The sequence below is a fragment of the Erigeron canadensis genome, chromosome 4, assembly GCF_010389155.1.
Source record: "Erigeron canadensis isolate Cc75 chromosome 4, C_canadensis_v1, whole genome shotgun sequence".
Taxonomy (NCBI): Eukaryota; Viridiplantae; Streptophyta; class Magnoliopsida; order Asterales; family Asteraceae; genus Erigeron; species Erigeron canadensis.
Window position 1 is genome coordinate 2073093 of NC_057764.1, and position 144179 is coordinate 2217271.

At 34.0% G+C, this 144179-nt stretch overlaps 7 protein-coding genes and 1 pseudogene across 13 annotated transcripts in view; 2 read left to right on the top strand and 6 right to left on the bottom strand.

Annotated features, from left to right (window-relative positions):
* LOC122595098 (alpha-glucan water dikinase 1, chloroplastic-like) overlaps positions 1–11309 on the bottom strand; it is a 12230-nt gene extending 921 nt beyond the window's left edge. The window contains exons 1-32 of one of the 7 annotated variants that reach the window (XM_043767407.1): positions 11226–11309; positions 9967–10208; positions 9589–9630; positions 9346–9446; positions 9170–9248; positions 8970–9061; positions 8735–8888; positions 8061–8396; positions 7877–7984; positions 7654–7752; positions 7403–7540; positions 7235–7323; positions 6935–7069; positions 6367–6529; positions 5728–5817; positions 5462–5647; positions 5304–5366; positions 5150–5212; positions 5001–5060; positions 4748–4900; positions 4552–4635; positions 3857–4033; positions 3645–3751; positions 3210–3423; positions 2683–2786; positions 2365–2497; positions 2097–2222; positions 1842–1952; positions 1386–1484; positions 957–1130; positions 192–284; positions 1–103 (exon numbers count right to left, since the gene is read on the bottom strand). The exon at positions 1–103 is cut by the window's left edge and continues 13 nt beyond it. In XM_043767407.1, coding sequence (XP_043623342.1) covers positions 1–103; positions 192–284; positions 957–1130; positions 1386–1484; positions 1842–1952; positions 2097–2222; positions 2365–2497; positions 2683–2786; positions 3210–3423; positions 3645–3751; positions 3857–4033; positions 4552–4635; positions 4748–4900; positions 5001–5060; positions 5150–5212; positions 5304–5366; positions 5462–5647; positions 5728–5817; positions 6367–6529; positions 6935–7069; positions 7235–7323; positions 7403–7540; positions 7654–7752; positions 7877–7984; positions 8061–8396; positions 8735–8888; positions 8970–9061; positions 9170–9248; positions 9346–9446; positions 9589–9630; positions 9967–10206 — 3916 coding nt within the window. In that variant the 5' untranslated portion in view covers positions 10207–10208; positions 11226–11309. Of the gene's footprint in view, positions 104–191; positions 285–956; positions 1131–1385; positions 1485–1841; positions 1953–2096; positions 2223–2364; positions 2504–2682; positions 2787–3209; positions 3424–3644; positions 3752–3856; positions 4034–4551; positions 4636–4747; positions 4901–5000; positions 5061–5149; positions 5213–5303; positions 5367–5461; positions 5648–5727; positions 5818–6366; positions 6530–6934; positions 7070–7234; positions 7324–7402; positions 7544–7653; positions 7753–7876; positions 7985–8060; positions 8397–8734; positions 8889–8969; positions 9062–9169; positions 9249–9345; positions 9447–9588; positions 9634–9966; positions 10209–11225 lie in introns of all 7 variants that reach the window. The other 6 variants (XM_043767406.1, XM_043767405.1, XM_043767408.1 and 3 more) reach the window with 6 other exon arrangements.
* A 20759-nt stretch (positions 11310–32068) lies between these two features.
* Positions 32069–33453, bottom strand: LOC122595355 (translationally-controlled tumor protein homolog). Its single transcript, XM_043767704.1, has 3 exons — positions 33352–33453; positions 33124–33273; positions 32069–32209 (listed from the first exon to the last, which is right to left on the bottom strand). Exons 1-3 carry the CDS (start codon positions 33451–33453, stop codon positions 32069–32071), a joined length of 393 nt encoding a protein of 130 aa, XP_043623639.1.
* Positions 33454–36175: 2722 nt separating this feature from the next.
* Positions 36176–40675, top strand: LOC122596774 (high affinity nitrate transporter 2.5). The gene is made up of 3 exons (XM_043769403.1): positions 36176–37326; positions 37495–37872; positions 40144–40675. Exons 1-3 carry the CDS (start codon positions 36560–36562, stop codon positions 40514–40516), a joined length of 1518 nt encoding a protein of 505 aa, XP_043625338.1. The 5' UTR covers positions 36176–36559; the 3' UTR covers positions 40517–40675.
* A 7352-nt stretch (positions 40676–48027) lies between these two features.
* On the bottom strand, positions 48028–51092 carry LOC122595356 (polygalacturonase At1g48100). The gene is made up of 7 exons (XM_043767705.1): positions 50892–51092; positions 50297–50425; positions 49841–50023; positions 49392–49599; positions 48980–49061; positions 48739–48847; positions 48028–48650 (listed from the first exon to the last, which is right to left on the bottom strand). Exons 1-7 carry the CDS (start codon positions 51090–51092, stop codon positions 48237–48239), a joined length of 1326 nt encoding a protein of 441 aa, XP_043623640.1. The 3' UTR covers positions 48028–48236.
* A 551-nt stretch (positions 51093–51643) lies between these two features.
* LOC122595357 (circumsporozoite protein-like) lies at positions 51644–52663 on the top strand. The gene is made up of 2 exons (XM_043767706.1): positions 51644–51710; positions 52167–52663. Exons 1-2 carry the CDS (start codon positions 51644–51646, stop codon positions 52661–52663), a joined length of 564 nt encoding a protein of 187 aa, XP_043623641.1.
* A 16181-nt stretch (positions 52664–68844) lies between these two features.
* LOC122596475 (homeobox protein knotted-1-like 6) lies at positions 68845–77656 on the bottom strand. The gene is made up of 5 exons (XM_043769056.1): positions 77270–77656; positions 76914–77039; positions 76639–76750; positions 69367–69593; positions 68845–69139 (listed from the first exon to the last, which is right to left on the bottom strand). The coding sequence occupies exons 1-5, from the start codon at positions 77624–77626 to the stop codon at positions 68981–68983; spliced, it is 981 nt and encodes a 326-aa protein (XP_043624991.1). The 5' UTR covers positions 77627–77656; the 3' UTR covers positions 68845–68980.
* A 48217-nt stretch (positions 77657–125873) lies between these two features.
* Positions 125874–131029, bottom strand: LOC122598317 (protein trichome birefringence-like 2). Its single transcript, XM_043770910.1, has 5 exons — positions 129940–131029; positions 128029–128221; positions 127203–127393; positions 126831–126989; positions 125874–126632 (listed from the first exon to the last, which is right to left on the bottom strand). Exons 1-5 carry the CDS (start codon positions 130824–130826, stop codon positions 126290–126292), a joined length of 1773 nt encoding a protein of 590 aa, XP_043626845.1. The 5' UTR covers positions 130827–131029; the 3' UTR covers positions 125874–126289.
* A 12918-nt stretch (positions 131030–143947) lies between these two features.
* LOC122598438 overlaps positions 143948–144179 on the bottom strand; it is a 3083-nt pseudogene continuing 2851 nt past the window's right edge.

The window sequence follows — 144179 nt, forward strand, 5'->3', positions numbered from 1 at the left end:
CTGCACCGGCATAGCCTTCTAGATCTTCTCCATTAGAGTCGGATCGGAAGATAATTGATCTCCTTATAAAAAGACCAATGGGTTTGCTAGGATAACCAAGAACCTACAATTTTCGGCATGTGTGCTTATTCATTAAAAATGTATTTGACAATATTGTATAAAAACAAAAGATTAATGACAATGACAGATACCTTGGGGGAGTCAAGATTATCTTTTTTAGAAATGAAACTCAAAGCACGACCAGGGTAAGCTCCTACCAAAGTCTCTCCGAGTCCCATTACCACCTGTAGCATGGGTAAAGTTGAAGAAATATATAGTATACATTGAGTATGCATCTCATCCAAATGGTTATTTACTTAAATCGCAATGCTAAACTAAAACTGGAAGCAACATTTGATGACACCAAGTTATAACTTTTAGACATCTATTAGCAAAGCTTGGATCAAGTGGTTATTAACCTTGTCTCTGGAGACGGTGGTCAAGGTTCGATTCTTACTTCTTGCAAGGACAGAATTTCTTTTCTACTTAAAGTAGAACCTCGAAGCAGTCTGTCTATCTTAGATATGGGTAAGGCTGGCTATATTTTAACATACCCCATACGCCCTTCATAGACGGTTGAGCATAACCCGTGGAAGACAGTATTGGGTGTTACTTCCTATTTATTAGTAATGTGGCATTGACTATATATCGTGCTTGTGTGTAAAGCTATAACTGCACATTGTACGCTACTTATCATTAGTTTCAAAATGGCTCCCATATAATCTCCTAAATAAACAGTTCTACCCCTATTAAGTAAATATACTATGGGTGATTATTCTTATATTTTTGTTATAATATTGATGTCAGAAGATGTTAAGCTACCACTCAGTTGAACTAGACTGACATCAAACAAGTATTGCTTGACCAGGTAGCAAAATTAAAAAGAGAAAAAAAAAAGAGAAGTAAAAGCAAATAACCTCCGCATAAATCTCTGATGAATCTCCTGATGATGGATTGGTGGTGTGAATAACAAATGCATAATCAGCGTTTATTACTTCCTGGACCAGGACAGCCATGCACAGAAAGTCATGGTCTAGTTTCACTTTTTTTGTACTGAAGTATGCTCTCTCATTCCATTTTGAAGCCCAAACCTGCGAAATGGGTTTAATCACATTAATAAGAAGATTCGTGGGCCAACTGTGACCAAAACTGTTTGATAACTGATACATTCTAAAATTAACTATTCAGAAATGGGTCAAGCAGATAAAACTAATCAAGCATGTCGAAAGTAATCTAAAGAATATCAAATGCTTACAGCCTTTTCAATCGACTGATTCATTCACTTACTCTAAATACAAACTATTATCACAATAATATCTTTTGCAGGTGAGGGGAATGTTACTAACCTTCTTAATAGCCATCCATGCTTGTTCCCATCTCTGTTCACCTTCATCACCTGGCCATGGCATGTCAGAACTTTGCATTTCGTTTTTCAGTTCTTGTACCTATACCAATGCTTTCTAATGTCAATTCATTATATGTAAGATCGAGCATTGTAAAACTAATCATTGATGGTTGTTTAATTAAGATCCTTCACATCAAAATCCACATTATATTCCTTACAGTAGTTAGATAATTGCAAGACAAGTAAAGTCGACAAGACTATTTTCAAAGTTCAACAATTAGCCTACAAAGTGTTTCTTTAAGCCTACAAAGTGTTTCTTTAAGAAGCATCAAAAACTGCAATTGAAAGCATTAGAAAATTATAAAGCAGTGAATCTTATGAATAGTTGAATACACCAAATAAACTAAGTCAAGCGATTAACGAATTTCACCTCTAGTTGAAGAAAATCGAAAATTACCAGTTGGGGTGGTGCAGAAAGATCCAAAACCGTCTTTCGAATCTCTTCAAGGACATCAGATTCTCCTTCCCCTAGTTCTTTGTTCAGAATCTGCAGTTTTTCTGACACTCCCTGCTTAATCAATGTAATGTTACACAAACTTCGACATCTAAACATAACATAAAAATGCAAACTAAAGCATCATAATTGAGAGAATGACGAGTGACTTGAAAGAATGCTAAGGCAAACCTCATAAATTTAGCATATATAGACTACCTGATTTGATTCATCAGAAAGAACTTTCTCAAAAACTCCAAAAGGCAGCGCAACTGAGGTTGGAATGCCAACAGAAGACGGGACTTTCCCTTTAAGGTATGCAATGTTGCGTGATTTAGCACCAACCTTATTTAAATGTTATAGAATGTGAGATACACAAGTCAATACTGATGTAATTGAGAAATTATTGCACATATAAAGTAGGAACAAGGTACATATATGTTTTGGTAACTGCATGAATAAATAAGTATGCAACCATAAGACTAACCATCTCGCTCGTGAACTCCTCAGATGATATGGCATATCTACCACTAAACTGCTTTTTGACCAACTGAATTGTTGGTACTGGACCGACTTCTTCAGAGTTATTTGATCGTGTTAGATTTCCATCTTTCACCTCACTAACACTGTGCACAAAAAGACAAGACCATGAGTTATTCATGTTATAGGTTATGCATTCATTCTACTCACAACACGTACTACTAAGACTACCAAGGATGAGATAATCAGATATAGTAACGGGATTTCTACATTATTTACCTTATAGAACTCCAAAACTAATATATATTCCATAATAATGAAGTACCTGTAGGTGACATCAGCAGATGTAGGTTTTAGATTCAACAACTTCCCTTCTTTTTCTCGAAGATCATCCAGAATATCAGGATCAAAACAAGTTGCAAAGCAAATCTGCCAAGGACAATGTGATCATCTTTACAATGTAGAGGCGTAAATATAGTTGTGTTAGGTGACTGGTCAACATTGTTTGGGGAGGCAACATGTCAATTTTAGTACCGGCCAAAATTAGTTGGGTCATGTTGTTCCAGAAATCAGTTTGATACTGTATAATCTAACAAATAAAAAATTTAAGGAGGATCTATGCATTAAATATACACTTTGGGCGGCTTGCAGCCCAGTTGATGCATTCAGCCCATTTGAGTTGTAGTTTCTTAGACTAAAATAAACGATACCACCCATGTGATCTGTTTGAGATGAAAATGTCATCAAATACAAACCCTTCATAAATAAAAGGGTCCAAATTATCACCTCTAACAAAAGGCCGAAGGCATGATTTAAGGTTAGATGAATGGTCTTTCATAACAAGATGTATACCTTACTGTTTCTTGCACGAACAGAAACATGAGATAGGACGTCTGGCATGTCAGGTGTTAATACCGCAACTGCACCATCAGGAATTTCCTCCTCCCCACTCACAGACTTTGCCACTAAAATAGTTGGCACGTCATAAGTTTTGTTTTGAACCGAAAGTAACTCATCAACCACCACAACATATCCAACAGCTTCAACTGGGCTGATGACTTGCCAGCTGTTAACAGAGAGTGATGTTGCATTATGGAGTTATTTATAGTTGAATAGTTCCAGTAAACACATCATTGAATATTAAAAATATGGGCAACCTACGCAAAATAGCTACTGACTCTGACTTACAAGTATTAGATTTATAGATTTCGACATGGCATTTCGTATTTCATTTGAGTATTTTTGATATAATGGCATATATAATAGAAAAAAAAAAAGGAGACCAACCTCCCCAAATTAGCCACACCACGGAGAATTGGATCAAGTCTATTGACCAATGATGATAAAGGAGCAGCTGATCCAGAACGAATCATCTCCTCAGTAAAAATGCTTACCTAGAATGATTTCAATATTCGAAAAGTGAGAAATAAAAAGCTTCAAGAGATTTCAAAATGAGGGAAAAATCATAATGTGATACTTGAGTTATAACACTATCTTACCGCTGACTGGTCCAGATCAAGCAGTGCTCCAAGATACTCAGCAGAAGGTTGCAACAGTTGATGGTACAACTCTCCCTTGGTAGCAAGGGCAAGTCGAGTTCTATCAAGGACTGATTTTGCAAATAGTGCCCAATCATTATCTCCATTCTTCACCATGGTTAGTGCTCGATTCCATCCCTTTAAAACAAATAGATAATACATCAGATGTTACTCATTTAATACAGTTATTTGAAATGAACAAGCAGTAGAAACAACACTAGTTACAACTAGTAAATTTTAGGATCACTATGAATGTCAGCTTTTCAGTCTGAATTGTATTAATTCACAAAACTCACCGCCAACTAACTAAAGAACAGCAACAACATTAACATATTCCAGCAATGCATTTTTTACTTCACAAAAGACAATTATCATGTTGTCTTTATTATGAATTACTTGTTACTCCATACTGGCCAACCCTAACCTCCCTTTCTTGCAAAAATCAACTCATTGACACTAAAGGAAGGGGTCCAAGATGGATGCAAACCAAGTTATCTAAATGATATCTGAGATTTTCCTTCTGCTAAACACTACTAATGATCAAACGATCACTGCAAGCATACATGTGGATAACTGGTAACCTGGACATGTGTAGCATCTTCCTTTCATTTAAATTAACGAAATAAGATAATAGCTAGACAGATTATTGATATTACCTTCCAGCAATAGATGAGATCTTCATTGTTGTCTGATGAAAGTATGAGGTTTTCGAGAAGAAGAGTGATTAAATACATAATTTTCTGCGAAGTGATGAAAATTGTCAAGCTTGATAGTTGTCAAGTGAACTTAACAAATGATGATAGAGTTTTAATAAACCGTCAACATTGAAGATCAGTAGAAAACAAAACATACATCTGGTTTAGCATCTTTCAACTCCTCATAGCTTCTTTCAATGGCTGTCCTTACAGTAGAATCCAGGGAAATGTCCACAAAAAGTAGATCCTTAAGACGGTCATTTGAACTAGAAAGTGCTGGCTTAAGCTCCTCACGTGCCTCAAGCAGTCCCTAAATTTAATTGATAATATTTCATTAAATAGAAAATAAGAAGCTTTTCTTCAAGTGCAAATAGTTAAATACTGACACTTTCGATAAACATTTCAAGTACCTCAAGAAGGGGTTCCACATTCTTATCTTCGACATGCTCTAGAACAAATTGAAGCAATTCCTGTTTGACCCTTTGTGAGTTAATGAAATTATCCTGATAACAGTTAACATATTCAAAGATAAGAGTAGATGCATCCCAAGAAAACTTACTGGAAAACCAGATGGCAAGCCGGAAATAGGATTTATGTTAACCCCAACCATGAAGCCTTTTCCCTAAGAACAATATAGAAAAGACTAAGTCTCCCATTGTATTACAAGAGACAATCCAATATGTTATGGGAAAACAGGTAGACTCTGACATTACCTCAGTTCTATAGCCCATGCAGTTCGAAATTGCAGACTCAAGATCGGCGCCTGAATGAACTGCCTGCACAAAGATGAAAGTGGACAGAAGTAGGAAATCTTTTAGACTCTGCACAAGATATGACAGAAGCAAAAATAGAATAAAAAAATAACCTCAACCTTTAATGTTCTCATGTAGTGCCCAAGATCACGCAAAAGACCCTCTTTTTGGTCTCCCGAGAAGTTTGGCTCGTGGTGAATGGCCCGATCATAACTTAGAAGTCGTTCTTTTGTTATTCCATTTGTATTCAGTGTGTTCCAGTATACACTCATGTCAAAGTCACTTTCGATATAATCAATCAGTGCCTATAAATGGGTATGCAATATGTCAATGCTTCTGGTACATAATATGATCTATAAGAATAACATCACAACATGCTGTGTACCTGACAGATTACGACATCGTCAGGGCTTGTATTATTATGCAACTTTTGATGCCATTCCTCCATCATTCCTCCCTTACAATTATTTTTTCTCTACAATTGAACACAAATTACAGAAGATTAGATCCACGCTACATTATGAAACAAATCAACCATGGACTCTGTATATATCTGTCTAATGGGTTACACGTACAGGAGATATATAGTGTGTTATGTTATGCGTGTGTATATCCTCTAATCTAGTCTAATACATTAAGTTCATACGGACTGGTAAAAGTAGCATAGTTCAACAATAAACCTATTTGCAGAAACGTTATAAAGTTAAGCTTCCAAAAACCTCTATTTAGGGTGACCATGTTACCAAGTGAAAAACGGGTGGATGACGTGTCAGTAACGTTGACCATGATGACTTTTATTTGATGTGGCACATGAATACTGTTCAACTTACAGAATACCCCTCAGTGAAAGCTAAATCCTTGTTTGGAGGGGAAAGAAAAATCCTATATAAAATAACAAATATATTTACACTTGGTTTCGAGTTGTATCCAGTATGACTAAACTATCATAACTATGTAATGTATGGATGCAAATTGATCCAGAAATAACAAGGAAAAATGATTAAGAATAAGAAACTAATGATACCTGGATAACCAAGATTTCATCGCGGATGCGTTGCCCTACATCCCCGTCGCCTCCGCGTCCAATACTTGACATGATCATACGCAGAAGTTCACTATATTGTGGATAACTTCTATAAACATTCTGAAGCTTGTCTATGAGTCGGTCCTGGGCTTGGCTTATCTCACTGCACCAGAAATAGGACTTATAATCATAGAATAATGTAAAGTAAGGCTTGACAAGGCAGGTCTGTATTAATATAAGTGTAGGGCAGATCCAACCAATCCATTTACATCACACAACAGATAAGCAATCGTCCCATTCATCCAATAAGCGAGACAAGAGATTGGCCCATTAATTCTTATGGATAATTATCCAACTATATAGCATGTTTGGTCTGTGGTACAGCACAAATAAAGTCAAATCCATTAATCAGCCTAGTTCACCATGTAGGTGCAGCACACAGAAGCATACCTTAAGAAATGATGGTGCTTGTAAATGGGGTGTACTTTTGGATTCTACTAAATCTATACCCCAAATGAAAGATGAATATCAAAGTTGTCCGAGAAAGAGCTCAATGTACAAGGTTTACCGTGGCTTTACGCAGTAGTGTTTATTCCAAATTAGTTGTCTTGTGGCCATAAACCGCATCCACACAAGCATTCCTGCAAGTCCTAACTCATCAGCATTCTGGGCTTCTTCCACCAAATCTGCTGCAATATTAAATCTGAAGTAGGAGGAAGAACACTTAACGATTGTTAGTGACTGAGGTAATAAATATTTGATTAAAAAGGTGTGGACTAAATACTAAAGAGAATGCTAATAAACTAAAAATAGTATGTAGCAAAATCTTCCATTGTTCATATGGATATAAAAAAGATTAAGCACGAACCTGTGCATAAAAGACTGTTCTGCCACACTTTCCAGGGATGCTATTTTGTCTAATAAGACTTTAGCAGTACCCTTCCCATCACCCGCATCCTTCATGAACCAAAAGAAAACCAATGACACACTTTAAAACAAATCAGCTGTATAGTAATATAATAAGAAACAGAGGAACCTTCATTGGCTTCTTGGATTCGGTTAACTCAACATAAAAATCTGAATCGTTATTGTTAATCCAATTTTCACCATGACGAAGAACAAATGGCATGCCGACAAAAGTTCCCTCCATGATTTCTAACTCAAACGTCTGTATCTGCTACGAGTAAGATTGCACATAGTAACTACAATGATAACGATAAAAGTAGACCCATTAAGTTTAGGCCAAAGTAATCCAAAACGATTTAGATCAATTTTCTCTAGGCAAACCTTGTTACTAGCACCATCAACGGAGATGGCAGAAAACAGTGTTTCTGCAGCCTTATCTAATGAAATGGAGCCTAAGGGTAACAAATTTGTAGGTGGTACCTGCAGTATGATTTATTAAAATTTTAGTTTTAAGAAAGTGGTGGATGAAACCGAATTTAAATATGTATTATTTACGGGTCATCTGCCAGGTCATAACAATAATATAAAAAATTTATAGACTTACCAGCCACTCTCCACCGCTCTCTGATAATGCCCAGTGAAGAGTGAGTGGTCCCTCCAGCTCTGTTGCCAAATGGACTCTGGTGTTACCAGAAGCATTGGTTACAAGAACCTTCAAGAGGTAGCAAGTGGTTAGGACATGAATTGCATTTCGGCCTGATAGCATCAAAGAAACAAAGTGATCTTACCAAAAGCTCTTTATCACCAATTCTATACGTCTTTTTGTTCAAAACTAAAGTGTCACTTTGTTCTTCTATGTCCTTTGAGAAGATCTGTAGTGAGGACAAAATCATTGGTCTTATGTCCATAGATTTTACTGTCACTGGAGTAGGTTTCTTCAAAAGTTGCATAATATCCCTCTTTTTTCGGTTAATTCTTCCGGGAGTTGAGTAAACTTTTTTCCCTTGTTGCTTTTGAACGTTTTTTGGTACCTCTCCGTTGGTCAATTTCTTCTGTATGTCATTCAGAGTATTACCCTTTTCTAGTTCCCTCTGCACCTCCTTTCTCGCTTCTTCAAATTCTTTCTGTAGCAATGACATCAGGTTAGTTAAAAGACAATTCAAAGGAAACCAAACAATTATACAATGGATAAACAAGAGCATGTCTGCTGTAGTTACAAAAAAAATGCTACGACCACATTTCTAGTCAACATGGTACTTCTTAATACCATACACCAATACTAAATTGAAAAGTAATTTGTGTATGCATGTGTACATAATAAAGTTTATTTAATTCTCGATTAAAATTACTCTTGAGCTTGCCAACCTTCCAAAGACAGCAAAATAGTTCAACTGCACTAGGTACATATTAGTTATAATTACATATCTATGAAAAGATTCGTAAAGTGTAACAAAGAGCTAACCTTTTCCTGTTCAGGTGTATACGTTTGTTTCCCGTTCCTCTCCCATCTCAGATATGCTTGTATTTGTACAAGCTCTTCTGGAACTCTAACATATGAAACTGTCTTCTCAACCAAAGGCAACTTGATATAAAAGTTTTGCCCATTGTCTTTATACCTATATGCAATGGGGAAAAAGAACGAGATGTTGATAATATGAACTCTAACATCAACAAACTTTAGATAGCTAGTGACATACCATTTATTATGTCTTTCATCTACTACTAGGAACTCTATTGCTTCAATTGCAGGATCATCAATCTCTACTTTCAAGGAGGAATCGGAACCAGACTAGTATATATAATCACCAGATATATTCGTCCATAAGCATTCAGAATAATATATGACAAAACATGAAGTATTATGTGAAGAAATCCATGCTAAAAAATTGTAACCTACTTTCACAAATGGGGTTCTAAGAGCCTGATTGTCGTATACTTTAGTCCCTTCAGGACGATTGCTTGGAAGTAACCATTGCCTAGAAATATAACGAAATAAAGGGAACAGTTGAGAAAGGAATAACAATGATCCTAAGGAGAAGAAATGCAGAAGGGCATTCAGGGACAACAACTTACTCATTTCTATTTTGCTTACCACCCCAATGTAAACATAGATTTTCGCCACTGTTGGTAATCTTAATCTCTACTAGTGCAACAGAAGAAACTTTAACATCAACCTGTAGCATATGAATGTAATGCGAGTTTCAGTCACAGAATACTATGAAATTTGTCTATTAAGACAGTGCACACTCAAGACAAATATTGTCCAAATATTGACGCAGCCTCAAACAATTGTCATATATCCTAATTTGCAGATACCTGCATCTCAATATTTCCATCCAGTTTGAACCTCTTTACCAGCTGCTACAAGAAAACAAGAAAATCCATCAATATGTGCATCTCATTTAGTATTTACATGTCTTCAAGTGGAAAAAAAAAATCACTCGGCTAAATGGAGCTAAATGAGCAGTCAGGGCCATATAGGGATGTTGACCACAAGGATCAAACACCACACCTTTATATTTTATCAGGAGGTCCCACATTAGGGTTCCACCATCAACCAACTCATCTACACACCCAGCGGCTCTTCCGGTGAAATACTTATAAACAATAGTTTTAGGCTTTTAATATATATAGTTTTTTTATTCAAAGCTCTTAAACTGTAACTAAATAATAAAAGTAGTTAAAACCGAGTACCTCAGAGGCTGCATCAGTAGCCAAAACAGCTTGAGGAAAACCAGAAGTTATACGTCTTCTGGGTAAAGCCAATTCCCGCATCGTCAGTCTTTGACCACGAAAATCACTAGTCAATTTTCGTATCTGTGAATTTGCTTGACCTTTTAACAAATTTTTTCCACCATTTCCCTTACAACTTGATTTAACTTTATGCTCCAACACGGCTGGCTTAAGCAAACCATGTCCTACCGAATTACTCATATCTGTCCATGTTTACCAAATCGTTATAACAAAAAGATAATCTGTATTCATATACAAATATACTACACATATGAGCATATGATGTATTTTTTTTCTTCATATATATGTATCCCCCACTTTATAAATTGCAATCTCCATCCATTAAATCATTACACCAAGCTATACCTACCTGTCTATATATAATTAAGAATATTCTTAGTGTAGGGGTGAGTTATTTTAGGATCACCCCTTATTTTATGACCAATTAGGACCACATCATAATCATCATCACCGACTACCACCAGTCCACCACCACCAGCATGATCATCTCCGACCAAAAACATGGTCCTCCGGCGACCACCGCTGTCGCCGGAAAATCTTGTGTAAGTTAACTTACACATGTGTAAGTTGTATATAACTTACACATGTGTAAGTTAACTTAAAAATGATTTTCTAGTGATCCCCGTCGCCGGAAAATCATGGTGGTGGTCGGAGATGATCATGGTGGTGTGTACGTTACAAAAAACACATGTCCTAATTGGTCCTAAAATAAGGAGTGGTCCTAAAATAACTTTCACCTATTAGTGTATTATGTAGAGATATTCAAATTAGTGACTAAAAAAGCGGTAATTTAGATAGATCAAGTTCTTTTACAAGAAAATGGAAGGTAGTTAGATATAGATACAGAAGTATAGATAGACTAGTTCCACATGCAATTTCATGATTTCGAGGTTGATCGGTATTTATGATTGTATACAGTTACAGTTAATATGTACGTATGTGTATATTTTTAAAAAACATTATACATTGATGAATAGTAGAAATTCTGAAACTGTATATTGCATATGAAATATCATAATGAAATGAAATGCAAACACTATAAATTGATGAATGAATGAATGAATAGTAGATATAGATACAGAAATTGTATACGAAATATCATAAAGAAATAAAATGAAATGATATACTCGTAAGTGCTTAATTAAAATAAGATAGTTCTGCTGTTAAAAAAAAAAATTAGAATAAGATAGAAATCTTACTGGCTGATGAGGATTCTGGAATCTGGAGAGAATGTTGAAAATATCTTCTTTAATATATAAGAAGAGTGGAGGGAAGTGATATTAGTTGAATGTGGCTGAAGAAGCTTAAAAAATAGGAAAAGAAAAAAAAGTTTGAGTGAACTTCGTGTGTGCCATTGTGTGGTGTATCAAACTACTACCAGTCCTTAACTTAAGATTTTACATTGGAACCTTTGTGAACATAACAACAACAACGGTATTTAATCGAAACAAGCACCCGGGTTTAAGGGAGGTATAATATAGACAGCCTTACCCCTACTCTAGTTAGAGAGGCTGCTTCCTAAAGACCTCCGACTTAAAGTTTTACCCTTGAAAAAATAATCTCGACAACTTTGCTTGAGAAGAAAGCTGAAATCTCTCAAATCTAGATCTCTAGAAAGAAAAACTAGATAGACTCAACATATCATACAGTATTCTTTTATTTTATCACCTTCAATAGGGTGATTTCTCAATACAACATTAAGGGGTGTTCGGGATTAATTATGTAAAATAGATTTTGCAATCAAAAATTGTCTTTTGAAAAAACATGTGTCAAGTCTGTTTTTTTAAAACTGTGTTTTGTTTCTATCATTTTTTTTTCTAAACACTTCTTTCATTAACTGTGTTACGTAAACTAAATAATTAGATAATCATTTTAAAACTCAATGTCAAACACCCTCTTAAACAAATTAAATATACGAACATTTTAAAAGATTAGTTGTGGAAACGGGAAAGTATAATTTATGTGATATAATAATTTTTGTTTAAAGTCAGCAAAGCATACTTTTAGGAGCAAAATGAAACTAAATGAAAGTAGAAGGTTATCATGTAGTTTGTTGTAAAAGTTGGAGGGGAGAGTTTGGACGGTTTTTATGAAAAGGAGAAAGTCGATACGTACAGATTACGATTTTTGGTTTCTCACATGGGAAATGCACAAATTTTCATGGAATCACGTGGGCCTGGCCATGGGACCCGTGAATTGACGGGGTACATTGATATTTTTAAGCCATGTCGATGGACACAAACAAACATATAGTAACTTATTAGACTAGGAGTTGGAGAACTTCCACCGTATGATTGTTATGTCACATCTTAAGTTGAGGAAGTGAAGCAACTCATATGTTTGGAAGACTTTGGCCAAGTGATAGTGTCCAATTGTTAGAAAAGAAAAAAAAAAATTAATGAGTGAGAACTTGATCTCAGGTCTCATGTATTGTTTTGATATTCATATCTCATACCGTATCGAACTCATACCTAGTGAAGCATTATCCTCACACATGTATCATAAGATATAGCTTTTTCATTTGTATTTACCAGATTTTGAACCTGGGACAATGTATTGTTGCTTGGTTATTTAGAAAAGTGGAATAGTAGGGATGAGATAGAGAGAATAGGAGGCAAGTCGTCCTATGAGGCTAGTATTTCTGACGGTTGGTAGGCGATAAGAGTGGGGGACACTCAATAAACGCTCCACTTCATTTAACCCTTAGTCGATCAACCAGACAATACACTTAGTATAAGTTCATAAATATTTATAAAACATCCATCCACAAATATAAGGTTATGATTTATAAAACTTCATAATCTAAATACCTCCATTTTGATTCCTTTATTGTTAAAGCACCATGTTATATAATATATTTTATTTTTAAGAGCTAATTTTTATTAATATACCCTAAAGTCTTCAGCAAAAGGTAACGAAGAAAAAATGAGTTACAATGATAAGGAGGGGCATAGGGCGTCAACAATAAATGGAAGGAGAGTGAAAGATTCCCTTCACCGTGCAGGAACACCGCTACTGGCGGTGAAAGGAGGGAAAGTGATGGGAACTTCCACACAAAGGGAAGAGTGAGGGGAGCTACGAATTGAGACCGTTGGGAATCAAATAGCTCTTTTCTTTTTAATATGTAAATTAATCAACCCTTTTCTCATTTTAAACACAGACAACAATTATACAATTTACTAAACTCTCTATTATTTACTTATTTCTTCTACCAAAAAATTCAAAAATTGGTTAGTGAAATGACATTGTTCGATGTGAATAACAAAATGTAGAGGCGGAATTTAATCAACATCAACACCCCAACGAAGCTAGTCGTCAGAAGTGAACTTCCGGGCCAGGAAGCGAGCTATGAGATGTGATCAGGAAACTAGGAACACATAAAGACATCTATCAACAGGAGATATATCAAGATTACGAGCTCCCGGGTAGAGGGTTACCAACCTCGAAAACCTTTACGTGAGGTTCCTTCAAGACACGCTTACCAAGATGGACAACGTAATCGACAATCTTTTTGATTCGCGCACTGGTCGATTCGCGACGTGATTGCTCACGCCAAAGGATGGCAAAGACGGATAGTACCTGAGGCAACGATTGATGAAATCAGGTGTCTACCAGTATACAACCCACACGATTACAATCCTCATGATCACTCGGAGGTACTTAGGATCGATAATCAGTTTTAGTATTATCTATGTAATCGTTTTTATATTTTTAGTATTAGTATGTAGTCGTCTTATTATTTTCAAGTATTATTACGTTTTCATTTTTATATTTTTAGAATTATTTATGTGATCGTTTTAGTATATGCAATGTTTTTATGTTTAATTTTATTTTTTATTTTTAAAGTAAAATGAGAATTATAGTGATGGGTGAGTGAGAAAAAAGATGTCATTAAAATAGTGAAATGAAGGGTGAGTGAAAAAAAGAAAAGAAAAATGACATAAGATAGATTAGAAGTGAAAAAAAGAAAATTCTCAAAAGCTCAATTGTCAACGCCCTTATAGTCCATTATAAGTGCCATTCAAATATTACATTTTCTAGATTGAACAAATTTTTAATACTTACTATCTAATGGAACACATCTTTGCTAGATGTTGATCCACATCCATGTACGAGATGATTTAATTGGATTAGAAATTTACTAAGGGTATTTACGCAATTCGACGGTGATGACGCTGACATATGGTGGTGGTGGAGATTTGCAGCGGTGGCAGCGACAACAATGATGGTGGCGGTGGTGGAAAATGGCAGCGACGTCGATTGAGAGTTTCAACAAATTGATACAATTAGTTTTCACCACTTCACATAGGTAATTTTGATAAGGAATGAGTGGATAAAATAAACAGAAAAGAGTATTTAGGATATAAAAAAATAAATAAAGGGATTTTAAGTAATTTTCTATAAAGGATAGGAAATAACCAAAATCATTTGCTAGAAAAAAAAGTCTTAAAAAGTTAGTTTTTTTTTTTATATATAAAGTAAGGATAGGAAATAACCAAAATCATTTGCTAGAAAGGTTTAAACCCAACTCAAAATCATTTTTATATATGGCTTACGAGTTTTATTATTATGTTTTATTTTGGTGATAGTTAATTTCAGATCAATTATATATGTGACCAATTTTAATTGTTTACGCATATTTCTCATTAGATTACATTTGTCCGATGAGCAAGACACCATAAGTAAAAGTAATTACTAATTACTTATTATGAACGTTATTTTATTAAATGATAGTAAAACCAAATAAACTTAACAAAAGATCTTTTATAAAAATAAATTATAAAAGTTGATTGTAATATTTACCCATAAATTTTACAATAAAACTAAAAGGACTTTTATTGATGTTATACGTATGTAAAATATAAAAGAAACATAAAGTAAATTCTAGAAAGAAAAAAAAAAAGAGATAGAAGATAAAAAAGTGAAGAGAGAAAATATAAATCGAATATAAAAGTAAATATCTGTGTGTGAAATTGATAAAATAAATATCTAATTTAATATTGATATATTACAAAGGTAGATTAAGATAAGAAAATTTATATCTTACATTATTATCAATATAGTTTAGTTTTGTATTATATTAAAGTAAACTAGAGTCTACGTAAAAAGATAATTAAATAGAAAGAGATAAGATACAAAGATCGACAAATTATATTATCAATGTCTTTTAGTTTGTTTTAATATTCGCTGAATTTCTACCATAGTTTGCAAAGAATAAACAAATATTAAGTTAGATCAAGTGGTTTGTACATCTTATTAAAACTTAGAGGTCATGAGTTATAATCTTATATTTGACATTTTTATTTGATAATTAAAACTAATACAAATAAATGTCCACATATGAACGTCCGCGTAGGCAAATGGTGATGTGGCGAATAAAGTGTCATACGAGCACCAAAAAATATAAATTAACAGAAAATGTCACCTAAGTAAAAAGCCTATGAAACTCTTGTTAATTTATACTTACTATCTTATAAAAAGAATATTCCTCATGTTGAAAGTTGCACAGGGGAAAATGTCTAAAATACACTTAATGATTATATTACACTATCAGTCTATTATATTTTAAAATATCTCCATTAACCCTTTAAATCAATTATTTTTACATCAATTTTCTAACACTACTCAACGCCGCCTCTACCACCAACAGTCATCCCTCACCACCACACTTTTGCCGCCACGAACACGGCCGCATTGCACGGATACCACACCAGTCTTATAAAAAAAACAACCCCTTATTTTTGGAAGTATTCTAAAGTTATGTAATATTTTCAATTAGTATCCGTTAAAGTATTTTCACCTACACTACCTCCTTAGCATTAATGATTAAATTACATCATCATCTCCCTATCTTTTAAAATATCTTTATTAACTCTTTATATCAATTATTCACAACACTTAACGTCGCCTCCACCACCAACAGTCGCTTCCACCACTACACTGTCGCCGCCACGACCATTGCTGCAATCCGCATATACCGTGCTATAATAGATAAATAGATAATTTGATAATAGACAATGAAGGCTAGATCAACTGGCTGGAGTCATCCCTGATTTAGTTCAGGTCATGGGTTCTACTCTTTAGAGTGACATGTCCTGGAGGTTTTTCCCTTGAATCACTTGTAATGGCTTATGGTCTACATCTCGTAGTCTAGAATACACGCAGGGCTTCACCATTATACGGTGAGGTGTCCCCTGATGTCGAATACCGAATGACTGTTAAAAAAAACATGAATGGGCCTACAGAGTACATTAATGCTAAATGGGCTTAAGTATTAAGTAAATGGGATTTTAGCCTGGTTAGCTTAAATGGGCTTTAAGTGTTTAACTATGACAAATTGATAATAGATTTGTATCCTTTGACAAAGGGTATGGAAACCGGTTAAGTGATTGACAAACTTAATATAGCTAAGAGAAAGTGTCGAATCAAGCTCGAACTCATTAGGATACTTGAATGATCTATGTTAAGTTGGAACTTGGCTTGTAGCCTGACGATGTAAAAAAGGATCAGCTTTCGGCATTAGATTTAATTAAAGATATATTGCCGAGCTGAATTGAAAAAAATCTTCCATTGAAAGTTATTACTAAATTAGCTTAATTCATTGGACTTCACTCGATTGTGATAAAAGCTTCATTTGAAGATTTACAGCTGAGCCAAAATAAAAACTATTTAACGATTTCCTAAGGTTTACCTGGCTTTAGTGAATCTTCATCTAATGATTACCTCTAAAGTTGAGTACGTGAAGTCATGTGAGGAAATCTTCAAATGTGGTCAGAGGAGGTAAAAGATCAAATTTTGGAATCATTGGTTTCATTTTGTTCGCAAGTACTCGTATTAGATAAACCACCTAGCAAAAACGAATAGGCTGATATTATTCTCTTTTGGCAATTTTCATAAAACAAATAGCATAATTGACCGAATGACCTGATTGAGTAAATGAAATGATTTAATTACAATACAAGTTTAAAGTAGAAATATTTCGTTGTTTTTTATTTATATTTGAACAAAAAACTGAATCTAATTTCTAAACAATATTCTCTCAAGAATATACAACTTGATCTAATTTCAATTAGATCAAATAAACCATAACCAGAAACATAAATCTATGCATGCTAATCAAGTATAGATCAATCAATTATATTGTTGATTGTTCTATTACAATGAAGAACATAAAAACGAATTATTATTACAGATCTTCTAATGAATAAACTGAAAGAAAAATATATGAATATAGATATATATCTTGTGTGTATATAATCGTATGAAACCCTAAAGGGGTTGAATACGAGTATTTATACACAACAACAATAGCAATCACCAGCTTCAGTCCTCCTTTCCTTATGAACAGAATTAGTCCTTCCAAATACAACATGTATCTTTGTCCAGCTTTAGTCCTTCAACAAGTTTCTTTTCTTCATCTTTAATCCAAACTTGAATCTTGCACACTAATCATATATTAAATCATCTAATTAACATATGGAGAGAATAAGATTATTATTTTAACATCTCCCTTAATCTTATTCTCAAACAAATCAACCAACCCTAATTCAGAGCAAAAGAAACTGTGAGTATATTTATCAAGACCTTTAGTAAAAATGTCAGCCACTTGGTTTTCAGACTCAATTTTCTTGGTTTGAATAACACCAGCCATTTGCTTTTCTCTAACAAAATGAAGGTCTATTTCCAAATGCTTAGTTCTCTCATGAAAAACAGGATTTACAGCTATTTTAATAGCAGATTTATTGTCACGGAACACATTAATATGGAAGTACATTATCAACATGTAAATCCTTCAAAAATTTTAACACCCAAATAATCTCACATGTTACAGCAGCCATAACTCTATATTCAGATTCAGTAGAAGACTTAGACACAGTGTTCTGTTTTTTACTTTTCCAAGAAACAAGAGCACCACAAAAATATAATCAATATCCAGTGACTGATCTTCTATTAACCATACACTTAGCCCAGTCTGCATCAACAAATGCTTCTAAACCAATCTTACCATTTCTGGGAATGAACACACCTTTACCTGGATTCCCTTTAAGATATCTCAATATCCTTAAGGAAAGTTTCAAATGAGAAGCTAAATGTTTGTGCATAAATTGACTTAAACAATGCACAGTGTAAGATATGTCTGGTCTAGTGTGTGTAAGATAAATAGGCTTACCTATAAGTTTTTGATATTCAGAAATATTAGCCAAAACAGGATCACTGGCAGTTTTAAAAGTTGTTATGCTAGCATTAGGATCAAGAGGAGTATTCATAGGTTTACTTGCAACTAAACCATAATCAGAAAGTAAGTCAAGACAATATTTCCTTTGATTCAAACAAAGTCCATTTTCAATTTCAATAACCTCAATTCCCAAAAAATGTTTCAACTTTCCAAGATCTTTGAATTGAAATTTGGTTTGAAAATACCCTTTAAAATTTTCAATCTCTTGACAATTATTACCAGTAACAATAATATCATCAACATAAACTAAAACTGCTAAAAACAAGTCTACATTAGATTTAATAATTAACGAATAATCACTAACACTTTGCACAAAGCCATTTTCACACAAAGCAGTTGTCAATTTGGCATTCCATTGCCTTGGTGCTTGTTTTAAACCATAAAATGACTTATTCAATTTACACACCCTTTTATCACTAGAATTAAAAAAACCTTCGGGAAGTTTCATATAGACAGTTTCTTCTAAGTCACCATATAAGAATGCATTATTAATATCAAGTTGATATAAAGGCCAACCTTTTTTAACAACTAAAGTAATAAGACACCTTATTGTTACAATTTTTACCAAAGGTGAAAAAGTCTCATCAAAATCCACACCTTCCTTTTGGTTATACCTTTTATCTACTAATCTTGCTTTGTATCTCTCTATTTCACCATTTGATTTATACTTAAATTTATATACCCACTTACATCCTATAGGTTCTCTCCCTTTAGGTAACTCCACAATATCCCAAGTTTTATTTCTATATAATGCTTCCATTTCTTTATTCATAGCCTCAATCCAATAACTAGTTTTAGAAGCTTGAAAATAAGTTTGAGGTTCAACACTCTTGTTTAATTCAGACACAAAGCTTAAACATTCAGAATCAAGACTAGCATAACACACTTAATGTTCAAGACCATACTTCACATTACTTTGCATAACATAATCATTGTAATGTCTAGGCATATGTGTGTCTCTATTTGACCTTCTCAAACCTTGATCATTTGTGTTAAAATTTTCTTGAAAAATAGGAACATCAATCTCATTTTGATCAATTTCATGCATATATATCATTATCACCCTCAGAATTATTATGTTGTTCATCATGTGTTGTTGTATCTAACTCATCAGTAATGTTCTCATGAACACTGCCAGGATGAGTTAGATTACTGCCATCACCATCAGAATTATTATTCTCCTCCTTCTCATCATCATTGGGCTCACTAGGATCATCAAGATCAAAGAAATTTAAATGATTTGTGTTATCTTTAGAAACATTTTTAGTCAAATTTAGTTTTTCTTTTAATGGAAAATTTTCTTCAAAAAATTTTACGTCTCTGGAAAAAAAATGTTATTATTTTCTAAACACATGAGTTTATAACCTTTCTTTGAACTTGAATAACCTAGTTATATGCATTTAGATGATCTACTTAAGAATTTATCACTCAAATTAAGATTTTTTGAAAAACAGAGACATCAAAATGATCTAAGATGAGAAAGAGAAGGAGTATGTCCAAAAATCAACTCAAAAGGAGACTTCCCTAAAAGCATAGAGGAGGGCAATCTATTGATCAAATAAGTTGCAGTTAGCACACATTCAGTCCATAAATTAAGGGGAATTCCCCCTTGAAACATTAAAGATCTAGCAACATTAAGAAGATGTCTATGTTTCCTTTCTACAATCCCATTTTGTTGTGGACTATGAACACAAGAAGTCTGATGAACAATCCCATTTGTTTCAACAAATTTAGTAAAAGCATGATTTATAAATTCAGTACCATTATCACTTCTCAAAGTCTTAATGGTTTTATGAAACAGATTTTTTAACAAGTTATAAAAAACTACAACATTTTCAAGAACTTCATCCTTTCCTTCTAATAAATAAACTCAAACAGCCCTTGAATAATCATCAACAATAGTTAAGAAGTATCTAAAACCTCCTCTACTAGTAACTCTATAAGGACCCCACACATCTAAATGAACAAGTTGACCTAATTCAACAGTTTTATGATCACTTAAGGGAAAGGGATCCCTAGTCTGTTTAGCTTTGTAACAAATATCACACACTTTCAAATTATCATGTTTAAATTGCAAAACAAGATGTAATTTTTGTAAAACAACATCTCCTGGATGTCTAAATCTGTTATGCCACACATTTTTAATTACATTACATGCATAGCCATATTGATTACCTTTGTTATCATTCTTAATGTAATACAATCCATTAGACTGCCTACCAGTCCCCAAAATCATCTTTGCATTCAAGGCCTGATGCATCACATAACACTTAACATCATCAAACAAGACAAGCATTTTACTATCTCTAGCCACTTTATGCACAGACAACAAACTTACGCAATATTCAGGAACAACAAGCACATCATATATTGTCAAAAAACTTGTCATTTTTAGATTACCAATCTTCTGTATATATGCAACTGTCCCATTAGGATAGCCTACCTTAATTCTTAACCTTGAAACATCAACCACATCAGTCATATTTTTATCTGAAAAAGTTATATGATGATTTGCTCCTGAATCAACAATCCACTCAAGAATAGACTTAATAAGTGCACTTTTATTTGCACAAAAGAACTTGTCAAAATTATCATTAAAAACTTTGTTGTGGTTCATAAACACACCTGCCATATTTGAATTAGCACTTCCATCTTGCAGAGTATTTTCCTTAACAAGATTCACAAATTTAGCAAGTTGATCATCAGTAAAACTAACAGAAGAGGAGTCATTTCCTTGAGAGGTGGTAAAACTGTTATTAGAACTTTTCTTTTGAAAATCTTAAGAATTAAAATTTCTCTTTTTTCCAAAATCAATAGGATATCCTATGATTTTAAAACATCTTTCTTTAGTGTGCCCATTAAAACCACAATGTTCACAAATAACAGTAGACTGACTTTGATTTCTTTGAAAATTCTGATTATTACCATATTTAAAATTCCTTTGAACATTGTTATTTCCATTACTGAACCTTGAATTAAAATCCATGTTAACAACTCTAGAAGTAAAAGCAGAAGACTGAGATTTTTGAACTGGACCATTTGAAACAATTCCTCTATGTGATTCTTCTATAGAAATTAAAGAATAAGCAATTTTAACATCTGGCAAGGGATCTTTGGTTAAATTATTATTCCTAATAGGCATATAAACATCATCAAGACCCATTAAGAATTGCATCAATTTCAATAACTGACTATGCTTAGAAAAATCTGCAGCAGCATGACAAGTACATCTAGGCAACTGAACAAGAGCATCAAACTGTTTCCACAATGCATTCAATTTATGATAATAATCAGCAATAGGCATACCATTCTGACACATAGAATTAATTTATGATGAAGATTAAATGTGACAGAACCATTAACTTTATCATAAGTTTCTTTAAGTTCTTTCCAGATTAAAGATGCTTTTCTAGAAAATATTTGACCTAGATACAATTCTTCAGCAATAGAATTAAGAATCCATGAAACCACCACAACATTACATCTATCCCATTGTCTTCCTAAAACTTCATCAGTATTAGATCTCCTACAAGTACCATCTATGAAACCAATTTTATTTTTAGCCTCTAAAGCAAGAATCATAGCACAACTCCAAACCTTATAATTCTTAGTTTCTTTTAACTTTATAGACACAATAAACAATGTACTAGAATCATTAGGATGAAGATGCAAAGGACTATCAAGATCAAGCTTACTTATCAAAATAACATTATTATCACTTACATCAGAACCAGAATCATAACCAAAATTCACATTATCATCATCCATTGTAAACAAACAGTTAATCTCAAATAACAGTAGCAATCAAGTAGTTAATCTCAATTAACCACTTTCAACAAGATATAATAATAAAAAAAAACTTTAAAAATATATATATATATATATATATTGAAAAATAATCTTATCTTCCAAACAATGCCAGGGTGCAGATTCTTTGCCTCTGACGGAGATAGGTCAAGTTTAGCAAAGCTGGTTTAATGAGAATAAGATGAAATAAAAACTTTTAAACAAACAAGGAAATAAGAGTAAGGGAAGAAAAGGCAAACAGTACTATCGGATGAACAAGGAGATGGAACCCTACTAATTTATTGATTCACTTAGTCAATAAAATTAGCAGGATCTGAATTAATCTGCAGCGGAAACAACAAGAGGATTAGGTTTATCTGATTCACTTAGTGAAATAAAACTAAATCAATTCTTCAAACTCTAACCCTAATTTTTGTAAAAAAATTAGAGTTTCTTCAATTAAGTAGATCGAATAAACCAAACGGTGATCAAAGGATCATACGCCGTTCAGAAAAAAACGATCTAATCGCAAAAGCCCTATATCCGACGAAACCCTAGATCGATAGAACAAATTTCCTCTCACAAATTATTATTGTAATAGATTTAGATTTGATTAACCTGGCTCTGATACCATGCACAAAAAACTGAATCTAAATTTCTAAACAATATTCTCTCAAAAATATACAACTTGACCTAATTTCAATTAGATCAAATAAACCATAACCAGAAACATAAATCTATACCTGCTAATCAAGTATAGATCAATCAACTATATTGTTGATTGTTCTATTACAATGAAGAACACAAAAACGAATTATTATTACAGATTTTCTAATGAATAAACTGAAAGAGAAATATATGAATATAGATATATATCTTGTGTGTATATAATCGTATGAAACCCTAAAGGGGTTGAATATGAGTATTTATACACAGCAACAATAGCAATCACCAGCTTCAGTCCTCCTTCTTTCCTTATGAACATAATTAGTCCTTCCAGATACAACATGTATCTTTGTCCAGTTTTAGTCCTTTAACAAGTTCCTTTTCTTCATCTTTAATCCAAACTTGAATCCTGCACACTAATCATATACTAAATCATCTAATTAACATATAATGAGAATAAGATTATTATTTTAACAATATTGTTAACTGGTTATAAATAAATCCTGCAACTCTTTGATTATATGTGGCATAATGGGTATTTCGCTGACCGTTTTAAATAAGTTTAGCCATTGCATTAGTTTGAAAGAAATATTCATGTTTTAAAGTGAAACACGTCTTTAAGAAAACTACCTTAAAAGATGATTAAATGATTATGAAAACACTCGCACCACATTAGGGGTGTTTGGTTTTGCGATTTCAAAACAAAATCTACGTTTTCAAAATTGATTATGCGTTTTCAAAACTGTATTTTGAAAAAGCATGTATTTGAAAAAACATGTAGGTACATGCTTCTCCAAATCTGTGTTTTCATAGCCAATAATCATTTTTTTATACAAATACTTTTTTAGATTATTTGCGTTTTACAGACATAATAATCAGATAATCACTTTATAACGCAATCCAAACCCCCTCTAAGTTGTCATCGATAACCTCACTATTTTTTTAAAAGCAAATTACGTCCAGTGTCATTATATCTTTATTTACTCAACTCTAATATATAATAAAAGAAACTTATTGTTGGAAAAAACTCTATTTCGAAAACAATTTTGGTCACATCAAAATTCGAACGCAAAACGTTAAAGTCTCAAATTCCTCCAAAATTGTCATTAATAACTCCAACTTACTTTAGACTTTTACAGAATAATAATATTAACTAATTATGCTTATTTGCAGAAGTTATATAAAGGATTTTAGTTTTAATACCAATTGAGTAGTTTAATTATACATCTTCAACGTAGTTGGAATATTCATTGCAAATCCATGTGCTAGACAAAGAACTCTTTACGGGCTATTACCATGGAATAATTAAAAATTTAACCCTTCAAGTGTGACTTAGCAACTCGATCGTTTATGTACCCTTTAAAGTTTAAAACATCAAAGCATGTTGATTTTCAAGTTTGTACAACTTCTGTTTACTTTAACTGTTTAGTATGTAAACAGAAAGTAAATAAGAGCACATAAAGTAATAAATAATTAAGTAATTGTATGATGCAATGTGAAAAAGATTTGCAATGTTGAAATTAGCTGAACTTACTTAAACACAATATTTAACTTATCACTAGGTTAACTAGAGATGAGATCTGGACACACACATATTTAAATCTGTTTCACAAATACAACTTCTCTAAAAGCAAGAACAAATCACTACACGTAGTAGTTATGTACTAACGAGAAGAATTACAAGTGTTGTTTTTTGCAGGGGAGTACGAAGTTTAAGTCAACAATCTTCAAGATATAGCTGTTGATGTGAAGGTGGTTGCCAACATTCTATTGGTGAAGATAACTCTGTAATCGATACTTCTGAAAAGTCTTATTGTTTGTTTCTCATTTTGGGTGTAAAAAAAATATTGTAAGGACTTACACATATTTGACTTTTTTTCTCAAAGAGGATAAAGTAGGTCACATGACCTATAACATGTGAGTCATGTGACCCTTTGAAAACAATTTATCTCTTTCACTTTTCCACCATATCCGACTTACAAAATGGAAGATGAGTAATCAAATTTATCTTCGACTCATATTGAATGGGTTAATTGATGACTCGCGAAGGACTTACATGAGTGACAAGTCATCTCAACGAATCTTTGTCCTAACAAAAGTACATTTATTTATACTATATTATAAAAAGAATAACCCTTTTTATTTTTGATAATGTTGAAAATATGTAATATTTTCACTTAACACCCCTTAAAATACTTTCATATACACTATCCTCTTAACATTAATGATTAAATTACACTGTCAGTCCTTTATTATTTAAAATATGTCTATTAACCTTTTACATCAATTATATACACAACTAACCGCCGCTCCACCACCAATAGTCGTCCAACCATCACACCGTCGTCGCCACGGCCACCACCGCATAGTGCAGGTACCGTGCTAGTTTATTTTAAACTAGATAGGTTAAATTGATTTCCCCCTTATAAGAAGAGAAAATAACACGAGTAATTATTTTAAGAGATTATATTAATTTAGCCAAGCTTTTTAGGATTTTCATAAATTAGCCACCAAAATTGTAATAATAAAAGACAAAATCATAGTACGATTTTGCAAAATCTCTATTAGATTTTCAAATCGCAGAGTGATTTTGCCAAATTGCAAAAAAAAATTTCTCATTACGATTTTTTTTGTTTTTATTGCAATTCTATCCATAAATAGGTCAAAATTTTGTAGGATTTTCTGAACATGTAAGTACTTGAAGATGCAAAAAGTAACCAAAACATCATCTTCAATTTTATGTAAATAAATAATCAGCATACCTTTAATTTGGAGTAAGTTCATCCAACTTTAAAAATTGGGAGAGTAATTGGAATATATTCAAATAATTTTGTTACTTGAAGATGATGTCCTGGTTACCATTTGTGCCTTAAAGTATTTGCGTGTTCAGAAAATCCCATAAAAAATCTTATATTTTTATGGATAGATATCGTAATAAAAAAACACAAATCGCAATGAAAAAAAATTAAAATTACAAATTTTGAAAATAAAGATTTTAGAAAATCGCATTGCAATTTTGTTTGTTTATTGTGATTCTGGAAGTTATTTTATAAATATCCAAAAACACTTAGCTAAACTAGTATAATTTTATATTATATTAGCTACTCATATTATTTTCACTTATAAAAACCAATAATTGCTAGCTACCATAGAGGCAGCAAAACAAATAGTGTTTCAGAAGCAAATGTCAATGAGCTCTTAGTCTAATGGTTTAAGAGAAAATAATAAATTTTACTTATTTAAAGGTCTCAACTTTAACTAAATTTAAACATTGATGTTTAATTATTAACCTGAAAAAAACTAACTACTAACAACAATATTTGCCTTACAAAAAATTTTAAAATAAAAAAACTTATGATTTTTATTGTTGTATTTTCTAGTGACAAATTTATGACGTTGTAATTGTGTGTTCATATTTGAAGTATTGAACAAATTTTATCGGGTGGGGAGATCCCCTAGATCGAAATTAATTTGAGAGGTCAAGTTAAAAGAATTATAACCCTTTAGATAAAAATCAAAAATCAAAATAAAATGTTAACTTTTTAGTCTTGACCTTTGATTTTAATTCAAAGATAAGAATTTCCCTAACTTAACTCAAATTAGAATTTTGAGAGAATCCTCATATAATTTCATCCATCTATAGTTCTATACGGACGTTTGCTTAAATGCATTGGTTTTATTTGACCAACTTCTGTTTGTGACTCAAATGAATTCAAAACCAAACAGAATCTATTACTCTTGGATTGGTTCGGTTATTATGACTAAATTTCTTAGTTAACACCATAGTGTTATGTATCGAGACTCAAACCAAGTAAAAACGGTATAATTTAACATATATATGAAATATTTTTTACAAAAAAGTATTTATTTAAAAACCTAATGACTTATTAACAAATATTAGAAGAGTCCTAATTGTTATCAAAAAATATAAAAACAATCCTCATTGTTATCATATTATCATAAAACAAGTGATTGAAAATAAACATATGCGTGTTATGAACGCGCATCATGATTAAATACATATACTTGAATGTCAAGTTCGGGATCACAAATATGTTTATATTTCAATTCTTAATTATTTTTTCTAATAATATCACATTATGAGTACATCTGTTTCAAAATATATTATAATAGAGAAATTATTATATATAGCATGTGCCTTTTGAAATGACTATGGCAAACAATTCCATCAATATGTCTAGGCTAATAATGACAGTGAGAAACCTATGATTATTGTACTACAACTTGCAAAATATAACACTTAAAACCGTGCTTTTTTAAAATTGTAAGCTTTTGTGACTTAAATGTATGAAAATCTAATATTGTTAATATCGTAAATCCTGTGTCCAATGTTGGACACGAGTCTAAAATCTAGTTATGACTAAATTTCTTAGTTAACACCATAGTGTTATGTATCGAGACCCAAACCAAGTAAAAACGGTATTAGATGTTATTTATTTATTTTTTTCCTTATTTAACACCTTGGCGCTATCATTTAAATTCATAGGATTAACATTATTCGAAAGATAGAGATTTTCGAAAAAGAAAATTAGGGATTCTATTAAAATTGACTAATTAACACATCAAAAAAAAGTATCGTACCATGACACGAACTAATGATGTTACCATGTACAAAATTATTATAATATATACCAAGTAAGTCGTTACAACTTACGATTTATACATTATTAATTTGCAATAACTCGAATAGTTTATGTAGCTGGAATATTCATTCCGTATACAAGTAGTACACAAAGAATCTAATCACTTAATGACGAAAATAACCCTCAATTAGTCAAATCTTGTTGGCCTTTAACCTTTCAATTGTGAATTAGAAACTCGGTGTATATTGGATTAACAAAGTGTAACTTGAAATCTCAAGCTTTGATAAATAAATAAATAAAGTGGGTACATAATTAAATGGAGTATTATTGTTTAATACAACTGTAGTTTTAAAAAAATAATATTAACGTTTTAACATTTAGGAAAAGTGTTTTTATGATAAATAACTTTTGATTTTCCATGTTTGAGTTTGTGTTTTTCAGCTCAATATGGTCTAGTTAGTATGAGTGTGTATGACACTGTGATATGAAATGCTATTTTTAATCGTGACACCATATTCGCTTTAACTCTTTATGCAAATATGCAATATCAAAATGTTGAACATTTTACAACAAATTTGGCATAACACCAAATATTAAACCAGATTTTAATACGGAGTACTTTTTATCTTGATAATCTTTAAGCAATATTTTGCTTAAAATAACTTTTGGAATACCAAACACTCAGGGCTGGCTTTTAGGTGGTTCATGTGGTGCTAGAGAGTCAGACCCACTTTTTTATGGGGCCCATAGTTTTTTATAAATGTTTATATATATATATATATTTTCTACATTTGTTAGTACGAAAGCTATGAAATTATTGTCTAAATTAATATGTGGGCTAATGTAAACTATGGAATGAAATAAAAAGCCCATTGACCACTTTTAACATTAGTACATGATAACCTGACATCCTATTTCAAATTACTAGCGATTGAACAATTCATATTATATGTATAAAATATTTTATATAAATTCAATTGATATAAAATATTAATATAAACTATGTTATTTTTTTCGTCGTACTTAGATTTGCTCGTTGAAGACGTTTATCGTCATAATGCTATGCTATTATATTTTATTATTGATTCGCTATATTAGAGGTCCGCTTTTAATTTTTGAGCCAGACCTCGAAAATTTTTTATATCCTCGAAGACGACACTGTAAACATTGTATTACCATTTGATACATGCATTAAAGTAGACTTCCCTTTTAGTTACGTTTTTGACCGCCACATAAAAAGACTAACCAATTTTTTCTTCGTAAGTTAATTATAATATTGATCGACAATTTTTAAAAGTTGTCAGGTCATCTCCAATGAGAGATGTGCCGTGAAGTGTTCCCAATTTCCCATGAAACATACTCAACCTAGTGTGATTGTGTTGGGGTTCCGACGTGTTCACCCAGTTTGCTCTTAATCATGGTGTAAAGTCCGGTAAGAACTAGTTTTTTTTTTACGAGTAATTAATATACGTGACATACTTTGTTGGATTGAATATAAAGTGGTTGAATTTGCTATTTACCAAGTAGTCATGCACTAGTACATGAAAAATGATAATCGTATTATACTTTTTTTTTTTTTTTTTTTATCTATACTTCTTTATAAAAATTATTTACCCTTACAAATAGAAAAGTGTTACTCAAATGTTACACACGAAAGTATTAAATTGCCTTTAATAAACACCTATTATTGAAAGAGTTTTTATAAATTACCAAATTTGCCATTTATGAATTCATTTACCCTAAACCCTTATTTTAATAATTAACACTTTAAGCTCTTATTCTTTTGAATATTTCACTATCACCTTTATATCAACCTACACCACTTGACACCGTCACCACCACCACCACCACCACCAATAATACCGTCGCCACTAGACTGTCGTTCCCGCCATCGCTGCCGCATTATGCGGGTACCATACTCGTTCATCTATTATTATTATGCATTGCATATTTTTACTGTATGTTATATGAGTTGTACAGTGTGGTACATTAATAATAATAAATGGTACAAATATGGGCTCCCCTAGCAACTGAGTGTATAGTTGAAAGGATCTAAATTATTGGATTATAATCAATGATTAAGATTCAGTTATCAATTTTAAATCTTAACCTTTAATTTTAATCTAAGGGTTAAAATCTTTTCAACTTTACCACTCTAAGTTAAAATAACTTGACGAGATATCTACCCTAGAAAATTCAGTTAAAATCTCTGGGTTCGTTCGCCTTCGAGGGACGAGACCACACCATTGGGTGTGACTAGTCCCTGGTTCGTATGGTTCACTCGTCCGCAACATTTGTTCTTAGAGGGACAAGTAGAAGCGGAGCGTATTTGTTTTTTTTTAAACCCAAAAAGTTGGCAAAACATGCCTCTGTAACGGCTGTTTTGACCAAATCTAGTTCAACAACTTGACACTTTTAGTCCTTTAACGACTAGTTTTGAAAATGCCTATATATACACCTCTATAAGCACTAGAACACACCACACTTTCATTATTTAGATATATTAACACATACCAATCCATTTTAAGCACAAATCATGTCAAACTTCAACAACCTAAGAGCCGACGACTTCTTCTTTAACAATGTGAATCAATCGTTACCTAAACAACCACCACCCCAACCGTTTTCAACAACCAGATCAACACTCCTTTCCTACACCACCATCTAACCCCACAACCGAATCTGCTCCTACATCCGAATCTGCTCCCACGCCCCAATCCATTCCTGAAACACAAGCAAAGGGTCGAAAGGTCAAAACCATGGCCACATGCACCAAGAAAGACAAACAACCCTAAGAACCTGCTGCAAACTCGTCACATTGGACCAAGTTTGAGATGAAAGTTCTCACAGAGTGTTGGGTTGATGCTTTAGAGGATCCAATACATGGAAAAGACTAAACGGGTGATTCTTTTTGGGGGAGATTCATAGATAGATAGAATGCAAGATTCCCCAACAACCAAAGAAGAGCTAATCAGATTAGTAGCAAGTGGAGAAAGATCAAAACAAATGTTTCAAGGTTCAATGCAATTTGGAAAGACTATGATGATCATCGGTGCAGTGGTGAGAACGATGCCCAAGTCATGGAGGAAGCGCGTTCAGCGTACTTTAGTTAAACCAAAACTTAAAGGATAAAGGATCCGAGAATTGAGAAACTCAGATCGAGAAATAGGGATCACAACCACGAAGTAAAACTTAAAGGATAAAGGATCTGAGAATTGAGAAACTCGAATCGAAGACTTGTAATATAAATGGATTTGAAATTTGAAAAAGGGAAAAAAGGAAAAGGACAAAGGAATATGAAGTGGCAGACACACGATTCGAGAATGTCAGGAAATATTCCATTTGTGAATGTACGATGTACTATGTGTCCCCTTGTCCCCCACTAACTTTTTGTCTTTTAGTACGATCCGTAAATGTCAAGCAGATCCGCAAATTTTGAAATCGATATGCAAATCTCAAAACGAAGGAAAATTGAAGATTTAAGTGAAGTTTTTGATAATTTTGTGATGTAAAAGGGAAAATTAAGCAACAAGAAAGTGAAATGAACAAATCTAACAAGGAAATAAAGAACAGAAAACAAAGAAAAGAAGGAATTTAGTGGTTTTGGTGCGATGAACAGTAACGAAACTCAGATCGATCCGCAATTCTCTAAAACTGATCAAAAATCATGAATTTCAATCAGATCGAGACACAATTAGCTATAGATCGCTCACGTAATATGATTATGGTCTGATACCAAGTGTAAAACATATAAATTCATGATCGATATGTATAGATATTTATATAAATATGTATGAACGTTTGTATGTGTGTGTTTTAGAGAGAGAATGGATAAAAGGTTGGTATTAATGTGTGCCAAAGTTACAAAATATGAGAAGGGATGGGGAATTTATACTAGGCTAGGAAAGCTAACTACATCTAGACCCCCTTACTAAGTCAAATGTCCAAATACACCAAAAGTTACAAATCACAAACTATATTAAATCTAACAATCTCCCCCTTAGTTTTGATTTGTGGAATGAGCTGGTTCATTAGGGTAAATTCATTTTCAATAGGATATTTAGACCTTTTGTTCCTTCAAGCCCGCGCCTAAGTACAAAAACGTTGGGTTAGGATCACCCCCTTGTTGTAGGAACATACGATTGTCCTCAAGATGTCTTCGTTGTAGCATTTTGTGTCATAATAGCTCTCCCTAACGAAACTGCACAACAATAAGTCATGGCTCCACACAAATATCATTCAAATTTGCCCAACATGTTTGGTCTACTAATACCATGTTGGATAATCTTGACATAGTTTAAGTCGTTTTATGAGTACGTTTTAATTAGTGTCCCGGTTATTTTAATTCCAGGTCTTGTAAGTCATGTTAGTGTCCTATAAGTCGGATATAACTTATTAACAGCAGGTTATTAGAGTCCAATGTTTAGTTTAGTTAAGTAGCCTGCATGTTATTAGTGTTACTAGTAGAAGTGTATGTCTCACATAGTGTGTCATGAGATAATAATGTATGTGAGTCTTGACTGAAACGTGGGTACTTTGTCTCGGTTTGTAGCCATTATTTATTAATCAAATGCAATACATATATCCCATTGAGTCACATAATTCCTCTATGTTATTTCAGTTTATACACATTTTATATATCAAATTTAACACAAACACAACAAACACATCAGGGATAGATTACCATCATACCATTCACTTACTTGGAAACTCAACCTTAATAATAAGAAACAAATGAACAGGAAGAGACTTACAACCGGAAGCTATCATAAAAGTTTAGGAGGTACTTTGCTGCTTCCGACATGAAATTTTGAATAAACGCTTCCTTGTCTCCGGCAAGGGCTTTAACAGTTTTCTTGGAGTACTTCTCGAGATAAGCACCAAAGTCTCTCTTTGACTCAAAATATCAAACCTGTAAGTGCAAAGTTTTCATATATATATATATATAACTATATATACAAACTTTTTAAAACCACATACAGTTATCAGATTCAAACTTTAGACTCAATGCATAACTTAGACTTAATGATGACGAAGAATGTTGCTTTAGATCAATCAAGTATTGCAGCTTGGTAATGACCCAACAAAATTAAAATGCTGAGTTCCTCATAGTTAAGGTATGGTCTTTTTTTTTTATTTTATTTAAATCAATTAATGCATAGCAAATTTGATATAAGGATAAGTGATTGTTAAAGTTTTAATATGCTTAATTCAGAAGGCACACATCAGTAAATAGTTTCTTGAATGAACTATTTTAAAGATGCATCATTTGTATTTTTTAACATGAATATTAAATTTTTATTATGTATCACGCTAATTTAATATATGTTTCAAAAACTCACTTACTCTGAATAACCATTGAAACAAGTTATGACGTAATAAAAGAACATCTAAACATCCAAAAGAAACAACAATATAACAAGTCTTAGTTTCTTGTTATTTGAGTAACCTAATAAAAATTTGTGACAAAAAAAACATAGATATGTAAAATTTATTTAAGGTGTCTTCATGTAAATTTGTGAAAAAAAATCATAGATCTGTAAAATTTTAAGTTCCAATGACCAAAAAAAAAAAACAAAAAAACATATTCCTTAATGATTTCAAGTTAAATTATTACTGTAATATTTAGACCCATTTAAAATATAAACCTATTATGTCTCCCCTCTAGCTATTATATTTGTAAAATTTTAAGGTCTCCATGTAAATTATTTTGATTATAACATAGATCCATGGACACACTTTAGACTTATATAGATCCACCTTTTTTATACTTCAAAAAAAAAAAACAAAAACAAATAAGGTTACAAAATCTAACTTGTAGCCTGAGCGTTTCAACAATGTCCACACCCGTTGAGCTTCTCTCTGTGTAGATGTAGTTGCCTTTTTTACATGATCTTTTCGCATCTCGAGCGTAGGCAACCTACTACTTATATCAACTTCTACTGCTTTCACAATCTTCAGTTACAAAAAAAAACATGATTATCATAGTTATGAGGTACGAGTAGAAACAATATGGTTTCAAGTTTTTCATACATTCCCCTGAGCTTCAAACAACACGTCACCGAAGATTTCCATTTTGAAAAAAGCATTAGAGAAAAGCGTATCACCAGTTTCCTGATCGTTGTAAAGATACATGTTTGAAGATGAATACTTTGCAAGAATTTTTATGTTTATGTTTAAAGAAATACACACACCACACTTACAGAAGCTTTGCTTGGGTTGTTGAGTTTATTCAATAGAAAAGAATTGATTGGGGAGGGATTGGAAAGGTCATGCTAGTACAAATTAGTCATATTTTCTTCCGCCCAATATTGGCAAGAGAAATAATTAAATATACCCTTTACTTTTTTTTATATATAATCTGCATCTTTTTTCTCTCATTCATTTCTGCTCTGTTTTTTTGCTATAGTATCATTAGTTTTTTATTGCTAATGAGATTTTCTTGAGGCAGCCTAATTACATAATTTTAACAATATTGTATTAGTAAGTACCCGAATGTCCAAAGTTGTTATGCAACCAATTGTAAAACATAGATTTGAGCTTGATTGAGGATAATTAATGGTGGATTTAGATCTATATATATATTTGTATGTGTTTGGTGGATGAGAGGAAATTGCAAAATTAGATTTTATTATATGAAATGCCTTTAATTTTCAAATGTCTTGGTAAAGGGGTATTTATACATTTAACATATTATTACTAATATCCTTTTTAATATTACAAGTTTATAGTTAAACACCACAATTATATATTTAATACTACCACCGTACTGCCACTAACCGTTTTTATCATCAACGCTGACCGTCGCCATCACTAAACTATCATTGACATAAATACCATATTGTGCAAATATCGTGTTATTGTATAATGAATAAATTTTTTTCTGAACATTTGTATGATGAATAATGAATGTATTTTTTCCCCGAGTGGAAGAATCTAAAAGGTACCTTGAACCTTGGAAATGGAATCTATGCAAATCTGCATAAAGTCAAACGTTTGAAATATATGCAACTATCATTTAATAAAGGTTGCTACTTTCCAATTCCAAACTTCCACTTGGCATTTTAATCGTTTCAAAGACTCTCATACAAGATATAAAAAATAAACTTACTGTATTACCTTCCACCCATTCGTTAAAAACATTTACCTTTTTTCTTTTTGCATAACAAAAAGGACCGTCACTCCGTGAGAGGCTCATTGTGTGAAAAAAATAATGTTAGTGCCACTTCACTATTTAATCCATCATAGGCTCACCACTTAGTGCATCATCCCCGCTCAAAACAACCTAGACCACCGATATTTTTCTAATTTGTGCAAATGAAATAATAGATACGATTAAAACAAGTTGGTTGGTGTTCATCTATGTCCACACCAAGCTGACCATATATAGACAAGCTCCCCAAACACCAATACTGTGTTGACCACTTTAAAATCAGCTACCACGTAACGTTGCTCGATGCCATAAATCGGATAGCTTCAATGATGTTATAAGAATGTTTTAATCATGGAAAGATAGTCAACAGGTAGCTAGATCCCATCATTTAGGTAAAGTATTCCAAGTTGTTTCCAAATTAATCAACTCTAGCCGCTCTCTTTTTACACAATTCCTACCGTTTTAGGTGATCAATTTTGGTACAACCAAGTTCTAGTATCGAAAACAAATAGCCACGGGATTGTCACTAAATCGTCTCATGAGTCATCATCTTAGGCAAGGTTCTAAAAACCTTTTTTTTTTTCTTTCTTTTTAGCATGATTGTAATTTAGTTTCGTTTATAGAATTAAATTTATTTCCCATAGTACACCAACATGTTGTTTAGTTATTAAAAAGCCATTTCAGCACACATCTAACTGATTCTGTAAAGACAACAAAAACCACCACGTCAACCATGGTGTGGCAACAATACATAATCCTACGTTGTATGTACGTCATGGTCACCTCCCCAAACCAAATGCTATAAGTAGCAACAAACCGATAAAAAAATGGTATACAAATGAAAAAAAAAATTCTTTTAATATGACATATGTAACGGGCCGGAAAAAGAGTTCGTAACTGAAACAACACTCAATATCCCTATATATCCGTTTACGTCTTTTATACATTCAATAAAACATTAAAACCTACTACTTTTTTACTACCAAAACTTCATAAAGTAAAAAAAAAATAAAACAATAAAGAGAAGCCGCCATCAAATCTCTTAAACGTCCGGGGTCTTTAACGCCCCCCCCCCCCCCCCCCCCAACCCACCCACACATCCCAAGCACTGGAAAAATGTTGACCACGATTTATAACGCTTTTCAAAAACATTTGCTTGCGTGGACAAGTAAAAGAGTAAGCCCACTAGAGCCTTCATACTCTTACTAAAGCACACTGAACACTCACCAAATCTTGCTTGAAAGCGGAGTGGAATCAAGAAATTGGCATACCTTGAATCAAGAAAGTGGTATACAGAAACATCTGACCAGCAAGGGTGCTTGAAAGGCTTACAAAGCCCCCCCCCCCCCCCCCCCCCCCCCCCCCCCCCCAAACACACACACACACACATCCCAAGTACGGAATACTTGATAGAGAAATAACAATTAAAGGAACATAAAACTTTACCTAAATAGGTAAACCACTTATATATAGCGAGTAACATTTTGAGATCTTTGTATAGAGAAGTTTGGATAAACCATGTGGGAAACATTCGTTTGTCCGTTTGATTAAACCACTTAGTTGTTTTACTATAGGTTATCGAATTCCAGCTAAGCTCTTTCACCTACTCATGTATATATCTATGTATCTAATATCTATATATATTCTATATACACAAGATACAAGACTTAATTTGAGTAACCCTCCTTGGCTGACTTACTAGACTTAAGTTTCCCACATGCGAGTGTGACTTACAAATAGAAACAAACTCAAAGTGACAAAATCAAACCTACAAAACTTTCACCATTCTCAAGAGCCAATATCTTGCCGTTCACCATTTTCCGACTCTCAAACTTTCTTGTACTTATACCCCGTATATCCTTCTGCCGAATTCCATACAAAAGAAACAAACACCTCAAAACGAACATCCAACTGTTTGTTTCTTTTGTCTTAATTTCTAAAACCAACTTTTTCCTTTTCAGCAAAAGCCTTTCTTTGTACCTTGGTTTTGCCTTATATAACTCCCCCACAACTAAACATCTTTTCCCGTGAGTACTGCTGGTCAGACGACTTATACGAATTAAAAAAAAAAAAAAAAAATCTATATAGATGGAAGTTTCTTATAATCCCGAGATTACAGACCGGAAGTTCACCCTTCCGGTCGACTCGGAACACAAAGCAACTGAATTCCGCTTATTTTCAGTTGCTACACCTCACATGAGAGCTTTTCATCTCTCGTGGATCTCGTTCTTTTCGTGCTTTGTCTCCACTTTTGCCGCACCCCCACTTCTTCCCATTATCCGGGACAATCTCAATTTAACCGCCACGGACATTGGCAATGCTGGGATTGCTGCAGTGTCTGGGGCGGTTTTTGCTCGTATTGCTATGGGGACCGCATGTGATCTTTTTGGTCCCCGTTTAGCATCCTCCTCACTCATCCTCCTAACAGCTCCTGCAGTCTATCTTAGCGCCATAGCCAACTCCCCCGCGACTTTCTTAATGGTCCGCTTCTTCACCGGCTTTTCATTAGCCACTTTCGTCTCAACCCAATTTTGGATGAGCTCCATGTTCTCCCCTAATGTCGTTGGGACCGCCAACGGTCTGTCAGGCGGGTGGGGCAACCTCGGTGGAGGCGCCACACAGCTTATCATGCCACTTGTTTACTCTTTAATCAATTCTCATATTGGTTCGACTAGCTTCACAGCTTGGCGAATTGCGTTTTTCATTCCGGCAACTTTTCAAATGCTTAGTGCATTCGCCATTTTCTTTCTCGGCCAAGACATGCCCGATGGAAACTACGTTAGGCTCGAAAAATCCGGTGAAAAACATAAAGATAGCTTCTCACAAGTCTTCTATCATGCCATCACAAATTATAGGTATGCATATTTATATATGTAAAAAAAATATGCTAGAGCACCAAAAAAATCAAATGTTTTTTTGGTTATTAATTTTCCATTTTATATTGTGATAAGTATGTTTTAAACCGACTAAATGTAAGTCTCTATCAAGTGGGCTAACTTCACAATTTTTGTGAATGAATACAGGGCATGGATCTTGGCATTGACTTATGGGTATTGTTTCGGAGTGGAATTAACAATAGACAACATAATTGCGCAGTATTTTTACGATAGATTTAATGTGAACCTGCACACGGCGGGGATCATTGCAGCCAGTTTCGGGCTGGCGAATTTGTTCTCTAGGCCGGGTGGCGGGATGTTGTCGGATTTGGTTGCCAAGAGGTTCGGAATGAGGGGGAGGTTGTGGACTTTGTGGGTGGTGCAGATGATAGGGGGGTTGTTGTGTGTGTTGCTAGGGAAAATTGGATCATTGAGTGGCTCCATAACTGTAATGCTTGTGTTCTCTGTTTTTGTTCAAGCTGCTTGTGGACTTACATTTGGTGTTGTACCCTTTGTTTCTCGACGGTATGTTCTACACAATCTCATTTTTCTTCTTTCCATTCCAATATATATATGCTCATCTTATCTTATGTTATACATACATATGTATTTTTATAGTTCTAGTAGTGAGTCAAATATGAACTTATTATACTTTTTTGATTATTTTACCACATATTAATAGTATAATTTAAATAGCACACTATATAAAAGTTAGTAATACGAGCGTATATATTGTGAGTACGTATATCAAATGGTTTAATAGGATATTACTTCCCTAGTCAAATAAGTAGAGTAGTAAACATATACAACGCACATTCCTTGTCATCAACGTGTACTCGATAAAAAAGAAAAATATCTATTAGAAATTCGGTACGCTAATACGATGAAATAAATAAAAAACGGTGTTCATTTTCATTTTTTTTATTTTATATTATTTGAAACCGCCATCTTAAGCGGTTTGAAATTCGAACATTACTAATTAAATACTAATGACTAGGAAATAAAAAAACGAAAAAGATTACGAGATAACTTGAACAAGATTAGTAATTTCTTTTTTGAGTTTCGTTAATGACAACTCTTATGACTATCAGTATTAGTAATTTGGGTATTCTGTCATGCGAAATTTTAGGGTTGACTTTTATGTATAAAATACTTTTTATGCATGTAATAAAGTATTAATGAAAAATTATCATTTTTTTTTTTATTCATTTAATTAAATGTCCAGCAACGTAGCTTTCTTTCAAAATGAAGGGATCTCGTTTACTTGGAATATTCTACTTTGAAAAAGTCAACACTTTAATAATAGTCTAAATGTTTGACTTTATAGTAGAGCCCTAACATGAATTTGCTTGCTACACATGACAAGTTAATATTATAATGTAATACTAGCTTAATAACCCGTGTACTAGGCGGACAAGAAAAATGTTTAAAAATAATTTATGATGTACTACGTATTATAATTAACATTTGTGATTAATGCATATACTAATTAGCTATATCTAATTTCTTGTGTTTTAATAAAAGAATTAAAATTTTTTAAAAATTAACTAATAAATGATATCATAAATCATTTAAGTAAAAAAAAAATATATAAGAAATTTTCTAACAATATCAAGTAAATTTGTCTTTATAAATAATGATGTAAGCAAAATCTTTTTTTATTATATATAGAGATTATATGTAATATTTACAATGTGAAAGGAAAAAAAAATTCAAAAAGATCACCTTTTCACATTTAACTTTTTTTTTTGTTTTTGAAACTTTTTCTTTAGAATGATTTACATTTGTTTGTAATATATTTTACTTCATGGCTCATGTTAATTACAGTTGCTATATTAATTTGAAATAATTGTTAGTTAATTTTTTATTTATTTTAATAGTGCAACATCAAAAGTAGATAATATAGTTTATATACATGGGAAATGACAAGACCAATGCAATAAATATTTTCTATTTTAAGTCTTCCAACATTTTCATATCCAGATGTATTTCATAAGATTTATACAATTAAATCTACACATGGTTTGCTTTAACTATTTTCAGAGCTAGCCTCAAACATAATAATAATAATAATAATAATAATAATAATAATAATAATAATAATATAATAATAATAATAATAATAATAATAATAATAATAATAAAGGATAATAAAGGATAAAGAGGGAACCTAACCCTGCTACCATAATTAGATACCAATTGACTCATCCGTATAAATCATATGATGCTGTTACAATACCTTCATTCTAATCCCCACATGATTTACACACCCCGAATAATAATAATAATAATAATAATAATAATAATAATAATAATAATAATAATAATAATAATAATAATATATTGAAAGCTTATCGATTATTTTTCAATTTACATGTGTTATCCTTACACACGGATTATGTTAATATTCTCTGTTTTTATTGGATGTTTTTGGACAACTAAAACTTTTTTTAACAAAATTGAAATTAATTAGGGCTTTAGGAAATTTGGAGTTTGGAGCAAGGTTGTATTAAACAGGGGTAAAGAGGGACAATGTTTTTTGTCTTCAATTTTAAACTTTACCAAGATTTTTAAATTTTGTCTTGTTTAAAAGAAATTTCCAAGAATTTTTAATTTTGATTCCTCTCAGAGTTTTTTCATTGGTCTTAAATTTGAAGTCATAGTTATAATAGCTTTAGCTTTATGACAACCCTTTAGAGATGGTTACAAATAAATTTCCACTCGTAAAAATAAGTAACGACAAGCATTCACATCGACAATTAACTTCATTTCCTAACTAGGCTGATATTATTTCAGGTCACTCGGGGTGGTATCAGGGATGACCGGTGGAGGCGGAAATGTAGGGGCTGTTTTGACACAAGTAATATTCTTTAGGGGGTCAAGATACTCAACAGAAGAAGGTTTAACATTAATGGGAGTTATGATAATGTGTTGTTCCCTTGCAATTCTTTTCATATATTTCCCACAATGGGGTGGTTTATTTACTGGGCCTAAAAAAGGTTGCACAGAAGAAGATTATTATTTGTCTGAATGGTCTACAACTGAAAAAGAACAAGGATTTCACAAAATGAGTATGAAGTTTTCTGAAAATAGTAGAAGGGAGAGAGGCAAAAAAGGTGTTTTTGCTCCAATTCCATTTGATCAAGGAACCCCTCAAACTAATGTATGATTGTATTTTAGACACTTTTATAATTTAATGTTTGGCGAAGAAGTTATAAGAAATGCGCTTTTGGTGCGTATAAGTGATAGTTAATTTGATGACCGCTCCTTGTATTAGTAACACTTGTATATTGTTGTGGGTTGAATACTTGACATGTTTTTTTAAAGAGTCGGTGTTTTAGATACAACACATGTGTAAATAATCTTGTTTCCAATATTTATATAGCAATTTCCTATTGTTCTTAATTTATTGTTGTTAAGTTTTTGTTTTGTTTATCAAGGATGTTAACTGTATAAGCCATAATTATATCTCTAGTTATGTTAGTACCATTTAGAATTTTATAAGTTTAGTCATGATTTCCCCTAATGCTGTTTGTTTAAACTTTTCAACCCACCCACACTTAAAGTTTGGTGAAGAGTATAAAAAACATGGTTTAAACTTTTCATTCATAACAAGATATGCTATATATCAAGAGTTATAATAATGTATTTGAAATTTTCTAAAGTAAAGATTATATAGTGTTATTGAGCAAATTGTAGTAGAGAAACTTTAATTTTAGAGTTAATTACAGAATTCGTCTTTGTCGTGTACCGTCATTTACAACCTTCGTCCTTAACTTTTAATAATTACGTTTTTAGCCATTTTTTCTCCGTCAACACTTTTGGTCCTACCCTGAACGTCCGTTTAATAAGTCATCACGTGCTAATCACGTGAGTATTTTTGTCATTTTCTTTTGACAACACCAAAAGTGAAATTAACTTTAAACTCTTACATGATTCATCATCATATCATTCTTTTTATTCTTCCAAAATTTTCCAAATAATACATAAGTAAAAATATATTTTTGTTATCAACTTATCATCATCATCAAACATAGATAGATCTTCATTTAGATCTTATTAATTTAAGAACAAGAACTCTTTCATTACTTTATCCCCATTTCTTTTATCAGATTTTTAATATCATCCTAACATTCTTGAAACAAAATAACAAGATAGAAAAAAATATGGGGTTAATAGGCTTTGATTTTGTGAACCAATACAACAACCGCCATAACCAACAACATCCCCACTCTCTCTCTCTCTCCCTCCCTCCCTCCCCCTCTCTCTTTCTTTCTTTCTTTCCCTCCCTCCCCCTATTTCTTTCTTTCTTTCTTTCTCTCTCCCTCCCCCTCTTTCTTTCTTTCTTTCTCTCTTCTCTCTCTCTCTCTCTCTCTCTCTCTCTCTCCCTCTCCCTCCCCCTCTCCCTCTCTAGTTATACACCAATATACACCAAAAATCACCTAACGATTTTCTCCGGCAACAACTCTGGTGGTAGTTGACTAAGTATAACCATATAAGAAAAATAAAATAAAAGTTGATGTTGGTGGTGGCCAGTTCTGGATACATGGCTTTGTATTATTATAATTATTATTATTAAAGTGTGTTAAACAAATTTTCAACTTGTGTTTGGATGATGATGATAGAGAAAAGTCTGGTTATGTTTTATGTTGATGAAGATGATGATAGATACATGTAAAGTTTAGAGTCAGATGAAGATGATGATAGATATATGTTAAGCTTAGAATTAGATGAAGATGATGATAGATACATGTAAAGCTTAGAGTCACACTTTTGAACCTATGAAAAAAAAGACCAAAATAGCCATTACATTTTTTGCACGTGATGACTTATTAAATGGACCTTAAGGCTCATGACCAAAAGTGTTGACGGAGAAGAAAAAGTTGGACTAATACTGTAATTTTTTAAAGTTAAGAATAAAAGCTGCAAGTGAAAGTCCACGACATGGACGATTTCTTTAATTAACTCTTACTTTTACGTTCTCGTATACCAATTCAATGTTATTAACGTGGTGAAAAACCAACCAATTAACATTTACCGTTAAAAAATGTTTAGCATTGGTATTAATTAGTGTCATTTTGTAAAGATCTATAGTATATACTACATATGGTTATGAAAGTTCAATAATGAGTTGAGAGAATTTTGTATAGTGAGGTAAATTATTATAAAACAAATATCAGGGAAAACAACATCTTGAGTACTAGATAATAATAAAAGTGATACACGAAGATTCATAGAGCAATATATATGTATTGATGCATGAAAATTATCCGCACAGTGATTTTTAGTTAGAAGAAAATGATTTTTTTTTTCTTTACTTTAACACAATAGTTATTTTATATTAATGAAAAAGAGTTGTAATCAGGAGAAGTCTAATTAAATTGTGAGATCCAAGGGCTAAATCTCAGCCCTTTGATCAAAAGTAATCAAAGCCCAAGATTTAAAAGGGAAAATACATAAACATGGATAAGAAGGTAATTACACATCTCACCTATATAATACCTAATAAAAGTACCCCAAACACATACCACAACCCCCATCAACACCATAACACAGTGATTAACTCCGGCGATTGGCTACCAAAATTGCTTCACAATAACATAAAGTGAGTGGAAAGAGCTCAAGCTTCACAATATCATCCTGATTTGCGCCATAATGGTAAAACCTGCAAATTTTCTCAAACCTTTCTAGATGGCCGTACGGATCATTGTTGGTTACCCCGTCAAACTTCTCTTCCTCCACACTTTTCAAATGACTTCCCTTGATAGAAAAGTTAACCCCGGTGGCTGCAGGTTGAATTGGGTTACCCTTGTTTGCTGGTACCTCCCTTCTTCTTTGACCGTATGGACGGTTGTTAGGATCAACCGATTGTTCGTCTCCCATTTCTCTTACTCTAACTGGTTGATTAACCCGAGGAATTACAGTTGAATCTGGTTTAGGAGTCTTGTCCTGATTATCCTCCTCTTCTGAACTATCACCAGTTTTAAGCAAAGTACCTTTAGAGAATTTGGTGCTTAATGGAATTCCGGACGTTTACTCCTTATTTGAATAATATTGATCCAAGTCTTCGTCCGGTTGGTCACGGTTTTCAGGGTTTGGATCTATCTTGTCGGTGTTTTAGGGCTCCGTGTTGTTTGGTTTAAGCAAGTGTCTTCTGGCTTTCCCGGGATTATATTGAGGACTCGCCAAAGGTCTACCAGAGGCTCTTGTGTTCATCTACTAACAAAGCACCTGCACACGCACCACAAGAAAAACCGTTAACCGCACCAGGAACTAACAAAAACAAAACTAAAACAAAAATAAAAATCTATTTTTTAAAACAAATAACTTCCCCACAAATGAATGTAAGAAATGATCGAATCACAAAACACACAACTACTTATTTCAAGTCCTGGCAGCGACGCCAAAAACTTGATGTGTATTTTCTAGTCTTAAATTTGTAAACACGAAATACCTAGCTACTGACTACTATACAATTGCGGGCAGTGGACCCGTTCATATGCAGTATAGTTGACTTGGTAAACCGAGGTCGAACACAAAGACTTATTAAGCAATTGTTACAATAAAGTGATTCAGATTAAAAAGGGGGTTTTGTGGCCGAATTGCCACGTTGCAAAAGTTAGTAAGATAAGTCAGTAATCCCGTAGGATTAATCGCAAGAGAATATTTGGTTGTTGAATCTTAACAAAGATTTAAAAGGAACACCTACTTGGATCAGCTCACATGCCAATCATCGGGTCTAAATATTACTTGCATTTGTTGAACGACTTAGAAGGTAGACAAAATGAACTCCCGTTATACTTGAAACCAAGGTTGTAAATATCGGTTATCGGTTTATTATCGGCCGACCCCCGATAAGCGATAAATAGGATATATCGGAGATATATCGGATACCCTAAAATGTAAAGGTTTTTATCAAAAATTTATATATATACTAACAATATACATTTTTTGATGCAATACATCAATAATTAGAATATAAATTGTAGAAAAGAAAATAACTACAATTAAAGTTTCGAAATTTAAGTATCTATAGACTAATTCAAAAGGGAAAAACGGTAGTAAAGAAAGTAATTATAATTTACAACTAGAAATTAAAAGATTATTAAAGATTAACTCAAAAATTAAAGAATTAATTAAAAATTAGCTAGAAAAAAATTGAATTAAAAAAAAGTAATAAACCCTAATATTTGATAAAAACCCAGTTTTTTTTTTTATAAAAAAAGTGGTCAATTTTTGTTTTTGACCGATATTTGACCGATAAGTGCCGATATTGACCGATAAGTGCCGAGTTTGACCGAAATTTGACCAAAACGATAAATTGCCCGATAAGTCATTTTTCTTATCGGTGAAGGGCCGATAACCGATATATCGGCCGATAAATCCGATATTTACAACACTGCTTGAAACTTTAATTGCTTTAGATATGATTATTGCTCCCGCACTTAATTTCTACTCAAAACAATTAAGCATTAAGAACCTAAGTTGATTTCATGATTTAATCTTTAAAAGCTTTCTCCCGAATTGCTTATTCGCCTAATCAGACCCCTCTATCATAAGCGTTAAATGAATTTAATTGTTTAAAATCTTTATCGTTGGTTTCTCCTGAACTCCAACGATTTTAAGTTAATTATAGACCGATTAACCGTTTCATAAAGCAATTGACAATGACATAGATTTCTCCCGAACTTCTAATTACAATTATCAATCAAATAATATAAAAGATGAAAACAATATTTAAACCCAAATGAATGTGGATCTTCGATTAAACATATAAACCTTTTTCAACACTTACAAGCAACATTAAATCGACCCTATGACATGATTACTACCCAAGCGGGTGCAAGAGATTTAGCTACTCATAATTAAAACACAAGAACAAACGAATAGAGAAGAAATCATATTATACCAAAATAATTGAAGATAATCCGGTAGCAATGATGATTACAATCCAAGGATGCAAAGATATAAAACCCTAACAACTCGTTTGCTCCAAAAGTCAAGAACTATGAGAAAACTCAAGAAATTATATGCCAAAATTCGTCCCTGAATGCAAAACCCTAATCGTCTATATATACCAAAATCGCGTGTAACGGCCATTAGTGAAGTAATGGCCGTTACCTTTGTACTGCGCGTGTAACTGCCGTTACACTCCTTTGAAATTCTAACTGCCGTTAGTGCAGTGACTGCAAGTTACAGATGAAACCCAAAATCACTATATAACGCCCCTTACAATAGTAACGGCCGTTACAACTTCCAGAATTCATTTCCTTTGTCTTTCACTTGATTTCGACCGAATTCTTCTCCCGTTTCTTCCATATATCATCAAAATTAACCAATTCATTCGTCTAATCAATCTCCAACCTGAAAACACTTAATACACCCTCAAAGCATCGAAAGTTGGATATAAAACTATAAAAATAACGAATAATTGGTCCTAAAATCACGTGGGAGGTATAAAATATGACACATCAATTATAAATCGTATATAAGAAACTTTGGTTTAGACATATAATCAAACACATTATAGGCAATATTGTACCTAACAATAAAGTCAATTAAATAACTAATAAAATTTAACAAATTCAAATGTGAGAATAGATCTACAGTAGAACCTCCATAATTTAATACTTGATAAAATAATAACCTCGATAAAACTAATAATTTGTCCGGTTCCAACTTGGGATCGGTACAAAATTGGACCCTAAGCAATAAAATAATAAGATAATAATTTTTTTGAAACTCCAATGTAAATATACTAGTCCCAATCAAACTATAAATTAATAATTCCTTAAATATTTAAAAATTCTAACATTGTCTAGCAAAAATTAATCTATAGTCACTTGTTTTTTTTTTGGAACTTGGAATTTATATTGAGTTCATCTTTAAATTTTCACATTATATTTAAGAGTTGATGCATTGTCTTCTCGTATTGTAAGAAAAAGTTGTGAAGTGTTGTAGCCGATGATCTCTTGAGAGTTTTTGATATTGTAGTTTGAGTAATTTTAAAGTTTTGTCAACCCACTATACCAATTTTATTGAGTACACCCTTTATGATCTCTCTTATACTTGCATAACAATTTTCTTTGTTGATTGGTCATGGTTGATTTCTTTACACCTTTTAGTTTAAAAGCCATAGTTTATGTGATTTTAAAATTTATCCTTGGGCATATTATAATGAAAAATCTAGAATCATGTACATTGAACTATCTATCTTTAACTTAGAACAATGCACCCAACAAGTTCATTTAATTTAATGTGTGAACATAAATTGAAAATGAAAATTAAAAAAGGGAAATTTTGAAGGTCATATATGAATATCTTTAAATTAATAATTTATTAATTTATCGATATAATAATATTTCGATAAATTTATAAAAAACTTCGGTCCTGATATTATTAATTTATAGAGGTTCTACTGTATGTACAATCAAGTATGATTGACTGAGTAAAAACATATATAATCAAATTTGATTTAGTACATACACTTTGGTTTAGACAATTTAAAAAACACTTTATGGGCAAAACTTTTTAAAGAAATTTTAAACAACAACTAGGATAAAACTTCTTAACATATGACAAAACAAAAGTAGTAGAAAAAAAAAATAAAAATCATGGATTAAAATTGTTTACTTATCTATTTTTTTATATAAAAAACATTAAACTACATAAAATCTTACTCTAATAATATTTAAAATATCATCATCCATTTGTTGTTGTTGCTAGTGGGTTTGAGGTAGAGTTCCAGATTGTAGTGGCGGTTGTTGTTGCTATGGGATGAGAGAGAGAGTCATTGGAGAAAAGAATGCTTGCGAGGATGAGGGAGAGAGGGAAAACAACTTTGTGTGTGTCTGTATGTGTTGATGGTGGTGGTGGTGGACACCGTCCAAGGAGGTAGAGGAGAAGAGAGGGAGTGTGTGTGTGTGTGTGTGTGTTGGTCAGGTTCAGGAGGAAGGAGAAGAGAAATGGGAGATAAAGTTGTTGTTTTTTAGTTGTAAATTACGAATAAACTCATCCGTGTTTTATTTTTAATTAATAGGTTAGTGTTAATTTTAACCATTGATGAAAATAATCCAATTGCTAAGATTAAGCCTTTAGATTTCAAGGAAATTAAATTAAGGATAATGTTAATGTGAAAACAACCTTAGTTCCTAATCGCACGGTCACATATTTAAGTTTTCTTTCTCTATCAATAGCTATCATCTTCAATTCTTTCACTATCAGATAAACGACACCCATATGCACATTGTCATTTAGTAATTTTATTTCCTTACATCCTGCTAAGATTGACTTATTACAAGCAATACCCCCTTGTCCGCTTACCTTGGGTGCAACTGAAACCCACGGCGAAAGGATACTGGTAGCCCATAATTTTGAGCTTATAAGTTATAACGACGTTAAACTTATCTCGGACTAATGTGGGACAGGTTGTTACAATATGTCCTAGGCTAGACAATTTTCTTTTTCAACGGCTGAATATTATATACCACACTAGACATTTTAATTGTTTGTCTTGTCATGTGTTATTTTCTTATTCGGCAGGTCACTTCTATACATTTTTTTATTAACATATCAACAAACACCATTACCGTTCCAAAAAAAAAAAATTCAACAAACACCATAAGTAAAAAATTTAGTTTTAAAGTTTAAACCTCACGAAATGAATGAAACTCGAAAAGATTAACACCAATGGTGACTTTATTTTAGTGTAGTCAATGTTGTAAAAATTTAAACTAAAAAACCATTCACCGACGTGCTATCTAGGCCCTTTACAACCAAAGACTTGGCCCACCGCATGGTCCAGGCCCAAAGTCTTATTCATGCATTAGCATTTAGAATTTCCTATTATGGTACTTCAACATTTACATTTTTACATTACACCCTCTCAACTAACATAGCTCATTAGAAGATCTTGAAAATTTGTGAACCGAGACACCACCACCTTTTTTTAAGCAATAGTTCATGCTAGATGGTATCAATGGACCCTTTGAATTGCCATAAGAGTTTGAGCACAAAGCTTCTTGATTTTGAGATCCTTCGAGAGGGCCTCTCGAAGGTTTTAGTTGAATGTCAGATAGATTAATCCCGGTACACGGCACATCATCGCTACATGCTAAATGTATGGGTTGAGTTGAGAACGTCCCGGTTATTCTCTCAAAGTTTACTTCCTTTATCGCAACTGAGCCCGTTTGGTTTTGACAAAGACTCTTGTCGCAATAGAATTGGTTGATCACTATTGGAAAATTAACATTTGCCACCTGAATGTTTGAAAAAGTAACATTCTTGACCAAACCTATTCCTCCCTGCAACAATTAAAACAAAATGTTAATTGTTAGCTACATAATACAAGTCATTGTTGTAACAAATCTAGCATAATGTACATATATCTACCTGCCAAGTTTTAATCCTTGCTCCATACAAAGTGTTTTGAATGTTTGAATTCTCTACAAGAATATCCGATACACAAGCAATACTTTTATCTTTTCCCAATCCTCCTAAACTGTGGACCAAATAGGTGTATGCAAATCAGCATATACACAAAATAGGTGTTCCAAATGCTAATACATATACTCTTTAACACAAAATAGGTGTTCCAAATAAATTAAAAATTATTTTTGTATCAATGAAGTACCTTATACCATGTCCAGGACCACAGTTTATATGGTGAATGTGAACATTGGAGCATCCAGTTTGTATGGAGACACAATCATCTCCTGATCGACACACAAAGAAACAATCAAAATTTATTGTCTAATGATGTAAGTTATGCATAAATAATCATATAATTTTTCTTATTATTTTTTGATAAAATTGGGTTTTGTTACATTGTTGCTAAAAATGTTGATGTAATTGTAATTCTGTTGTGCAAACCATGGGCTGCCTTAGCGACTTGCTAGGGGTGCCCGAGTGTATCGTTTGTTTAATGAAAGTTCCGTTGGTCGTTAACAAAAAAAACTAAGATTCGTTATCTTTCTCATTTACTTATAACAGCCATGAATATATTAATTTCATAGTCAATTAAATAGGTAACCAAAATTTAGTACCAGATCCGATATTGGAATGCAGGATTTCCACATCACGAGTGTTTTGGAGGTGAATACCGTCGGTGTTAGGGCTATTTCCAGGTGATGAAATGGTAATGTTATCAACTTTGACACCTCTAGAGTTGTCAAATTTCAAATGAACTTGTGGGCTATTTCTAATCGTGATATCACGAACGGTAACATCTTCGCTTGCATAAAATCTCAAAGCCTAATTCAACAAACAACACAATCAATAGCATGTAAAGTTTTTTATATAAGTTTGCCAAATAGGTTTTTATATAAGTTTGCCAAAATTTACTTCTACTGAAAAACTAAGGGTAAAATATAATTCTGTCCATTTTTTTTAGGAAGGGGCCATGGGCCAACCCTCAAGGCTCTTCCCCTGACTTTACACATTTGGTATTATAAATGAGTAACTGAATATTTTACATTAAGCAATTGTATCTTACAGTTGGTTTTATGTCTGAAATGTACTTGGATTTCATTGGTTTCCACCAATTGTAGCCTTGGCCGTCAATGGTACCACTTCCTTGTATCGTAAAATTGTGAACCCATTTGAAATTGATCCATTGGAATAAGTTTGATTTTGACCATGATCCGATCTTTGGCTGCGCTAACAGAGTTCCGTCTACCTGATATTGAATAAAGCGGTACGATTATACTTTGTCGTAAAAATGAAATCAATCCAAACATGAACATTTCACCTAGCTCTTTATATCTTTTAAAACAATTTTTTGAGTTTGTTTGTACTAATTAGTTTTTTACTATATGTAGTATATGATCGAAAGTTAATGAGTTTAATCCGTACGTTATTTTTTAACATATAGAATTGTAAGATGAAAATTAATTTTTTTGATTATTTTACTTTGGAGTTGTGAACCAAAAGTAACAGAACAAAAAGTTACCTGAAGAGTAACATGACCCATGCACGGGCCTTGAAGTGTTACGGGTTTTAGCAAAAACTTGTGACCCGACGGAATTTGTACAACTCCTCCAGGAACTTTACATGCGGCTTTCCATGTAGCTACAAGTTTCTGTACCAAGTATACACAAAAAGTTATCGTAGATGATGATAAATAAGTAGCCGAATCTATTAGTTATGGGCAGTAGCGGACGGGAATTGGAAATTAAAAGAGGTCGATTGGTTAATTGGAAGCTAGGGACCAGAGAAAGTCATGTTGATTTATGTTTTCAAATGGAAGTATATATCAAAAGTTTTGTTGGCTAGAAATTAAAGGTCCGAGTACCCTCTAGGCCTTTACTAATTTTGCTTATGGTTATCGGTTTAAGTTGGTTAGATTAAAAAAAAAAAAAAAAAGAAAAAGGAATTGTAGCAGAAAAGAAGTGCACGTGGCATGTAACGGCCCAAGTCAGCATATCAGGTATTAACCACTTTGGTCTCTGTCTCACGGTTTTGCTCAAAACGCGTCTGATAAAGAAGGTATCTAGCCCCTTGTAAGGAAGCTTTTGTTTTCCTTCCCGGCACATTACATGTCATACCTTAGAGTCATCAGAAACTCCATTAGCTTTTGCTCCAAAAGACAAAATATTGAAAATGGATATGGATGTACAAGAATCTTCATAACCCTTATGATGTTTCTTGCAACCTCTATGGAATTTTCTTCCTTCGATGGATGGTATTATTGTAAGAAGGGAAGAGAACACAAGAATTTGACAAAGAAATAGACTTAAATGTTTCATAACTGGTTACGTTGTATATAACTTGTGTTTTTGTGTTTAGCGCATGCATTAGTTGCGACGGTTTTTATAGTTGATCTTTTCAACTTATATTATTGGACGTTTATAATAAAACAGCCAAATAATTGTGATCTATGCTTTTTGATGTTAAAATTATAAACAAAAAAAATTCTACTTTTGAATTTAAACTATATCTTTTTAAAATTTGCAAGCTTTTTATGTATGATATTATTTTTGGGTAAATTACACAAATGGTACCTGAGTTGCTTTCGAAATTGCACTTTTCGTACCTCAAAGAATTTAATTACGCAAGTCATACCCAGAGTTGGCAAAAACGCACGCCCACCATACCTCCGCCTAATGGACACAAATGGATCGTTAAGTTTCGACATGTGCTGATCACGTGCTGGGGTATAAACGTAATTGACCACCAGGTACCATCCCCCTTCGTAATTTTCCCCCTTTTTATACCTAATAAACGTAAACAAAATCATTTTCATACCCAATCTAATATAAAAACCCTAAAACCTTCTTCTCTTTCTCTTCCATTTCCGATGTCGGGCTCCGGTTGGATAATCCGGCCAAAAGATGCCGATGGTTACGATCTTGCTGCATTATATGGTAAGAAACCCAGATTTAATTTTTTAATTTTTTTTGCTTTAAACCTTAAAATGTATTTCTGGGTATAAAAATCGGAAAAAAAATAATTATTAATATTTTTATTTATTAAAAATCGGATAATCCTACCATGCTGAATTTGAAGTTTCATCATGGGAGTACAATGAAAGTTGAAGATGGACGAACCTTCTATGCTGGTAAGACTACTTATGTTGACCACGTGGACTGCAAAACTTTTTCCTTGCTAGAATTGCGCCCCATTATGACACAATTAGGTTACACTGAAGTTAGTATTAAGTCTTTTGAGTTTGGGAGACCTCACTGTTCTTATGAGTTAGGAGCCATTTCAGTTTGTAATGATGAAGATATACAAAAGTTGTGTATATACACTCAGGATGCATATAAATTCCTGAATGTGTATGTTGAGCATAACCTTGATGCACTTATGTCACCCTCTAGAAGATGAGCCATTATCAAAAGAGGGTAAGTTGTCAAGGAAAATCCATTTTAGCAGATGCACCCATTGTGGCAACAAAGGTCACAACTCTAGAACATGTAAAGGTCAACCAGGACAAACCAGTCAAGGTGTGAACAATAATAGTCAACCAGCTAGGAATCAATCCAGTGGGAGTGAGGCAGGTGGAAATGAAGCTGTGGGAAGTCAAGCAGGTGGCAGTCAGTATATGGGAAGTCAAACAGGTTGCAGTCAAGCTGTGGGAAGTCAACCAGCTAGCAGTCAAGCAAGAACAAGTCAACCAGCTAGCAGTCAAGCAAGAACAAGTCAACCAGGTGGCAGTCAAGCTGTGGGAAGTCAAGCAGGTGGTAGTCAAGCAGGTGGCAATCAAGGTGGTGGCAACAGGCTTGTTAAGAAGGTCAGAAGTAAAAGTCAAAGAATTACAAGGCAAAAGCTTGCCAAAGTTGGCCTGGACCAGGATTGCACAAAGATGATGCTTTAGTACTTGAGTAACTTGTCAACTAGGATTGTGTGTTAAAGCTTTAAGCTTGTTAAGACTCTAAATTATGTTGTGTTATGTATCCTCTTTTGAATATGTTAAGACTTTAAGTTATGGTATGTTATGAATTGTAAGTTGAACTTATGTTGCTTATGTTGTGCTATGAAATTGTAATTTGAACTTCTTTTGCTTATTATGGTCTTTTCGATTTTCATTATTTACATTCAAAACTGCCAATTGTTTTGTCTTCTGAAATCATAATTAACATATTCAATAAAACCATAATATATTACATTACATATTCAGGTAGGATTACAATTCTTACATAAATAACAAAATACAACCAAACTAACCAGATGATTAGATGCATTTACAACTGGAACTACTTAACAGAAACACGACCAACAAGAAAAAAATCCAACTGAATACCAAATAAATCTTCAATCTTCTAGCTTTACTCTCACTGCATTTTAGTTTTGAATCGACTACATTCTTGGACCTCAATAACCCAGGTATGATATCAACTGATCGAGCACACATTGCAGGATCAACCCAATCGATAAACCTACAATTCGACCCCTATATACAAACAAATTTTATTATTTTGTTTTAAAAAATAAAAAAAATAAAAAACAAAAACGATTAACACAACAACATTTTGTGGACAACAATAAAAACGACGCCCAGGGTTAATATCGGTCCATGAAGTTCGAACTATTGCCTTTCTTCCACACCAACAAATCACCATTTTGCTGCAATCGATTTTAATTAGAAAAACCCTAACTTTGAGTGATTTTAGAGAAAGGGGGAAAATAAGAAGGAAATGGTCGTTTGGGGTTTATAAATAAGGGAGGGGTAAAAGTGTACTTTACTCTGGCACATGATCGGCACATGTCGAAACTTAACGATCCAATTGTGTCCGTTAGGCGGAGGTATGGTGGGCGTGCGTTTTTGCCAACTCTGGGTATGACTCGCGTAATTAAATTCTTTGAGGTACGAAAAGTGCAATTTCGAAACTAACTCAGGTACCATTTGTGTAATTTACCCATTATTTTATTCATACTGCTAAATTACACAAATGTCTAAAATGAAATTTAAACTCTCGAAAAAATCTTCTATTATTTCACCCCATAAATGTGAGAAGTGGAGCTAATACCAGATAAATCATCTCAAGTTCAAATATCTTACCTAAAAGTCATCAACCCCATTAGCATGTATAATATTACTAACATATATATTTAATACACCAAAATCAAATTACCTAGCTCTCACAATTTAATACTTGGTATTTTCTTTAAACTAGGAGATTTAACTAGGATGTTTAAACCACTCGTTGCGCGGCGTTGACTATTGTAATTACGTATGTTATCAATACAACTCCATAATCTATTTTACTTAGGTTAGATGATTCAGAAGAGCTCTCTTATCATCATATATTTATATTTGCTCAAAAATTTATCATGTCTACGTATTTATTTTAAAGAGGTACCACAATTACCTTTAAATAATGTTTTCATCAATATCAATACCAAACAAAAACACAAAAAAGGATTGTCACATATCAGATTCTTAATGGGATATACACTAAAAAAAAATCTTTATAAATTAATAATATTTTGACCACGATATTTTTTAATTTAACAAGTCGGGTGTTAATTAATATAACTTCGATTTAGTTGAGACTAGACAAATTATTAATTTTATCAAGACAGTAATATACAGAATATCAACATATAAGGGTTTGACTTTAATATTAAGTTTTACATGTAGTAATAATTAAAAAAAAATTGTAATTATACACCAAACACTACCTTAAAATATACTACCAACATTTAGCTGGTAAGAAAAATATTTAATGACCTTAAGGTCTTAGGTTCGATTCTTTGAGGTGCACAGATCATGTAAGGATTAAGATGAAGTTATTATACCTGCATTATATAGCTCGTACGGGTTAAGTTGATGGGTATCTAATTGTAATTCTGGCTTAGAGTTCTCTTCATTATTTTTTTTCTTTTTCATCTTAAAAAATACTTTGCTAAAAAGGAAAATAAAAAATATGGGATAAACCCCTGACATACAGATTAAAAACCACCTCTTCCATTCACAAAAGCATTTATAACTTTGGTGCATTCTATATGGTTCCGTTATATAAGTTTGTTTGAACCAACGACCAATTAGCTCAATGATAGAAGATATTTCACATAAATTTCTTAGTGATGCAAGATTCTAAGTTCAAATTTTGCTGAGAAGGTAAGATTTTATTGCAATTAAATGTTGTATTTTTAGGTTATTTTATTTGGCAATTTTTCCTCTAATAAGGTATTAAAGATGAGGGGGCTCTATCGCGCTGACCTGATTAAGACAGCGTAAATTAATATTTTTGTTGCAAGCAAATGAACCACACTTTAAAAAAAATAAATATAAGTTTGTTGAAAGTTTTTAGTATGTCACTTATATATTTATCTATTGAAGATACTACCATAATCATGTTTAAAAAGTTTACAACTAAATACAGTATAAAATAAGGGCGAGATGTTAGTTGGATAAGGCATATACGCCTTTAAAATTTGTCTCTTGCTAGAATAAAAATTGGCCGGTTTGCTTTTATAGGTCATATATATGCATGCTTCTTGTTTTTATAGTATTTCTTTACGCTATTCGAGTTTATTAAAAATTAAAAGAAACGAAAAAAAGTATGTTATGTACTTATGTAGCTTCTTAGATACATACCATAATTAATTTTAAAAAACCTTTCTTAGGTTTTGTTTTATTTCTTTTAAGTTGTTATTTCGTTTGATATGTCAAAAGTAGGGATGAGATCGGTATCGGAACCGTACCGAAACAGTACCGAACCGATTAGTATCGATACCGAAAACAATTCAAAGTGAGAACCGAATACCGTACCGATTACATGGATACGGTACCGCTTCGGTACCGGTATTTCGGTTTTGTACCGAATAATACCGAATTTCCATTAGCTAGAAAGCAAAATTCTTGATGAAGACTTCTTATAATCTGTTCTTAATGGTCTAAAAAATATACCATATACTTTTTGTATAAGAGAATTATATGTCCTTATAAAGTTGTCTATAACTTGAAATAATTGTATACGAAAACTGAGTGAAAGTCTATATGGGATCACTGGTAAACCATGAATGATATTTCAATATGCATATCTTAATTTTACAACTTGAATAATTGTTAAATAATGCTTTTGTATTCTAGTAAGCATCTTTTTGATTGATATATAATGATTCAGTGCTAATCTTTGCATTTTTGGCCATAATTTTGCAACATGAATGAAACTGTTTTATTTTACAACAAGCTGGGATAGTATTTTACTTAAATTTCTGAAATACAATAAACTCCATTTAGATGTTACAACTTGATATAAAAATAATAACAGTGGTCGACAACATAACATACATATATAAACTTACTTGAGATGCATTATTAATAGATGCATGCCATTGGTAGAGAAAACGCTCCATCATAAATTAATTCGGTATCCATATTCGGTTTCCCCATACCGAATCAGTACCAAATCGATTAGTACCAAAACCGAATTTGTCCCAAAATGAGAACCGATACTGAAACCGAATCCCTATCGGTACGGATTTTCGGTACCAATACCGGTACGGTATCGGTTAGGTTTCGGTTTTTCGGGTTTTTTCTCATCCCTAGTCGAAAGCATGTGTAGCTAACTCAATAGTGAGTTCTGCCCATGGCAAAACGTTATTGCATAGTGCCATCGCACAATCTTAATGTGCTACTGAATCATCATTATCTTAATTTTAAGAGTTAATTACTGAAATGGTACCTAACGTTTGTGCCATATTACTGATTTTATACATTTCCTTTCGAAATTACGCTTATCATACCCAACGTATGCAAATCTCCACTCGGACCATACCGGAGGCTAACGCCGTCACGTGGCCGTTAAAAACCCCCCACGTGACTTACACGTGAGGGGGTAGAGATGTAATATCACGTTTCTTAATTACCTAAATGGTACCTAACGTTTACACGACATTACTGGTTTCATATCTAATGTTTCTTAATTACTTAAATGATATCTAATGTTTAGTTATTAACTTTTTTTTTTTTAATTTTTTTTATTTTGAAAGGTGAATTCCGTTTTAAATCAATGTTTTAAAAACTGGTATTTTAGTCATATTGGTCTGAAAAAATTTCCGGTATTATCGGTATTACCGAAAATACTGGCCAATACGACTGTTTTTAATTTGTTTAATTTTTTTTTTTATGAAAATTTTTCAAAACTTGTTACAATTTAACAAAAATAGTCAAAATGTACTTACAATCCAGTCAAAAATAATACAAAATAGGTTTTTCATAACAAAATATAAGTTTAAAGTTCACAAATAACCAAAAATAACAATAAAGTATCATAAAAACAATTTAAAAAAATTTCAAATTTTCTTTTTCGAAAATACCGGAAATACCGCAATGGTAATACCGGAATATTCCAGGAATACCGGTCAGTATTTACTGCGACACGAAGCTTAAAGCAATGTTTTAAATACTGGTAAATACTGACCGATATTTCTGGTATTCCTGGATATTTCTGGTATTACCGTTGCGGTATTCCCAACATTTCCAAAAAACAAAATTTGAATTTTTTATAAAACTATTTTTATGATACTTTATTGCTATTTCTGGTTAATTGTGAATTTTAACTTATCTTTTGTTATAAAAAAACCCTATTTCGTATTCTTTTTGACTGGATTATAAGTGCATTTTGACTATTTTCGTTCAATTGTAACAAGTTTTGAAAAATTTTCATAAAAGAAAAATTAAACAAATTAAAAACAGTCGTACCAGCCAGTATTTTCTGTAATACCTATAACACCAGAAATTTTTCCACATCAGTATGACTAAAATACCAGTTTTTAAGACATTGGATTAAACCGAAATTCATCTTTCAAAATAAAAAAATTTTAAAAAAATTAATAAATAAACATTAGGTACCATTTAAGTAATTAAAAAACATTAGGTATGAAACCAACAATATCGTGCAAACGTTATGTACCATTTAAGTAATTAAGAAACGCGATATTACATCTTTACCCCTCACACGCAAGTCACGTGGGGGGGGGGGGGGTTAACGGACACGTGCGGCGTTAGCCTCCAGTATGGTCCGAGTGGAAATTTGCATACGTTGGACATGATCAGCGTAATTTCGAAAGGAAAGGTATGAAACTAGTAATATAGTTCAAACGTTAGGTACCATTTCAGTAATTAACTCTAATTTTAATATCGTCAATGTTAGTAAATTATAATTCAAGTTTGAGGCATCTATTTGTCAAAAAATTATGTCTTTGTAATCTTTAAGTTACATATACAAACATTTATATTTCAATTTTAAATTAAAAACTAAACGATAAAAAATATTGTAGCAATTGTAAGATTTAATAAAAGTTTTGTTGCTTTTCTAACAAATTTCCTGAGGTGCGCAATCAAAACTCAAAAGTGTTATAATTATCAATTAAATAAATTTCGAAGTGCACTTAGCCACATGAGCAAATACTTTACACCGCAGCTTATTGGGGCGGTGAACAAAATAGTAGCTTATTATATTTCCACTTTCATCTTTATATTCTTCCCTTTTCTATTATTCTCTACAATTCCACTTTAAATGTCTTTAAAAAGTTACCTAGGCACTGCTATGGAATCAAAGATCACTTATATATTTATATAAACCAATTGTTAAATATTAAAGGATATTGAACCAATAACACTCGGTTTCAAAAATACAATATCTACGTGTTCGAGGTGTATAACCCCCCTACCGAATAGATTGAATCAAATAAGATGTACCATCTTATTTGGTTAAATAAATGGAGAAGCCGATCGTGATCGAGGTGTATAACCCCCCTACCGAATAGATTGAAATAACATAAAATTTCGAAAAATGGACCACTTTTGCCCTACCAATGTACATCTTTATAACATAAATACATAGTGATATGAAAAATATCAACATGTCTAATAACGTGTCTAATTCATACTTTCATATTATACAATGTATGTTATTTGATGACATACCCCTCCACCCTCCAGCGGTACGCAGACCCTGACATAATAATGCTGAGATACGAAGAACCGTCCATAACAAAGGCTTCTGCAGATATATTAAGAGATAAGAATTACCTCCCTAAATAATCGGGATTTGTCCTTATCATAAAAGACCAGTAATTAAGGAAGTTATGCTCCCGACCTTTTATCAAGGAAACCCTAGGGCCTGGGTTTCTCCCCAAGTTAAGCATCACATATAAAAAGAAGACACATGATATTTAAAGGACACACACAACGTATCTCTATTGGAAACAACCAGCAACACTCTTTAAACACAGCCGATTAGGTCTAAAAGCATAGTCATTGTCGCGATCTCAATCGGACATATATCAATCGTATTCGACTGGCGAAAAGAGATTCACTCTACCTTTGGGGAATCGCCAACAAAAAACCAAAAACACCCATCGTCCCTTTTCCTAGACCTAATCTCAGTTTGGTGTACAATCATTTGACACCATCTGTGGGACGTCTCGAAATCAAAAACCTGCGACAAAGATTTTTGTACATTCACGCCGTGAGAAATGGTGAAGAAAAACAAAAACAGACCTCTACAAAACAGGAGATCCACCCTGGCGATCAGTCAGGCGACAATCGGCCACTCGGATCCGGTAAGGGCTGAATCAGAAGGCTTTTATTTCCCTCCTCTCGGGGAAAATAAGCCTTCTAACGAACCTCTCATTATCCAAGCCATGATATTTAACATCGAGGTGCGGAGAGTCTACCTGGACAGCGGAAGTGAGTGCGATGTCATCTTCGAGCATTGCTTCCTCAAATTACCAGATGCCTTACGAGCCCGAAAATCGGACTCCCGAGGTCCACTGATTGGTTTCTCGGGAGAGCATGCATGGCCGCTAGTCGAAATCGACCTAGATGTCACTATCAGTGATGGGATACACGAGAGGACTGAAACATTGGACTTCTCGATAGTACGATCTCCTTCGCCCTACAATATTCTCTTGGGAAGGACTGCGATGCAGCGGATGGAGGTAGTGCCCTCAATGATCCATAGGCTCGTTAAGTTTCGATCCGAAACAGGAATAGGCACGATTTGCTCGTCTTAGGAGCCAACAAAGCAAGTCAACGACGTGAAAAGAACAAAAGACGGAGGAACCTCCACCTTGAAGGAACCCCAGGAAGAAGAAAATACGACGAAGATCGTGGTCAACCCAGACTTTCCAGACCAAACGGGCTCCATAGGTGCTCACCTCTCAAACGAATGCAAGCACAAGCTCCGGAAATTGCTATAGTCAAATACGAACATTTTTGCCTGGGAATACATGGACATGATCGGAGTCCCTAGGATCCTCACGTTAGAAGGAAAACCCTTTGTAACGGAACACCATTTGAATGAACGAAAATACATAGAGCCGATCCATCAGAAAAAACGCAGCCTCTCCGCTGATAAAGACAAGGCTGACAGGAAGGAAGTGGAAGAACTACTGAAAGCCGGAATAATAAGAGAATCCCCCTACCCGATCTGGATTGTTAACCCGGTAATGGTAAAGAAATGAGACGGGGGGTGGCGAATGTGTGTTGATTTCACAAATATAAATAAAGCATGTCCAAAAGATTGCTAACCCCTACCTGAGATTGATTGGAAGGTAGAATCACTAGCGGGACACAGACTGAAGTGTTTCTTAGACGCATACATAGGGTACCACCAGATACAGATGGCGGAAGAAGATGAAGATAAAACAACATTTTATACAAGTAAGGGGACTTATTGCTACCTAAAGATGCCGTTCGGCCTGAAGAACGCAGGGGCCACGTACCAGAGGTTGGTTGATAAGCCGTTCGCCACGTAAATAGGAAGAAACCTAGAAGCATATGTCGATGATATGGTCATCAAAAGTAGGGACGGGGAGGGCCTCATAGAAGATATTCGTGAAACCTTTGGAATCCTCCGAAGAATAAACATAAAGCTCAATCCCAAAAAATGCTCCTTTGGCGTAGAAGAAGGAAAATTCTTGGGGTACTACATCAGCAACAAAGGTATTCACGCGAACCCATCTAAGGTGAACAAGCTGAAGCAAATCTCAGCACCAAAGACGATCAAGGAAGCTCAAAGCTTGAATGGCAAACTCGCCGCACTCAGCTGTTTTCTCTCTCGAGCGCCGACAGACAGCTCCCTTTTTTCAAAATATTAAAGGGCTGCACAAAAAACAAGGACTTTACATGGACGAATGAAGCAAATGAGGCTCTGGAACAAATGAAGGAACACATCGCAGATCTACCAACACTCACAGCCCTAAAACCAAAAGAAACGCTTTTCGTGTATCTGGCAGCTTCGCCTAAATGTGTAAGCGTCGTACTGGTGGCTGAAAGGGATAAGCACCAAATACCGATCTACTTCGTGAGCAGAGTTTTGCAGGGCGCAGAAGCCAATTATCCGGAGCTAGAAAATCTCACCCTGGCATTGGTTCACGCAGCGTGAAGGTTACGAAGGTATTTCCAAGCACACCCTATTGTCGTACTATCTGATAAACCGATAAGACAGATACTGCTGAAACCAGAAAAATCAGGAAGGGTGGCTAAGTGGGCAATCGAACTAGGGGAACACGACATAGAGTTCAGAGCCAGGCACGTAGTTAAAGGACAAATACTGGCCGACTTCATTAGCGAAGTGCACGAAGGAAAGAATTCGATGACACATTTTGTGTCATTGGAAGTAACAGGGAATGTTGAAAGCGACACTTGGAAATTGTATACTGACGGGGTCGCTAGCTCCGATGGCTGTGGGGCTGGCCTCATGCTAATCAACCCAGAAAACAAGGAATTCACCTATGCATTAAGGTTCGAGTTTGAAGTAACAAACAACGAGGCCGAATATGAAGCACTTTTGGCAGGGCTGCGGATTGCAAGGGATATGAAAATCCGAAATATCCAAGTATATGTCGATTCCCAGTTGGTAGCACGCCAAGTAAAAGGGGAATATGAGGCAAAACAAGGCACGACAGAGTCATACCTACAGAAGGTACAAGAACTGATAGAGTGTTTCAGCCACTTTGAAATAGAACACATCCGGAGAAACCAAAACAAAAAAGCAGATGCCCTAAGCAAGTTAGCATCCCTCACATTCGGACATCTGGGAAAACAGGTACTAGTAGAAGTCTTGAAAGAAAGGTCAATCGAAGAAAAACAAGTATAGGACCTTGTCGAGGAAGAAGGGAAAAACTGGATGACTCTCATCTACGAGTTCCTAATAAGTGGGATACTCCCGGCAGATAAAGATGAAACTCGGAAAATAAGGATTAAAGCCCCACAATATAAAATCCTCGATAAGAAGCTATATAAAAAAGGGTTCGTCACGCCATGGCTCCGGTGCGCAGGGCCTAAGCAGGCAGAAATGATCATTCGAGAGATATACGAAGGAATCTGCGGAGCTGATTCAGGAGCGAGATCGGTTGCTACGAAAGCCATGAGGTTAGGATACTTCTGGCCAACTATGCATCAAGACTCCGCAGCATTGCTGAAGAATTGTGAAGCATGCCAGTTGCGTGCTAACATCCCAAGACAACCAAAGAACGATATGACTTCAGTCATTTCAGCTTGGCCCTTCATACAGTGGGGTATCGATCTCATAGGACCACTCCCCGAGGCTCAAAAAAAGAAAAAAAATTCCTGGTGGTAGCCATCGATTATTTCAGTTAGTGGGTGGAGGCAAAGCCACTCGCCGCAACAAATGGGGATCAAATGAAAAAATTCGTGTGCGAACACATCATATGCCGGTTCGGGATACCCACACGATAGTATCCGATAACGGGCCACAGTTCGCGAAAGGAGTTGATGTGACTAAATTATACCCATTACCCACATCGTTATTGGCTATTTTACTATATGTTTTAAGTAGTTTTTGTATGCATTTGGCGCGTTTATGGTGTTTGTTAGTGTTTACAGGTTCTAAACAGGTTACGCGTCCATTTGGTACATTTTCGGATGATTATTGGCCTGGAAGTGCAATATGATGTTGAGAGATGATTTGAGTGGAAGAAACGGCAAAGTTTGGCAAGTAATCGACATCGAAAGTAGTTGGTTCTGTACAAGCCGTGACTGCGCCGCAGTGAGGATGCATGTAGCCCACTGCGCCGCAGCCAATATCCTCGGAAACAAATGAAGATTGCCCCACTGCGCCGCAGTGGGGGTCGTAAGTAAATGATTGCGGCGCAGTCAGGAAAGGAAGAAAGGAGGTCGTGGATTCATACTGCGCCGCAGTGGTGATCACACGAACCACTGCGCCGCAGTCACTTGAAGTCAAATTCAAACTATACCTCACTGCGCCGCAGTGAGGGAAGGCTCAACCCCACTGCGCCGCAGTGGGTGCACGGGAGAATCAGACTTGCCTTGTTTTTGCATCGGATTTTGGAGGAGTATAAATAGAAAACCCTAGGTCAAAAATTTGGCATCAAAAATCTTTCTAGGAGCTGTTCTACAAGGGTTCTTCTTCCTCCAATCAAGATTATTTCTTAGGCGGATTCGTTGAAGATTCACGGGCACCCATCTAGATCTTATCTACTTATTGTCTTGCATTTTATTTTCTTCAAACGATTGGTACATCATGTTTCTCTTCTATTTTATTCATTATTGTGAATTGATCATGAGTGGCTAAACGTTTAATCATCCACCTTGATGAAACTAGACGGATAATGTGATTGCAATATTTTTAATTCAAAAAAAGGTTTATTTAATTATTGTTGTTCTGTGATCTTGATGATGTTAACTATTTTCATTAATTAATTTTGATATTGGTTGCATATGATTCTTCGTTGGTGGTACTAGTTGAATGTGTATGTGATTTTAAAACGGTTACTTGTCTATAAGTAATTATCACTAGTTCATAGTATGATAGTGAATATCATTTTAAGAAAAGATTAATTTTGTCAACGTGATTGATATCGGTTGGTGGTACCACGCTATTGTCACATAGGTTTCATTGATAATTTAATAGTCAATAAAACTGATTGATAGAAGAATTGTCTTAGTTTTGGTGGTACCGGCTTGGGTAATTCAACTAGCAGTTAGGTGATTCGATAATTTGTTCTCGGTTGGTGGTACCACGTGAGTATCTTAATCTTGTCACGATTATCTTTAAACTCTAGAGAATTTGATCTTCATTAAATCCAATCACATTTGAAGTAGAGGGAAGTCAAGGTGGATGACTTTTAATTATACTGTCTGAAGTTTTCTTTTAAATTTATGCAATTATTTTGCAAACCCATTTACTTTATTTGTCAAAAGGATTTTCGAAGCAACACCCGTTTTCCAAACCATTTCATGAGCAACTAATCATTTCTCAATCCCTGAGAACGAACTCAGACTTACCTCTTAACTATATTACAAACGATCGGGTTCAATGCCCGTGAGTGCGTAGTAGTGAGTTTTTGGGTAGTTTTAGTTTTATAAATTTAAAGCTCGACTTTGCACATCAATTTCCCCGAATTTTGTAAAGAATTACAAATAAAACAATCATTCACATCCGTCTACCATCCTCAAGGAAACGGACAAGTGGAAGTAACCAACAGAGAAATAATCAAGGGGATAGAAAAACAATTGGGGCGAAGTCACAAAGGGTGGGTAGACGAATTGCCATTAATCCTTTGGGCTAACATAACGACACCAAAGCGAAGCAACGGAGAAACCCCGTTCAGCTTGGCATTCGGAACAGAACTCGTCGCCCCAACAGAGTTCCAAGTTTCCACCTACAAGATGTTAAATACAGAGGGAAACTCAGAGGAATTAAGAGTAGATTTGGACTTATTAAAGGAAAGAAAAGAGATAGCAGCCATTAGAGAAGCTGCTTTCAAAAAGAAGATCGAGGGATACTATAATAAACGAGTCAACCCAACGACCTTTAAAACCGGGGATTATGTTTTGCAGTTGACTAGCGCAAGCGAAAAAGAGTACACTGGGAAGCTGGGACCGACATGGGAAGGCCCATACCGAGTACAGGCATCCTTTGGGAACGGAGCATACAAGCTAGAAACACCCGAAAAGGCTCCGGTTGATAGGACTTGGATCAGTTCGAACTTGCGGAAATTTTACTGTTAAGTTTTCCCTCTTTTAATAATATGTATCAGTTAAGATACTTCTGAAATATTCAAAAAAGAAAAAAACACCCTCGTGGGGAATATAGCATTACAAACAAGTCTAAAAGAAACAATAATCTCCAAAAAGTTAACACCAGACAGTCTTGCAAGTATCAGGCTACGAGCCTCAATAAGCAAAAGTCCCCTAAAGACAATAAAAGATAATCCATTAATTAAACATAGAGGGTCGCAACCTCAAAAAGGGAACAAACGAACAGGGACGCCTGGATAGCTGACCCAGCATATGCAAAATATATGATATGGATAAAAAGGACAATAAAGTCTATTACATAAAAAGTTCCATACAGACCACATTACAATATAAAATTAATCAAAACAAGGCTTTACGACCAAAAAGTCATAAATATAGTTGTTGTGATAATTCGCTAGTTTCAAGATAGCCTGGTCAAACACTTCCTTCGCCTCCAGATACTCGGAAGAATGCTCGGAATGAGTAGCAGACATGACTCCTTTCATCTTGGACGCATTTACCACGACATCAATCAAACTCACTGCCTGCTGACCTGTTGCAAGAATTTCACATAAATGAGGAATCACTTTCTTCACAAATGCCCTCACTTCCTCCCGAAGACACATATTATCCAGATCTTTCTGTACAAGTTCATCATGAAGTCTTTCCAAACTAGTACGAAGAGCCTTCGCCTCCACATCTTGCTCCGTCAAACGTTTCTCCAAATCAGCAATCGTGTCAAGTAAACTACTCACCACCAGTTGGGACTCCTTTAACACATCTTGAGAATACTCATATTCCCGTCATAAACCGCGAACCAAGAGGTTTTTTCGCTCACTCATCTCTTCAGAGACCAACTCCTCCACATAAATTTACGAGAAGTATTACCGGAAAAAGAAACAGACGACATACCAACAAGACTCTTCCCCTTCTTTGCGATAACATTTTCAACAGGAACATCCGAAGATCCAACATCCGTTACCTTCCTCTTGGACGACATGACTTCAAAATATGTAGTAATATGAACAGGAAATGAAAATAATAATGAAAGAACAGTAAATGACTGCGGTATATTCAAAGGGAAGAAGCAAAAGACTTACAAAAAAGGAGGATAACATAGATTTTTAATAAATGACAGTCGCATACCTTTTATAGCAATAAAAGAAACAAAAAACCCTAACCGTCGATCACTCATCTTGGGATACGCGCACTAACAAGCAAAGAATTTTTGGATTCCATTTATCAAGCCACCTCCCCATGAGTTCGTAAATTGGCAAGAATAGTCTAAGGCAATACTTATTTGGCAAAAAGCATCCCCTTGGACTGGGGGGCTTGATGACATACCCCTCCAGCGGTACGCAGACCCTGACATAATAATGTTGAGATACGAAAGACCGTCCATAATAAAGGCTTCCGCAGATAGATTAAGAGATAAGAATTACCTCTCTAAATAATCGGGATTTGTCCTTATCATAAAAGACCAGTAATTAAGGAAGTTATGCTCCCGGCCTTTATCAAGGAAACCCTAGGGCCCGGCTTTCTCCCCAAGTCAAGCATCGCATATAAAAAGAAGACACATGATATTTAAAGGACACACACACAACGTATCTCTATTGGAAACAACCAGCAACACTCTTTAAACACAGCCGATCAGGTCTAAAAGCATAGTCATTGCCGTGATCTCAATCGGTCATATATCAATCATATTTGACTGGCGTAAAGAGATTCACTCTACCTTTAGGGAATCGCCAACAAACAACCAAAAACACCCATCATCCCCTTTCCTAGACCTAATCTCGGTTTGGTGTACAATCATTATCTTTATCTATAACTGTATGAAGCTCTTAATAATCAAGAATTTAAACACTTGAATAGTGTGAGATTGATGATATGACGATTATCAAAAAAAATTTAGTTTGATGTAATGTAAATTGTTAGGTTCTTGACCTATGATAGTATTGGATTATTGGGGATAAATTTGCACCAACAAGACTAATGTTAATGACTTAAGGAATGAGAAGATCATGAATTTAAGTAACAAAAGATTATGTTTTAGGTTGGTCAGGGTTTTAATAATTAACTATGGTGGCTTTCTTCATGTGAAAAGTGAATATAATCGGATGAACTAATTGCTCGTCAATGATCTCATTTGTCGTTCAAGAAAAGTGCAATTTCATAAGGCTATGCGGAATGAAGCGTTTTATTGCCCAAAGGAACGCCCAAAAAGCGCGTGAAACCCCCCGTGAACACCCGCTACATCGCTCCCAGGAGCGTTCTGGGCAAAAAAATTGTCCACCCCATTTGATTTTAGACGCCTTTCACTTCCACTTTTCCTTTGACTATAGTACAAGATGCAAACAATGCCATGACTTGATATATACTACAAAAAAGCACGTCTTTAGAGACTGAAAAACCAGTCGCTGTTGATTAATCAGTTACTACAGCTTAGTCGTAGAAAGTACCAGCCTATATAAAACAGAAAAATCAGTTTTTATTTTTCAGTCTCTGAAGGTCTATTTTTTGTAATATTGACACATGGTAAAGTGGGACCAATGAACTAGGGGTTATGAGGAACCCCTCACTCCAAAGAGAACCCCTAATGAAAAGGGGAATTCTACAAGTCACAATACTAGGAAAAATAGGGGTTTCAATAACCCCTCACTCCTCATGGCCTAAGCGACATTCAATTATGTAAATATTGTGCACTTAAGTTATTTTTAAATTTTCAATAAATTTAAAACCAAACGTATATGATCTATCAAAAATATCCTTGATGAATTGATTAACATTATCTATCTTTTAACTTTTAAACTCTACACTACCTCCTTTTGTCTGAATTACCTTTAGATCAATAACTTACATACTTACACTAGTACTTGTCGTCGTTACCACCATCATTAACCTACATATGGCTAACAACGTCTATCATTTTCATATTTATTTTTAATGAAAATATAGTTGGGAAGAAAGATTAAGAAACAAAATGTTTAAAAGTTCCACTTGAAGGTAAGTTCATGTACGTTAGCTTGTTGAATGAGCGAATATGAAGATAACCCACGTTTGTTCAAGTGTGTTCGCAAATGTTTGATAATTTATTTGTAAACCTTTCTTATTTAATGCATCCTATTCTCCGTTTTGAGTTTCTGTTCATTCGTTTATAACTTAATGACATTTAGATATATTTTCTAATTATTATAAAACATAATATCATAATTAAAAGCATGTCAGATCACTATTTTCAAATTCATGATGTTTTATATTATGGAATTTATATTGTAATGCTTCTTGTTATATGTTTGATATCTCTGCTCATTTGTGTTTTTCACTTAGGTTTATTGACACAAGGAATTGATCTTCCAAAGGTTACGGCAGATTTAAAATGGACCAACTTGATACTTTTGGATCAATGGCCCACCATAATTGGTCGGAGACAAATGAATCAACTTACCCTAAACGATGGCATGTAGAGGCCCAATTATTCATCCATAAGACGGACCACAAGTCCATAACCATAAGTCCATAAGCAAATGATGATATCAATTTTGCTGGATTTAATTCTTTCTTATAAAAAAAAAATATTTAAGTTATAATATATTTTTATGCATAAATAAAAATTTGTTTTTAATAAAGATTTGCAAAAAATTTTATTGAATAACACGCTTTTTTTTAGATTTTAAAAGTCAGTTTTGCTCGTAAAAGATACATATATAGTTGAAAAGCTCTAGTAAAAATGTTTTCATAATAATATTTACTTTTTATTCGAGGCAAGATAAACGGTGTCTTGCATTTAATTATAAGACGAATTGAAATTCATTAGTTATATTCAAAGGGTACATGCGTGATGCGACTGTTTTAACATTTATAGAGAATGTAGGATTTATTAAGTTATTTTAAAAATTATAAAGAAAAAGAGAACATAAAAAAAAAAAAAGGTAATGAGGGAACCCTAGCCTCTGTACCACAATCGGACAAAGCCTAATAAGAAAACATGACGATTTTACAATACAAAGTAAATATACAGGGGAAATAATATATGTGCACTAATCTGTTTCTTATTTCCACAAAATGACATGATTAAGTGTTTACCTAATTGTTAAGTTATTATTGTCAAGTTAATACAGTTGGTATGATATACATGCATATCAGTGCATGAACCTTGAATCCACATATTCAATCGTCATAAAATTCTTGACCCGAAAAACTACCCATTATCGCTAGCTGCATGTTTTCAGATGGTTTCCAATGCCGCTTCCTTTGGTTTATAAACCAGTTATTGATTTGCTTTTGATCTAGTCCTGTTGATTCCGCCAACGATATCTTATCAGCTTCCTACATTTGATTAAACAAAAGTTCATCAAATGGTTCAATTATTCACAAATATTGAATCAATGAACTATCAATTGCATATATATCACACTATTTAATTTTCTATATCGTAAGTGTAACTAAAATCTCAATTTACGATAATTGATGTATCACTAAAAGGCGCCCAACGACATACAAAAAATGTTGGCTAACAAAAAAAAAAGGAAGTTTGAAAACAGGATGAAGTTTACCGTAGGGTAAGGCCATTTGTAATGAGAATCCCACCATTCAAGCAAAGTATGCCTTGCCTCATTTGGGAGCTTCCCTTTCTTCTTCTTCTTGGAAAATTCATGCTTAAGGGAGCTTATATGACCTCCAAATTTCCGCAACAAGGTGTCTTTCAGTTCCTGGTCTTCTCTACTCACGTGTGTGTTTTCCGTCTCACCTCCACTCAATTCTTCTTCCGATGATGCATCATCTTAATGGAAAAATATACAAGTGAATTAGTGAAGGTGGAACCATTGATGATTAGATCTTACAAAAATCAGTATTGTATGTAGTAAAGGTGACCTAAATGAGTTGGCTTCGTGCATATATCAAACATTAATAAAAAGTTTATATTAACAAGTTTACGATACTAAAAATTCCTGCGACTGCTATTTTGCCACCTCTAAGCTATACACGAGACAATTTGAACTACCCCTAATTAAACTACATATGTGTACGTATAGGTAGTCCCATGCGAACATGATACTTCACATATATTTGTCACTACAAATCCTTAAGTTATAAGTAAAAAGTCTTTATCCCATTAAAAAATTGATAAGTCAAAACATGACACTTATTATGGGACGTAAGGAGTAAATATTATATATAAATAAGTATCAAAAAACTCAAGGGATAAAATTTGAGACATCATAACGCATTAGAAAAGTTTAGGAGTTAAAAGTTGCAGACAATATCACCCCACGTAAATCCTAAAAGAGATTTTGATTGAGATAATGAACACGACGACAAAGTGATTACCAAAGAAGTCCCACAACATAAGTACCAACAGACTCCTATAATCGGATCCAATTTAAGGTGGCTAATTAAAAAATCAACAATGAAGTAGTAGAAATACTTGTAAGGATTGGATTAAGAAGTTAATAATGATCAGAATGTCCACTCACTACTACAGTTAAAGGTCTTTAAGGTGGAACCCGTAGCTTTACGACAAGCTTTGTTATTGATTTCACCTGAAATCATTTTGCTAAGCACTTTAATAAAACAATTAACCTGTAACCAAAAGGTTATTAAATGACGCAAAGAAACGCATCACTCCAAGGCATGCTTCACAACATGGAGTACATAGTCATAACTATAAGAACTGTACAATGGTCTTCAATGATAGTAATTTATTTTGTACAAAAAAAATACATATGTCATATACAAAAAATACAAGTAATATACATACAATTAGACATTGTATAACCGTGTGATGCAACATTGGCTGTTGATAGGTTTCTTAGTCTTGTATCCGTGATATCCGGAAAATATCTTATCTTTCTTTATTGTAACTCAAGCTTATAACAATATTATCATTTCGAGAAAAAAAAAATAATTCTTCATCATATATTTTTTTACATTCTAATTTAGATATATATGAACAAATTTAATTTAACGGGGCATGAGAAGAGAGAAAATGAATTAAAGACGAAGTTTATGAACAATGTTTTCATGTGAGGACATAGACTTGGATGTAGAATAGTTGTATAGGACAACTGGTTGTTAAGTCTTTTCAATGTCAGTAGCAACCGAGTCTGACTGATTGACGGGGGCATGGAAAGAAAGTTTACCCCACCATCAAATCAAACTTGTCAGCAATTTCCACTCCCCAAACCAATATAATCTTTGATTATATGTATATTTAATTTCTTACCTTGCCAGAGACAAAACTTTCTACTTTACGCCACCCCCCGCATGCATGTCTCTCTCTGTGTACCTACATCTATATGATATGAATTTTATACATCTATTTATATTCTTTTGATAATGATGCATCATCGCATGAACTTTATTTATCTTTGATAAAGATCATCATACCACAATTCAGATTTATATTCATAATGGAATGTAAAAAATGAGATGAGAGAGACAAAATAGTTATCACTCTCCGCGTATGATTTAAATGTTACATTAATGTATATTGGAGTAACTTATTATATAAGCATTGTTTCTGGTTTTATATAGATATTTTATATTGTGACATATATTCCCATATCCATGCACACAAACTAACACTTGTATGTCACATATTTTAAGAACCAATATAGTTTGATGAAAGATCTTTCTAAAAGCAGTCTCTATATTCAGTCTACATATATCTCACAGCCTAGAACATAGTCCATTTATAACGAAAACTAGGTACTGTTGTTATCTTTATTATTAATTCCATAGATATATTATTGTTTACTTTTTCAAAAATAAATTAAATATTACTCATTCTTTTAATTCTTATAACCTTCAATAAATATACATTTATACAACTTTTCAAGTCATATTAGTCTTGAACACACAAGGATAAAAAAAAAGACATTTTACTATGAGTAAGTTATGGGTTTTGGAATGGAATAAAGACAATGGCTTGTTAGCTACAGCACAACTAGATTTATTTAAATTCCAACTAAATTAAAGTTAGCTATGAAAAACCTAGACACCATTGTTACATGCAAATGAGAAGAGAACAAAATAGTTTTTAGAGAATGAACTATTGATAGTCCCATTCTAAACAGGGCAAGCACAACTTGACACGTAAGCAATAGCATGCAAGCAAGCAAGTAAGCAAAGATAGATAGATTAGGAGTGACTTGACACCACCACAAACACAAACACTAGGCAATGTTTTCCTTTTTTTATTTATGTGAAAGCTGCAAAAAAGCAGGCAGCGTAAAACACGGGAGTCCATGTGAAATCTTTTCGACCACACAATATAATCCAAGGATATGAATCATTCCATCCATCCCATGCATACATACATAAATATAAATATATACATATAGCTTACTCACTTAAAGAACACAAATCTTCTGTTAAAAGAAAACACTAGTATAAAATATAAATCTATATTTCTCACAATTGTACGTTGTTCAAACATGGACATGTTTCAAGCCCGCTTACACTGTATTTTTCACAATTGTACGTGGTTCAAACGTGGACATGTTTCAAGCAGTAGGGTTGGGCTTGACTCGGATTCGACCCAAAACTAAAACCACAATCGATTCGTTCGAATTTTCAATTTATAATTTTGAGTGATGATCAAAATGTTTTAAGGTGGTGCTATGTTATATAATATTGTAAATCATGTTTGGTAGCATATGTTAACTAAAAACTTAACATATGGATCATCTTTCCATTGTTTTTAACGTAAAACAAAAAAAGAAAAAAGAATGGTATAGTAATGTGATCACAATTATTTTCAATTCGATGGATGTTGTATATAGCGATGTCCTAACGAAATGAGACGGCTCGCTAACAAGAAAATAATTCACACGAAATGATGGAACTCTCATTAATACTCACTTGGTCTACGATGACAAAACTCAAATTAAAATTCTAAAAAAAAAAACACATACGCGTGTGTATATAAACATACATTATTCACGACCCAACAGATATTAAAGCAATGCATTCGGGGCGACCTGATGCTGAAAACTGGCCAATTCTATCCGTATAAAGACCAGACCCAGTTGAACCAATTAAAAAAAAAAGAAAGTCGCACAAAGACCAAACCGAAGATCATACCTCTGTTTGCTAGGTGTTTCACCAGGCAAACCATAGATCATTGACACATACCTATATTATTAATTTAGCAAGTACTTTTTAGGGGCATAAGTTAAAATTTTGATCAAAGTTTCTGGAATTGATGTTTGTTTTGATATCAATACAAACCTTACGATTTCTCAAATAGTTGACCACAAGCATTACAAAATTAAAGAATGCAAAAGATTGACCCAAATGACGAAAAGAATAAATACTCCACCATACTCCTATCTGGTCGTGACACCATGAGACGATAAACTCTACAAGATAATACTAACATAATGGTCAATTCAAAAAGAATTGAGTAACCGATGAAAAATTGACGAATACATGAATATTTCCAAATAATTAAATATATCATGTCCAAAAATTTTGCGCATAACAGGGTAAAGTTTGACAGAATAATTTTTTTAAAATCATGATAACACTTTTTCAGATATAAAAGAGATCTTGTCTAATTTCTTGACTAACAATATAGTTAACTCCTGTGATTGGGGTTCTCAACTTAAGCTAACCGTACCTATTAATTTGAGCAAGAAACATCTAAGGGTCCACGGTCTTCACAAATTCTCTATGGTTGTTTTGGGTACTTGGCCAGCAGGCTTTTCACCCCTTCTATCAGAGGTCGTATGAAGCAACGGAATAGCACAATCCAACATGACTATCGTACAAAAGTTCACATTTCATGTCGCCTGTTAATACTAAACTTGGACATTCTAACTTAGAGAATTCTGATAACTAAAATACACGACACACTTCCAAAAATCCAGTAACGCAAGGGTTAAAGAGTACCAAATTGGAGATGTTGATAACTTCAAAACATTAAACTAATTAACAAAACACATCTATCATATAAAGTATCTAAACTAAGTGAACAAGCTAACTATCATTACTTTAAACAAATTGCATGTTAACCTATTGAAAATGTCACATGTACTAAACATAAATTCTTTAATGAAGCTACTGCATGTTAAAACAGATATCAGTCATGACTCATTCCAACTCATATAGTTGCGTTATATCAATTCTAATTACCAAAATAATTAATGTTATATATCATGCCGAAGAATTGGGGCATCAGAAAGTTCTGTGCACGTGATTATATGCCTTAATGCACAGAAATAAAACCTATCAGCAAATAAAGCGCAAACAAAGCACACGAGGCCAGCGAAGAATCATTTCTTCGGTTCTTCACATAACTAAAACTCTAAAAGTTAACTTGTACTTTGAAACTTATATATTAATAGTTGCTAACACCCTTAAAGATATCAGTGTCCAAAACAAGTCTTTAGTCATAAATCTGAATCACTTTTACTTAAAATATTGGCTTTGAGCATCAAAGGCTACTTAAAAGGCTAATACTTGCATGATCTCTCCACCACTCCATTTGGGGATGGAGACAAAGAGTGGAATATTTCTGACTAAAACTCATGAAAAATAACAACTTCATCACTTCCAAGTTAATTAATTAAAATATATAAAAAGGATAGCCACTAATTAAAGAGCTCAAAAGGCAGAGATTTGAGTTTAAAACATCGATCCGGTGTACTTTGCTTATTTAACTATAAGAATCCATATTTGACAAAGAAAATAAACAGCAGCTAGTGCATCAAAACTTAACATGGGCTTCTTTTAGAATGTTTTCTCATGATTAATGCAGGACCACATGATACAAGTATCAACTTAGATTGCAGTACCTCGAATAATTAGATTACTAATATATATGTACTTCTCAGGTGATCTTCTATTAATCAACTCTCCTTAGTCCTTACTAATTACTTATGTTAATCATGTGTATATATCCCGCTAAATAACCCTCAAAAGGCACCATCTGATAAGGCCAATAGTAGTAATTAACAACTAGTAAAAGATCATGTCATATTTCATATATAATTTTCATATATTTCCTGAAATCATATAGTTCTACAGATCCTTGGCATATCAATGCCTGCACATTAACACATACAACTATATAATATCATTTTTGCATTTAATTACTGGTACATGACCAAAAACTAACACAATGCATGAAGCATAATATCTTTTAACATACTTAATTACAGCAAAAGTACCACATAAAAATAGTCAAAGAAAATATACACAGCAAATTGAAGTTTTTCTGTCATTTCAGTTCATTTGAAACGATTTAGCGAAGTCCTAGTTTATATTAGTATGGAATTATTATCATGTCATCCTAATCTCTTCAACCACAAAGAAAAAGCTATATCGAACATCTCCAGGTTCATTATTTGTATTTATAATATCTACTTGATCCGGATAGTAAAACCAAAAGCTAACAAAATATATTCCAAACATGACAACATACCACCAAAACTAAAAAAAGAACATAAATGCTGTTCAAGTCCATGATTGCATGCCTCTATTTGATGTTTAATATAATATTATCTTTCATCAGGAATTTCAACTTGCTGTAAACATAAAGATAAAATAACATATACAAAAACACACACATATATTCCTAAGACATTAATGTATGTGCAGTGCACACTACTGATATAGTAAAATATAAGACAAGTCTAAATGAGGCAAAATTAAATTATTTAAAAAAATAAATAGACAAATAGAAAAGGAAATTTAGGTAAGTAGTTTAGTTAGGTTAATTCAGGTAAAAATATATATACTCAAATTATTTTTTGGGTAAGATGCTCTCTCTTATTATTATACTCGTAACAACATTAAGTGAACTCCTATTTGAGATGCATATATATACTAGATATATGTGAATAAGACGATGTCTATGGAATACGAACCTAAACGAATTATCTAAGATATGTGTACAACATATTACGATACATTTAAGTTGATTTGCCACTTCTACCCCTCTGTGATATATAATAAGTTGCCGAATATAATCTCTCTACAGATCGGATGCAAATCTCTCTTTTAGACAACCCTTATAGGTACTCAATTGAGCAACGAAGATTGAGGGCATCACAACAAGATGATGAAATAACCTTTGGAAAACCGAAGAAGCCAAGAACAAGCATATATAGCTTATGAAGCATAAATCCTAATATTAGGTATCTTAAACTAGATATACATCACGAACCAAAAGAATGCCACCCATATCATGATAAACACCACTTAAATTGTCCCTCTGGATATGAACTATGTGCACCCAAAGTCGGAGTCAATAGCTAAACTCAGTCGGTAGACTACAAAGCACATAATAACATGTTAGAAGGGTAGACTTGCAAGAAAAATAAGTTTACTATAGAATTAAAAACTCAAAACAGTTAATAAGGCAAAGTCTCCTTTTTGTATTGGGCGATGATAAATGTACTACAAATATTACAGCAAACTGTACAAGTAAATAATGCCTAAATGTGGTAGATTAATTAAGATATGTGGTACTAATATCATCTCTCTTTTGTATTAACTAAACAACATGACACTACATCTTCAAATTTCCATTTCCCAATAGAAACATAACATCTATCTATATTTTTTAGGTATAGTATTCAAGTTCTTTCAAGTCATACTACACATAAAACAAATTATTATATAATTATATAACCACATAATACTATTACAACTTTAGCCACAAAATTACTACATGTTAATTCACATGTCATTTGATCTGCTCAAGAGACGACGTCATGAACCGAGGACATCGATCTCCGAAAAATTACTCAAAACTCAACAAAAATTACGGATTAAAGAATTAGAAGAAAGTAAAAGGTAAATATGGAAGAACGCACCTTTACAAAGATTACTGAGCTGTGTTTCAATATTATTGAGAAAAACGGTGGCTTCATCAAAAGGCCTTGTCAACTCAGACTTATATTTCACTAACACTTGCCTATACATCTCCTACACACACACATATATAATTAATAGTATGATATATAATATTATAATTATACATATAAATAAATACATACATTATATATAGATAGAAAACAAAAGTTATAAACAAAACAAACACACACTTATATATATATATATAGAGAGAGAGAGAGAGAGAGATGCAGACCATGAACTCGTCAAGCTCAGGATCTGCTCCTAAGCCGGTAGTTGAAACGACAGCGTTTCGCATAACAATGCCATTATCTCTTCTGATTTCGTCTAATAAACATGATATTTCTGGTGGCGCACCTAACTGTACAAAATTTTCAACATAAATTTACAAATATATTTATCACTTTAATCTCATAATAAAAACAAAAATTCAAAATCCCTTCTAATAGCTATAGAGCTATGTTTAACACGTAAAATAATTGTTTGATCATTAATTATTTAAATCGACTGTTATTTTTATGTACAACACTTTACTGCCTGTTAGCGAAATTCAATTATATATTGAAAAAGAGGTGTAAAATAATTAATGACCTTCTGACAGTCGATAAAGGCATCAAGCAACTTAGGATACAAAGGATGACTAGCTATTTTAGCTTTAATAACATCATGATGAACAAAAACGTCGTCGTTTCTACTTTGATCATCATCATCACGCTGATTACTACGGTGATGACTTCTACGTCTAGGAAACTGGCTATGATCAGCGACGGAAACAGCTTCAGAGATGACGGAGGCTGTGGCGGATAACAGATGATCGGAGCCGTAAAACGCCGTCGTACGGTGGTAATGATCGACGGCGTGGTATTCCGGTTGTTGTGGGGAGATTAAGTTAGTTTCCGGCTGAATAGTGTAATCGGAGATTGAATGGAATCCGTACATATCTTCCATGTGAATTAAGTTTTATATATTGGTAGTAGAATTGTAGTAAAATAATAATTATAAAAAATAATTATTAATAGGTGTGACAAATAAAAGATGAAATGATTAATGGTTTATATGTATGTATGTATGTGTTTGTATGTATATCTACTATGAGAGAAGAACAGTTTAGGGTTTGTTACTTTGGAGGGAGGTTGCTTTTGGATAGAGTGGTGGAAAAAAGGTTGTAGAGTGTAATATAGAGCTTAAGCAATACAGATAAAAGTCACTAGTGTATTTTTTTTATCAATTCCAAAATGAAAGATATTATGCTCAAGAGAAATCGAAGCTGAGAAAGCTATCTAGTATTTCGTATGCTAGTTCGATATCGTGGGTAGTGGTGGCATTCGTAGAGGCATGTTGACGGTGATGGTGTGGTTATTAATGTAGAAGTAGATAATGTAAAAGGGTAGTATGTTTAGTTTAAAAGTTAGAGTAATCTATATTGTAATCCCCATATTTCTAGGATAGTTGCTAGTAGGTGGGGTGGGGTGGGTTGGACGGTACAATGAGCATCTTATATTATACTTCCCATATTTCTAGGGTAGTCCCTCATTATCTCCAAGAAAGAGAGTGTGTGTCTGTGTGTACGTGTGTGTCATGGTGTGAGCCTCCATGGCATCCCTAGCTTGATTTCATTGATTTCGGGTAATTTGGAGAATATCTAGGCTTGTATTTCGATTCTTTAATCATCTTTAAGGTAAGGATTGAAATCTCTACTTATTTTTTTGTCATTTTCATTTATTCAATTCGTTCATACATGGTCTTTATTGATTGTATGCATTTCGTTGTTGGAATCGATGATTCCTGGTCAACCGGTAGCCGTTATTGCAATCATTTGGCGTGTAGGGGATTTCTCTAGGTGTGGACATGTTATTGATGACATTTTGCTTATTCAATAGATTCATTTTGAGTGTCACATTTGATCTTGATCATAGATGGTTGTTTGTTATTGAATTCATTCATTTTCATCATCTCGGTGACCTAAAGTGTAATCCTTTGAATAAGAAATCAATTTAGATTATTGAATGATAAATTTGGGTCATTTATAAGTTTATATGTTTTTTGAAAAATAGTTTGAGGTGTTAAGGTCGTTTGATGTTGAATGAGGTTTCAAAAGCAAGGGCATTTGAAGATCTGAAATTTCAGTCATCTTCCAAAATCATATATTGTTTATAAGAATGATCTACGAGATGAGTTATACATTTTTGAAAATCTCTATGTATCATCTAAATTCGATATGTATAAAGTTTCTTTTGATTTTGTTAGACATGGGCAAATAATGTTGATTTCTAAAAATAGTCGGATTTCAAACGAATTCTGTAGGCATGTTTAGCAAACATCATAACTTATTCATTATAGTTCTTCGAGAGTTAAACATTACATGTTTGAAACATATTTGAGTCTTCTACATTTGTTAAGAACTAAGTTTTGTCTGGTCATCTTTTATGCAAGTGAGGATGCAAGTTTGGAACTCAATATCGACAAGACCACTAATGGTCTCGCAGGTATCGTGGTCTGGGAGGTATCGTGGTCTGGGCAACCTTTTGGTGCTTGCTAGATCTCAATATCGGCGAGAACACTCTTGGTCCCGACGATATCATACATCAGAAAGTTTCAAAGTTCATTTAAGTGCTAGTTGTTTTATATTTCAATCATTCTTATACCATAGGTTGTCAGAATCTTGTAGCTTGGTCGGTATTTAGGTTGGTGACTTGTTGTGCATTTTGTGAGGTAAGATAACTACCTTTTCACACGAGAACTTAATTTTTAATTAACGATTGTTAAAGCCCTTCATACGCTTGTTAAGTTACGGGAACTACGGGAGGGCTTATGGTTAACATTAATGTTCGTTATGCCTTAGTTGGCGTTTGTAACGTCTCAAAACTTTTTGACGTTTACCGTTAACTTGTCGTTAGTGACCGTTTGTTACTATGTGTTTTATATGTGTTTGTGTGAATAAAATGATTAACGTGAGATATGTGTTAAAGTGATAAAAAAGTAATGAAAGTAAGCTGATAATGATTAATAAAGTCATTTGGGGTTCCCGTTTGGATCGTTAAGTGTTCCCGTATGCATTAAACGAACAGTTAAGTGATGAAACGAGTTGTAAGGAAGTGTGAGGGCCTAGATGTAAAGTTTTGAAAGTTGTTCCCGGTATATAATGCTTAAAAATCAGATCAAAACCCTATAAAACTCTTACACACAAAACCCTAGGTCAATTCCTCAAGTTCTAGTTGATTTCATGGCTTTTCGGAAGGGTATAATATCATTAATTTGAATGTTGATTAAGTTTTAAACTAGGTTTTGCCCCTGTAGATTCGACCATGAGGGTTGGGGTTTGAAATAGGTACTATCCAACGTGGCATTGTTATAACTAGACAGGATAACTACGTGCAAAGTGAGTTCTATTTTACAAGTATAATTATAAGTGTCGGGGGCACAAGAAAATGTTTAAGTGCCGGGGGCACATAAAAACGATAAGTGTCGTGGGGCACACAAGTGCGATAAGTGGCGGGGAAACATAATTATAAAAGTACTAGTACATAAAGTGGCTGGGCCACATAAAGTGTCGGGGACACATGAAGTGCTGGGAGCACACAAAAGTACCGAGCTACGGTACATGAAGTGGCGGGGCCACATAAAGTGTCAGGGACACATGAAGTGCAGGGAGCACGTGGAACGGTTATGCACGTAGATTAGAACTCACTAAGCATTAAACTTACTTTTTAGTTATTGACATTTTATAGGTGAGGAAACGAGCAAGGAAAAGCTCAAGTAAATTGATGTGAAATATGTTGAAGCATGCAATCTTTTGGTTATATGGGACCGTAGTGACGTTTTTTGAATCAAGCTCTGGGTACCTGTTTGAACGTTTGTAAAATAAAGTTTCCAAGTTGTGTTTAAAAATATGTAATTATGATAATCTTTTGTAATGTTCAGACTAATGTCGGTGTAGTCAACTTTTATAAATAAATAAAAATTTATGGTCAAAATTGATAAAGTTGTATTAAAAATAAATGTTAAAAATCGGTTGGGTGTTTCAGGGTTGTTTAATGTTGATGTTTTCGGTTTAAAAAACGATGTTTTTGGGAGTGAAATCGTTAATTGAGTTGATTAACCATATCAAGATGCAAACCCTAATGTTGAATTATGTTATATATATATATGAATCCTAAATGTTTAACTGTATCCATATGTGCTCAATTATGTTTTTTGTACAAAACATTGTGGTTTCATGTGCAATGCCCCTTCAATTTTTGAGATCCATCGTGTGCAAACAATGGGGTGACGGTTACCATGATACACGGGAGTATGACACACATCAAAATCTTTGAAAGTAAACCTCTTCTTGTAAAGCTTCTCCCCCGTCACTTCAATATCTCTCTCTAGTTTCATCATTTTCCTTATCCTTATCCTTGCCATCTCTCTTCCCAAATTCCCTTTGTACATTGATGGCCACTTCTTCCCTAATCATTTGGGCTATATGGTTATTCATAGCTCCTTTCATAGTGTCATTAAGTTTCTTGAGTAAAACCCAAGAGTATTTCTCAAGGGCTCTTCCGATTTGATCTGAAATGTCCATACTACCTTCGGGATATATTGGCTCTTCTTCATTCCTACGGTTATTTTCAATTTCCTCAATGATGGGTTGCTCATCCATACTATAATAAGAGTAGATAAAATGATTCAAATACATATCATATCACTACCCTGCAACTATAAGCCAAAATCTACAACTTTATACTAGACCGTTCCAAAGTTTGATACGATTAGTTTATAAAATTGTTGGTACTTCAACCACAATAATGTCGGCCTTATTGTGCTTTAATACTAGCAAGTTTATAAGCTAACACCATCAAACACTCTTTCGGGTCCCATATAAAATTGTCAAATACTTAAGGTCAAGTCAAAGGTTTAAGTCTAGGCATTCACTGAACGAGGGGAATACCTAAATCCCTTAAACCTTGGCTTTGATACCGCTTGAAAACGACACGACTCGATTTAAGTAAAATCAAGATTTTTTTTTTAAAAAACAGATGCGCCGCATTTTTTCCACAGTAGGTACCCAGATTTCAAACTTTCAAAAATGTGCCGCATAGACCAAAATATGTGGCACATATTTATACCTCGACAGATTCAAACTCAATTTTGACACTTAACTCAACTTGTAGCTTCTCTAACAGAAACCAAACTTCAAATATACATCATTTCTGAATTTAAACAAGGATTTGACACATTTACAAGCTTAGCTATAATATCCATTTGAAACAACATCTACAAACACAACTAAATGGGTCGCGTGCCCGCGTTTACCCAAAGTGACAAAATGGCCATTTGACTCCAAAATGATTTATACTTCAAACCACTATAATAGTCATGACTAGAAGACTTAAAATACATCATACACAACATTTACATCAAAAGACACATGTATCAAGAGCCAAGAGTTTGAGAGGGGATTAACTAAGTTTCTAACCAAAATACCATTCTTCCACGGATGGCCAAATTACCTTCAAGTCACTAGCACTTCAAGTCAACAACTTCAAATCAACAATACCTAGTTCCTTCTTCCGGAACTATCTATAAAATGGTAAGCAACTAAAAAGTAAGCGAATGCTTAGTGAATAAACTTGCATACAAATATATATACGAAGGAGGGCAAAAACACAAAAAGACTATTGCATGTAGCCAATGGTACCATCATATCATCACTTGCATACTCACTTTTGCGCTAACAAACACATAGATGGATCCATATATGCTAAACAATAACACAAGAGGTTCTTAGGCCTCATCTCAATACAACTATGGGGTTCTTAGGCCCCGGCCACAAAATTAGGCCCTAACACCAAATCGATTACCACATACGGAATCCACCATCATATGGTAATCGACCCAACGCACATTTGAGTATGCAAATTTTCTCACCTCCTCCGCGACTAACAATAATTAAGATTGCCACAACAAATGCAAAGCTTTTAACCTAACACATCATCACAATATACACATAAGACTTTATTCACAATCTTGACTAACTCACTTAGCCAGACTATCGATTCACTAGCATTCCTAACTATATCCAACTCATTCTCTTTATGTTGACTCATTTCCAATTCTCAATAAACAAAATTTCTATCTTTCATAATCATCATTTTACTAAAAATCTATTTTTACCACCATCATGTGGCCGTTTCATCTCATTGTTCAAGATTATCAAATTCTCATTTTGACCATAATGTTCAAGCTTTTTCTGATATTGCAAATTCTTTTGGAGAAATTATTTTTCCAACAATGGATGACTTTCGCAATAACAATCTTGTCTCAGGCAAAGTTTGTATCCGTACAAAATATCTTCAGCTCATTCACATCACCATGCCAATAGGTGTTGATGGCATGGAGATACCGATAAGAATTAAAGAAATAAACGGTGATCAGGATTACAATTTTGTCTCTAACTCCTCGGACATCTAAGATTCTAGTTCCAATGATTCTGATAAAGACTATGGCTTCTCTGGGGGTGGTTGGGTTTTAGATATGGTTGACGAAGATCAGGCATCAGGATCTCCGATGAGTTATTGCTTTTCCGAAAGGTTGTTGTAACATCCCGAACTTTAAATTAATGGTTGACTTGAGTCATTAAGTCAACACAACGTGTCCGTTAAGTCTCTAAGAGATTTAATGTTTATGTGTGATTAATGTGCATTATGTGTAAGGTTTTAAAGCCTTAATGATTCATGTGTTAATGTGTTTAAGATGATTAATTGTGATTAAAGTGTTAGTAAGTATTCCCGTTAGGTTGTTTAAGCCTTAGATGTAAAGATGTGAAGTGAAGGGGCTTGAATGCAAGTTTAGAAAAGTGTGTACATCAGGTTTAGGGGTAATTAGACCCTAATCCCTGTCATTATTCAGTTCCAAAAACACATTCTTTAAGCCCTAGGTCGTCCCTCCTCTCCTTGATCAATTCTTGTGCGAATTCATACGTTTTCGGGTGTGTTGATCAAGCCTTTTGCATCCTTTTTGTAATCTACAGGTAGTAAAGGTATAACGACATTGACTTTATATCATTTCAATCATATAATCAGATCCATAACTGGTCTAGGTTATTAGAAGATCAATTGATGTCAAAAACGTGTGTTTTGATCGATTCGGTAATCTAAAACGTTTGTTATTGTGATGCAAATCAAGTAGGGGTTAATCAATGATTTCATTGCATCATTATGGTTTTAAAATGGTGAATTTTGAGGTACAAAAGTCATTCATAAGGTTACGGGTCGTTTGGGGTGTGTTTGGTTAAGTTTTGGAGGTTAAACAATGAGTTTTGTGCAGAATCGGGACTAGTTGCGGCGCAACTCTATAGCTGCGGCACAACTCAAAAACAGTGACGTTTAGCTGCGACGCAATTTGCTAGTTGCGACGCAATAGCGACGAAATTTTCAAATGGCCATAACTTTTGAACCGTAACTCCGTTTTTAACAAATAAGCTATCCACGGAATCGTAAGAGAGTCTAATTTCTAACGGTTATGTTTTTAAAAGATGATTGTCTTGTCAAGTTTCCAGAAAGGTTAATTTAGTGAGTGAATGTCGAGTTTCGTCGAGTTATGTAAGCTTTAAAGTATTAATCAAATGTCCGATGCATCAAGCCTTGTCATGGGTCATGTTTATAGATACTTAGGCTTGATTCATGAACAAAAGTAAGTAGGTACTTGTTTAGCTTATTATATCATTTAATGATTATAGGTAGTCGGGAATACTTGCAAAGCTCGATAACTTACGTTATCATTTGTTGTGCTCTTCAACGAGGTAAGATACACTACTTTGAGACGCTGAGGGTTGAACATAAACATAGTTTTCATATAATAACATCCCAAATGGTATCTTGTTTGTTTATGGGTATTCGGAATTATACGGGAGGTGATATGGGCTATGTAGATGCATATAAAAGCCTGAAATGCTACCCCAATGATACGTATTCCTATGAGATGTTATGTATGCTTAATAGATGATATGATATGAAGTGATGTACGATCTAAGATGATAAATGTTATGCAATGTTGTAATGATATACGATACGCAATGATATATGACGATGTACATGATGTAACAATGTATGCGATGTGATGATATGAAATGAAATGCTATGAAATGTGATGTATGATGATGATATGTGAAATGTGCATGATTACATGGCTTGTTCATCTAGTTCACTGGACATATTAAGTTGCCATGACACGTGCACGTTTAAGGGCTCAAACGTAAAAGATGTATATGTGATGATTGTTTAGGTTGTGTAAACACCTAAACTATATGTGATGTGAAATCGAGCTCGTAAATTTGATGTGAAAGTGTTAAGCTTAACCCGTACTTGCCCTAGCCCAGTTAAGTGTGTTGATGTGGTTGCTTGGGTGGCTCCTTGCAACATGGTACAACGTGAAGAGTAATACGGGAGGTCTTACCAGCCCCATTGTCATTGAACATACGGATTACTCCTGGATTGGCTTGCCATTCCTTAACGACATTGATGTACTAATGAATGGTGGTTCATCTTGTCGGGTGTGACTTATGTTTCACTTATAATAATGTATATGTTATACGAGATGCGTGACTTATGTCACAATTATAAAGATTTTCAGATGTGATATGTGATGATGCAAAAGATGACTAGACACATTAGGATGACCCATCCTAATATGAATGATGTTGATCCTATGATATGTATATGAGATGATATGTTCGATTGTATGTGCCTTAACGACTTAATATGACTTTTATATAATGTTTTAAATGGACAAACGTTTTATAAATTATGTGTTATCTTACTTAGCTAATTCGTTAGCTAACACTTGCTCTTTTAAAATGTGTTGTGCCCTCAGGTCCAACAATAGTGAGCAAGTAGATGTGAGAAGATGTGAGGCATGGGTAGATGATCTTGAAGCTGGCTATAGTTACCCATAGTGGCTGCTCGCTTTAGACATTTGCTTTATGTTTAGATAATAATGACTTGTATTGATAATGTGTTCGGTTGTTTAATGTTGGGCAACCGATGGATTTCCATTTAGACTTATTTTGATGATATGGCTAGTAACATCATTTAATGAATAAACCAAACAGATTTTGCTGGTTTGGACTTTTAAAGTTTAATTCCGCTTCTTTTAACGCCGTTAGGCAAAAGTTTTTGGAAATCCTTATTTTTAAATGTTGGGTGTAACAAGTTGGTATCAGATAAATGGCTTAAGTGAACCAAGGACTATAGGTATGCCATAGGAATTGTACTTAAACCGATAAGGAACAACGTAGGCTTAAGTAGGTATGCTTAGCCTTGAGATGAAATGCTTTTAGAACGGGTTGGGATGAGTGAGAATGTAGGATTAAAGCTTTATGTTCTTTGGTGTGTTTTTATGTGTATACTCCTGTTTGTGTAGCCCTTATTCCTCTGTTTCTCGCGCTCCCGTCGCCAACTATTCTATTGCTATGAAAGACGTTCTGTGAAAGGTAAGGTGCTAATGCTCTATTGAATTTGATAACTCGTGCTTCATATTACACGGGCTATTGTTGGAATGTACAAAATTTGAAGGATTTGGTGAAAACAAGATGATACACAAATGTGAGAACGAACGCGCGCGTGAAAGGATACCATTACAATTATGGTCCGGAACATAGTTGCAATCGTATCACGACGCGAGCATGTTTGTATGACCATGCTTATGTTGACCGGTGTACAAAGTAATGAAGTGGGAGAGATTATTATGGATTGTACCCCTATTTGTCAAGAGTAAATATCGTGTTACAACTTTAGTGGTGTTGATGCTTCAAGTGTATGGAAATGGATGAAGATAGATGGAAAGTGATAGCCGAATGAAATGTTTATGATGAATAATGATGTACATGAAGTTGAATGGAGTGATTAGTAGTCAATTTTGTTGAGTCTACCAGTGTAAAAGACATGGAATTGAAGTTGGAAGAGAAGAATTGATGCTGGATATTTGAAGGATTATAAGTAGGTGACGCATAGAAGGGTTACCGGGCACACGTATGAAAGGATATAGTTACAATTCCGGTCGCGAACGTAATTGTAAATGTATCCCGAAATGTGTGTGATTGTGAGACTGTGTCTATGTTGATCCGAATGAGGTAAAGATGAGAATGTTGGAATCACTGAAAGGCATCATGTTTAACCGCGGGAGGTGTAGACACGTATGAATGGAATGAAGAATGATGAAGTTAACACTACGGTTGATTGGACTTTTAACCATGAAGCTCTTGAATTCCATGAACACTATAATATGATGTGAAGCCACCTTTGAGCTATGAAGGGTTGAAGTCGTGCTAGAATGCAAGGAAAAAACGTTTAAATTTCGTTTGGAACTAGTTTTCCGGGTTATCGATAGTATGCGGCACATGTTTTGGCTTGTTTTAGATTCGCGACTCGTTAAACTTGATTTCTCTACGGGACGATATATGACGATTGGGACAAGTATCTACAGGTGGAGATTCTTCCGTATATTGCACGGATGTAAGGGCAATGTTGAGATCCTATAATAGTTATTTGTTAAAGTATACGAAGTAGAAGTACTCAAGAGTATTTGGTTCTGAAGTGATCATGTCTCTCACCTGTGTGATTAACCATTTAAAGCGAACATTATACTTCTAAAGTCGAGGTTACACGTAGTTTTGAGACGTTCTAATAAAGTTCTCAATTTTGTTTTGATCGTGAGGTCGAACCTTCAATCGATGTGTGACTAGTACTACTTCCATGCAAGTGCACCTTCTGTTTTTGCCCTCCCTTATAGGAAGAAGTTAAAGTTTTTGATTGTGAGATGTCTTTCTTTCTATAAAATGGATTTATAGTTTTGCTATCAACTGATAAAGGTGAAAGTCCCACTAATGCTATGTCTAACCTCATCATGACCCTATTAAGTTTCTCGAAGTACCTCCATGTTAACGACTGGTCTTTGCCATGTCATGAACTTAAGAGATAAAATTTAGAGTTTTCTTTAGATCAAAATCCTTGCTGAATATTAGTCATATCCATCCATGTATTCCGTCCATACCCGAACTTGTTGAGTTTTAATTGATAGGGGACGTTTTGTTGCTAGATTTGATGATTTCGGGTCATTCGGTGATTGTTATTGCAATCAATATGTATCTTGAGATCCCTACAGGTATGAAGTTGCTTCAAAAGTCATTTTAAATGTTCAAATGGAACCAATATATGGTTCACATCTGGTCTTCAGGCTTGTATGGATTCGATTACGTTTGTGAGTCGATTTAGGTCAATCGGGCGTCAAATCGGATGTAGAAGGAGTATAATGAATCTGTAGCTCAATTGATGATTTCATAATGATAACCAGGTCATAATTTGATGTGTGTGAGCTGTAAAGGTCGTTGTGGCATGACTTGAAAGGTTGATGGCGAAATGGTTTGCAAAACAAAGAGTTTATTGGTCTGAAAATTCAGTCATATTGCAAGAATGATATCTTCCTTATATGAAAGATTTAGAAGTTGAATCTTACCTTTCTGGAAACCCCTATGTGTCCCCTAAATTTGATATGAACAAGGTTTCTTGTGATTTTGCCCAGAGATATGCGAAAAACGTCGATTTCCAGAAGTGGTCAGGTTTCTCACGAATTCTGCAGACTTGCTTTGCAAATGTCACAACTTATGCATTAGCGCTCTTAAAGAGTCAACCCTTGCATTTTTGAAAAGGTCTTTGAGTTTTATTCATTTGTTAAGAACTGAGTTTTGTCTCGTTTGGTCATCTTATGACCCAAAAGATGTACTTAAAGAGGTTTATGAACCATGGTGACGTGCTTACTTGGATGCCATCTGAAACGTGGTACGACCTATTGTGATACGACGTGTTGTAAATCTTTTATGTGAACGTGTGATGGGGCTAGAAGCCTAGACAGGACGCCAAAAGTTCCGTTACAAAAGTAATTATTTAATGATCCCTTAACGAAAGTGAGGAGGCGCGTCATTTATGGATTAAGAGACGAAATTTTGCGGGAAGGTTGAAGGTAATGATATCAGCCATTATTAAATTGGTTAACCAAGAATGTTTATTCCCCGATGAACTATTGTACCATTTCATTGGACATGAAAGAAAAGGAAGTTCGTTAAGAAGTTCTCTTAAAGTGTGAAAGCTTATTGTTGAATGCTTCGAATTGAGACGACTATTATGTAAACAAAATTTTTAGATATGTTTTGGAAAAGTATGTAAGGAATGGTGAATTCAAATGGTGTCTATAACCCTTAGATTGATGGGAACGAGAAAGGATGATCTAGAAACTTGGGAAAATCATATGATCATGTGTTAGTGCGTTGAGATTTTCATATACCATTGTTGAGTTCACATATAATGGCAACTACGATGTAAGTGTGGATGTCAGTTCATAATATGACCTATTATTGAAAGGAAAGTTGTAGAACCATATGACATGAAATAGCCGCTCCTAAAGTTAATATTGTTGAACGAGTGTTTAATTAGCTCAAAATCGATCGAAGGTTTTGTGGTGAGCAAAGAAAGCTTATGTTGAACAAGTGAGTATAATGGTTTAACCATAAGACCCTATGGAGGGATATCTTATGCATCGAAAGTCATGGTGAGTCAAACCTTTGTTCAATGAATCGTGTGAGTTATATTAGCAAGTTAATGAGAATAGGCGTCGAAAGGGCTCCTTCACCAAATGAATAGTTTTCTCTGAATGTAATGTGTATACTACTTATGAAGGTTAGATAATTGGGTTAAGTACCTAGTTGACTTAAAGATTGAACCAAAGAAATGACGAAATGGTTAAAATGAAAAGTGAAAGTAGAAAAGACTATGTAAAGAGCTAAATGAGTTTGGCCATGCTAAATTAAAGAACGACCCAAGGGAATCCTGAAATGATATGATAAAGTTAAGGATACGGACAAGTTATTTATATACGAGTGGCGAAATGATTCCGAGGACGGAATCCTCTTAAGGGGGAGGTAATTGTAACATCCCGAACTTTTAATTAACGGTTGACTTGAGTCGTTAAGTCAACACAACGTGTCCGTTAAGTCTCTAAGAGATTTAATGTTTATGTGTGATTAATGTGCATTATGTGTAAGGTTTTAAAGCCTTAATGATTCATGTGTTAATGTGTTTAAGATGATTAATTGTGATTAAAGTGTTAGTAAGTATTCCCGTTAGGTTGTTTAAGCCTTAGATGTAAAGATGTGAAGTGAAGGGGCTTGAATGCAAGTTTAGAAAAGTGTGTACATCAGGTTTAGGGGTAATTAGACCCTAATCCCTGTCATTATTCAGTTCCAAAAACACATTCTTTAAGCCCTAGGTCGTCCCTCCTTTCCTTGATCAATTCTTGTGCGACTTCATACGTTTTCGGGTGTGTTGATCAAGCCTTTTGCATCCTTTTTGTAATCTACAGGTAGTAAAGGTATAACGACATTGACTTTATATCATTTCAATCATATAATCAGATCCATAACTGGTCTAGGTTATTAGAAGATCAATTGATGTCAAAAACGTGTGTTTTGATCAATTCGGTAACCTAAAACGTTTGTTATTGTGATGCAAATCAAGTAGGGGTTAATCAATGATTTCATTGCATCATTATGGTCTTAAAATGGTGAATTTTGAGGTACAAAAGTCGTTCATAAGGTTATGGGTTGTTTGGGGTGTGTTTGGTTAAGTTTTGGAGGTTAAACAATGAGTTTTGTGCAGAATCGGGACTAGTTGCGGCGCAACTCTATAGCTGCGGCACAACTCAAAAACAGTGACGTTTAGCTGCGACGCAATTTGCTAGTTGCGACGCAATAGCGACGGAATTTTCAAATGGCCATAACTTTTGAACCGTAACTCCATTTTTAACAAATAAGCTATCCACGGAATCGTAAGAGAGTCTACTTTCTAACGGTTATGTTTTTAAAAGATGATTGTCTTGTCAAGTTTCCAGAAAGGTTAATTTAGTGAGTGAATGTCGAGTTTCGTCGAGTTATGTAAGCTTTAAAGTATTAATCAAATGTCCGATGCATCAAGCCTTGTCATGGGTCATGTTTATAGATACTTAGGCTTGATTCATGAACAAAAGTAAGTAGGTACTTGTTTAGCTTATTATATCGTTTAATGATTATAGGTAGTCGGGAATATTTGCAAAGCTCGATAACTTACGTTATTATTTGTTGTGCTCTTCAACGAGGTAAGATACACTACTTTGACATGCTGAGGGTTGAACATAAACATAGTTTTCATATAATAACATCCCAAATGGTATCTTGTTTGTTTATGGGTATTCGGAATTATACGGGAGGTGATATGGGCTATGTAGATGCATATAAAAGCCTGAAATGCTACCCTAATGATACGTATTCCTATGAGATGTTATGTATGCTTAATAGATGATATGATATGAAGTGATGTACGATCTAAGATGATAAATGTTATGCAATGTTGTAATGATATACGATACGCAATGATATATGACGATGTACATGATGTAACAATGTATGCGATGTGATGATATGAAATGAAATGCTATGAAATGTGATGTATGATGATGATATGTGAAATGTGCATGATTACATGGCTTGTTCATCTAGTTCACTGGACATATTAAGTTGCCATGACACGTGCACGTGTAAGGGCTCAAACGTAAAAGATGTATATGTGATGATTGTTTAGGTTGTGTAAACACCTAAACTATATGTGATGTGAAATCGAGCTCGTAAATTTGATGTGAAAGTGTTAAGCTTAACCCGTACTTGCCCTAGCCCGGTTAAGTGCGTTGATGTGGTTGCTTGGGTGGCTCCTTGCAACATGGTACAACGTGAAGAGTAATACGGGAGGTCTTACTAGCCCCATTGTCATTGAACATACGGATTACTCCTGGATTGGCTTGCCATTCCTTAACGACATTGATGTACTAATGAATGGTGGTTCATCTTGTCGGGTGTGACTTATGTTTCACTTATAATAATGTATATGTTATACGAGATGCGTGACTTATGTCACAATTATAAAGATTTTCAGATGTGATATGTGATGATGCAAAAGATAACTAGGCACATTAGGATGACCCATCCTAATATGAATGATGTTGATGTTATGATATGTATATGAGATGATATGTTCGATGATATGTGCCTTAACGACTTAATATGACTTTTATATAATGTTTTAAATGAACAAACATTTTATAAATTATGTGTTATCTTACTTAGCTAATTCGTTAGCTAACACTTGCTCTTTTAAAATGTGTTGTGCCCTCAGGTCCAACAATAGTGAGCAAGTAGATGTGAGAAGATGTGAGGCATGGGTAGATGATCTTGAAGCTGGCTATAGTTTACCCATAGTGGCTGCTCGCTTTAGACATTTGCTTTATGTTTAGATAATAATGACTTGTATTGATAATGTGTTCGGTTGTTTAATGTTGGGCAACCGATGGATTTCCATTTAGACTTATTTTGATGATATGGCTAGTAACATCATTTAATGAATAAACCAAACAGATTTTGCTGGTTTGGACTTTTAAAGTTTAATTCCGCTTCTTTTAACGCCGTTAGGCAAAAGTTTTTGGAAATCCTTATTTTTAAATGTTGGGTGTTACAGTTGTATCTGGCTAAAATTTCAAATTCAAAACTGTTGGTCATGACCATATATTTGGAAATATACAAGAAGACTTTTCTGGTTCCCTTTCTGCAAATAGTACTTCTTTACATAAAAAAGCTTTTTCCTTGGATGTCAAAAAAAGTTCTCTGTCATCTCCCTTCTCTAGAACGACCTCCAAAAGGTACTTCTCTCTCCCCCTTTATCCCTTAAATCACTCTCTCTTTCATCGTGCCTTCTCTGTTTCAAGCGCTCCTTGGGACCACAAATCACCTCCCTCTTCACCTATTAGACCTATGCAGCCACTCTTTGCCACTTTGTCTGAACCGATTCTATCATTTATCCCTTATTGCAAGGCCCATACCAAAAACTCATCTGAGCCCATTATTTCCCTTGCTGACAGCCCATCAGATAATTGCTCTCCTAATCATCTTGAGCCCAATAAAAACCTTACAATACCCCACTTAAACCAAGTTGAACCCATTAACCTGACCATTAACCTTAGTAATTTCACCTCCAATTTAATTAATTTAAAGTCAGTTGACCCTACACGAATTCCCTCATTTCTTTCTCATGTCCAAAATTTTTTTGTGAACAAATGCAAAAATTCAAATTAAACTAGAATAAAAAAATTTGCTTCTCTTAAGATGATTGATTCTTTGAATGGAATCTATTTTCCACCCGTCCCCTCTCCACAGAAAAAGAAATATCAAAAAGAACAAGTCTAAGCTTCTCACAAAACCTCCTGTGATCAAACCCTCCCTTTTATCCTCTCTTATTTCACTCACTAACTCAGAATCTAAAATAAATAGATGCAATGATCGTATTAAACTTATGGATAGAATTTATCAATCCTCTATGCCCTCCATTCAAAAGGAAGTCTCTCAAATAGTATATGTTTGCTCTAAGGTTGGTTTTCAACACCTTAATGAGCATGAAGTTCTGATTGAGAATTCAGTCTTGGACCAAGGTGACAAATTGGTAGTCCAATGAATGTCTGCTCCATAAACATTAATGGTGTCGGGGACACGAACAAGAAAAAATGGATTAAAATAATTTGTCGGGAAAACCATGTTAATTTCTTGGGTATCCAAGAAACAAAGCTTCAATCTACTGACAACTTTCACATTCAAAATCTTTGGAGAAATAACAATTTCGGGTTTGCTTCCCTTGACTCATCTGGCCTTTCAGGAGGCATTCTTGCTATTTGGGACCAAAATCTCTTCACAAAAAGCTATGTTGTAAAAGGTGTTGGCTTTCTTGCCGTTTTTGGTAACTGGAACCCCCTGGCCACCAGGTGCCTTATGATAATTGTTTACGCGCCTCAACCTCTAAAAGCTAAGAAAGATCTCTGGAGTGAGATCCTCAGCCTTATCTCTTTAAACAACATTCCCACTTGTGTGTTCGGTGATTTCAATGAAGTCCGTGACAGTTCTGAAAGACTTAGCTCCCATTTCAACAAAATGGGTGCTTCCAATTTCAAAGCTTTCATTATAAATGTCGGCCTTATTGATCTCCCTATGAGAGGAAAAAGATTTACAAGAATGAGCCCTGATGGTGCTAAATTTAGTAAACTTGACCGTTTTCTTGTTTCTCCTTCCTTTTTGTCATTATGGCAAAATCCAATTGTTTTTGCTCTCCCCCGTGAGCTTTCTGATCACTGCCCCATAATTCTCTCATCCTCCAATCTTGACTTTGGCCCCATTCCTTTTAAGTTCTTTAATTCTTGGCTTTACCATGGTGACTTCCCAAACATTGTCTCTCTCGCTTGGCCAAAACATAATTCTCTCCGCAACACTCACCCAGCAATTTCTCTAAAAAACAAATTCAAAACCTTCAAAAACTACTTAAAAAAGTGGAAATCAGAAGTTCTCCAAAAACAAGACAACAACCTTTCTTTGCTTCGTGAAAAACTTGACACCTTGGATCAACAGGCTGAACTTCGGCCTGGATTCACAAGCTGCGAAAAAGTTGAACGTCTTTCTCTCCTCAAACAAATTAAAGACCTGGAAAACCGTAACCTTGATCTCAAACAGAAGGCCCGCATCAAATGGGCATTGGAGGGGGTGAAAATTCCAAATTCTTTCATGGAATCATGAAAAACAACTTCAAAAAATCCAGAATAAATGGTCTCATGATCAATGGCATTTGGGTTACTAACCCTTCTCAAATCAAAAATCACATTTTTGATTATTTCAAATCCAAATTCAACCAGCCCTTTACTACTCGGCCCTCCTTCAAAAGTAAACTCTTTAAAACCCTTTCTCCTGACCAACTACTCATCCTTGACTCTCCATTCTCAACCACTGAAATCAAAAGTGCCATCTAGAGTTGTGGAAGTGAAAAATCGCCAGGCCCGGACGGCTTCACTTTTAAATTCATCAAGTTTTATTGGGATAGTCTCGCAAAGTACATTGTGAACTTTGTCAAAAGTTTTGAAACGAATGGGTTTATTCCAAAATGGGTGTAATTCTTCTTTTATCGCCCTCATCCCAAAAATACATGATCCCCTCTCGATTAACGATTATCGCCCCATTAGTATTATTGGTTGCCTATACAAGATTATTGCCAAAATCCTAGCTAACCGGTTACAAAATGTCATTTCTTCAGTAGTTAGTGATGTCCAAACCACATTTATCAAAGGTAGACAAATTATTGACGGTCCTCTCATGGTCAATGAAATAATCACTTGGGCTAAACGCAACCACTCTAAACTTTTCTTGCTCAAAGTTGACTTTGAAAAAGCTTTTGACACCATTGATTGGAATTTCATTGACTTCATATTAGAACAAATGGGCTTTTCTAATAATTGGAGAATGTGGATCTCAGGCTGCCTCCATTCGGGTTCATCCTTTGTCTTGGTCAATGGCTCTCCCACACAAGAATTCCATCTTAAGCGGGGCTTTAGACAAGGAGACCCCCTATCTCCTTTTCTTTTCATTATAGGTATGGAAGCATTAAACGTTGCCTTAAATGAAGCAAAAATCAAAAACAAGTTTCAAGGGTTTAAAGGCGGCACCAATAATATCGAAGTCTCTCATTTACAATTCGCTGATGATGCCTTGATCCTTGGCAATTGGTCTCTCCACAATGCTCAAAATCTTTTTCGTATCTTAAGATGTTTTTATTTGGCATCCGGGTTAAAAATAAACTTTTCTAAAAGTAAGTTTTTTGGTGTCGGGGTATCGGATTATGAGGTGGTTAGATTTGCTCTCTCACTTTCTTGCCATGCTTCAAAACTACCATGTACCTATCTTGGTCTCCCTATAGGTCTCAACATGAATTTATTCGATAGTTGGCTCCCAATCATTGACAAATTTAAGAAACACCTCTCTTCTTGGAAAGCATCAAACTTATCCTATGGTGGTCGTCTCACTTTAATCAAATCAGTCCTTGGGAGTCTTGCTACTTACTATTTTTCCTCATTCAGGGCCCCGAAAACTGTTCTCGACTCTTTAGAGCGAATTTTTTGTAAGTTCTTTTGGGGCGGAAACTCGGATGATAGAAAAATAACATGGATCGCTTGGAATCATATTTGTTCACAGAAGAGTAAGGGTGGTCTTGGAATTGGTAGCCTTTTTTCTTCAAATTTATCTATGTTGGCTAAATGGAGATGGAGATTCTATACGGATTCAGGCTCCTTTTGGACCAATATCATCAATTCCATTCATGGTACCTGCAGTGGTCTTGAGTCCCCCACTACCCTCAAGAACTCCACATGGAAAAGCATTGCTAAGAGCTATTGTGATCTTGAAAGCTGGGAACCAAATTCAGTCACGCTTCTAGATGGAAAATTGGAAATGTCACTGTATGCTTATTTTGGCATACAGACTGGTTAAACATTGGCAAACCTCTTAAAACTCTTTTCCCGCAACTTTGTGTGCTAGATATGGACCCAAATTGTTCGGTTGCGGATTGTGTCAACTCTACTGGGATGACTCCTTTTTCGTGGGCTTGGAAACGATGCCTGAATGTTAGAAGGGAAGTCCCAATGCTCTCTGATCTCGCCTTTCATCTTACTGTTGTCACCCTCTCTGCCTTGCCTGACAAACTTGTCTTTAGTCCTGCAAAGAACAAAATCTTTTCTGTTAAGGATTTGCGTCAAATGATTGATTGCAAGCTGTTGGGCGAGCACGCTAGCCCAATAAAAACTAATATACATGTGTGGAGACTGGACTTAGATCGACTACCTAGTCGGACCAACCTGGTGGCCCGTAACGTCATAATCTATTCTCCTTCATGCCCAGTATGTAATCTTGGCATCGATGAAGTGGGGCATATCTTTCTGTCTTATGACATGGCTGCGAAAATTTGGCAACTTATCGTCTCCTGGTGGAAGGTCCATCTACCGCTTTCTTGGACTATAAAGCATCTCATTCGTTGGGCGGATTACTTAGGACTTCATAAAAGACTTAAGGTTTGCTTTGATGTGGCTATTCAAACCTCCTTGTGGATCATTTGGAAAAACAGAAACAATGCTTGCTTCAGCCATTCTGTGGAGAAACCGAAGAAAATGCTTGATGACATTAAACTTTTGGCTTTGAATTGGATATCTAATAGAAGTAATGTATGTAAATTTAATTGGCTTGATTGGATCACAAATCCTTCATCTTGTAATCTATAAGTATTGTAATGTTGTAGCCACTGGTTAATTTAATGGAAAAGCTGTACAAAAAAAAATGTATTACTATAATCTCATATCAAAATACAAATAGAATTTGGGGAATTTAATAACCAAAATATCATTTAACCCAAAACCCCCAAATTTAATAGTTGCATGAACCCAAATTTTGAACTACTAATGAAAATTAGATTAGATGAATTTTTTACCTTGGAGAAATTATCTACTATAATGAAATTGAACAACTAGAATCAAGATCCTTTCTTTTTTCTCCCTTGGTGTGGTTTGACACCCACACCCACCGACACCCAATCTCCAATTCACTAGTCAACTAATTGTAGTGATTATTATTATTATTTTGGGAGGATTTGATTAATTAAGATAAACACACTTGAAGAGAATTAAAAATCACACTTTTATTCTCCTCTCTTTTCCTCTCTTGAAATCGGCCCACATACCACCACCACACACTTTCAATTTCAATCTTTTCAACCTAAAGTGATGATGTTGATAATCACTTGTAATGTTTGATTAATTAGCTTGAAACTATACAAGTAATTAAATGAATATGAGGATGGAAGTTGATAGAAGGAAATGGAAGAAAAGAAGAAAAGGTGAGTCATAATATGTAAAATGGATGGCACTCCTCCTGAGTGCCACGTCTCTTCTTTTGTGGGTACTTTTACCCGCTATCCGCTAAAGTTCCAACTAAATTAACCCCCGATTCAAAAACAAAATACTAGAAAATTATTTTAATGTCAAAACAACAAAAAGGGGTTAATTTATTTATCTTAAAATTATGTGGGTGTTACAATGATGGTATAATTGATGGTTGAAACGGTGTCGTCATTGCATAACTTATTAAGATTAAGAGAGTGGTTAAAACTTCTTACGCTGACATGATCTATAATTGATATGTTGCTGACGATGGAATGGATAATGATGTAATGAGATTGCAATTATATGATTTATTGAGATTTCGATTGTATGATTAATTGAAATTGCGATTGTTTGTTTGTTGATGATTGATTAGCCTACACATGTAGTGCACTAGACTTATGTAAGGTTGCCATGTTCAAGGTTGCACGATAAGGGCCCTAAAACTATGTGATTGAAACGGTTGATTATTCCTTCAAGTTTTGATGGTGTACTCGAGTATAAACATACAGTTGAAAGTGTTAAGCTTAACTTATGCTAGTCCCAGGAGGGGTTGGTTTGCTACAGTTGGTCGGACGAGGTAGTCACCATGTCCCTTTCAACATAGTCACGATTGCTTAAGTTTGTCGGGTAGTTAGGACCGATCAACATACTTCGACTGCTGTGCTAAATGGTATGCTCCTGGCTTTGGTTATGTTTATCCTTATCGACACCGATGGACCCCAAAAAGATAACTCATCATATTGGGTTCAAGGTTCCTTAAAAGGTCAAATAGCTTCCTATGCACAACCCCCGATTGATTTACTTATGTGACGTAAGTCACTACTTAACGATTAAAAATGGCATAACCAAGTTGACGATTGCGATTGATATTGAGATTGATGAGATGATTGAGGTTGTTATGCATATTTAAGAATGTAATCTGCGTATTGTGTTATATGCTTGACATGTGATGATGATTGTCATACGCTTGACATGCATATGATTTTATCGGCAACCTTTTCATACAACCTGTGGTTATCTTGCTTGGCTTTTTAAGCTGACGCTTGCTTGTTGAAAATGTTGTATTTCCTCAGGTTGCTAATTGATTGACTTATAGAGTGAGACTTGGGTAGAGATTGTTTGTTGAAGACCTTTACCTTAGCATGCCACCTGACACTATTAAGAGCTCTTTTTGGGCCTAAAACTCACTCCTAATTACTCTAGGTGCTCTCTTTTTTTTTTTTTCTCAAAATTTTACTTTTTTGCTTATTAAATAGATAATTATATTTAAATCTTTTAAGTTTTAAAGATATAAATTTTCCTTAAAACCCTCTCAATAAGTAATTAAATATACTATCTAAATTATTATTAATCATTTTCATTCATATCAATTTTACATATATTTCTCCTTAATCAAAAAATTCACAGTTATTTTCTTTTTTATATTACTTTAATTTTTAAAATTTGTATATTGTTCAAGTTTACTCATGATTTTTATCTATTTTATTTTATTTTGTTATCAATTGTAAGTTTATTATGACTTCTTCTTCTACTGCAAAAAGTTTGATTCATATTTTTTGAACTATTATTATCCTTTCTTTTTTTACATCTTTATATATATATATGTATATATACAATGTGTAACACCCCACCAAGGCAATAACATGAGATGCAACTAAAACAAGCTTGCAAATGAATATTATATAAAGAAACTACATGATGTTCATACAAGGCTACAAATTGTCAAATTCAAGACAAAATACAACATTTATATATCGTGCAATGGGAAAACAAACTGAGACATCGTGTCTCAGTCTAATAATCTACAAGCAACCAATCGTTTCTTAAGTCCAACTATAAGCATAACTCTTAGCTTGCAAACGATTTCTTGTATACTTGAAAAGATACTCAAAATGTCAACTCTAGGTTGGTGAGTTCGTAGGATCATATAGTTTAAAGTTGAGTCGTAACTTCGATACAAGAGTATATAGACATATATACATAATTACATCTATAAGTAAATGAATATCGAATAGCTGAGCAACAAAAGTCCCTCACCGAAGATATTCCATCTCATTGAAATTTCACAGATATCTCATCCAAGAGCTACCCAAACTCACAAGAATCGCAATCACAATAATCACACAAAACAACTAACAACATCAATCATCAAATATCACAGCAATAACATACAATGGGAACTCATATAATTGTCGGGATGCCCCAAAACATTAAGAGCACAAAAAATAAAAATGGAAAAAAAGATAGCAAAAGCTACCCACCAGCCTTCCGCTTTTTACAGTTGATGTAGTAAAGCTTCCGGCCACTGCCCATGAATTATGAATGCACTATCAGAAACACCGCCCATGAAGCATGAGTGTATCAATTAACCACAAAAAGAAAACATGTCCCAATTATCACAAGAATCAAAAATGGGAACTAAGTATAATAGCATCCAATCTATATAATCAATCTCCATTCGAACCTTGGTTTAGATACGCCCTTTGGGTGTTGGCAGGGTATGTATACAGGTGATATCATCGGTTTTCTCTCCACCCAACCAACGCCCATTAAGCATATCAGTTACATACTAAACTCTAATCACATATGTACATCAATGGATATCGAAAACATATGCACGTATATTAATCTAAGTTTAATCTACGACATAACACATTAGCCCCCCCGAAATCATGAAAATAGTAGGGGTTACAAACTCACCTGACGCGCGCAATACAATCCCAAGATATTAGAAAGTAAAATCGACGTCCACGATAACCGAAACCTATCATACATGTATCACATTAGTCCTAAAGTATCTCAAAAGTTAAGGTCTCCTAAATATTGACCTAATATTACTATAAAAATGTTTATTATGTCTCGTTTATAAGGTTTTGATCCAACCAAGGTAGAAGCGTTACGTTTCGTTTCACAATGACTCGCCGAGACTTAACCACTGTTCCTTTATTTAAAACCTCGGTTTTTTCAAATTATGTTTTCTACTCAGAGGCCTAGACCATTTGTAAGTAGACTCATTTACGCTCCCATTGCCGCTTGAATCATTGAAAATGGACTTACGGTTTAAAATTTATGGACGTTTGAAAATGACCTATCTACAATGTCTCGCGACACGAGAAGTAACTCTCACGACACGAGATTTACCTTGGAGCACGATTTTTTGACTTTTCTCAAGCCTCATGACATGAGGGTTACTGATCACGACGCGAGAGGCATTAGGAAGCACTAAAAACAGGTTTTTTTTATGTCAAATCGACCAACCAAATGTCAAAATCAAAGCTCCAAACTTTAATATAACTTCTAACTAGCTAGTATAAACAAGAATAAATATCAATTCTAAACCAAAACCTACCTCCAAAATCTAATCAAAGCTCCAAACTTTAACACAACTTCTAACTAGCTAGTATAAACAAGTATAAGTATCAACTCTAAACCAAAACTCACCTCCTAAATCTCAAGATCCTCTTTTAAAACCTTACTCCAAACTAAAACCAAATCAAATCAAGGATCTAACCATTATAACTTAAGATCTAGTATTTAAAGACACACTACCACAAAAAACCAACATTTTTAAAGTGAAATCACATACCAAAAGTCTCTTTGATGATAAAATCCGATTTTGAGAAGGAGTATAAACACTCGAATTCTTGCAAACACGGGTGAAGAACATGATCTTGGATTATTATTATACAAAATTACTGATTTTCTAACCCATTAGATGGTGAATCCGAAATTGAAGAAGAAAAGAGGAAGAAGATGATAATGGTGATGTTCTTGAAACCTAGAGAGAGGGAGGAGAGAATGAGAGAGTAGAAAGAGAAAGGGAAGGAAAAATGAGAAATAAAGAGAGGTTTAGTGGGTTTTGTTTCACCTGGAACACTCTCGCAACTAGCTCTAATTCAGAGAATTGATTCGTTTAAATAAAACTTTTAACTCGATACCCTTTAAGTGTTTAGCCGACACAATAAAACGTAATTTGAAATTACGATCCCAATGACTATTCACATGCTTACTTTTTCTTTGAAAATGTTACTTTATTAAAGTTTGACTTGTTTCAAATTTACTAGTCTCGTAACATTGACCGGCCCAAACGGCGGGTATTACAATATGACATATTTTTATATTATTTTTTCAGATGAAATGAAAACCACGTTGGTGCATGTTGAAGATTTGAACCCAACACATATTAATCATCATGTACGACTCCATGTTGTACATGTATGGATTACGTCGGATTGAAACAATGCAAAGAAAATCCAAACACTTGAGATGATTTTCGTTGATGAGTTGGTATGTGATTTTTCTAAAAAAAATTTTGTTTTATATATTGATTATATTATTATAAACGTAATAACATTGTAGGCATAATTTATAGAATTTGAATTTATGGCATGTAAATTACTCTAAAAAGTATATCCATATAATGAACATATATTACCAATCTGATAGAAAAATAGGCTTATGAATATTATTTGACAACCCATTTGAGATATCAACTTTTGACAGGATTTACATCCATAAGAAAGAGGTGGCCATATCACCTATTTCCTATTTTTTTTTTACTTCAAATCTAAAACCTACACAATATTCCTCATAAAAATGGCCGTAAATTCAAGATACCAGCCGAGAGTTGGAAAACCAAATTTCAAATATGTCGTCCTTAATACGTGAGTTTTTATTTCGTGTTTATGCATTCTACTCCATATTAATTTCTCCTAATTTTGTAAGTGTTTTTTCAATTATATTTATAAATTTTATTGTATTTTTGTTTTTAGCCGAGTTTATGAAGAAATAACTTATTTAAATAGTTAGAATGAACATTTGTAAGTATGTTGATTTTGTATTTTTAGGATACCATCTATTTGTATTATAAATTATTTTTTTTGGTGACATTAATATGAATGAAATTTTAGTTTACTTATTTTATATACTACTCATTGCCGTTTAACATATATTATTGATCTTAACGGTTACTTTCTTCGGATAATCATCATGTAATTGCCATGGACGAGACGAGGATGACATTTCGTCAGATACAGAGTAAGAGCGGATTCGGATTTAATCCGGATGATGAAAACCGTGACAATATTGAAACTGATGATGACATGTTTGATAATGATGAATCCGAAAAAGAAAATGAATTAGATTATTCGGCTGAGTTTGATGGCAATTTTTGTGGTAATAAGTACGAGCATTGTATCCGCGCAATGCGGCGGCAATGACATTAATTACAATGTGGTGGCGTCGACGGATGGTGATGGCGTCAACGTTAAGTGGTGTAGAAAATTAACACAAAGATATTTGAAATTAGGGATAGTGAATATATCTTTTAAAAGATTATGAAATGATTGTATAAGTTAATTAACTAAGGCTAAAATGGTAATTTCGCATGTCCTAAAATTGTAAACTTTTCAATATAGACGTATAATATTTATATAGTAGTATAAATGACTAGCCATTAGTTTATTCTGGATTATTTTATTGGAACTTTTTACTTATTTAGGGGGTGTTTGTTATTGAGATTGCAAAACAGGTTTTGCATTTTCAAAATAGATTATGCGTTTTCAAAACTGCGTTTTGAAAAAGCAGGTAGGTACATGCTTCTTTAAAACTGCATTTTCATAACAGATAATCACTTTTTTACACAAACACTTTTTCAGATTATCTGCGTTTTACGAACGTAATAATCAGATAATCAATTCAAAACGTATTCCCAAACACCCTCTTAATGTTTTTAGTTTTGATTTTCTGCATTAAATTTTATTGTTATTATTTTTTTAGTTTCTTAGAGTTTTTTTTATATTCAACCGTTTTTGTTATTTAGTCTTTTCAAAATTTGTATTTGATACATATATTTTTTAAAATACCCGTTCATCCGACGTAATTTAAAATAAAAATGAAAAATCAATACTAATCGCAATGATGTGTCGATCACACAAAAATATAATGAGGAGATTCATTATGTAAATAGATTCTTCATTGCCAAGTCAAATACACTTTTATAGAAATTATTTGACTTTAGACGCACAAAACACGATTCAACTTTAGCCACGTTCAAGCGAAAAGGTAAAACATATCTTATCGTTGATATAATTAAATACTATGGATAATTGTAAATTAGTTGGCACATCTATTAACGAGAATAAAAGGTGGTTAATATTGGAAAGATTATTTTCTTTAAATTAGAGTGATGGCGACGGAGGCATGTTGGGTGCGTGGTGGGCGTGATATTACCACGGAACACCACCGCTAACGACCCACCACGCGTGGTGGTATGCAAACAGTCAGACCACGCGATGGAACTTTGCGGGAGTCGAGGCACACCCAACGTCCAATTTGACTAGCAAACGGCTAATTTTGAATATTTTTTTTTAACTTTTTTTTCCTTTCCTATTATATATATTACACACAACACATCATATTTTACACACACCTTCATCCACTACTCTTCAAGGCACAGATCTAAAGTAAAACAATGCATGTGATTCAAAACGTGACTGACAACAAGGCGCCTTACATAGTCGAAATCGACCGAATTGAAGCTAGGTCGGATTCGTAGCCCCGCCGAAAATGAGTATGTTATATATCTTCAAGTGAAGATCGATTGGCTGGATCAAATTATTTTTCAACTTACTGTCGCCGCCTCTTCCATGTTAACAGCCACGCTAGACCACGCGGAATTCTGGCAAGGAAGTGTCGATGGTGTTCGGCCTGTAGATTACCATACTGACCCGGGGGAGGAGTACACATCTCCTCGACCCGGCGACGCTGTCAGGTCTCCTGAACCCTACCGATACGTTTATCGAAATGATGGCGACAATACTCTGGCCTCGGACTATTCTAAGTGTTAGTATTATGCATTTTAATATTGTGTAATGTATGTTTTAGTATTATGTGTTTTATAATTATTATGTATGTTTTTTATTTATTTATTATGTAATGTTTTAGTTTAATTAAAATTTAATTTTAAATAAAATGAAAAAGGTAGTGAGTACTGAAGTTAGTGGTCGGAAGCCAATAAAATTTGGATGAGTGGTGAATGAGTGGTAAAGTTGAGATGCCATAAGGTGATTGGTTAAATGAGTGGTGAAAAAAGGAATGAAAGTTCGGATGTCAACACTCTTAGAGCTCGTCTATTCGTTGATGTTAACGTTAACACACGTCTGTACGTGCCTCGATTAGTGAAAATCAATTAAATTTGGTTCTTTTTTTTTGTGAAATTTCTAACAATACATACATCACTACCTGAGATGACTAATTTTGTACCAATTTCCCACTTCGTATATGGTCATTTATAAGTGATTTGAAGTTGGTTTTGCATCCATTTGGTGCGTTTATGGTATTTGTTAGTGTTTCAGGATGTTAACAGGTATTTTAGCACAATTACTGAAGAAAACGACATTTGGAGGACTAAAGTGTTCTTATGGATGAGCTCGTGGAAGATTTGTGGAAGAAACGAACATATTCAAAGATTTGGCAGATGGTCTGACCATATGGTCATGTCGCATCTGGAAGTCAGAACCTTCCCTAGCTAACTCTTGTATTCAAATATGGTCATGACATGACCATATATGGTCATGTCGTATCAAGCTGTACGACCAGAAGAGGTATTTTCCACCAAGAATAAATACCTAGCAAACACAACCCTAACTCCTATCTCATACTTCTAGCCGTTTTTAAGAGTTTTTATAGGGGTTTTTCATTAGATTAATCACCTTTGAAGATCAAAAATACGATTGGATCATTTACATTATTTGCTTTCAATTCTTTGTATTCGATAACAATGAATTCTTCTATTTTGATTTGTTCTTTCATATTTAATATGAGTGACTAATCACTTTATCATCCATCTTGATGAAGTGAAACAATATGTAAAGATTGCACAATTTTATTAATTCAATGTTGATTCCATTTAACGTTATATCGTGATCTTAACATATTTCTTCCTTTTAATTTATCTTGAATTGATTGGTGGCCGGTATATGTGTGTCTTTAATGGTAATTATTGATTACATATATGTCATTTTGATTGTTTGGGTACAAACGATCGGGTCTATGACAGGTACGGTAGATAATCATTTAAAGATAATAGGAATTAATGTGTTAACGGTTGGGTACAATCGAAAGATTTATTTGTTATTTTAATAACCAAAACCATTGTTTGATTAGGGAAGTTATAAAAGATGTCTTGGGGTACCAGTCGTTATAAAGAAACTAATTTAAGCAAGAAAGTCAAATAATGTTATTAACTTGACGGGTACGGGGTTTGTGCTTTGTTTGAGTCTTGGTTATTTAATCAACTTGAATTGGATTTGAACTTTATTTATGTGCAATCTGAACATGTTTTTGAGCGGATTCGAGATGGATGCTTTTAAATTATTGTTTCAATCAAAAACTCTCTTTGCGATTAATCCTGTGGGAACTAACTTCTTGCAACGTGACAATTCGCTCACAAAACCCTCATTTTTACTTGAATTCCTTAATTTGAATAACTACATTACTTTAGTCATTGTGATCGACCTCGGATTTACTAAAGTAACTATACTGCATATGAACGAGTTCACTGTCTGTGAGTATGTTATAGTCAGTCGCTAGGTAATTCGTGTTTATAAATTTTAAGACTTGATTTCACACGTCACTTCTAATAATCTTATATTCGCTCGTGTTAGGGATTCATTAGTGACTTGTATCCCTGAAGTCTGTTTAAGTTATCAAGTGACTTTTTTATTTTGGAATTGTATCAACTGTTTTGGTCCAAAACCGTTGACTTTTTGACCAACATTGTTGAGTTTTGGAACAAAACTAGTTTTTTGTCCCCGGACGTTGCCCTGGGAGACATTACGTAACATGTAAACATGTGGAAAATTATATAAAATGAAATTTTTGTAGCAAAAGTTAAAAGGTGAAAAGTGATGTGATAAAAAGTAAAGAAAAATGAAACGTTGGTGGCTGAAGTTGAAAAAATAAAAGTATAAAAATTAAATAGAACAAAACTTTGTGTGAAAAGTAGAAGAAATAAAAGTGATGTGGCAAAAATTAGAATGACGAAAAATTCGTAAATTATGTGATAAAAAGTAAAGAGAATGAAACTTTCGTGACAAATGTTAGAAAAACAAATGTATAAAAAGTAAATGGGAAAATAACACAAATATTTCGTGCAAGAAATAGAAGAAGTAAAAGTTATGTGACAAAAAGTAAAAGTTTAAAAGTTTCTGTGATAAAAAGTAAAAAGAATGAATTTTCATGGCAGAAATTAGAAAAACAAAAGTTTAAAAACTAAATAAAACAAAGATTTTGTGCCAAAAATAAAAAAAAAATTAATCTATGTGATAAAAAGTTAAAAGTTAAAAGTTTCCATCATAAAAAGTAAAAAAAAAATGAAACTTTCGTGGCAATAGTTAGAAAAACATATGTTTAAAAGCTAAATAAAAGCAAACTTTTGTGCTAAAAATAAAAGAAATTAAAGTTATCTGACAAAAGTTAAAACGTTAAAGTTATGTGGCAAATATTAAGAAACCTAAAGTTAAAAGGTTAAAGTTAGCTGATAGGGGCCATTGTTGTAACAAATTTAACGACAGGGACTATAATTGCAGGAAAAAATTAGCAGCCGTTAGCTGATGAGGAACATTGCTGCAACAAATTTAACGATAGGGACTAAAAGTGTTGAAAATGTATAACGCACGGAAACCAATTCATGCTTTTTAGTATATATAATAATTCTGGACGTAGGATAAAACCGTAAATTTTGAAATATATGGATGACCTATAGCTTTTACATAAACGAGTTTTTTTTAATTAACTTTAAAAAAAAATATGGCCGTTGAAGCGTACATGCATTAGAACTTTAAAAATAAAGTTTAACGTTTTATTTCTAACAAATTTTGTTCTAGGCATTACCATTCCAAAGAAACATACGACTTTTCTCAAATATAATTCTATCAATTTTATGTTTTTACTTTCTTCCGTATCTATATCTATATACTATATTATAAAGCAAATCTCATTTTCAGTTTCAACATTAAACTTAGATTTTTATACTCATTTCAAGTTTCAACAAAGTACATATTTTAATGAATGATGTACGTACATCAAAAGCACATTACATCAATGATTTACACTACCCTTTACCACTGACGCCGTAACCACCTCCACATATCCTCGCCACCGTCGTCGCCCATCGGTATCATCACCGCTGCTGCCACCCGTCACCACCATCGTCTCCCCACCGCACGAGAACACACACTGGGATACCGATGGATTTTTCAAAAAAAATCGGCAAAATCAGAAATCTACTCAGCTTTCGTAGTTCAATACTAGTGAATTCCGCCAACACCACCACCATCGGTATACCGCTGAATCGCGCAGATACGTTTTGTTTTTATAATTAACTGATATTTTAACCTACAATATTTCAATTAAGGATAGAAATTCCTTAAAGTTTGTAATCAACTTTAGAACTGAAGTTGGACAATTCTTAACTTTTAGATTGAAATCAATGGTTAATATTCAAAAATCAAGTCTTGGTCGTGGCATTAGATTTAATTGAAAGGTTGAGATTCTTCCAATCTATAATTCTTTATAAAGCAAAGTGGATTAAGAAATTAAACATTTTTTCATTATCCACAAAATACCTCTAATTACTCCACACTTTTCACATTTTTCTTTTTTCCTAATCCTAACGATGTGTGTATCCATCCCTAAAACGTATCTTAATTCCTAACCCTAAAACATACCTCCTTCTACCACAGATATGTTTTAATGGTTTGTACAGTGTGTTTTAAAAGTTGTGCAGTGTCATAAATTTATCAATATTTGTGGTACGAAAATCATTTCCCTTATATAATAAATGGGAAATGATCGATCCTCCTAAATAATAGCCTAATAATCCTCTTAATTATTAAATGATGACACATGTAAATATCAGAGGGTATGAATATAAAAGAGAATGAGTGAAATCCACATGTCAAGTTTTGAAGGTTTTAGCAGGAGTTTTAGGAGGATCTTTAGGGGGATTAATCATTTTCCTATATAATATATACTCTATTATTGAAAATGGAATGATAAATAGTAACTCGCTTACGTGGCGAGTTACTATTCGTCCACGGTACAACCTCACTTAACATTCGGACTTTGCTATATTACATTTCATTCGGATTTTCAATTATGGATTAGTTATTGGTTTCTAGCACATTTTTTTCCTTTAGGGTTTTCAAGCGATTTATTGGAACTTTTTCGTGTCCACGTTTCGTACAATATTTAGATTTTGCTATAGTATCCCTTTGAGATTTTCAACTACATGTTAATTATTGGTTTTTTACACATTGTTTTTGGGGGGTTTCCAACCAATATGTTGCAACTTTTTTGTGATCATATTTCGTACCATTATGTACCACTATTTGGTGTAGATGCACGTTTCATGCATAGATTGTTGTCCGCTGCAACGCAATTCAGTAGGTTGTTCGTTATGAAGAGAAGATGTCTTCAAGGTCCTGATGACGTCATCATCACTTCATGTCCACGTCAGCACGAAGTAAGAGTTCATGTGAAGCAAATTAAAGCCCACGAATTTGTAGGAAGCCCAATATGTTTCTACATCCTATATATACTAGAATTAGGTTACAATTGTGCTTTAACGATCTTAGTTGCAACAGATTTCGTTCATAGCGCACGGGTAGAGATCTATACCTCGTGCCGGTCAGATGTATACTTATTTGGTGTAAAATATTCGTATGATTAATGATATTCACGAGTTTTACATCTGTTTTTATCTCTTATTCTTCATGTAATTCGTGTTTATATGTCCATTAATTATACAGAAACCTCAAAGTCGATTATGAATGGATTCCGCACTTTCATAGTCAAATTGGTCCCGATTTAAACGATCCGACGTGTTTCTAACATTTGGTTATTTTCACACTTTTCTCCCTTTTCAACTAATATATTGAAACCAAAATTTTTAGCTAAACTATGATCAATAATAAAGCGTAATCACAATATTCGAAACCTCGCAACACTCATAATGAAGCTAATGTGGTTTTGCCATTTAATATATTTATTAGAAACAAATCTATCAATGACTAATACTTTTTAGTTAAGCCGTAGCAAAATACTCAAAAATAAGCAATCGTTTCAACATGATAATTGAAGCCTCGTAATACGTGGCCTATCTTTATTAGTTGATTAAGAATCCAGATGAATTGCACATCTCTTATCCTCTTACACCTTCTTGCACAACATTTTAGTAAATGGTTAACCATTGCTTCCCTATTAACACCCCGGAGGTGATGTTAGAATGGATCAACGATTCTTTGTTCCCGTTAAAATCTAAATGTGTACTAAAAGCATCTTGTTTTGTATGGTGTGGTCACTTTGGAAGAATAGGAACAAGGTTGTTTACCGGGCAATTAACACTTCACTCAATGAGGTATTTCAATCTATTGTAACTTTTCTCATTTTCGGATTTCTAGTTGCGATAATAAATCTAATATGCCATGGCCCATTTGGTCAATCAGTCCTTCTTTTATATTGTAATTATAATTTTTTGACTTATGCTTCGACTTCTTGTCGAAACATTATTTCTATAATAAAGTTGTTCAAAAAAAATCCAAATTCTATAAAACCTTATAAATTATTTTGCCTTCGTTTCTTTTAAGTTTTGAGAACTTGAAATATCTGAAATACACCTTTTTTTTATAATATATCATCGATTTCCCATTCTCGACCTTAAATACCTAAAATACCCTTTAAATAATGTGCCATCACCGCACCACCACTACCACCACCACCAGACCCTATCACCTCCAACATCTTGTCGCCTTCACCATCCACTAACACCACCAGTTACCACTTGCCACCCACTTCCCACATCTCGTCGTTGTTTATCGGGTACCCTGCTTGTTATGAAATGTGTTTGCGTTTGACTCTGTCAAGTCTCTTGAAATAATGGAATAAATAAATTATATCTTTTTAAAAACTGAAGTTTATAACAATATATTGGAAACATTGTTAGTGATTCCATAGATCAATGTGTATTTGTTCTAATATTTTCACTAGAACAAAATCCTCTCCCACTACACGAAATGTCCCACACAATAATAACACATGAACTTAAGATATGTACCTATTGTTGGTCAAAAGAAACTAGTTAGATTCCGTTGGTCTTTTCATGGTTAATTAAGTATAGATGGCCATAAATGGAAGTATGATGAATGCAAATGTGTCATTAAGTCCTTAATATAATCAATCAAATGTGGAACATCATTCGTTCATTCGCTTACTTTTGACTTTGACTCAACATTTTATATTTATGCAAACATTTAGAATTGAAAAAAGGCTATAATGAATTAATGACTTTTGTTTTAAGCATCGCTCACTTCTCATACTTGTGACTTGTGAGGATTGAGTGGATTGGATATTTGAAGCAGAGTATTAAGTGAAGGTATTTTGTCAAAGTCATAATGAAAATCCAATGTGATTTTTGGTCCAAGATTGTTCAGGGTATTTCAAAAGAAAAAATAAATCTAAAATAGTTTACTATTAAATTAGAAAAAATTAAAATTTTATATTCTCTCCGTCTTATATTAAGTGTTATAGCTTGATTTTTTGAGTCTTTTTCTCTCAACTTTAACCGTAAATATTTTTGTTCGTGTTATATAACACTTGATATAACATATATAAATTGATTGAGCTTTAAATGTACTTTTCATTGATATACCTTTCATCAATTAATATATAACACAAAGATATTTATGGTCAAAGTCGGAAAAAAAATACTTGACCAATCAAAATAAGATAATTAAAAAGACAGATGGAGTAATAAAAAAATGGCAATAGAAATGAAAGCTCAAATACATCCCTGGGGTTGAGACTAATCATTTTCATAGGTTTCATTTCCAATTTTACTTACCTTGATTAACAAACATGTATAATACTTACCTCTTTGGGGATAACTTCATTTTTTTTAAAGTTAGTTTCAATTCAGACGTGCTAGAAACAATTTTAACCAGTGATTTGCTGGACCTCCAACCCTCTCCTCATGGAAAATATTTTGTGATGAGAAACCCAAGACCCGAACCTGAGACATTGGAAAAAACTCACCTCCAAGGCCCACATAGTGGATTTAGAAGATACCTTTGGCCAACCCACCTAAGTGCTAAACCCTATAATATATCTTCTCACTAAATGTTACGAATAAATTACTCGTACCTTGTACGAGTAATACATAACAAAACATTCTATATTATTTAAGTTACTAATTTTCATAAGGAAAAATGATTCGTACTGCACACTTTACCTAAGCTTAGGTTTTGCCACATTAAAAAAATTATAGATTAAACTTTTGAATTTGATAAACATACATAACCCCCAAGATTTTTTACATACCCCCCCCCTCCCCCGAATTTTACATAATCCCCCTGCTTTATCTAAGATAGGTACTACATGTTTTACCTAAGCTTTTCCCCTTTTCGTAATCGTATCCTTGTAAGATAACATAAATACAATGGGCAAGTGATACTTGAGATGTTAAAAAAAAAAATCTACATAAGTATTAGATAATCAAATAGTTTCATGACCAAAAGAGACATAAGTTCAAATCTACTTCCAACGCAGTAGGATGATATACAAAGCCAAATGTTCATTGTCTAGTGAAGAAGGGTCATTTAGATTCAAAGGATGATAGAGTCAGGTTTCTCTGTTATTCTAAAATTTTTGTTAGAATGAGACATGATGTGAGAATTGAACCCATATTTACAATTTTATGTTGCATCTTCTTCGCCAATAAACTTCAATTTATCAAGTTCCAGTAAACTCATCTTTATTCTAAAGGGCCTAATTAAAAAAATGTAAAATAACTATGAATCACAGTTTTCAAGTTAGATTTGGAATATTTTTCTAGATTAATCTATATATGACACAAATATAGTAAGTTTTTGTGTTCAAAGGCTTTGAGATGAAAATATAATTTTTAATGTAGATCGGATATTGTTAATACACATTTTAGTGTGCAAGTGATTTAGTGTGTAATGTGTCTTACTAGTTTCAAGACTAAATTTAGTAAAATGTTTAATGATCAATACTCAAATGCATTCCTTTTGTATTTGCACTAATTTTGATATAAAAGATGGTCAATATTTAAACTCACTTTTTTTTTTAATAATGTTTAAACTATCCCAATGAACATTTGGTTTGTTGGTTGGCTGAAGTGGGAAAATATCAATGAGGCCCATCCAATAATCTATCGAATTGCTCACCCAAACAAACTTTGGTTGGCCCATATCGAAGCGCGTAACACAACCAGGTAAAAAAGGTAGCCCCACCACCCACTATTAGCGGCAACGTCGCCGCAAATAGTGGGTCCCATTGACAAACTGCATCCATTCAAAGCGACCGTTTCACGTGCAATGGACCCCACTATTTGCAGCGACGTCGCCGCTAATAGTGGGCCCCCCACTGCAACTACATCGTTTTAAACGCGCAGATCTCTCCTTTTCCTCCGTATTTTCCTTTCTTCTCCGTAAGACCTCCGGCCATCTCTTCCTTCCTTTCATCTATTTTTGAGTCAATATATCCTTTTTATTTGCATAATCCGACCATCTATCCCCTCATCCTTGTTATCAACAATCCTATTTGTTTTTCCCACGTTTTCTGGTGTCCCGGCCTCCATTTTCAGACGCGGTATTAGCGGCGACTGTTTTCCGGCGAATAAGTTATCCGGCCAACCAGTTTTGCGGGGAACGTTTTTTCCGGTGATATCCGGCGAACCAGTTTTCGATATTTCCGGCGATATCCGGCGAACCTGTTTTCCGGCGATCGAATTTTTTCCGGCGACCAAGTTTGTCCGGTTTTCCGACTACTCATTTTTCCAGTGAACCAGTTTTCAGACGAGGTAACACTCATTTACCTTTTAAATTGTTGTTTTTAATTTAATATATAAAAATGTTATCAAATATTTGTTTGTTATAGAAATTATTAGTTATAGAAAAAAAATGTTAGAAAATATATGTTTGTTAGAAAATATATCTTGAAAAAAAATGTTAGAAAATATGGGTTAGAAAATATTAGTTATAGAAATGTTATAGTTTAATGTTATAAAATATATGTTTGTTATAGAAAATATATGTTAGAAAATATATGTTAGAAAACAAGTGTTAGAAAATATATGTTAGAAAATATTATTTATAAAAATGTTATAGTATTATAGTTAGGAAATATATGTTTGTTAGTTTGATTGTAAAAACTTTGTAGAATATGATTGTTAGAAAGATTATGTTATTATAGTTAGAAATGATATGATTCTTAGAAATTAATTGATTTTTAGGAATTATTGGTAGTTAGAATTATTGTTTAAAATGTTATATTATTATAGTTAAAAATTATATGATTGTTAGAAAATTTATGGTTATTGTTAATATGATTGTTAGTATTATGTTAGAAAACACTTGTTAGTATGATTGTAATTGTTAATATAGTTGTTATTAGGTTAGCATTAATGTTAGAAAAGAAGGTTTGAAAAATAAGTTGCAAAAATATGGTCATTTTAGGTATAATAAGTTTGAAAAACAATTTTGTGTCAAAAATATGTTAATTTAATTTGCGCCTTTTTTTGACATTTATGATTGTTTATATTATTTTATAAGTTGTGTATAACTGATGTAGGTTAAAATGGCTGCCCTTTACGGCGGAGATGGTGGCAATGACCCTTCAAATTGGGGGTGGAATCCCGAATGGGGTTGTAGGCGTACGGGTGGTAAGTATATATTGATGTATTAAGCATATAAATATTATATATGTATATATATTTGTTATTTTATTTTGTTTTGCAGGTATTAGCACAGGGAGAGTTGTCGCTGTTAACAATGATCTGGAGCGGGAGTTTCAGAATTTCGGACGCCGTATCTCAATTATGCTTAATAACGATCTTAGTAGGTGGCAGGCCATCGGGGACCACGCCAAATGGTACAAGAGCTATTTGGGAACCTATATCGCTACCGTCCCACATAATTACGAGTCGTGGGATCAGGTGCCCCAGCCCATGAATGGCTTATGGTATAAAACATTGTTTTTTACAATATATGTCATTAAAAAAATAGGGTAGATGCTAATTATTACTACAAAATTGCAGAAACGGTTCTACTTGGAACCCGATCTAGATCACCCAGAAACTCACCCCTTACGAGAGGCCGTGACCAAGACAATTCGTCAGGATGCCCTAAAGATCTACAGAGATAAAAAATCAAAATTCAAGAAGACTTGGTTCACCAACAAGGGTGGGTCACAGAGGCTGGCAGAATTGGAGGGTCAACCGCCGTTTGGAATGCCTCCACAGGTCTGGAGTTATCTACTGCATTACTGGACCAGTGAGCCCCGGATGATTGCTGCCCAAAGAAACACGACTAACAGGCAGCAACAAGATAATATTGTCAGTACTCACGGTCGGCAGTCATACGCTCAGCGTGAATGACGTTACGCTGTAAGTTATACGTAAATATTTATATCCACATATGTAAACATATATCTAAAGAGAGATACACATACATATATATAACTTTGATTAATGTATATACAGGAAGATAATGAGGGGCGATGTGAGGAGCCGCCTAAGTTCTATTTGCGGGCCCACACGAGACGAGATGAGATGGTGCAGAATGCAGCTATGCCCATTTATGTAAGTTCTCGCACAACACTTAAATTCGTAATTTTTTGTAATTTTCTATTAAGTATAACTAATTAGTAGTTTTTTGTAATGTTTTGTTCATGTGGTACAGGAGCGACTTGTTGATACCCACCATAGACTTTCCCAAGTGCCCAATACCCCGCCTATGCAGACATTTGTGGACGCTTTAGGGACCCGATCGGGACATACTCGTGTGGTTGGGCGTGTCGTTAGGGGAACACGTGGACTGAATGTCCCCCTCCCAAAAGATATAGAGCAACCTCTCCCAGCCCAGCAATCACCGTCCTTTAACGTGAGTAATATGCTCGCCCAGGTTAGCCCTTGGAGCCAGGCATCATTCCAGGCCGGGCCTAGCACGTCATCATCCCAGGCTGGGCCTAGCACGTCACAGGCCCACACATATCGGTTGGGTACTGATAGTGATAGTGAAAGTGATTAGTTTTTAATTTTTACGAACTTGTTCGTTTATGTTTGTATTCATGGTTTAACTGAAGTTCGATTTCCTTTTATAATCTTGATTTGTGTGATCTGATCATTTTTTTTTTATGTTTGTATACCTTTGATGATAAAAAAAAATATTATAAAAAATATTATAAAAATATGATCCGATGCGGCTTATAAAAATACGATAGGTATCAACTTTATAACAAAATTAATGATTGTAAACTTGTTTTGGAACAACGAAAACTCGAACATAAAAAATATGTACAATAAAAGAATACACAAACATACAACCTATATACAACATCGAACGAATTTAATCATTTATTACAATAGGAGGCCCAGGTGGTACTCTTGGTATATTTGCATACATCCAATTTTGATACGCTTGTTCTTGATTCGCGTACATTGATGCTAGTCGATGTGCAGGACCGGTTGCGTGGAAATCCCACTCTGGATTCTTGTAAGCCATTAGGTACTGGCCTGCTAATTGCACTGCAACAAAATGGGTTTCGCCATTTATGAGAGCAATACTTATCGGTTGCTCGAATAACAGTTCATCCAAGCCGTGATCCAAGTCAAGCTTTCTCCAAAACGGGTCTATCACATGAGGCTGAATACGAGTCCCTGCATTTTTTTGATATCAATAAGTATACGAAATTATGTCCTTATGATGGAAAAAAATGTAATAAAACATACTAACCGCGTTGCATGTACTCGGCAATCTTGTAGGCACATGGTAGCCCGCAACTAGACTGAACCTTGCACCCGCATTTTTTTACGTGTCTTTTAAGGACTTTGTCTAAGCGTAAGATTTCACCAGCTATGATGTCCAAAGCTTTATGTGAAACCTTTCCCAACAGGTCCTTCATACAGTTGTAGTTGTGACTCTTCTTTCGGGCCCCGTTGTTGTACCCCAGTTGGCCCCTTATTTCTGTCTCTTGACCGATCAGGACAGAATCAACACATTGCAGGATTCTAGTAAATGTGCATTTCCCCCTCAATTCTTCCTTCAGTAGGTGGTGCTCGGCCTCGACTCTGTTTGTGGTGTGGTATTGGTAGTTGAGGTGTTCATCGACCCAACATGACATAAACTGCTCTCGGTACGGGGACAACCAATTATCGGTCAGGTACTTGTAGACGCCTGGGAAAGCTGCAAGTTTATTCTTTAACTCCTTCTCGTATGACTTAAACTCGTCAAAAGTCCGATATTGATAGACTTTTTTCCACCAGTCGTTAAGCCTGTCAATGTTAACATCTTTCTTCATCTGCAATGCCGGTTCGCAATGTTTGATTATGTTTTGCCATATGTGGTACCTACACAGCAGGTGTTTCACTTCCGGCATAACAACCTTCAAAGCTCTCATCAGGGCCAGCTCCCTGTCAGTAAGAACAACACAAACGGAAAAGCTTTCAACAAGGGTGGACTTGAGACATCGTAAAACCCATTGATAATTCGACTCCTACTCGTTTACGATAAACACATACGCTAAACTGAAGGTCTTGCCCGTTGAAGTCACGCCGACGATCTCAACTAGCGGCATGTTGTAGATGTTGGTTTTGTACGTGGAGTCTATTTCAATAACCCAGGGAAATGCGCGCCATAGGGTCATTGATGTTGGATGAATGAAAAACAGGTTCTCCAAACGTCCATTTTTGATATTTGTGGTGAACTGGTAAAAATACCTTTTCTCCTGCAACAGTGAGAACATAACCTGCGAAAAGTGAACAAGATATAGTAAATAAGTCACTTCCAACAACGTAGTACATAATCACTAATTTGATGTTTGTACCTGCATTGGAGTACGCCCTGCTTGGTCCGACCGCCGTCTCTATTTCAGGAAGTTAGTAATGTCTCCTTTCCGAGTCAGGTTTTCCGGAAATTCAAGTTTGAGGTTTACCAGGATCTGATGCGGGTACAAACCGCGATCCGATTGGTTCCCCACATATTCCTTTTCTTCATCCGTCATGCATCGCGCATACGCATTCCCTTGCAGATCGGTAGTTGGATCATGATTGTGTCTCCAGTCCTTGACAGTTACCTTCCAACCACCATCACGCCCAGGGCGGCCTATTAAATTGAAGGGACAACCTATCTTACTGGACCGTTTGGGTGGCACAATTAACCTTGCATCGCGTGCTCCACCGTGATGACATATAAGTGTCACTTTATTGACCACCTCTTTTGAGTTTTTGTTCGTCCGCCGTATGACTAGAACATAACCCAAATCCATTGCTGTTCTTTGAGCCCACTCCGTCAATTCTTCAACGGAACCGAACACCTCATCGGTTTCAAAGTCCCCAGCTTCGCATTCAAATTTACCGTCTGCATCAGGTTGCTCAAACACATTATCCCGCACTTCAATATGTACGTTTTCTGGGTCTGCCCAAATATCCTCCAAACTATCCATCTGAAACAATTCAAGTAAACATCTACTTCATTAACTATTCATGGTGTCGATACTATATATATATATATATATATAATTTACACACATGTATAATATCTATATCTATATTCATAACATATATATATAAACATACGTCAATATACCAGCAGGTATGAAAACGAAATTGCCAGCGGCTATGAAAATGAAAAAGTAATGTCTGAAAATGAAAGATACAATATGCTTGAAAAAGAAAGATACAATTTGCATGCGTTCTGAAAACGAAAGATACATTATATAGTGTTTGAAAACGATGGGCTGCCATACTTTTCATAGTGCTCCATACTCTTGATAGGATAAAATGATGGCAAATAACCTTTCCCAAGACTTTCCTGGTTTGTCAGTCGGTGGGGGCCCCACTATTCGCAGCGACGTCGCCGCTAATGGTGGTGACGTGGCATCTCGTAAACGTGGTTTTTCAGTCATCGTTGTAGGTTGTCGGGGGTCCCACTATTAGTGGCGACGTCGCCGCTAATACCCTGATGGGGTTGACCGTTGACCTGGTGGTGTTACCCAGTGCCCATGACTTGGAAGCAAATATTATATGTGCCAAATAACGGGGGATAACTTGTGTAAAAGATAAAGAAATAGATTTAAAGTATTGATTTGGTAGGGTTGTTAATGATAGTAAAAGTTTGAGTCTAGTTGGGTTGTACGGATAGAAGATTGAGATATTAATTTTTCAATAAATAGTTGGGATGAGTTTGGTTTGTGAATAGAAAGTCTTGGGCCTATTTCATATATCATAATCCTCCATCTTTTACAAAACTCTGTTCTTTCAGTCATTCACGGCCCTGGCCTTTGGAAGGGCTTCAGTGAGCTGCAATAAGCTCAATTACATTATCCTTGCTGAAACAGGCCCATAGCCATTACATTCTTCTTTTCTATTAATTTCATAATAAATTGCACACTTTTTTTTTCTATGAATGGCTATATTATAAATTACAATATGATTTTTAATTGGTGTAATAAAAAGAAAAATGACACCGGAAACTAAAATAGAGAAATTATAAGAACGTACTACACTACAATCACCTACATAACGGCACAACAATAACAAGTCATATTTCAAAGTGATTCTTTTTTCTTTCCTTTTGTTTTTTTTGTTATTGTTGTTGTAAATATATAAGGCCCAACGGGAATATAAACTGATCCACAAAAGATAGCACATTACATTTCAAGATGATAAAATGGAACCTCAATGGACGTATATGTTCGTCTACATAGAAGTTAGAGAATAAATGTTCGTTACACGCGTATATGTGTTAAGGTTTGAATTGAAATTGTATATCGAGATACGAATGAAATGATATCTTGATTCGTTTTGCATGTTGGCCAACCCAAAATGATTTTCCAAAAAAACTAGAGAATCTCAACCATATCTAATCCCCTATGTAGTACTATTTGTAACTTACAATGACTTATGTATCAATGTCTCGCTTTCATATGGAAGGGTTAATCACAATGTTCATTTTTTTTTTTTTATCTCTACATTTATATTGAAAAAAACTAATTAAATGGAGGAGATTCAACCTATTGCCCAAGAATATAGTTTTCTTTTATTTTAGTCTATCATGTTTAAAACTTTGATATATACTCTAAAATTTAAATGTTTAGTGTACATGTTTTATGTCTGGAATATAATTGATCCTGCTAACATTAGCCTAAAAAATACTTCCAAACATTAAAAATGTGACTAGTGGATTTCACTTAATCTCTTTCCTAATCTCTCCTTGAATTTTCACATGTCACAATCCAATAAATTCGAAAGATTTTTAGGTTAATGAATTAGAAGGATTAATCCTTTTTCTTTTTGTTTATATGAAATAATATCGATTCAAGACCTAAAATGTCAAACAAATTTTTTGATTTGTACTTAGTTACATTTGTATAAAACTGCACATAAACTGTACAGTTTACCGACATTTTAGATCTTTAACTTTAAGGGGCCGTTTTATTCACAAAAACGAATGGAAATTTACTAATAAAATATTATTTTATTATTCTAATATAAGATGATCCGAAAAATAAAAACTAAATATTCAATTATATCAAATTCTCATACAATTCTGATAATCAAACGACCTCGGATAATATCATATTATCTTATATATAGCAGTCAAATATATGTCATTTGTTGTTTAAAATGCAAGAATACTAACTAGAGATGAATGATGATGGTCCGATGAAGATATAGAATTTGATAGAGAAATATAATTAAAAGGGGTGAGGTGTACTTTGAAGATCCAAAGAAGGTACAAAAATGAGATTCTGTGGCAAGAAAACATGATGTAGTGGGTTGTAGTTCCTTTTCCATAATAATTGAAAAGGTAAAGAAAAGATGGAATGAGTGGATGGTCTAGGTGTTTCCATTGGGTGCGTTTCTAAGGTGGAGATCACTCCATTTGAGCAGGACACACATCATCGGGGCACGACAGATCAAGATCAAAATTAACAAATAGTATTTGCACGTAAATATTTGGACCCTATTGAAAATGTGAAAACACTGTATGTCTTGACCCTTTCATTTATAAGAATCAGCTTCAAATAATGTTTATCTTGGCAAATAGGTCATGAAGCTAGACCAACTATAATAGTCTCAAAATAGGTCACAAGGAAACAATGAACAATTTCAAACCGATCCCCTGTAATTGTCTCGTAATGATTTTTTGGTGTAGAATGGTGTCAATAGATTCAAAGGCTAGTGTCTTACCTTTGATTGATAATACTTTTTAAGTTTTTATTATTGCCGCGACTAACATAACCACATATATTCCATATGGAATGAGCTAAACACAAAGTTCACCGCTTAGTTGACCGAATTCAGTTACATGGAGCTCTTAGGTGCCTCAAGTTATGCCACCAAATTCATCTATTATCAACTTAAGCCACCAAATTCACAGAATATTTTTTTTTATTCAAAAGCGTAGTTTGCTAAATTCAAAACAAACATGTTTGTGTCCAACCAATTAAAAAGAGACATATTTTTAGAATTTACTCTAAAAATCAATACTATTAAATCTCATTTGCAAAAAAAAAAACAACAACAAAGAGGTGGCATGGGTCCTTTAAGACAACCGATAATACTAGTGCATTTTTTTTCTTCTCTAAAGTCTTGTCTTTGATAGTTGGGTGATAAAATAAAGAGAGCTGACCATTTGCGGTTTAATGGTGTGTTCGTGGCAGTGTGATGAAAATGTCAAATTGTAATGATTTCACCACACGTATATGGTCGTCTTAGTGTGATTTAGTAACAAGTGGTCCAACAACATTTCATAGGATTAGGTCAAGGGCAAGATTGCCATACTAGAATATAAAAAAATACCTAACAAACGTGACAGATCATAGTAACTTTGGTTATCAAACCAAAAGCAAAGGCAAAGGCAAAGGCAAAGGCCAAAGGGTGTTTTTGGATAATGATGCAATGATTAATATCATTAAAAAAAAAAGGGTAGGCTTTTCAAGAGTTGAAATGATCAAATGGAATGATAATATACAATCTGCATTGCATATAATACAAATAATAAGTGTTTTGGTTCCATATTTGGTTCCATATTGGTAGCATTCTACTACTGGAAAAAAGGATTTACAAAAGTGAAAAAGTCTTTAATACCCTTATTCTCAAATTTTTGTTCTATTTAAGGACAACAAGCGAAGAGCCTAAAGGACTCCCACTTGAGCTTTTTCTATGCCAAAACCATAGTGAATATGCATTGGCATGTCGCATGTATCTTGAAAAGTAGGGCAAATATGGAGGGCAAGAAGATGAGTTACTCTTTGTTATGCCATCTCTTCTCCATACTATTTTAAATAGTTTGATTTTGGCATTAACTTTTTTAGGATAATGTCAAAACAAACCGGCAAGTCACGAATCGGCGAATGAGACTCAGTCGAGTCTTAAGTAGATATATGTGTGTGTTTATGGCTATATGTAATTAGGCCCGGATGCTGTCATACTAGCACTAATGTCCGGGATCCTATATGATTATGGATTTATGGTTATCGTAGGTCATATATTGTGGTTAAATTGGATGAGAGAATGTAATAAAATGATCCATATATGATTATATGTGTATACTTCTTGTTCACATTGTGCTTTATGTTGGTTCAATTCGTTTTGTACAAGGTGTTGTATTGCATTGTTTTTTAAGACTCCCTTTTATTTGTAGAGCGTCCTTCTCTTATATGGGATACAGATGCCAACTGTCTAATTAAGATAATTTGGTACAAGTAGATACTATTTCTTATTAAATACTCGTATTAAGTTTCACTATATTATATTTTGGGATATTGGTATATAGAATAGAAAATTTTAGAATCTAGTTGCTATATATCTTTTGGCAATTTCCCGTTTGTGTACAATGATCACTGGAAGAACTAAGATTAATGCCCGGCGCGGCCAGGGTTACGGGTTACCTAATGACGAAAGACACCTTATACTCCTGCGAATAACAGATGGCTAACCAAAGCCCACTAAAATCACTAGTCTTGGATCTTTGAGAAAGAATGGTCCTGACTAGTAGATTAGATTAGTTAGTTTCACCATCAACATTTTGTTTAAAATTTTCACCTCTCATGTATTTAACATCCTGAAGAACCTATACGGAAGCTAGGGAAGAAATGGTCATAACTCATAGAAAATGAATTGAAAAAACAACATTTTGGTGTTTTTTATTTTTTTTCATTTCCATCACATGTATATTAGTTCCTAAAATAAAAAATGAAAATAAATATTCTAATTTGAACGGAATTTTTAAAAAAAATTGGAGATTGAAAAAATCTTTCATTTTTCAAAAAATTGAAAGTGAAAAAGTCGGAAACATAAATTGAAAATGAAAAATTAGGAAACATTTAATATATACAACTTTGTAGGCTTACTCTTTGAATGAGGTTTTCAACACGAGTCTTGTAAGACATATATGTTATACTAGCATGGTACCCGCGTAATGCAGCGGTGGTAGCTGTAACGACGGTTTGGTGGTGTCGGCGACGAGTGGTGATGATGTCGGTGATGAGTGGTGATGGTGTCAGGCAAAGAGCGGTGATGTTGTCAGCGACGAGTGATGGTGGTTGATGTAAAGATAATTGATCAAATGCAGCGGTGGTAGCTGCAACGACGGTTTGGTGGTGTCGGCGATGAGTGGTGATGATGTCGGTGATGAGTGGTGATGGTGTCAGGCAAAGAGCGGTGATGTTGTCAGCAACGAGTGATGGTGGTTGATGTAAATATTATTGATCAAAAGGGTGGTGGATATATATATTAGAAGATAAGAGACTAATGGTGTAAATTAATTCATTAAGGGTAAGATGGTCATTTCGCAAATCTTCTTTTCCTAACGTTTTAACAAGGGTGTATAATTTTTATATGGTATTATAAATTATAGATAAATATCTTAATTTGAACGGAATTTCAAAAAGAAATTTGGAGATTGAAAGAATCTTTCATTTTTCAAAAAATTGAAAATTAAAAATTCAGAAATATAAATTGAAAATGAAAAATTAGGAAACATATTATATATACAACTTTGTAGGCTTAAGATTTTCATCAGGACTCTTATAAGACATATATGTTATACTAGCATGATACCCGTGCAATACAGCGGTGGTAGCTGCAACGACAGTTTGGTAGTGTCGGCGACGAGCGTTAATGTTGTCGACGGCGAGTGATGGTTGTAATTGATTTAAAGATAATTGATTAAAAGGGTGGTGGATATATATTAGGAGATAAGGGACTAATGATATAAATTAATTTCATTAAGGGTAAGATAATCATTTCACAACTCTTATTTTTTAAACTTTTCAAGAATGGTGTATATGTTTTTATATAGTACTCTCTCTGTCCCATAAAAAATGTCCACTTTTGAATTTTTAAAGTCTTTATTTCGTAAATTTGACATTAAATTTTTGTATTTATAATATATAATATTTGATGAAAGTTATATGAGTTGATAGAGGTTTCGATATGTTTTTATTGAGTATACTTTCATCAAATATTATATAGTGCAATAAAAAATATTTATGGATAAAGATACAAAAAAAAGACTTTGATAAAATAAAATTAGACAATTTTAATGGGATGGATAGAGTAGTATAGAAATGTTAGTTCTTATATAAACTGAGCTGAAAATGGTCGTGAGTTCGTAACACATGTTTCCACCCTAATATGAAAATATAAATTGAGCTGAAAATGGTCGTAAGTTCGTAACACATGTTTCCAACCTAATATGAAAATTTAGACTTCACCTTCAGGGATATATCATTGAAGAGAATGGACAGCTTTAAATTTGGTTGTCAGCCTGTTGCATATAAATCCTAAGTCTCACATGTGTAGACTAATTACTCTAGAACTTATGCTTAAAGCTAGAATTTATGCTTAAAGCTGAGCCAGAGCAAGATAATGGACATGATTACGAGGATAAAATGCATATGCTTGAACCACCCTTTTCACAAACATTAATTCTAGAGAAATTATCACAAATCGTCTATGTGGTTTGCTCGATTCGCATTTTCGTTCCTGTACTTTTTTTTTATCACTAAGTGTCCCTAGGCTTTTCCAATTCATTGCCAAACATCCCTACTACAAACGTCCGTCCCTTTTTAGCCGTTAAGTCCCTCACGTGCTTGCCACGTGAGGGTAAAATTGTCCACCTACATTAAAAACAAACCACAGGGACTATTTGTGATAATGATATAAAATACCCTTCTTTCTTCTCCCTTTTTTCAACCACCACCATCACCATCACCATTCTTTCTTTTCTTCCAAATACAATAACAAATCCACCAGTTATATCACACAGATATACATATATTTCTTATAAAGCGATTCATCACTAATGAATAAATGATTAAATCAATACACATACATATTTGGAAACACAAGTTACACTTTACAGTGGTGTAATAATTGATTAAATGAGGCTGAAGCAGATATATTGTATGCACCATTACGTGAGAACTATAAAAAAAATAAAACACTAAACCTACCTAAGGATAAAAAGTATGATCCATAATTCGATCAATTACCTAACGTTTCCAATTATATAAACTCAAATACTAATTTATATGAGTATACAACTGACTCATTTTGTTTTGAAAGAAAAAGACGGACCCATAAACAACCCATGTAAAGGAATAAAGGGGTTGTTTAATAAGGTATATGGGAATGGGTTATAAATCGGGTCGGGTATCTTGCACCACCGGAAAAGTCGCCGGAAACTGAGATCCACCACCGCACTTCATCATCTTCACCGTATATATATACATCTCAGATCCAAAATAAAAGAAGAAGAAAAACAAGATAACGATGATGATTAAAGCTCTAATCAACAGATGAAGAAAAATAAGCAATACAAAAACACAAATCTATGTGTTGAAAAAAAGAACATAAAAACAAAAACGGCGATATTGATGGTGATTAAAGCTTTAGAATAGTAGTATAGTAGTATGGATAGAAATAGATATTTAGATTGGATGGGATAGGGTTCTGTGAATTTAAAAAGTAATGTAGGGAAGAAAATAAAAATCATTTATTTATAAAGAATGTATTTAATTTTTATAAAGAATGTAACCTATCAAGAAATAGTCCCTGTGATTTGTTTTTAGTGTAGGTGGACGATTTTACCCTCACGTGACAAGCACGTGAGGGGCATAACGGCTAAAAAGGGACGGACGTTTGTAGTAGGGACGTCTGGCAATGAATTGGAAAAGCTCAGGGACACTTAGTGATAAAAAAAAGTACAGGGACGAAAATGCGAATCGAGCAAATCACAGGGACGATTTGTGATAATTTCTCATAATTCTAATGATTACTTGATCTATTCTTAATAGGATGTTGGTTATAGTCACCATAATTAAGTACATAATATCAGTCAAGTAACACTCCAAAAATGGTAAATACAATTCTTTGAGCCTAAAAGTAAACCTTCATACTTGATTCGTCTTCCAACCTTCAAAAGAATGTATATAGCAACTCATTCTGAGTAACTCATGCTCATGGTGAGATTTAGTTGACCTTGACATTCCAAGAATCCTAGACCCTACTACCTGGTACTATTTTCTGTATAATAATAATAGTAGTAGAGAAGTAATGTTAACATATTTACCCACATATCAATAGTCTGACTTACGCCAACTCTCACATATGGCCAACATAATCCTTTAAACCCTTTAGAGGTCAACCTTCATAATTCTTACTTCTTTCCATCAAAGTTTCCAAGATCCTCTTCCTACCTGTAATAAAGATGCATATAGCAACTCATTCCAAGTGTCTGGTACACCGGGCAAGCACCAATGGCTACAATCTTGGGATCGTTCGGCTGCAATCTGTTCTTCAACGGACTTGTATTCCATCCTATAAATCGATGGATGACCATCTTTCCTATAATCTGTAAGTCTACTAATGTTGAGATAAACAATTGGAGTTTTCATATCTCGGAGCACATTATCAAAAGCCCTCATCTTTGAAGGGTACTTGGTCAAGTGACTTGTGTTGAAAATTGGTTCGGTTTCTTTGTGACATTTACCTCCCGAGTTCCATTGACCTCCTCTGTAACATAGATTGTTCAACGTATAATCAAATATATAGCAGCAAGTATTAAGATCTGAAAAAAATTTCAACTTGCGACATTACCAGTTTGATCCGAAAAAGCATAGACCGAGACTCATACACATACTATAACAGAGCTATGAAGATATGAACTATATGCGAGTAAAAAAGCAAGATAAAAATACTCCGTATACGTACTTGAAATGTGTGACGGAGTAGCCTCTGAAGATCACCTGTGTTTTATTGATGTCAATATTTGTCTCTACCCAGCGGGCCCAAGTTGAAAGCGCCCTTCTGTATGCATCAAGAACCTTGAGCCTTGGGTACACATGGTCACCTTCCTGGTAATAATCTTCTCTGAATATAAAAAGAACACACAATTCGTCCAGTTACAAAAATAGAACCATACTGTACATAAGGTATAACTTAGAGGTGCAGTTCAGTTAAATGCATATAAATGTGTTAATTTGGGTTATGTTTTATCTCGGACAGGCTGGAAAATCGCTGAATGTGTTTATTTTACCAAACCTGCCTCAAGCTTATGATCTTAAAGCAAGACATCATTCTCACCCTTGAGAAGTTTTCTCATGGGTCCACCAATGTCCAGTGTTGAAGACCAAAACGTCAGCATCATGGTACATTGAAGTTGTTCGGTCCATCAAATCCAATCTTAGTGTCTCAAAAGAACCATTTTTACCATGGAACATTGATTCTTGAACAAGAAATGGAGAGCTCACAAAATCAACAGTGCAGTTGTAGTCCTATACAAGAAAATAATTAATAACACAGCTTATTAGCCAAATCCCAATTGAAGAAAATTTATATAAGATTAAACCTACATTAGGCGCTACAAATTCTAATTAGACAATGAAAGAGGAAGAACCACCTTTGTAAGGTAATTCTTCGAGGATAAACATTTCAACCACCTAAAAAATGGCCAACCAGTCAAATTGGGAATGCTGAGAAAATTACCCAACAAAGAAAAACATCGACCGGCTTTAGAAAGTATAGTCAAGCGTTTAAAACCTTGTATATTGCTTCATATAAAATACATTCATCAGATTACATAGGACTTTGCTAATGACATCCCCAAGGGCTGTCAATAATATGTTAATAGATGCATAAAAAAGTTGATGGGACATCCCATCCTGCTTTGACCCATTACCCTCTCCTTTTGACGGCTACCATCCCTTATATCCCAAAATAAATGCGACTTCATTTCTGGAATGTCTAGATATAATTGCAAGAATCTCTTTTTCTAGAAAAGTTAGTGTTCCCACTAGTAATCGTTAGAAAATAGTTTTCATCAACAAAAGGTAAACCTGGAATTAAGAACCTGTTTAATACACAAAAATAAGCAGTATTTTGTAATCTTTAACAAGTTTGGGAAGCTTGCCTCGAATCTGAAAGCATAAAATCCCTTCTTCTTGAATTCATGCCTCCCAGATATCTCATAAACCCGATTCTTGTGCTTGACAGATGCTCGGAGAATGCAAACCAAAGACTCCCACATGTTCCGGTTTAGGGAGTCACCTACAAATACCAACTTCTTCCCTCTGAGCCTTTCAAGAAAATCCGTTGCATTCAGACTGAAACTCGCATAGATATAATAAGGTAAGACGTTTGGTAAGAAATTGATAGGTCGCAATATAGATGTGATAAATAACAACCAAAATTCGTGCAGCAGGTTAACATGCATTTATACAGAAGCATAGTACCCATATAACAAGAGACTTCAAATATTCAAGGATAATGCACATGGTTTCATTATGTGTGTATTAGAGGTGCCAAAATGGGCACTTGCGAATGGGTGATTTCTAGTATGGATCAACTCAGGCTGACTCATTAACCTTTTTTGGCACTTCTTGAACTATAAACAACTACTGTTTTGAATATGACAAAGAAAATAATATTGTCATATGAAGAAAACGATTTAGGAAGTTTTATGGACTGTTTATACAATTCAGTTGACTTTTGACCCATTCAATCTGTTTCCAACTTTCCATCAGCTTTTTTAAGTTAACCTGTTGGACCTGTCACAGTTACATGCAAAGTACAACTCACATTGACCCAATTATCCATAAATGGGTCTAAATTGCTTCCTCTAGTGTGTAAACAAGATTGAAACCGGGTTATTAAAGAAACTATCTCATAATACATGTGCCAAGTACACTCTCAAGCTTAATTCTTGATAGTTTCTCTTTACATCAATTACTTAGTCCACCTATATTACTTTGAAGTCTAACAAACATAAAAAATAACTAGCTGACTCACCTACTCATCCACACACTCTCGATGTATGAGATACACCTTTGCTTTGGAGTATTCCATCTAAGGTTATTTGGTCATTTCAATGTGGATAGAGTACAAAATCTCATATTTTCTTGTTGAGAGCCAGTCATGGAGCTAGAAATGTGGATAGAGAATAACATCCTAGATCAGAAATCTGAATGAAGCTATTAAGTTACTAACTAATGTTTTAAAAGCTTGATAAAAGTTTAAAGGTCAAGCACTCAAGCCTAATGATTTTAGAAGTTTAGAGCTCAATTTTACATGCCCTTTTACAATGGTACATCATAGATAAGTTTTCCTATTCAGGTTACCCAGGGAGGGCGAGTCTTGCACACAATCTAACTGGGGTATTCCAGTGACAGTTTCCGGCATTAGCATTCCTCAAGATGTTTACCAAGGGACGTTCGAATCTGAGTCTTCTTATGAGAAAATTACGACATTTGACCACTAGGCCCTTGGTGGTCGTATTTATATGGTCTTTTACACTAATAGCGCAAATTTAACGCGAGTATGCAAACCCCGCTAATTCTATGAAATTATTTAATCAACAACAATCTATCATATCTTAAGTCAAGTTCAAAATAAGTAACATCACTAATTATAGATACAAAAGATTTGAGGGATGCCCTTATTATGCAGGTTCAGGTGAAATTAAGTACGCAATCACAAAATCAGAGAACTACATCAATATCAAACCAAAAACGTGACATACACTCATCATAAAAAGAAAAAAAAAACTTAGTATTCTATGTTATACCGTTCTTCATCTAGTCAACCTAAGCAAAATAAAAATTAGAAAATCTATATAAATAAAAATATGAATTAGATATACAAAGTCAAACCAATAAAAAAACTGAATACTTCACTCTAAACTACAATCAGAAATTCTTGCAAATTTATTTGCACATTATCTAAAGCAGTTGACCTTAAGTGCAAATTGCAAAACAGATACAATTCACTAATTCTCTAATCACATACATTTATTTAAATAACCTAAAACCATTTATCATGTTACCTGGGGATTTCACATCCAAAAGGCTGCCATTTCCATTTCACATATTCATCGTCTGGCCTCTTATTAAGATGACAATCGAAATCTCTATCGATATAAGGGCACGAACCGGCCTTGTAATACGGTTTTGTATCATCCCTAACCCATCTTCCATTAAATATATCACACTCCTCATAAGAGCTACTATGATTTTTCAACACCAAAACCCCATCATCATCTTTTTTCAAATCAAGATTTTTCCCAGAAATTCCATTAAAGTTTCCATTTTTGGCATCATTTGTGACATTACTCAAATGGGCATCCTCAAATTCAAGATTTTTTCCATAACTTCCATTTTTCACATCATCTGTAAAATTACTCAAATGGGCATTTCCAAATTCATGATTTTTCTCTAAATTTCCATTAAAGCTTCCATTTTTCACATCATTTGTGAAATTACTCAAATGGGCATCTCCAAAATCAAAACTTTTCTCTTGAAACCCATTAAAGCTTCCATTTTTAACATCCCCACTAAACTTCCCAAAATGGGTACCTTTCAAATTATAATTTTTCTCATCATTACCACTTGTAGCATCCTTATTAGTGAGATTACCAATAATGGATTTTTTAGGGGTGGTTTCCAAATCAGTGGAATTAATAGCAGGGTTTCTACTAAAAGAAAAGGGCCAAGAAACTAAAGAACTTTTATTATTATTATTTTTATTAATATTGAATCCTTGAAAAACAAATTTATTTGAAATGGGACTTTTAAAAGAAACGTTAAAAGATACAACAAATAAAACTATAAAAAATGATATAAGTCCTAAACTAAATCCAGAAAATACTTTCTTTTTTTGAAATGTGAGATATGGAAACTGATCTGAGACTGGAATTAGTTTTTTCAAGTTCATGGTTACTTACTTAACACCATGTACTTTTGAAAATTAGTATAATATGTGTGTGTGTGTGTGTGTGTGTGTGTGTGTGTATTGCAGACAGTGAAGATATTAGAGTGGTTTTGGAGAAAACAAGGGAGAGTGTCTGAGAGTGTGTTAATGTTTTTATGAGAAAAATGATGTTTTTTAGGAGTGAAGTAAATACAGATTTTTGTGTGTGTGTGTGAGAAAGGAGATTTAGCCAGAGAGGATACAGGAGATGATACAGGAACAGAACCCACTCGGTCATGGATGTATGAAATTACAAGAGTACCCTTGTGCGTAATACATGCCGACAATATATACGGATCTATGCATGTGTTGTAAGATAAAATATTGGGATGACTAATCGATAAATTTAAGCATTAGTCTAATCCTTAAATAAATTCCATTAATAATAACGCTAATAATTACGAGTAACATTTAACACGGTAATAAAAAAGAAAAATGTTTAATGTGTCGTAAGTTCAAAAATATGTCTAATAAGAAAATATCTACAATCCCTTATAAAGAGGATTGAGATTAAAAAATTAAGCAAAAAATTTCTTCCCAAAATACCCTTACATAAAACATAAAACCCTTATATATTCCCCTTTCTCCAATTCCCTCTAATCATTACACACTCTTAACGACCTAGCTTCTATCATCCTCCGTTGTCGCCCCCCTTCTCCACCGCCTCCCGCGATCTCCACCACCGCCTGCCTTCCTCACTTTCTAGCCGCTGCAACGCGCGGGCACTATACTCGTTAACATATAACAGAATTAGTGGGAGAGATCAAGAAAGAAAAAAAAAATATATGAAATCCGCATGACAAAAATTAAATAGATTAAACATAATTTTAGACATGTTTGTTAAACATATCTATAATTACTCAAAATTAATAAAAACTATACATATCAATGTTATATAACCGTCTTACATTTCATTCCTTTTATACATGGTTCATCATAGGATCGGATAGTGTTGAAATTGATGTATATATGGAAATGTTATATGACCGTCTATATTTACTTTCGTAAATGTCGCTCATGATGGAGTTAGATAGTACAGTTGGCATACATATCAAAAGTATTTTTCTCTATTCAATTTATTTTTCCATCTTACTCTAATTACATTTTTAAATTGATTGTTAGATACATGATTACTTTTCCATACCCTGTTTATTTTGAGATCGGATAATGTTGTTGTATATTAATATAGCACAATACCCGCGTTGTAACACCTGCCGTAATGTTAAAACTATGGCGAATCACTTTTGAACCCAAAAATGAAGTGTCACGATCGAATCTAAATACAAATATAAGAGTGAAAATGAGAGTTTTCTAATAACGATTATAAATTTAAAGCGATCTTGAACCTTAATCTTCAAAAAAAATCTTTGCGCGGAAGCCATAAATGAATCTTCTTTACCCTTTTTAATAGTGTACCTGCCGCATGGAAAGAAAATGCGGCTGAGCCTAACGCCCAGTGTGCGGATAGAACAAAGGCAAATGCGAATGTAGATATAGTATATGCGAACAATAAGGTATATGATGTGAATCAAATAAGTATTACAATGAAATGTGAACGAAATGAGAGTTCAACTGAACTAAGAAGTCAAAGGGGTATGTACAGTCGGGTCCAAAATTCTGACGCTTGCATATCAAGTATGTTATATATGACAAACACCGGCCGAAATTCCAACACTTGCATACAACAAGCATTGGCCGAAAGGTGCACATAGGACTGCAGATCCATATGTACCAAAGGTGAATGAGGAGTTGGCACACAACCCCAAACACAATCCAAAACACAAACACAAGCTAGGGTCACCCATACGCCCCCTAAAACCATTATACGGCCAACAAAGAGAAGACGTCGTAACCAATCACACTGCTACAGAAGTGTCGCACCATCAGTGCCACAATGACGTGCCTATGGTATCCTCATAGGTGGTTAATTACCCAATACCCAAAGTAGATAATCAAAGAAGCTCACAACAAAGGAACCAATAAATCAGGTTGTCACAATATTAAAGGCACATATAACATGGCAGCAAATGAGCAAATATAGTGCTATTCTAAGGGTACAATAACAAAGAGCACTAACAAAGATGTCATATATCAGATCAATGAAGCAAATAATTAATAGAATCAAATAAGGCCATACAAAAAATATTTGTAGGCATAATCAAAGGGAAACTTTAAAAATAAGGTCAGATACGTAAAGTTATAGAACACACAAGGAATTCAAATCATAATTTTAATGTTTTAAATAAACAAGAATTCGTATAGTAATGTTACAAATAAAGTTTTGAGATTTTAATAAAATCAGAATCCGTACCTTAATAACGCTACAAAAGTCTAAGGCCGTACAATCCTTAAGTTCTCAAAAAGAATCTACATTGACAATTCAAATGACATTTAGACCTTTTTATTAATTAATTTATTTTTGTTTTTCTTCTTTAAATTCTCGAAGCTTCTGCTTAATATGTAGTTCTATTTCATACATTAGATATATATATTATATATATTTTATATAGGATTTTGTTGCTGTAGTTATGTATTTTTACGCATAGTAATTTGACAAGTCTTAAACTACTATTTTAAGTTTACCAACTATATAACTCATTTCATATGTCAGAAAGTATAGCAAAACCCATGATTAAGTGACAGTGCTAATACCGTAAATTCATTAACTTGATAGTTTGAATAAAAGTGTAGGTACCCAATTTACAATACATATTTATAAAAATAGTTTTATACTGATAACATTAGTTAAGATGACACTTTTAGTAATGTTATAACCTACTAAGGAAACTACAAAATTTAAAAGCCTGAGTCTTCAATTCCTTTTTGGTTTAACCATGCGTACGTCGGGTATAACCCGATTTAAAGTTTACAGTAACTTCCTTAATATGACCATAGAATAGTATATGCACTTGTAATATGATTAGATGTGCCCCAAACGACTAGAACTCAGTAACCCTATACGTCTATATACCCGAACTCAAACCGCCCTGTTTCAAGCCATTGTCGGAACTTTCGTTTTTCTATTTAGCGACTTAGAGTTGATCATATTGTATGATTATGATTACCACAAACACATTAGCATGCCATTTAGATTCAGTTTAAGTGATCTATCAATTAATTCCAAGTCGACATATAATTAATGGTGGATGTATTATACCTTCCAAGACAGGCACAGGCTTCACAACAGACGCGAAACAAACTCGAAAGATCTCGTAAAAGCTAGCAATCCCCTACTGTCATCGCCCTAATGATACCCACGATCACCGTAGCTCGCTCTTCTTCCCTTACTGATGTATATAGATTCTATTCAATTCTCTAGTTGATGTGTTATTATGATTCTTGTATTATTATTATTATGACTATATGAGGGCCACGAATGTGCTGAGGTTACTAACGTGAGGGGGAATTGTCATGAGTGAATATATAGGAGACTAGAAAGAGGTACGCACGAGATATCTGAAAATCGGCCGAGTTTTTAGTGGCTTCTGTTATAGTTAATAAGCCCACGTACATCTGATTTTACAATTTAAAATTTGATCTCCAATATCTCTATAATATTTATCCGTAAATTTGTATCATCAAGCAATTATTATTTTAATGTTCTATAGTAAGATCAATAAACAACTAAAGTTACGTACTTAAACTATTATTGTTAAAAACTTGGGGTATTATACGCGTAATGCAACAGCGGTCATGACAGCGATGATGTGGTAATGGTGGCGGCTGTTGGTGAAGATGACATCGAGTGTTGTACATAATTTATGTAAAAGTAATTGGTCTAAAAGGTTAATGGAGATATTGATAAAGATAAAGAACTGATTATGCGATTTAATCTTTAAGGGTATTTTTGACAAATTCTCTCATGTAACTGTTAACATGAGATGTAACATCCCAAACTTTTCAAGTTTGACTATTGCGTTAGTTAACGTTGGGTTCGTTAAGTTTATGTGCCCTATATGTGATTATGTGATTAAATGCTTATGTGTTTTATATGAAACGATTAATATGATGTATAATGAAAGTAATTAAAGCAACGTAATCAAAGTTAAGTGCTTGTTACATCGTTAAGTCTCTCGGTAGGTGAATTAAACTAAGAAAGTCAAGTTTAGGAGTTGAGGGGTCCTATGTGTAACTATTGGAGTTGATGGCCAGGGATTAGTGAGCAATTAGGCAACCCTAATTGTCACAAACATCCATTCTTTGTGTGTGTAATACTCCAGTCGAAAATCCCCTCCCTTTTTAAGCAATTCTCCCTCAATAATCAATCGTTTTGTGACGTTTTAATCAAGTATTATTTAGATCTTTCATCCTTATGATCATCTACAGGTATTATAGGTAATATTCCTTTGGAATCTGATTAATTGAGTTATAGATGAGTATTCAATCCAGACCATGGGGTTTGGGTTGGGTTAATTGATTAAACGTTTACCGATTTCTTGTTATTCGGGTAATTAACGAGTGATTAATGTTTGTAATGGATCAAGGAATCAATTGATGGTTTGAAGTCATCAATTGTGTCTTAAAAGAGGTCATTTTGATGTCTCGAGGTTGGGGTTAGGGTTTGAGATAGAATGAGAATCGTTTAAGTGCAGTTCAAAATTAGGTTTGCTAATCGAGCCCCGATATGCGGTGCATGGAAATTCCATGTGGCGCATGGAATGGTTTGGTTTCATCTGACTTGGTTTATGCGGCGCATGGAAGATCTATTGTAACATCCTAGACTTTTCAAGTTTGACTATTTGACTATTCCGTTAGTTAATGTTAGGTTCGATAAGTTTATGTGCCCTATATGGGAATATGTGATTAAATGCTTATGTGTGATAATGTGAGATGAATAAGATGATGTTTAATAAAAGTAATTAAAGTAACATTACGAAGGTTAAGTGCTTATAAGATCATAAGGTCTCCCGGTAAGTGAATTAAGCTAAGAAAGTCAAGTTTATAAGTTGAGGACCTAAGTGTAACTTTTGGAGTTGATGGCCAGGGGTTAAGGGGTAATTAGGCAGCCCTAATTGACACAAAACACCTGCTCTCATACGTGAGAAACCCTCCAGCCGATCTCCTTCCCTCTCTCAAAAGCAATTCCCTCCAAGATCTATTAATTTCGTGGTGTTTCGAGCAAGATTTGATTAAGATCTTTCATCCTTATGATCATCTACAGGTATTGTAGGTAAAATCCTCTTTGAAATCTGATCTTCTGAGTCATAGATGAGTATTCAATCCAAGCTATGGGGTTTGCGTTGGGTTAATTGATCAAACGTTTATCGATTTTATGTTATTCGGGTGAATCAATGAGTGATTTATGTTGTAAAGGATTAAAGGATCAATTGATAGATTAAAGTCATCAAAAGTAATGTTAAAGAAGTTAGTTTTATGTCTCCAGGTCAAATTAATGGTGTGTGTTCGTATGGAATTCATTTAAAGATTGAAAAGTTGGGTTTTTGGTCGTCAGGCTGAGGTGCGGTGCACCACTGCCCGGGTTTGGATTTTGGGTTTTCGATGGGAGCCCGATATGTGACGCACCAAGAGCTGGTGCGGCGCACTTGTATTCGATCTGAGTTTTCTGTTTGATTGGTGCGACGCACCTGATGCCCAGTTTGCACAAAACACTTCGTTTAGCTTATATGTCAATCTTATACTCATTATAGGTAGTCGGGAGCACTTAGCAAGCATTGTAAGACATACGTAACTCATTGTTAAGCAGTACCAAGGTAAGATACACGACTTTGACATGCTGAGGGTTCAACAAAAACATAGTTTTAATATAATAACTTCCCAAATGATATCTTGTTTGTTTATGGGTATTCGGGGTTACACGGGAGGTGATATGGGCTATGTATATGACCATTGAGACCTGAAATGCAGTCCCAATGATATGTGATGTGATGTTATGTTATGAAATGATGTGTAATATCTTGTGATGTAATGAAATGTGACACATGTTGATGACTATTGAAATGTGAATGATTGTATGGCTTGTTCGTCTAGTTCACTAGACTCTTTAAGTTGCCATGTCACGTGCATGGGTCCAAACGTAAAAGATGTATATGTGATGATGTTTAGGTAATGTGGACACCTAAACTATATGTGATGTAAACCGATCTTGTAAATGTTGTGAGAAGTGTTAAGCTTAACCCGTACTTGCTCTTGCCCGGCGGGTGCGTATATGTGGTTGCTTGGGTGGCTCCTTGCAACATAATTACGTGGTTTGAGTATCTCCGGGTGTCGTGATTAACCACCAATGTCTGAACATACGGACTTACTCCTGGATTGGGTTGCCATTCCTTAACGACATTGATGTACAGCCGTAAGGTTTGTCCATCTAGTCGGGTGTGACTTATGTCACACTTAATTAGATGAATATGTTATATGGTATGCGTGACTTATGTCACATTTGCAAAGACGATATGTGAAAAGATATGAAAGATGACTAGGCACATTTAGGGTGGTTCATCCTATTATGAAAGATGTTGATGCTATGATATGTATGTGTAATGATATGATTGATGCTATGTGCCTTAACGATCTCAACTGACTTTTCTATAATGTTTTAAATGGAGAAAAGCTTTATATACTATGTGTTATCTTACTTAGCTAAATCGTTAACTAACACTTGCTCTTTTAAAATGTGTTGTTCCCTCAGGTCCAACATAATGAACAGGTAGATGTAAGAAGATGCAAGGCATGAGTAGATGGTCTTGAAGCTGGCTTTAGTTTACCCATAGTGACTGCTCGTATTAGATATTGATTTATGTTTAGATATGTATGATTTGCATTTATTATAATGTCGGTTGTTTAATGTTGGGAATCCGATGGATTTCCATATACACTTGTTTTGATGATATGGCTAGTAACACCATTTAATGAATGAACCAAACTCATTTTGCTGGTTTGGACTTTTGAAGTTAATTCCGCTTTCTTTGACGTCGATAGGTGCAAATTTTTTGGAAATCCATATTTTTAAACGACGGGTGTTACGTCTATGCGGCGCATATTCAGTTCTGGCAGTCGTATAGGCTTGTTTTCATGCTCGTTTGACCCATAGACCTTAGGTTACCTTATGGTATAGGAAACTTAGAGAGGTCTTTTGAAGTCACATTTACGTTACCTATTGGTTATATGTTGCTATAGGTAGTCGGAAACACAAACAAGATGAATTAACCTTTCATATTGCTTGTTGTGCTCGTCACGAGGTAAGATACACTACTTTGACACACTAAGGGTTCAACAAAAACATCGTTTTCATATGAGATGAAAACGGGAGGTCTGACCAACCCCATTTGTCTTGAACATACGGATTACTCCGGGATTGGCTTGGCATTCCTTAACGACATTGATGTACAACCGTAAGGTTTGTCCATCTAGTCGGGTGTGACTTATGTCACCCTTACGAGATGTTTATGTTATATGAGATGCATGACTTATGTCACAATTACAAAGATGTTTAGATGTTATATGTGAGATGCGAAAGATTACTAGGCACATTAAGATGACCCATCCAATATAAAAGATGTGTAATGCAAGATGCAATATGGTATCTGTGATGACTTGTGATGATATGTGCCTTAAAGATGAAATATAACTTTTCTATAATGTTTTAAATGGACAAATGTTTTATAAATTATGGGTTATCTTACTTAGCTAATTCATTAGCTAACATTTGCTCTTTTAAAATGTGTTGTGCCCTCAGGTCCAACATAGTGAACAGGTAGATGTGAGAAGATGTGAGGCATGAGTAGATGATCCAGAAGCTGGTTGTAGTTTACCCTTAGTGGTTGCTCGCATTAGACGTTCATTTATGTTTAGATATTTATGATTTGTACTTATTATAATGTCGGTTGTTTAATGTTAGGCAACCGATGGATTTCCATTTTGACTTGTTTTGATGATATGGCTAGTCACTCAATTTAATGAATAAACCAAACAGAATTTGCTGGTTTGGACTTTTAAAGTTTAATTCCACTTTCTTTGACGTCGTTAGGCGAAAAATTTTAGAAATCCATATTTTTAAACGACGGGTGTTATATGAGAACAATTTTTTTTATATATAATATAGTATAGATAACTCATTACTTTTTATTCTATTTGACAATTTTTTATAACATTTGTAGTATGTAATAACATATTAAATATAGCCCCAGGGCTATGTTTATCATTTCCCTTAAAAATAATAATTCACTTTTAATAGCTTAGTATTGTAATAACCTTATATATATATGTATATATATATATATATATAACAAAAAAAACAAATTTAGTAAAATATTAAAAAATATACATATTTCAAAAATAACTCTACCACGACGGTGTAGAGAGGCTAGTTGCTTACAGGTCTTATCTAAAGATAAAAAAGGACCTCCAGTCTTGTAATAGATGAGGATTGAACCCATGACCTCCGTCTATAAAACTAATCATATTATATCCACCAATAAATTAAAACAGGATTCAAGTTTACATTGATCAACATGTGATGTTATATTAAAGAGACACGTGTCCTTTTAGTTATATTTATATATATAAAAAAAAACCTATTAATTAATGCATAAATAAATGATTATTTAATGTAAATCCTTGGTATACGAGTACAACTTTTCCTATCCTATTAAGAAAAATGGTTAATCTTCTTAAACAATGGCTTAAAAATCATCATAATCTTATCAAAATTTAACATGTGTAATTTACTCATTATTTTTTTTCATCTCATATCTTTATTTTTCAATGTGACGTGATTTTGTGATTAAAAGTATTTTTAGACTAATTTATTAGAGGGATTAATCATTTTCTTTAATTAAATATTGCCGCTCACTTATAGTCTTTTAAATACACCTACTTATTTATTTATTTTATTAATTTATACATATACATGTATAGGAGTTAAGAAAATTTTTCATTTGATGTTTTATTCGAGATCAAGTTTAATATAACGTATATATTGTAGTAGCTTAATTATTTTACCTTTAATACTTTTGTGTATCTCATTGCTTAGGTTGGACGGTGACAAAACCGGTACCGGTCGGTCATTGGTGTAAAACTATTATGTGTAGCCGGTACTGATGGGGTGGGGAGGATTATGTCCGCCTTACTAATAATTGATAAAATATATACAACATATAGTTATATTGTATAACTGTATGTTACATATATTTTTGTACATAACAAATATATTTTGTGTAGGGATTAAAAAGCGTATGAGTCCTTGAGTATTAGCTCAATGGTTGAAATACCATCCTCTTATCCACGAGGTATTGAGTTCAAGCCTTGGGGAGGACATAAGGAAGTCCCTTTATTAGGGCTTGGCTTGGGTATACCTATGTTCAAGTGTGAGGGGACAAGGTTTACCCCAATTAATCTTCATGCCTTCGGGCGGATTAGTAGGGGGTCCCCCCATCGGGTATTTGAAATAGACAATTCTACTTCGAGTGAGCTCTCTAGCGCGGACCCGGTTAAGACAACGTATGCTAGACCTTCCGTTGTCGAATCGCGACATAAAGTTTCCAACGAAATTTACCTTTCAAAAAAAAATCGTATGAAATTTGTCAAATTGTTTTGTATTTGTAAATGTGTACAAATTATCTACATTAATAAGTGCGAACAAATTTATAAGTGTCACATTTAAAGATGTGTAAAAAAAAATGTTCACGTTAATAAGTACATAAATTTTATACTTGTATGCACTTTTAATTGTGAAAATAAAATTTTTGCATGCAAAATCTTCACACAAGGCAAGTGTGAAAGAAATTGTTTGCAAATAATTTAACTTTACACAAATTGCGTACAATTATAATATTGAATATATTTACTCTTTTATAAAATATTTTGGGTTTTTTATTTATGGTATGTCTTAAGAAATTAAGCATATTTTTTTTTTCCAAAAAATCCCTTTCAATATATTTATGGTTTTCAAAATATTCCTCCACACACTACAACACTAAATTATCATATCTACTCTTATAACAAATTATCACTTCTAAAAAAAATTCCGCCGCAACGCGCGGTATTAAGCTAGTACTAATAAAATAACGATTCATATCCACCAAATGTGAATCGGCTGAGTTGGATAACCACCGGATGTGAAGTCCATTTGTATCCGTAGTTAGTTTTATTAAGTATATAGACGCATTGAATATATACTATAAAGAAAATTGTTTGAATAATGATTTGACGTGATGGAGCAGATATTTGTGAACAATACATACAATAAAAGCATTATTGATACAATTATTGTACATGAAAATTTTGGTTTTAGATTTCTGTCCGTGATTTGTGCTTTTAGTCCTTTTTTTTTTCAAAAAAAAAAAAAAAGAAGGAAAAAATCTGCAAGAGATGTGTAAGAATGTAAGATACCTATGTAAACAAAACAGTACTTAAATTAAAGCGGAGTGGTCAAGAGAGACACTACCGCATAGAAAAGAATTAGTACCAATTTATATGCTTTTGCTAATATGGTTTTTTTTTTGTTTTGTTTTTTTTTTGGTTAAAACGATAAAAAATGTAACGAAAAATATGAAAAGTAAAAACACTACAAAGAGGAATTAAATAAAAGGCATATATACAGGCCGGTCTATAGGGTGGACAAAGTGAACGACGGGCCGAGACCTGTTTTTTAAGGGGCCCAATTTTTTTTTTTTGTTATATATAAAAAATTAAATTTATACGCGTAAAAAGGAAGAGAAAAAAGAAGTCGCAGTCAAAATTATCAAGCCAAGCGGTGCTGCAAAAGTGCGATGTGATCAAAAATTGTGTTTCAGTGTTTGTCGCCACCGTTCCTTTAATTTGCAGGTGTTGGACTTTGTTCTTATTTTATGTAAATAATGATTAATTGGCTTATCAATGTTTATCTTTGTTATATAGTATATTTATTATTAAAAAATTTATAATAGCTTTGTAGAATCAATCAATTTGCTAGTACTCGAATCCTCGGCTAGCATAAGATATGTTGAGGCAACAATTTGATTTTGCATTTTTTTAGTTTTTTGAAGAATAATAACTATTGCTATGTTTCATTTATCGTCATTTTTAAAGATTAATTAGCTTATATAAATCAGAATATATATATATATAGGGTAGAGATGCAGAGAGAAGGTTCTTAAGGAGAGAAGGTCTGTTTTTTATTTTTAACTTGTTTTTTTGATTTTTCTTTTTTCACTTTTTTAGTTTTTTTTAATTAATTTAATTCATAGAAAAATTTTAAAAATAAATAAAAATTAAAAATTTCTAACCCAGAGTTAGTGAGTTATACATGTAAGGGTACGGTACGGGCTTCGCCCTTAAAGATATTAATAAGGGGTAGCTGGTGGGAGTGATAGGTCATAGAGGGTGATAGATCATAGGGGGTGATCGGTGATGGGGTGATCTACCTAATGGACTTTGCTCTTAGCTATTATGGCTTCACCATAAGACGAGAGGCTTCGCCTATAGCTTACGGGCTACGCCCTTTGAAAAAAAAATATTTTTAAAAAAATTTATATGAAATTAGTTAATTAAAGAAAGAATGAAAAAAAGTGAAAAAAATCAAAAAAGTTTAAAAAACAAGTTAAAAAAAATAAAAAAATAAACCTTCTCACTTTTCTCTCTTTAAAGTACCTTTTCATTTGATTTCTATATATATATATAATATAATTTATTGCGCTTAGTCTATGGGGCCTTTTTTGATGTTCGGCCAAGACCTATAAATCTTCAGGGACTACCCTGTATATATATATAGCTGATTTTCAGGTTTTAATTTTTGCAATAAACATTTTATTAAAAACTGGCCTGCAGGTACGTACAACATAACCAAAACAAAACATGATATCGCACCAACAAAATGAAACACATCAAGCAAACACAAAGATGATTCTTAAGCAGTACGTAAAAATGATCATATATGATCAATACGAACGACGACTGGTCTCTTTGGAACGAACAGTCTATTTGGAAGAAGCAGCAAACCTAGCACTACGGCTGTTAAGAAGACGTAGATAACGAACTGATCTAGCTAAAGACGGATGGAGCTGATGATCTGCTAGAAGAGGTACAAGTCCCCGCAGCACAATTGGCGTAATTGACCTTCACAGCTCTCGTTGTTGTCCCGTTTTTTGTTGTACGTAGTTTCTTTGTACTCAATGCTTTTGATTAATCCTTGAGAAGCATGTCTATCTACCATTGTCCCCATTGCTTGCATAACTTGAGAATTTGAACTAACAACATCTGTAGTACTAGTACTACTTTGCTGCCATGTTGTGATTGTTCTTTTAAATGAAAACTCACGATGAAGTGCGAATATGAGTGTTAATTTGGGGTTGATGAATAGATGAGACAATGAGTGCATCCCCCTCTTCATTTTTCACTTCGTCCATTAAGCTTCCTCCTTATTTAATTTCAATAAGTGCAATCGCCTTTTTGACTTTCGATTTTCCACCAAAGACGAACCAATTTCCGGGGGAATAATGGTAGCCCGCAGTACGTAACTCACAAATAAAAAAGTAAAAAAACAAGATAAAAACTAAAACCTAAAACATTTAAATATTTTATGCAATCCAGATTATGACATTAGATAAATTAAAGTAAAAATAAGCTTTTTTCATAATAATGACTGTGTTGTTTGTTACCTTTTAAACTTTTGTGATTTGTGTCATTCTTGTTACATTTTAGATTAGACACACAGTAGGCGCATGTTTAGGTTTTTTCCTTTTAAGAGGTGTAATATTATTTTTTTAATTCATAAATGATGTGTAAGTGAGTTTTTATTTTGTTAAGTACATTCTTTAATTTTTGGATAATCGTTAAAATTTGTAACGGGTTTAGTTAATAACATATATTACATATATATATACATAAAAAAATATATAACCGGGCCCCTAAAAATCGGACCTCGACTGGTCGTCCATCCTATGCCTAAGTCCCCCATTGCGATTGCACAAACCCGGATTACACGCGTGAAGATGAATCCAGTTTTGGAGAGCCAGGATTTAGGAAAAACATAAATCCGAGTTTGAGAAATCTGAAATTACCAATTTTGCATAATGTTTTATTCCCCACCGAGTTTTGTTTGAAAAAGTAAGTATTTATTCAAAAAGTTCATGATACATTATATATGCCTTTTGCTTTATTTGGACTTTCAAGTACAATACAAACAACGCGTATAATTAACAGGTCAATTTAGGCACTTGATCAGAGATAGTATTGATCAATGTTATATTTGCCATCAAGTTGTTTAGAAAAACGATTTTTCAAGAAATCCACAACGGTCACCCTGGCAAGTCTTGCTGGTGCCTCGAGAGAGATAAGGCTTGGTGCCGGTCCAATATCCCCATCTAGTTTTGGGGTTAAGAATGT

Excerpts from the sequence above, each read along its gene's own strand:
- LOC122595355 (XM_043767704.1), bottom strand. The coding sequence starts at position 33,453 with ATGTATCTTTACAACGATCAGGAAACTGGTGATACGCTTTTCTCTAAT. Across the intron at positions 33,274-33,351 it reads TGTTTGAAGCTCAGGGGAAT|ATTGTGAAAGCAGTAGAAGT; the intron begins GTATGAAAAACT and ends TTGTAACTGAAG. Across the intron at positions 32,210-33,123 it reads CAGGCTACAAGTTAGATTTT|AGAGACTTTGGTGCTTATCT; the intron begins GTAACCTTATTT and ends TTTGAGTCAAAG.
- LOC122596774 (XM_043769403.1), top strand. The coding sequence starts at position 36,560 with ATGGAAGTTTCTTATAATCCCGAGATTACAGACCGGAAGTTCACCCTT. Across the intron at positions 37,327-37,494 it reads CATGCCATCACAAATTATAG|GGCATGGATCTTGGCATTGA; the intron begins GTATGCATATTT and ends GAATGAATACAG. Across the intron at positions 37,873-40,143 it reads GTACCCTTTGTTTCTCGACG|GTCACTCGGGGTGGTATCAG; the intron begins GTATGTTCTACA and ends ATATTATTTCAG.
- LOC122595356 (XM_043767705.1), bottom strand. The coding sequence starts at position 51,092 with ATGAAACATTTAAGTCTATTTCTTTGTCAAATTCTTGTGTTCTCTTCC. Across the intron at positions 50,024-50,296 it reads TGGGTCATGTTACTCTTCAG|GTAGACGGAACTCTGTTAGC; the intron begins GTAACTTTTTGT and ends ATTCAATATCAG. Across the intron at positions 48,848-48,979 it reads GGTCCTGGACATGGTATAAG|TTTAGGAGGATTGGGAAAAG; the intron begins GTACTTCATTGA and ends TTTGGTCCACAG.
- LOC122595357 (XM_043767706.1), top strand. The coding sequence starts at position 51,644 with ATGTCGGGCTCCGGTTGGATAATCCGGCCAAAAGATGCCGATGGTTAC. Across the intron at positions 51,711-52,166 it reads CGATCTTGCTGCATTATATG|AAGATGAGCCATTATCAAAA; the intron begins GTAAGAAACCCA and ends GTCACCCTCTAG.
- LOC122596475 (XM_043769056.1), bottom strand. The coding sequence starts at position 77,626 with ATGGAAGATATGTACGGATTCCATTCAATCTCCGATTACACTATTCAG. Across the intron at positions 77,040-77,269 it reads CCTTTATCGACTGTCAGAAG|TTAGGTGCGCCACCAGAAAT; the intron begins GTCATTAATTAT and ends AATTTTGTACAG. Across the intron at positions 76,751-76,913 it reads CTGAGCTTGACGAGTTCATG|GAGATGTATAGGCAAGTGTT; the intron begins GTCTGCATCTCT and ends GTGTGTGTGTAG.
- LOC122598317 (XM_043770910.1), bottom strand. The coding sequence starts at position 130,826 with ATGAACTTGAAAAAACTAATTCCAGTCTCAGATCAGTTTCCATATCTC. Across the intron at positions 128,222-129,939 it reads TTTGGATGTGAAATCCCCAG|TCTGAATGCAACGGATTTTC; the intron begins GTAACATGATAA and ends TGCGAGTTTCAG. Across the intron at positions 126,633-126,830 it reads TACTCCGTCACACATTTCAA|AGGAGGTCAATGGAACTCGG; the intron begins GTACGTATACGG and ends TCTATGTTACAG.